The 144,179-nt window shown below is 32.7% G+C and overlaps 12 protein-coding genes, 1 long non-coding RNA gene, 1 other non-coding gene and 1 pseudogene across 18 annotated transcripts in view; 7 read left to right on the top strand and 8 right to left on the bottom strand.

The window, feature by feature from the left end:
- Positions 1-1,491: 1,491 nt before the first annotated feature.
- LOC109800413 (protein DMR6-LIKE OXYGENASE 1-like) lies at positions 1,492-5,580 on the bottom strand (annotated as a pseudogene). Its single transcript, XR_014430852.1, has 4 exons — positions 5,527-5,580; positions 4,064-4,508; positions 3,395-3,717; positions 1,492-2,938 (listed from the first exon to the last, which is right to left on the bottom strand). The product of XR_014430852.1 is annotated as a protein DMR6-LIKE OXYGENASE 1-like (transcript).
- Positions 5,581-5,711: 131 nt separating this feature from the next.
- On the bottom strand, positions 5,712-7,683 carry LOC109800774 (plant intracellular Ras-group-related LRR protein 3). The gene is made up of 3 exons (XM_020361640.3): positions 7,057-7,683; positions 6,768-6,934; positions 5,712-6,620 (listed from the first exon to the last, which is right to left on the bottom strand). Exons 1-3 carry the CDS (start codon positions 7,567-7,569, stop codon positions 5,975-5,977), a joined length of 1,326 nt encoding a protein of 441 aa, XP_020217229.1. The 5' UTR covers positions 7,570-7,683; the 3' UTR covers positions 5,712-5,974.
- A 16,694-nt stretch (positions 7,684-24,377) lies between these two features.
- LOC109801370 (uncharacterized) lies at positions 24,378-25,492 on the bottom strand. The gene is made up of 2 exons (XM_020362425.3): positions 25,203-25,492; positions 24,378-25,119 (listed from the first exon to the last, which is right to left on the bottom strand). The coding sequence occupies exons 1-2, from the start codon at positions 25,363-25,365 to the stop codon at positions 24,620-24,622; spliced, it is 663 nt and encodes a 220-aa protein (XP_020218014.1). The 5' UTR covers positions 25,366-25,492; the 3' UTR covers positions 24,378-24,619.
- A 1,346-nt stretch (positions 25,493-26,838) lies between these two features.
- Positions 26,839-27,261, top strand: LOC114916011 (uncharacterized). Its single transcript, XR_003804318.2, has 2 exons — positions 26,839-26,955; positions 27,045-27,261. It is a non-coding gene; the product is annotated as an uncharacterized LOC114916011 (long non-coding RNA).
- A 17,160-nt stretch (positions 27,262-44,421) lies between these two features.
- Positions 44,422-52,238, bottom strand: ABCB26 (transporter associated with antigen processing protein 1). 2 transcript variants are annotated; one of them, XM_020360835.3, is made up of 17 exons: positions 51,636-52,238; positions 51,424-51,551; positions 50,682-50,724; positions 50,422-50,466; positions 50,202-50,324; positions 50,014-50,117; positions 49,555-49,609; positions 49,409-49,479; positions 49,216-49,318; positions 48,824-49,034; positions 48,204-48,277; positions 47,773-47,829; positions 47,605-47,679; positions 46,198-46,272; positions 45,837-46,118; positions 45,606-45,728; positions 44,422-44,967 (listed from the first exon to the last, which is right to left on the bottom strand). In XM_020360835.3, exons 1-17 carry the CDS (start codon positions 52,053-52,055, stop codon positions 44,887-44,889), a joined length of 2,070 nt encoding a protein of 689 aa, XP_020216424.1. In that variant the 5' UTR covers positions 52,056-52,238; the 3' UTR covers positions 44,422-44,886. The 2 variants fall into 2 exon arrangements, with proteins under 2 accessions (XP_020216424.1, XP_020216425.1); XM_020360836.3 differs by having other exon boundaries at positions 51,413-51,551; positions 51,636-51,819.
- Positions 52,239-57,640: 5,402 nt separating this feature from the next.
- Positions 57,641-58,260, top strand: LOC109800966 (large ribosomal subunit protein uL15x). The gene has a single exon (XM_020361907.3). The coding sequence runs from the start codon at positions 57,689-57,691 to the stop codon at positions 58,133-58,135; it is 447 nt and encodes a 148-aa protein (XP_020217496.1). The 5' UTR covers positions 57,641-57,688; the 3' UTR covers positions 58,136-58,260.
- A 9,840-nt stretch (positions 58,261-68,100) lies between these two features.
- Positions 68,101-71,294, bottom strand: LOC109800994 (protein DETOXIFICATION 29). The gene is made up of 7 exons (XM_020361950.3): positions 70,374-71,294; positions 70,031-70,117; positions 69,498-69,554; positions 68,890-69,128; positions 68,691-68,809; positions 68,454-68,540; positions 68,101-68,329 (listed from the first exon to the last, which is right to left on the bottom strand). The coding sequence occupies exons 1-7, from the start codon at positions 71,216-71,218 to the stop codon at positions 68,246-68,248; spliced, it is 1,518 nt and encodes a 505-aa protein (XP_020217539.1). The 5' UTR covers positions 71,219-71,294; the 3' UTR covers positions 68,101-68,245.
- A 3,204-nt stretch (positions 71,295-74,498) lies between these two features.
- Positions 74,499-83,013, top strand: LOC109800880 (amine oxidase [copper-containing] zeta, peroxisomal). 2 transcript variants are annotated; one of them, XM_020361793.3, is made up of 12 exons: positions 74,501-74,756; positions 74,836-74,945; positions 76,380-76,685; positions 77,859-77,971; positions 78,069-78,399; positions 78,496-78,711; positions 79,175-79,411; positions 79,850-80,035; positions 80,545-80,685; positions 80,942-81,210; positions 82,207-82,288; positions 82,616-83,013. In XM_020361793.3, the coding sequence occupies exons 1-12, from the start codon at positions 74,666-74,668 to the stop codon at positions 82,736-82,738; spliced, it is 2,205 nt and encodes a 734-aa protein (XP_020217382.1). In that variant the 5' UTR covers positions 74,501-74,665; the 3' UTR covers positions 82,739-83,013. The 2 variants fall into 2 exon arrangements, with proteins under 2 accessions (XP_029127517.1, XP_020217382.1); XM_029271684.2 differs by lacking the exon at positions 82,207-82,288 and having other exon boundaries at positions 74,499-74,756.
- Positions 83,014-87,066: 4,053 nt separating this feature from the next.
- Positions 87,067-87,138, top strand: TRNAC-GCA (transfer RNA cysteine (anticodon GCA)). Its single transcript has one exon. It is a non-coding gene; the product is annotated as a tRNA-Cys (tRNA).
- Positions 87,139-87,875: 737 nt separating this feature from the next.
- ARO4 (armadillo repeat only 4) lies at positions 87,876-90,202 on the top strand. The gene has a single exon (XM_020362271.3). It carries the CDS (start codon positions 88,083-88,085, stop codon positions 89,928-89,930), a length of 1,848 nt encoding a protein of 615 aa, XP_020217860.1. The 5' UTR covers positions 87,876-88,082; the 3' UTR covers positions 89,931-90,202.
- A 1,603-nt stretch (positions 90,203-91,805) lies between these two features.
- On the bottom strand, positions 91,806-94,514 carry LOC109801608 (F-box family protein). Its single transcript, XM_020362720.3, has 4 exons — positions 93,816-94,514; positions 93,280-93,416; positions 92,964-93,146; positions 91,806-92,398 (listed from the first exon to the last, which is right to left on the bottom strand). The coding sequence occupies exons 1-4, from the start codon at positions 94,306-94,308 to the stop codon at positions 92,234-92,236; spliced, it is 978 nt and encodes a 325-aa protein (XP_020218309.1). The 5' UTR covers positions 94,309-94,514; the 3' UTR covers positions 91,806-92,233.
- Positions 94,515-106,943: 12,429 nt separating this feature from the next.
- On the bottom strand, positions 106,944-107,942 carry LOC109801176 (cyclin-dependent protein kinase inhibitor SMR6). The gene has a single exon (XM_020362183.3). It carries the CDS (start codon positions 107,642-107,644, stop codon positions 107,318-107,320), a length of 327 nt encoding a protein of 108 aa, XP_020217772.1. The 5' UTR covers positions 107,645-107,942; the 3' UTR covers positions 106,944-107,317.
- An 11,089-nt stretch (positions 107,943-119,031) lies between these two features.
- On the top strand, positions 119,032-120,938 carry LOC145953155 (uncharacterized). The gene is made up of 2 exons (XM_083066876.1): positions 119,032-120,281; positions 120,569-120,938. The coding sequence occupies exons 1-2, from the start codon at positions 119,135-119,137 to the stop codon at positions 120,604-120,606; spliced, it is 1,185 nt and encodes a 394-aa protein (XP_082923002.1). The 5' UTR covers positions 119,032-119,134; the 3' UTR covers positions 120,607-120,938.
- A 6,724-nt stretch (positions 120,939-127,662) lies between these two features.
- Positions 127,663-134,095, bottom strand: AOAT2 (alanine-2-oxoglutarate aminotransferase 2). The gene is made up of 14 exons (XM_020361853.3): positions 133,804-134,095; positions 132,971-133,114; positions 132,034-132,099; positions 131,758-131,875; positions 130,582-130,663; positions 130,360-130,447; positions 130,112-130,270; positions 129,467-129,640; positions 129,248-129,379; positions 128,986-129,051; positions 128,778-128,842; positions 128,573-128,664; positions 128,298-128,454; positions 127,663-128,027 (listed from the first exon to the last, which is right to left on the bottom strand). Exons 2-14 carry the CDS (start codon positions 133,085-133,087, stop codon positions 127,898-127,900), a joined length of 1,446 nt encoding a protein of 481 aa, XP_020217442.1. The 5' UTR covers positions 133,088-133,114; positions 133,804-134,095; the 3' UTR covers positions 127,663-127,897.
- Positions 134,096-144,146: 10,051 nt separating this feature from the next.
- PRS3 (phosphoribosyl pyrophosphate (PRPP) synthase 3) overlaps positions 144,147-144,179 on the top strand; it is a 4,047-nt gene continuing 4,014 nt past the window's right edge. Inside the window, exon 1 of one of the 2 annotated variants that reach the window (XR_003804291.2) lies at positions 144,147-144,179. This exon is cut by the window's right edge and continues 435 nt beyond it. The gene's annotated coding sequence lies outside the window, so the exon portion shown is untranslated. The other variant, XM_020362670.3, reaches the window with a different exon arrangement.

Below are 144,179 nucleotides of genomic sequence, written 5' to 3'. Positions count from 1 at the left end.
AAACTCAAATAAGACACAAGAACACACAAGAACAACAAGAAGAACACGAACACAAAAAGTGGAGACACTTATCTCCTTGAAGACCTTGCTCTTGATACCAAAAATGATGGAGAAGTAGGAGAAGTGGTGAATGATCCTCTCCTTGGCTTCTCCTAGGCACGGATTTTCTTCAAAGGAGATAACACCGAATGGAATTGCTCTTGAATGGAAGAAGTTCATGGATGAGGTTAGGCCTAAGCCTTGGATGGAAGCATCCAAGCTTAAGGAACAATGGAGTGCTCACGTCAAAGAGAAGGAAGAAAGTGAATTCCTAAGGCTTGAAGGAGAACTCACAAAGGGACTTTGATGAAGAAACTCGGCAACTATGGCTCTCAAATTTCATAAATGTCAAAGTGAATACAAAGTGTGAAGGAATGGCTTAAGTATGCACGGCAATGGGACCTTAGGCACCTAAACTAAAGCTTCACAAAATGGCGCCTAAAGTTTGAATTCAAATTTGAAATTTGAATTCAAACTTTGGTGCACATGTGTAACTCCGAAAATTTAGGTACCAAGGTGCATTTAGGTTTGATTTGAAGGTTATTTAGGGTTAATTTGAGTGGCACATGTTCAGCCACCCATGGTACTAAACATGTGACTCAAATGTAACTTAAATGACTTCCAAATTAAACCTATTTTAACCTAATTAGCATACTTTAGTATTCCTTGTATTTTCCTATTCTAATGACCTAATTACATTGGTCAAACAATTACAATGGAAAGGAAAAATTACAAGAATGAAAATGAGCCCAATATTGGGTACCAAAAGCCCAAAGACCCATGAAGCCCAAAACTAGGCCCAACAAGCCTAAAACCTAAAATGCTACTCTATGTGGTCCAAAATACAAGACCAAAATATATTCAAACTATGCTAACAAAAATATAATAAGAATGTTAAAAACAAGATAGGCCCATGTTGAAACTAAGTTTGGGCCTTCCAAGCCCATAGGGCCCATTGGGCCTTGACTAGCCCAATCTTCCATGTCTAGCCCACTCCTCTTGGATCTTTGAGTATGTCACCTACTCCAAAGCATGATTCCATCAGGATATTTAAGAAATATTATTAAACGGGTACCCGCGGGTATGGATATCATCATACCCACCCCCGCCCCGTTTATAAATGGGTAAAAAATTATCCGTCCCCATTATCTGCGAGTATCCAATTAACCTATCCATTTATTATCCGTAACAGGTTTTACCCGCAGATACCCACGGGTGTGGGTATTTTTGTCATCCCTAATTTGTAATATATAACTTAAATAACTTTTATAGTATATTATTAATTTTAAATTATATATTTAATAATATATATATATATATATATATTACATATATTATTTTGTGATATCAATTGTAAGTATATTATATATATAAATATTATTTTTATTTTTATTTTGTATTAATATACGGTTTAATATATAATTTTTTATGTATTTTTTTATACAAAGTAAAAATAAAATAATTTTAAATAAGATAAAAATTGAAATTTAAAATAGGATATGAATTTATTAAAATTTATAAGTATAAAATATATTTAATATAAATATTTTTTTAACAAGATTAATAAAAATCGAGTCATACGGTTCAATTAGTGACCTATCGGTTTAATTTTTGACTCATCGTCCCTGTATCCTGATCAGTTTGATGACCGGTCTGATTTTTAAAACTATGATATGAACCCATAACATTATAAAGATGTATTAGATTGAAATTTAAAAAAAAAAAATATAAATAAGAGCTAATCTAATTAATATGATAAATAAAACGTACTGCTTTCAACCTTGAATATAAAAAAAATAATTTATTAATGTTAAATATAAACAAATTTTAACTAATTTTACTATATTTAATACTACTATCTTTAAAATATTTTTTCATTTGATTGAGAATCATTTTTATTCTTAATATTAAATTTAAAGAAAAAGATAGTTTAGGAATTGACTGTTGCTTCTTGTAAAACCTTTGTTTGAAGTCTAATTATAATTAACATCACGTTAACATTTGGTTTTCAAATAAATTGGCCCAGTAATTGAGACATTTAAAAGTGCCTTTCGCATACTCCAGCATGCATCCAAACACGCTGGACATTGGTATACCAGGAATTAGTATCTGTGGCAGAACAATCACTTTTGTTTAGTTAATTCCAGTACTGTTTCATTGATACCAGTTTATAGATGGAGTAATAATTCTTTACACCCTATCATTTATCACATTCACATCATTCTCTTCTATAATGGAACGTTTTGGATGCCTGTCACTGCGTGACTTTGACAACACAATTTATGAACAAAATTGATGTACAATATCATAAGTGGTCGTGGTATTTTACATTTAGAATTAGAGTTTTCCTTCCTTTTAATACGTTTTTGACGTATAATAGAATGAATTATTAGGCATATTATCATACGAAACTTTAATTCTCATCAGAAAACAACACTAACAATAAACTATATGCAAGTGTTATTCATAATTTATTTGACAACAACCGATGTACGATAACAGTAACTCTTATTTAGTTATTTCCATGTTTTCATGGATCCCATTCATCCCAATTTATTGATGTAGGCATGAGAGCTAATATTTTCACGATTCACTTTTTCAGTATTACCATAAAACCCACGCGGTTTTATTATATGGTTAAAAATGAGACCCTTCCTTTTTTACCATAAAATGATGAGTAGGTACACCATTTTTTATCACTAATATGGCAACTCAAAGAAGCGATAATTTCGGTATCTGGGAGGGTGTTCCTCATCTATCAAATCCTGAATTGGGCCAATTATAGTGTCATCGTTTGGCCCATAAAACATTCCCATCCACACCCTTGGATGCAATTTGTTGGTAACAGCCCTGTGAAGTGTGAAGTACGCTTTTGAATCTTCCGTTGCTCAGAACCTGCCTATAATAACTCATAAACTCACATTTCAAAGAACAACAAATGGATCATATAGAGAAGGAAATCTGAGTTGAAAGACATTAGTTGAAAATTATAAATGGATTTGATTGAATGTGAGACTGCGACTATTAAATTCATAATGTTGGTTTATATACAAGATCAAGTCTAACTAACTAATTTTAACTAAACTAACTCCAGGTTGATAGTAACTTCCTAATTATACCTCAACAAGTTAGGCATATATATATATATATATGTGAGTATGAAAGTTTCATTCATTTCTTTTACCATGCATATAATTTTTCAGACACGCGTAAATGGATCTATAGTTTGTACTTTAAATTTATGTGCATCCAGCCTTTTCTATAGCAATATTAAAAATGTTAAATGCAGCAACTTATACCTTGTCATTTTATAAATCTGAAATATATCTCTTGCTGCAAAGTACTCAAATGATACCTGAATTTGATCTCCAAGGTTGACAACAAATGCATTGGGTATAGCAGGTACAGAAATCCATTTCCCATCTTTGATCACTTGGAGACCAGAAACTTGTGATTGCAAAATAACAGTGAGAGCACTGAAATCAGTATGCACAGGGAGACCCATAGTCAACTCTGGATCTGAACATGGTGGATAGAAATTTGCTTGTGATCTTAATCTAGGCTCATCTCCTAATATCTTCACCAAGCAATCCTCCTCTACTCCAAGCCCTATTATATCAAACCTAGAAGCCTCTCATCAATGAACCAATCTCCCTTGCATATTCACTAAAAGCCTCCCTGTGATGAACAAATATATTGCTTTATGTTAAATAACTTACAGAAATAGTCTCTTCAAGTAAATTTTTTCATAAACAATTGCATAGAAAAATATAAGAAAGGTAAATAAATTGAGTAGGTTCTTAAGATAAAATTAATTTAATCACTTAACATTTATAGAAACTCTCTCGCTTTAACTTCTTCAAAAGTGTACCGGTTAACTTTAGTTTACAAGAGAAACTTAATTCATTTTATATATAGAGAAATTTATTTGAATAGGATAAACAAAGTAATACAGCTTATCAATTATCATAATTTGTAGCTAATATTAGAATGAAATGGTAGAGTCAAAGAGAAAACTCCTCACCCATATTGAGTCCCTATTTGTTCTGGCAGAAGATGAATGATATCCTCAGTAGGATACCAGGGATGACCAAAACATTCACTCCACATCTTCACCTTTTCTCCACCCTCCACATTAAGGTAAAAATTGAAAAGTTTTGTGTTCTTGCTTAGATCTGTTGTGTATAGTTGTCTTCTTTGCTCTTGAGGCAAACTGAAAAGGTCACTGATTGCTGTCATCATTTTATTGCAAACTTGTTTAGGAATACCATGGTTCACAATCTGAAAGAACCCGTATTCCTCACAAGCTTGTGATATCTTCTGAACAAGTGATGAGGATGAAGGATTATCATCATATAACTGATCACTCAAATCAATATGGGAATGGAGTCCAAAGAGGTAACCTCTGAAAGTTGTGGTCTTTTGTCTTCTGGGAGGATAAAATTTGAAGATAGGGAAAGGAGAGAAGACTTGAGAAGTTCATCTTGTCAGAGAAACTTGCGATTCAGAAGTTCCTTGACCAAAGGAGATTTTATATACGAACGCGTTTTTCTTTCCAGCTTTATTTATTAAAAATAAATATTGAACACAACCAAATCAATGAGAACACCCTCCAAATATTCATCAATGAATCTGTTAAGGTCTTTAAACTTTAAAGTCAGGGGGCGGAACGATTTAGCAAAATTAATCAACAGAGAAGGAATAATTGCTGAAGTATGGATTTTTAAGGACGGGTTTGATTTCCTTTATACTTTTGTCTTAAAAACTATTTTCTAAAATAAGGTAAACAAAATTAAAAAAAAAAGGTGTTTTTAATTAAATATTTTTTATTAAGTAATTCTTTAAGAAGTAAATAAGAGTTACTTCTTAAAAAAATGTAGAATCTGCTTTTTTTTTTTAAATTACACAAATACATAAAAAATAGTAAAAAGTGCTTATTTTATTTATAAAAAAACACTTTTTTAAGAAAAAAAAGTATAAACAAACGTGTATAATTTTATACTATCTAGCAATCAAATCTTCATCCAATGTTTTAAAAACCAAAATATGGAAACAAATAAGATACGTTTTCTAATTATTTTATCTTTTCTTCAAGTGCTCTGTTTTATGGCTAATCAGCAGTATGATCTTCTAAGAACCACCTCTTATTGCAGCTTCTTAGCTGTTAAAAGGGATCAACGTACCGTTACGACAACATAATTTGTGGTGTGAGAGCGCAGAAGGTTTAATCGCCACCGTTCGTGGCTTTATCTGCTTATGTATTATTTAGAACTGATCTCTCGTGAGGTTTTCAGCTTATGGATCTTTTAATGTTGCAGAAGCGTTTGCTGAAAATTTACTTTCCTGGTACGGTTAGGCTCTGTGTTTTATTATTTTTTATATACTACTAAGGCGTTCAATTTTTCTCTCTCACTAAAACTTACCTGATTATGCTTCAGATCTTTATTGAAAAAATAGTTATTTCTATTTTATCTGTAATTCTGTTACGTGATCCCAGTTGTCTGCTACTTGTGATATCCTGAATGACCGAACCAATAACATTAAGGATTTCAGTCCTGATCTGTTTGTCTGCTTTCACATTTTACTCGAGGTATTGTGATCTAAGGATTGTTCCCATTCTATTCAAACTATTGAAAAAACAATTTCTTGAAATCTCAACAAAAATCACTGAATAAACATAAGAGGTAATTTTGCATTTAAACAAAATTAGGTAGAGGTCCAGCACCGTACTTCTCTAATATTATACAGCGAGTTTAACTGTGCAAGTAAAAGAAACAAAAAAGATAAAATGAAAAACAAGCCTAAGGCTTATGCTAGCTACACTTGTTCACACACGAGTATTGATTACAATGGTCACAAGAGACCAAACACTATCACAAACTATGCATCAGAAATTATGAAGCCAGTATGTACGTAGATTCCAGATATACTTATCTCACAGCTGTTGATCCAACCATGGGTCTCTAGGAGCTTTTCTAGCGCCAAAATATTCTGCAACACTTTCAGAAACCTCAGCAACATTATTTAACAATGAGGCTCCCCACGCCAGCCATCCTGTCTGCGCTTGCTGATTTTGTGTTTCAGCCATGCTTTTCTGTTGGGCTTCTTCAATGAGATCAAGCCACCACTTGGCCATGAACTCCTTCACAGCCTCAACCCCTTGATTTACAACCTCTATTGGGGGAACTACGATTGGATTCTGGTCTAGGTTGAGCTTTGTTAAACTTTCAAGCCGACCAAAAGTGTAAGGAAGAGCTCGGATCTGGTTGTTGCTGAGGTCAAGCTCTCTTAGGTTAACCAGATCACCAAGTGTTTCAGGCAGCTCTGTCATATCACTGAAATTACTGCTAAGATTTAGATATTCCAGATTGGTGAGTTTCCCAATAGATTGAGGTAGGCCATGAAGCTCATTGAAATGAACATCAAGGTGCCTCAGAGATTTCATCTCTCCAATGGAAGAGGGAAGAAATCGTATCTTATTCAAATGGATCAAGAGCTTCTCCAGGTTACCAAGTCCAATACCCATGTTGGTTGGCAAACACATTAAGTTGTTAAAGCTAGCATCCAGTTCAACTAGTGACCTACAGTTACATTAAAGAAAAACTTAACCGAAGCACAAAATAACAGTATCATCAACAATTCATTTCAAAAGGTAGGAATTAGGTAAAAACATGAGTGATTTTATATTATATTTCCAACAAGTCCCCTGACACAAGAAACACAGCTACCTGCAAAGAGCAATGGATTCAGGAAGAGCAGTTAGCTTGTTCCCTGACACATTTAGAAGCTTTAGATTAACGAGCAATCCAATGGAGTCTGGTAGGGATTCTAAAATATTAGATGAAATATCCAACTCCACAAGCTTCTGCAGTCCCGCTATTGAATCAGGAATCGCCTGTTTGACCACACGGAAACATCCAAAATAAACAAATTCATAATCTCCTTCAAATGCATACCTTGTTATTTCAAACAATGATAGAATAGCGTGCATAGTGCATAGTGCATAGTGCATAGTACCTCTAACTGATTGTGAGACAAATTAAGGAGGAGGAGGCCACGAATCCTTCCGAAGGCCTCCGGGAGAATCCTCAAGTGAGAGGCAGAGAGATCAACCCTCTCCACTTCCTCGCTCTCCGCTTTCCTCAAAATGGCAACCACGCCGTCAGTCGTGACCTCATCAAGCGACTGCGCGTCGTAGGCCTCCACCAGGCTCTCCTCGGTGGCGGCGAGGTGCTTGGCGCAGTCCTGGTGCATGTGATGGAGGCGGAGGAGCGTGTGGTAGAGCTGCGCATCGTGGTGGTGGGCGGAGGGGTCCGGGCGGGGACCGAGCGTGCGGAGGAGGGAGAGCGTGTGGGAGATGTTAGGGTTTAGGGAGAGGTGTTGGGAGAGTGAGGAGAGGAGTTTGGGGTGGTTCAGGTGAGGAAAGCGGCTTAGGAGAGATTGGTGGAGTTGTGTGGGAAGCGGTGGATAGGTGTCGGGGTGTTGGTGGTGTAGAACGTGTGCCAGGATGGGGAAATCGCTCCGATTCATTTTCCTTTTCCTACTTTCGCTGCTCACTCTTGTTTTCCAACACTCGATTTGGTTTTTGGTTATTTCCAAGAGTTGCGTCACAAATAAAGCAATTTCAATCTCAAGAGGAAGGGATCCAAAAATATGAACACCTTCTATTAGGATTCTACCATGTTTAGTTAAGATATCTATAATCGGATTTATTTTTCAAAATATATATTAACATATAATTTCATGATTATTCTCATCGATATGAATTACTTTATTTACTAAAGAGTAACAAGCATAGTATCTAAAACATTTGTTATTTACAAACTTAATTATCATTTCAAAATCACACTCTCTTAAAATAGTATCATCAATACCTCTATCTCATACAACTTATAACTCTTTTATCCGAGGACTAAATTCTAGTTTTATTTTGACTAACCTTCTAGCCAAAACTATTCCAGAAAAGTTTCAATTATGTTTAAATAATTTTCACTTGATCTAAAGATACTTCCACACAAAAAGAATCAAGTCATCTGCAAAAGTCAAGTGAGAAAGATTACGTTTGCCTCTAGAGATTTTAATAGGCCTTCAAAATTTTTGAGTAGTTGTTAACTCAATTAGGTGAAATAATCTTTCCATACATAGCACAAATAGATAAGGCTATATTAAATCCCTTTGTCTAATACCTTTGGATGAATGAAATACATCTTCATTCCACAATACACACATCATAGGAGAAGAAATATATCTTCAAATCAAATTTACAAAAAAAAAAACATAAAATTCAATGTCCTAAATAGTAGTTTTAAAAAATGTCAATTGAATCCATCATACTTTTTTTCTAAATCAATCTTAATCATTATCCAACCTTTCCTCCTAGACTTATGCTTCATTGACTAAATCGTGAATAATGATAATATTATTACTAGTGTGTCTATGTCACACAAAACTATATTGGTTAAGCCCCATCAACTCCTCCATTACAACTTTAAGACTATGATATCATACCTTAGTAAGAATCTTCTACGAGACATTACATGGACTAATAGGTTTCATGTACTTTAACATTGCAGCCTTATCCACCTTAGGAATTAGAGTAATAAGGGTGTCGACTATAGATGCCACCTTAGAATAAGGATCCAATTTAGTATCATGAATTAAGGAGCACAGTCAGCTCAACTGTATCCCATTGAGATTGATAAAAGATAGCTTGCAACCCATCAATATATACAATATATACATGTGGAGCTTTAAAATTTTCCATACTTGGAATTACGGTAAAAATCTCCTCATCTCCAATTGGACTACCTAATATCTGACAAACATCACCCTTCAATTCTGGGAAAGTATTGCTCAAACAAAAAGAAGAATAATTAATCATGAAACATATCTTTATAGAACTTAGTCACCATATTCTCAAGGTCTTTTGTATTTGGTAGCCATACCATCCTCATCTTGGAGCATATCCACTTTATTCTTCCTCAGACGAATAACAGTAGTAGCATGAAAATACGTTGTATTCTCATCGCCAAGTTGCAGCCACTTACATCTGGATTTTAAGGACACTTGAATGTGTGACTCTTGCGTTCCATTTGCCATTCGCCATTCACCTCCCATTCCCTCCTTATAACTCTAGGAAAAGTAGTATGTGTCAGCCATGCAGCTTCAAATCCTAATGGTGTCTTTGAATGAGGAATTTTACAAATTCAAGAAATTTTAAATTCTTGGTATTTGAATTACTTTGATTTCAATTTCCATTATTCTTAAAATATTTTGTTTGGATAAGTCAATTCAAATTTCTCAAATTTTAAATTATTGGATTGAATATGATAATTTGATTCCACCATGGTAAATTTGATTTTAAAAATATATTTATATGTTGAGATTCTTAAATTAAATTTTATAAAAATAAATATTAGCTAATTTTTAAATTTAATAATTTTAAAAATTAACATTAGATAATATTTAATAATTTTAAAAATATTTTTAAATATTCAATAATTAAAAATATGAAGAAATATGAGATAAGATAAAATATATAAGTAAAATAAGAAGAAGAAAAAATATGAGAAATTTCAAATTCTTACTTTTTTAGGAGAATTTGAAATTCTACTATTTAAAGGAATTTCACAAATACTTGAATTTCAAATTATTTATACATTCTCCATCCAAACAAGATATTTCACTTCAAAAAATTTGAAATTCTTTAAATAAATGAATTACTCCATTTAAATTCTCTACTCAAACACACTATAAAGGCCTCCTCGAACAATGATCAGATTTGAACATACTCAAATGAAATAAATGAGCTTTAGGGAATTTCAGCCGCCAAGTAAAGATAGAGCCTTGAAAGCCTGTATCTAAAAGATTATATTGTCGAACACAAGCTCTAAAGGCATTATCTCCTCTTGCATAAGCTTGAGATTTGTCTCCACTGAGAATGGGGGCTTGCATAAGACAACGGCAAAGCCACGTCAGTTGTTACGTCTTTCACCAACTTCATGCTTGCTTTCTACACCGAATCTCTACATTGCCCACCCACACGCTAAATTAACATATCAACATCGTTTTAAGAAACATACTTATATCATGAATAATAATTACTATATAAGAATATATGTAAAAGAAATTAATTAATATTACTTGAAAACATCAAACATTTTATAACAAAAGAAAAAGTATAATATATATATAAAAAAATGTTTCAGGGGTGTATTATTTTTACTGTATTTTAAATTATAAAACAATTTGTAATTACACAAGAATTATATTTAAAAACGTTAAAAGTCAATGAGAACAATTCTAATAGTGAATGATCCATACATTCTTAATTACTGTAAAAAAAATGAAAAGGTAAAAAGAAAAAAAGATAAACTTAAGAGTCTTTACACACAAGAATAAAAAATGTTTCAAGTTTCAGATTTCCCACTTAAGATTGATTTTAAGCCTTTATCCGACCGAACACCTGTGAATTGCGATTAGTTAATGTACTTGCTCAAGGATACACTCGTAGTCTTCTTGGTAAGAAGGGCCGAACGGATACTTCAAACGGATTCTTCAGAGGGGGGAGGTACCTGCAAAAGGCACTCTAACGCTCAAGTCAGGATAAGCACGATATTCTAGGATAATTAATGAACAGTGACATACCTTGTTATGTGTGACCTATTTATAGCATCTGACATGGGCCTGAGCGTGATGGGCCCTCTCAGACATTTACCAAATTAGGTAATACGGTACTAATTGGTTGTTAGGCTTTAATCATGTACTTACCTTTCTTAATTGTGATTACTGTTATAACTTGTTTAACCCTTCGGCAAGAGGCCGAGCCGACTATTCAATACTAGTTGGAACGGCAAATGACCGAGCCGTCTAGTCCGTATACGGCAGCTTGTATACTTCCGGTATGATCTATGTCGGAACGGTACTTGACCGAGCCGACTCGATGAGTGATGATGGTCCATATTGGCATTAACTAGACTGATGTCGGTTCTCGGCCTCATGTCGAGCCGACGTTGATGGTGATGCTTGTACGTGGCTTACTATGCATGAGTGCCTGACGAAATGGCACGTGTTGACCCACGTGACCGATACGGTCTCTCCGGTACACAAGCCCCCTAGCCTTTGAGGAGTGAAGCGACGCGAAAGGTTAATGAAATTAAAACAGGATTTTTCAGTTGGTGTCTTGAAGAAGAAGCTAAGGGTTACAACTGATGGTGGGATATGAAGGGTTGTAACCGTTGGGCATTTGATGGCGTACGCGAGAAGTTATGGTGGGAAGCGAAGGGATATAACCGTTGGTCATTAATGACGCATGCGAAGAGTTGCGCGCCCTAGACCGTTGAATCTAAATGATCCAACGGTAGGCACGAGGGGGTGTCTCTTCAGTTGCTTATTAAGAACGCCTATAAATAGATGTGTAGGGGGAAGGGTTTCCTCATGCAAACTTACTAGCTGCTCCGAGCCGAAGTTATTTGAGAGCGTTTTGAGTACTCAACAGCAATTGGTCAAGTTCAATCATCAGGTACGTAATGGCTAACCTGGACATTGTTCATGTTGACTCCTCTGGGGACGAAGAGGAATCTAGGTTAAGGACGACGCCGAACCAGGAGGTAGCGTCGGCTTCAGCTTCGAATGGGGGCGATTCCGCAGAGTCGGCTTCGGGGTCCGATCGGTCGCAAAGTGGGAATGATTCGGCATCGGCTGTGGGTTCTGAAGATCAGCCGAGTCGGGGTGGGGAATCGTCAAGAATTTTTCCTCCCATATCGACTCCCGGGTATTCGTGGGTACATGGTGAAGTTGGTAGTGTATACTCTCGGTATACGAGCAAGAAGTCTCTTATGGACTTCGTATCAGCCATAAAGTTTTTAAACTTTCCCGAAGATGAAGAACCTTCTGCTGTCTTTTTCCAACCGTGCCGAGGTGACGGGGCTTCGAATCCAGACTTCGTTTATTTGAATCAAGGATCGTCCAAATACCCATTCTTTTACGTGTATGATTATATGTTCCGGGATCTGAAGATATCCCTCCCTTTTGACAATTATTTCATGAGTATACTTCGGCTTCTTAATGTGGCGCCGAGTCAACTTCACCCGAACACCTGGGCCGCTATGCAAGGGTTTAGGCATTTGTGTCTAGCCCTTGGTCTCCAACCCACTCCACATCTATTCCTGCACTTCTATACGTCTCGGCCGACGAAGAAGGCTAAGTGGCTGTCGTTGATTCGTCACAATGATTGCTTGCTGCAACCTTTTACCACCTCGTACAAAAAATTTAAAGTAGGATTTATGAAGGTGATGATTCGGCCAGAACCAGGAAAAAAGTATTTCTTTGATGCCGAAGGGAATCCACTATTTCCCTTGTATTGGACCCGGAAGCCGCGCAAGTACGATACGGTTTCCAAATCACGCATGTCCCCGGAGGAGAGAATGAGTCTAAGTTTTTTAGACAAACTACCTCGGCCTCTACCATGTCGTCCTCTGATCCGGTTGTTTGAATCGGCCGATGTAGTCGAGGAACTAATTGGTATAGTACCTTTCTTATTTACTTAAATTTGTGTGTTATCATTGATTTTGACTAATAATGTGCAGGTATAATGGCTGCCCATGGAGATGACGATCTAGACATCCGTAACCTGATCCGGAATCAGTTGGCGGCCACTACTGGAAACAAGACTCCAGCCCCGATGGGTGGGAATCAAACTACCGTCCAAGCTGGTGGGGTAGGGTCGTCGGCTCGGAAAAAGAAACCCACTCGGCCCCAACCTGAAAAAAGAAGGTCGGATGTAAGGGCCGAGAAGAAAGTCGCAGGGCCAAACAACGCCGAGTGGCTAGCCCCCCTGTTCCAGAAGGTCTATCTTCACCAAGTTTTTTGGCCGGGAACGTCAACGCTCAAGATTTCCTGAGTCAAGACTTAACTTCTGAAGCCGGCCAAGGGATGCTGAGTCGCATGAGCTCGGCTCAAAAATGGAGCTTCTTCTGCGAGTTCCAAGTGCGGACCGTGGCAATGGCCCAAAGCATAGTTATGCAGCCGAACGGCGAGGCTGATGGGCTGCGCCAGCAGCTTGCTGAGCAGGAGAAGTCTCTTCAAGAGACGCTGGCGGCTTTAACAGACGCTCAAACACCCAACAGCAAGTACCAGGCTGAAATGGATCGCAGAGGGCGGGTTGCCGACGACTTGGCCTTGAAGGTTCAGCGTCTCGAACTTGCTTTGAAGACCGAGACCGACAAGGTTACTGCTCTAGGGAAGGGGTTGGATGCTGAGAAGACCGCTTTCGAGGCCTATAAGGAGAAAGCGCGTGCCAAGGTCCTTAGCCAGCATCAGGCCGGCTTTGCCCAAGCGGCTCGGCAAGCCTGTCATTTTGGCGACTTTCCGCCAGACTTCCATCTTGACATGACGAAAGATTTCTTTCAAGGGAAGCTGGTGGACCTCACTTCTATTCCTCCTGATCAACAAGCCGACGAGGAAGCTCCGGCTCGGGCGAACGAGCCAAATGAGGATGTTACAATTCAGGAGGAAGAAGCGCCTGAGGCTGGTCCGATTCCTGGCGAGGCGGAGGTAGTTTCTTAGGTTTTTGCGTTGTAATTCCGGGCCAATAGTGCCCGTTTTTTTTTTGTTGCTAGGCCGATAGTGCCTTTTAATAAATTCGATTTTTCTCTTCGTATACTGATTTGAATTCTTTTCGCAATGTTTTTCTCATTGGCCGAGAGTCATCTCGGGTTAGAAGATCTAAAACTAAAGCCGCATCCTTGGCCGAGAGGCATCTCGGGAGGGAAGACGTAGGATTAGAAGTCACATCCTTGGCCGAGAGACATCTCGGGAGGGAAGACTTGTAGGATTGAAAGTCACATCCTTGGCCGAGAGACATCTCGGGAGGGAAGACTTGTAGGATTGAAAGTCACATCCTTGGCCGAGAGACATTTCGGGAGGGAAGACTTGTAGGATTGAAAGTCACATCCTTAGCCGAGAGACGTCTCGGGAGGGAAGACTTGTAGGATTGAAAGTCACATCCTTGGCCGAGAGACATCTCGGGAGGGAAGACTTGTAGGATTGAAAGTCACATCCTTGGCCGAGAGACATCTCGGGAGGGAAGACTTGTAGGAACTTTAATGTTAAAAATGTATAGTAAGTCAAAGATAGTTGAACTGTGTTGTTATTGATTGGATGCTTCATTAAAAACCTTGCCGGCCAAAACCTCTTTTCACGATTTTTTAAGAGGAGAAAAGACCGGTTCAAGGAAAAGAGTGCATCATTATACATAGTTGAAATGTAAATACATGATGTTGATTCAACTGTAATATGTCTTCAAATGAGTAGAATTCCATGTCCGAGGAACGACCTTGCCGGACAGCTCTTCTAACTTGTACGCTCCATTATTGAGGACATGCCGTATCCGGAAAGGGCCGTCCCAGTTGGCTGGTAGCTTCCCTTCTAAAGAGTTGCGTCTGGCTGACCCGGTTGCTCTCCATACAAGATTACCTTCGTGAAATGTTCTCGGCTTAACACTTGAATTGAAACGGTGTGTCATGCGTTGTTTACATGCCTCGGCCACAATCTGTGCTTTTTCCCGTGCTTCATCGAGGACATCAAGCTCGGCTCGGAGCGAAGCATTGTTAGACTCCTCATGGAAGTGCTGTCTTCGGAATGATGGCTCTCCGACTTCAACCGGGATCATGGCGTCCGCGCCGTAAGTCAGGCGAAAGGATGTCTCTTTTGTTGCTGATTGTGGTGTACATCGATACGCCCAAAGGACCTCTGGCAACTCTTCGGCCCATGCCCCTTTTGCTGAACCGAGCCGTTTCTTTAATTCGATGAGGATAACCTTATTGGCCGCTTCGGTCTGGCCGTTCGACTGGGGGTGCTCAACTGATGTAAACCTATGCCGGATGCCAAGGTTTTCAAGGAAAGAGTTGAACTTTTTGTCCGTGAATTGTAGGCCGTTATCCGAGATGATGGCATATGGGATGCCGAAACGGGTAACTATGTTCTTCCAGACAAATTTCTGGACATTAGCGGCGGAGATGCAGGCAAGCGGCTCGGCCTCAATCCACTTTGTGAAGTAATCGACAGCTACGAGGAGAAACTTAACTTGTCCCTTCGCCACCGGAAATGGGCCGAGTACATCAATGCCCCATAAAGTAAACGGCCATGGAGAGCTGATGCTATGCAGTTCAGCAGCTGAGGCATGGATGAGGTTCCCGTATTTTTGGCACTGAACACATTTCTTGACAAAGTCGGCGCAGTCCCCCTTTAGAGTTGGCCAATAATAACCGGCCTGCAAGACTTTAGCTGCTAAGGTTCGTCCTCCGGAATGGGAGCCACAAATACCCTCATGGACTTCCCTCATCACGTAATCTGGTTGGTGACTATCTATGCATTTGAGCAGCGGGGTGGAGAACCCCCGTCTGTAGAGGTCCTCGGCTATCATAGAGTACCGAGCCGCCTGTGTTCGCAACTTCTTAGCTTCCAACGGGTCGGCCGGTACTGCGCCGTTAGTGATATAGTTCCGAATGGGTGTGGTCCATGAGGGTGATTCATCTATTGCCATGCACTCGGTTGTTACGCTTGGGGAGGGAACTTCAAGATGAATAGTGGTGCGCAGCTGTCCCGGCTTCCGGCTGCTGGCGAGCCGAGCTAACTGATCAGCTCGTTCATTGTTGTTACGCAAAACGTGCCGAACCTGAACCTCGCTGAATTCATCCTTCAATCTTTGGAATAGATGATAGTATTGTAATAAGTTCGCATCTTTAACTTGGAAATTATCATAGACCTGCTCGGCCACTATCTTTGAGTCGGTCCAGCATATGACTCGCTTCACATCCATCTCGGTTGCCAACCGCATCCCAGCTAGTAGGGCCTCGTATTCCGCTTGGTTATTCGAGGCACAAAAATCGAACCGAAGGGACTGCTCAATTGTGACGCTTGAGGGACTGGCCAGTATCACTCCTGCTCCGCTGCCTTGGGCGTTAGAAGACCCATCGACATGCAAGGTCCATGGTTCGTCTTCAAAACGCCCCGAAGGGGTAAGCTCGTTAACAAAATCAGCCAAGTGCTGCGACTTGATTGGACCTCTCGGCTCAAAGGACAAATCGAACTCTGACAACTCGACCGACCATGCCATCATTCGGCCGGTAATCTCTGGTTTTCTTAATACTTTTGCCACTGGACAATCGGCCCGAACAATTATCTTGTGGCTATGAAAGTATTGTCTGAGTCGACGAGCAGTGTAGATGAGTCCTAAGGCTACCTTTTCAATTAACTGGTATCGTCGTTTGGCCTCCTGCAAAGTCCGACTGATGAAATACACTAGTTGTTGCCCTTCTCGGTTTTCTTGTATTAGCGCAGCGCTAATTGAGCTGTCGGAGACCGCTAAGTATATGATCATGTCAAGATTGGCAACTGGTTTGGAAAGGACTAGGGGTGTACTAAGGCGCTCCTTGAAATGTTGGAATGATGTTTCACACTCCCGGGTCCATTGGAATCGCTCGGTCTTCTTGAGCAAAAGGAGGATGGGTCTAGCTATCTCAGCTAGGCAAGGAAGAAAGCGGGAGAGCGAAGTGAGCCGGCCTGCCAACTTCTGAACTTCTTTCAGGGTACTTGGGCTTTTCATGCTTAGAATGGCTTGGCACTTGTCAGGATTTGCTTCAATGCCGCGACTGGACAACATAAACCCTAAAAACTTGCCGCCTGAGACCTCGAATACGCACTTGTCGGGGTTGAGTCTCATTTGGTGGTGCCGAAGCGCGTGAAACACATCAGTCAAGTCCTGTGCGTGTACAGATACGCTACTTGACTTTACTACCATGTCATCAACGTACACCTCCATACATCGGCCAATGTGGTCGCTGAAAATTTTGTTCATCAACCGTTGGTAAGTGGCTCCGGCATTTTTCAGGCCGAAGGGCATAACTCGGTAACAGTAATTGGCTGTTTCGGTGATGAACGCCGTTTTCTCTTCATCTTGAGGGTGCATTCGGATTTGGTTATATCCGGAATATGCGTCAAGGAATGACAGGAATTTGTGGCCAGATGCCCCATCGACGAGCCGATCAATGTTTGGTAGCGGATAGGCATCCTTCGGACAGTCTTTGTTCAAATTAGTGTAGTCAGTACACATGCGCCATTTCCCATTCGGTTTCTTGACCATTACTACATTAGCTAGCCAAGTTGAGTAGTGTACCTCCCGGATGAACTTGGCTTCTAGCAACTTACTCACCTCGGCCTCTATTGCCGCCTTCCTGTCCTCCCCAGCCTTTCGACGCCGTTGAGCGATCGATCTTGCTTCTTTGCTTATGGACAACTTGTGACAGAGGAAACTAGGATCAATGTCGGGCATGTCAGAGGGATGCCAAGCAAATAGGTCACTATTTTTGAGGATCACTTGGCTGACAGCCAATTGTTCCCGCTCGGACAGGTTGGCTCCTATATAAGTGACTTGTGACTCCAACACCCCTACTTGAATCGGTTGCTTGTCATCAACAGGCTCGACTCTTTCGTCCTGATCGATCCGGGGATCAAGGTCCACAGTCGAATGATGGGACACCGAGTGAACCCCACTCGGCCTCCTAGGTACCTCGTCTTTTATTCTTGGCAGTCGCAAACTAGCGAAGTAACATTCCCGCGCCGTCTTTTGGTCGGCATGAACCGTGACGACTCGTCCTGACTCGGCCAGAAATTTCATGGCCAAATGAGGGGTAGATACGACTGCTCCGAGCCGATTCAGGGATGGTCGTCCAAGGAGAATGTTGTAAGATGTGCTGGCGTGTACCACCACATATTTAACTGAAACATCTCGGTATTCAGCGCCTTCAAATCCGAACCGAGTCGACAACTTGATGTATCCCTTGGTCTTGACCCGTTCGCCGGAGAACCCGACCAAGGGTTCATCATACGGAACTAGCTCGGACTCCGGGATGCCCAACTGCTTGAACGTATTCCAGTAGAGGATGTCGGCCGAACTTCCTTGGTCGACCAACGTCTTGCGTACAATACAATTGTGAATTTCGACGCTGATTACCATTGGATCATCCTGGTCCGGATCGATGCCTTTAAAATCAGCTTCTGTGAAAGTTATAGTGGGAAGGCGGCGACGAGCAGATTCGATGGCATGAACATGCCGGACAGCTCGCAGGTGTCTTTTCTGTGCGGATGAAGACGAGCCACCTCCAACGAATCCCCCGGCAATGGTATTGATGACTCGCCGAGGCTGTGCCGAAGGCTCATCCTCTCTTCTATCTCTAGACCGACTACGTTCTCTACAAGAACGTGTTTCTGTCCTTTGTTCGAGTTGGTCGCGTCTCCGTGACCGGTCTTCGTATCTCGATCGATTTGGACGCTCAACAAAACCTTGCAGCTGTCCCTGTTTGACTAAGTCTTCAATCTTATCCTTCAGAGCCAAATAATCGTCAGTTGAATGCCCACGGTTGCGATGATATCTGCATGACTTGGTCGTATCTGCCCGGGGAGGGGTTGAAGCTCGTTTTGGGATGACCAGTATATCCGAGGCCAGTGCTTGTTCTAATACTGCTGACCGGCTAGTATTGAGGGGCGTGTATTGTGAGTACCTTGGTCCCCGAGGAGGCTTCTCGCGGGGAACCAACTCTTTCGGTCGACTCCGAAAACTCGGCTCGGCCAGCTTGTCAGGTTTTGTTGACACTTCTACTCGGGCTTGGTTCCGGAACTCGGCCAATTCCTCCATCTGCATGTACTTGTCGGCTCGCCGACGCAAATCATCCATGTCTGTAGGGGGTTTCTTACAAATGCTGTTGGCAAAAGGCCATGGCTTCAAGGCAGTGGTAAGGTGGTGTACAGCTACAGCAGGGTTTAAGTCTCGAATTTCGAGCGCCGCTTTGTTGAATCGGCTCATGAATGTCCGAAGAGATTCCTTCTTCTCCTGACGAATGCTGATTAGTGCCAACGAGGTCAATTGGTGAGGCCGACTGGTAGCAAATTGAATTGTGAACTGGGAAGCCAACGTACTGAACGAATCAATCGAGTTGGCCGGAAGCCGAGTAAACCAACTCAGTGCTCGTCCCTTTAAGGATGTTGGGAAGATTCGGCATAGAGCAGCATCATCGTTTGTGCTTAGAGTAACTTGAGTCAAGAACACATCCACGTGTTCGTCTGGATCGGTAGTGCCATCATACTTGTCTAAGGGCAAAGACTTCCAATGGTCAAGGAGTGCCATCTGCATGATGTTCGGGGTAAAAGGATGCCGATGTGCTCCGGCCGGCAAAGGCTGGATCGGTCGGCCAACCGAAGCATGCGCAGCTGGAGCGGCGACAGAGGTATGGGGAAGAGAAGAGTGAGGGCCCTGCGAGTGGAACGACCCCTGTGTGTGAGTTGTCTCAGATGGTTTCCATGTGGGATCCCGGTATTGATTTTTCAGCGCAGCATTCTCTTCTCTCAATGCAGCCATCTCGGCAGCATCTCTCTCTCGCTGTTGTTTCATGGCGATCATTTCTTCCTTCATCTGGCGCACCATATCGGTCAAGTTTGTCTCCTCAACCGTCTCGGCCCCGGACTGATGCTCGTCTTCAGACTGTTGCCCTTCAAAATTAGTATTCCTTGTCTTTACCATGATTCTTTTACTCGTAAACTTTCAGTGTTTCTGCAATGCTATCGGTTCGGCCCCACGGTGGGCGCCAAAATGTACCTGCTCAAGGATACACTCGTAGTCTTCTTGGTAAGAAGGGCCGAACGGATACTTCAAACGGATTCTTCAGAGGGGGGAGGTACCTGCAAAAGGCACTCCAACGCTCAAGTCAGGATAAACACGATATTCTAGGATAATTAATGAACAGTGACATACCTTGTTATGTGTGACCTATTTATAGCATCTGACATGGGCCTGAGCGTGATGGGCCCTCTCAGACATTTACCAAATTAGGTAATACGGTACTAATTGGTTGTTAGGCTTTAATCATGTACTTACCTTTCTTAATTGTGATTACCGTTATAACTTGTTTAACCCTTCGGCAAGAGGCCGAGCCGACTATTCAATACTAGTTGGAACGGTAAATGACCGAGCCGTCTAGTCCGTATACGGCAGCTTGTATACTTCCGGTATGATCTATGTTGGAACGGTACTTGACCGAGCCGACTCGATGAGTGATGATGGTCCATATTGGCATTAACTAGACTGATGTCGGTTCTCGGCCTCATGCCGAGCCGACGTTGATGGTGATGCTTGTACGTGGCTTACTATGCATGAGTGCCTGACGAAATGGCATGTGTTGGCCCACGTGACCGATACGGTCTCTCCGGTACAGTTAACTTTGGACAAACACGTGTGTGCCATTGGGCTAGGTTGGGCTGGGCGTGAGTGTGGGTAAGGATTGTGTGGGACTCTACCATGTTCGGCCTTAAATGCACAAACCCAACACAGTTTGGGCTTAAAAATTACACCAGAAGTCCATTATGGAAAATTTGCTTTAACAACAATAGTCTAGCTAGTTATGACACAACAATTCTGTTCCTGTATTTTTGTGAGGCCCTTCTCTGAATGATTATTTAAAAAAGTTAGGCATCAAACTGTTGTCGTTAGGAAACATTTATAATTGGAAGCGTGTAGGTGTAGGTGTAGGAACATGTATTTTATACGTTTGCTTAAATAATCGAAATTGGATAGGGAGAAGGCAAGGCAATGAGACCCACATTTGACGAAAGAGGATAAAGAATTGGGTGAGGCAGAAGAAGAATAATAATACTAAGTAGTACGTGGATAAGGATGAATGAAAGAAAGGCACATGAATGAACATAGCAAGCGTACGTCGTCAACAACACCATTGCTTCAATTCCCCTAAAGCGATTGCCAAAGCATTAAACACTCCACAGCTGACAGACTTCACCAATTATCATTTTCATTCAATGGTAACTCAACAATATTCCTATAAAATCATGTTGGGATAAACATTTTAAAGACTAATTTTTATCTTCCTTTTAAGTTAAATTTAACTAATAAATAAAATTATTTTACTTTTATATTTTGTAGAAGAACTTGTAGAAAAATTTACTAAAGCAAATCCCAAATTGTGTGAAGAACAAGGGTTTGTATTTGTTTTGCCAAATCAATTAAGTTAAGGGGGGAAAAGGCCTAGATAATGACTCACAAATTAATATGTTTGGTATAATGTTTTAGACCTGGTTTTTTACATCTCAAATGTTATTTTTAAGTGTGTATCCATTTATTAATGTGATTCAACAATCTATTAATCACACCTCTAATGTACAAGTTAATCTTCATAGCTACCGTATCTATTTATAAGTTAACTAATGCCAAACATTTTCTAGTCGACTTTAAAGGACAAACAAAGTTAACATCAAACTCTCTTTTGTTTTTGTTTTTTCTAAAGGCTTTATTTCACAAGTACACTAATAATATAAATTTAATGATCATACACTATTATAGTGTAATTCTTTTTATTTTTTTTACATAATTAATTAATAAAAAATTACAATTTATATGATTTTTAAGATAATTATTATAAAAGTCAATAAATTTATTATATCTGTAAATTGTGACCGGATGATGGGGTTAAACTGCCATGTGTTACCATTAAACCCTAATAATAATATTATTATTTAATATAAAGTTTAATAAATATGTATTATTTGTGTACAAAATTTATATTATCAAACTATAATTATTATATAAGTAAGAAAATTATTATACATGATACTCTATAATTAAATGAAAATAATGTGCATTATCTATTAAAGACAATCTTGTTCAAGTTCAATAGGATAATTATAAACAGTAAAATTCTCCTTTCAATTACATACTTAGAACTTAAATTCAAAAACATTGATTAAGTGTATGTTTTACAAGAAATTTGAGAAGCTTACATACTCCTTTTATTAGTTTATAAACTAATTTGACTAAAATAAATTTGTTTGGTACTAAAGTTTCTTTTAGAATTTTGTAAATTTTTTTTTGTAAGTTAATTAAAAACACTTAAAGCTTATTAAGTTTTTTTTTCTTTTTTATCATTATTAGTTTACTTGAAATCATTTTTTTAATTTAGAAATCTTTTTGTCTTACATGTCATTCAATCACTCTCATTATCAAATAAATAAATATATTGTTTTATATTAATAAACTAACTTATCAACTAATGTTACTAAATATTTTTAATTCAATTAATTAATTAATAAGTTTTCAACTTTTGAAACTTAAATTATAAAATTTCAACTACTTATAAGTTTTTAGTTAATTTATAAGTTAGTTTTACGAAACACATCTTATATTAAAATACCTTTGTTTCTATCGAAATAACTTCGTTTCGGTTGATCCAGATACTTGGTATTTCAATTGATCCCGATACTAGGTATTGCATATATTGTTTATTCATTAATACATATAATATTAAAGCTATTCATTTGTTTTCATATTTTGGTATTATCATATTCCTATCTTAATAAGATATCTATCTATATTTGATGTTTATTATTCATATGATACTAATTTTGTTTAATCGTTGACTTGGTAGTATATTTAACCTAATAAAAGTTATTACAAATATATTCGACACATAATCATTTTTATTTTTTATTTCTTAATAATATATTATTAAAAAAAGTGCTATTTAAAACTGTATGTTCAAATTTAATTTCGAAATGAATCACAACCTAAATGAATAAAAGTTAAAATTTAATTTCCATGCATTTAAGTACAAAAAAAATACACTATCAGCTAATTAAAATTTACGGCAGATAAATTTTTTAATATATTTATCAGAAATATTAATGAAGTTATCACATATTTATAATTAGAAGACAATATAAAAATATACTACATTAACACTTATATATTACCAACAAGTGTGACATAGTTATTAATTTTTAGGGTAAATAAGATCTGTGGCATCCATTTTATCTTCGTTACTATCCAATCCGCTTAAATTCTTTTAAGAATTAGGAATAAAATTACAGGTTAAAATAAAATAAAACAATTTCATATTTTACTTCATTTGGCATCCATTTTATCGTAAATTGATGTTTATTTGTGGATCCATCATCCATGACTTTCTCAGTTCCCCGCTTCCGCTTGGACCTTTTCTCTTTTATCGGGTGAATTAACATTCGCATCCATTCTTACATTCAAAACATGTTGAATCATTACTCTTCGATCTGCTTCTAACACACAATATAATCCAAAGGAGATGGGAATAAATGATCGCACATGGTGTGGTAGAATATCCTTAAATCGTCTTGCTGAAGTTAACATAGACGAACTCTGTTTCAAGCCTATTTTGGCATTGTTTTAAATTTTAATTAATAAAATAATTAATTGATTCCGGGTAATTGGGTTGGTGAAATATCTCTCATATCTTCTCCAAAAACTAAGACAGCGAAAGGAACCTTCCCTCTGAATGTTACATGAGTGGAGGTCCTTTTACTTCCAATACAAAATCTTACATGCCGAAAGGACGAGCCAATTTTTAGTCTTTTCTCTCTCGTTCTTTTGTTACTTTTCCTTCTTTTCAAAAAAGGAAAATATTCTCAATTTATGTTGGTTCTATCAATTTGTAGTTTTGTTCCATTTATTCACACCTTGAGTTCAAGTTCTTTGAACATTCATGTGCCAGCTGTCAAGAGATAGTTCTAAATTTCATTACGAGTTCAATTTATCTCTTGCATCGAGTCTGGTCCCCCATGTGCTATATGCGTTCCAACATTGCCCTGCAATCTCTTTTGGTGTTCTCAAGAATCTAACATGTCCTCCCGTGTTCATAGTTCAGTGTTTATATCAGCATTTCATTAGTTCCTTTGAACCTGGCCAGAATCCCAGAACTCAAAAGGAATTTAACATGGAGAGAATTTATGCAGACAATAGAGGTCGCTGAACAAAGAAGTTAGTTCTAAAATCTGAAGGTTTTGCATAAGCCCCAGAACAAAGAAAATAAATCTAATTTCCACGAAGCATTTTTAGAAGCATATAACAATTCATAACTAACAATGGAACAAGAATAAGAATCAATAAATTTCAAAAATTGAAGCATCAAATAAAGAAAAACGTATGGTAATGAATGATGCCAGGAACATAAACAAATTTATGTCGGGTAAAACAAACTTACAATGGAAACGCGCCAAATGCTGTCTCGTGCGAGTAAAATATTCTCAGTCCTCAATTAAACCTGTAAACAGAAATGCCAAAACCATTTATCAATCATATCCGCACTCTTAAAGATTAAGGCAGAGAGTTTGTAAGGACAGTGATGACAAGGAAAGGAAATAAAATGAGATGGATAAGTTGATAATAAAACCATGGAACCAGCGAAGCAGAAGTATTTGGCAAACGAATAAAAAAAGGCACGGGAAGAAGAAAAGGACGAACGAACTCACCAAACACGAAATTGGAGAGAAATTCATTAATGGGCAATCAAGGATCACAAGCTAAAACCACAATCCTTGACTTGTCAACGATTTTACATCACACATATTCAGGACTCTCCTTTCCCCCTTTTGTTTTCAGTCTTGGTTTTTATAATATTCTTTTTTATATATCATTTTCTTTTTATAATAATAACACCAGTACTTCCATTCCACTATTCCAACACTTCATCTAAACGACACCGTTTCGCTATTGCCAGTGGTTCCCGTTGTGAATCAGATAAACGTGGCCATTGTTCCCATGGTAACCGTAGCGCGGCAGAGGAACATTCCTCCCGGACGATTTCGATTTCTGTACCACGACCGGATACGCCGGCGCCGGCGACATCTGGTGGACGCAACGGTCGACCGACGGCGCCGACGTTCTGTAAGTCCGGCCAGAGACGGCGGCGGCGGTAGGGCTGCAATACGACGAGGACGAGGACGAGGAGGAGGAGGAGGAGGAGGAGACGGAGGAGGAAGAGGATTTGGACGGCGGTGTGGAAAGTTTGGTGGGAGATCTCGGCGGTGACGGCGGCGAGAGAAAGGCTCTGATCTTGACGGAGGAAACGCGGTCGTATTCCTCGATGAGGTTGGCGAGATCTTCGTCGGAGGTGATGGAAACCAAGGCGTCGAGGTCTTCGGAGGGTAATTGGCAGCGAAGGTGCCTCACGGAGGCGCCGCAGAGCTCTTCCAGCTTCAGCAGTAGCTCTGTACGAAACGCGATTAGGGTTAATACGAAACGCAAACGCAAACGTCGTTTAAAGTGGGAGTGAGAGAGAGAGAGTACTGACCGGAGAAGAGGATGGAGCGGTGGACGGCGAGGACGCGGGTGTGGCCGCCGAGGTAGCGGAGCTTGCCGTCGGGGTAGCGAGGGAGGATTCTGCCGCCGTAACTGCAGAGGAGTTTGATGGTGGAATTGGGAGGCTTGGAAGCGGGTTGGGCCGGGCCGAACATGATGGGTTCGGGTAAAGTGAGGTCCAGTTTTGGATAGTGAAAAGGAAGAGGAGAATGTTTGAGAAGGTGAAGGTGCTAACTGCTAAGGAATTTGAAGTAGCGCCTTCAAGCCTATAAGTCTTACCATGCCTCGCTTATTTATAGCCTTTTTTTCTCACTGCGCCCACTCGCTTCCTTAATTTCCATTCTTTAATTTTCAATTCTAAGGTAGAACCGTAGAACCTATAAAGTCAATAACCAAATAACTTTAAAACTTCAATAAATACAATATGGAAGGTTATTAAATTAAAGAAACACGAATCTCCTTTCAATTAAATTTTTAATAATTGAAGTAGTTATAAACTTTTTTTTACTTTTTTAATATTTTTTTTTTGTCTCGTTATTAAATAAGAAATATGTCATTTTATATTGTACCAACTAATTTATTAATTAATCTTATTAAACAGTTTTCATTCAGTTAACTATCGATAATTATTTTGTTTTTAAAATTCTAATTTATAATAATTTATAAGATCTCAATCAACTTATAGATTAGTTAAATCAAACATTTTTTTTTTTTATTAGCTACCTAGAGACTCAACTGCGTACTTAAAAATATTGATCCTGAGTTGCAACTTTAAGTGAATCACCATAATTGTAGATCCTAGGTAAAGGACTTGTACTTAAATAAAAATGGTTAATAGTTAAGGAATTGAATTTATTCTACACTTGTAAAATTAATCATCAATTAAAACAAATATCTTGGATTGAGAGTCGAATTAGACCACATAGAAAAAGAATTGAAATATTCTAACTCGTACTCCATTCGATTCATTTATTTTTATTCATATTGTGATTTTTGTTTGTTCTAGTTTTTCTACGTCTGTTCCAGTTTTTCTACGTTTGTTCCGTTCTTCTTTTAAACTCTTGGATGTGAACATATTTTTTCATCCAAATTATAAGTTCAAAAGTGATCACTTTGTGATTTAGCGATTGAAACACAATTCTCATAATCAAGAATAATACTCATATTCTATTACTTCACACAACCCGGCACATGTATTAAACTTTCCCTCTATTAGCAGTGTGTTGTTTTCTTAATGGAATGTTGTAGAACTCGCAAGAATATTTTCCTTTTTAAAGAGTTCAAGTGCTCAAAATTAACGGTATGTATTTTTCTCCCTAGTGGATCCCCAGTCAATGCTTACTTTATCTAACTAAACGGATATTTTCCATATTTTAAGTAATTAAGCATGCATTTCACGAGGGTAAGAATATGTATATACGAAAGGTTTTGGTTGGTTTAGTTGTCAAAACATAAAAAACTCACATGCACGTTTTTTATTATCTTATTTTTGGGGACACATCTTTGATCATGATTATTTTACACACGTAAACAATTTAACGATGAATTTAGGTAGGAGAATAAGCATCAAATACATAAATATAGTCAGCTAGGTAGATGTTATATATATCTTCTTTGCTCGACTAAAACATAGTCCCTGAAGATACATATATACATAAAACATTTATAATTAAGAGAGAAAAGATTTGAAGGCCACACGAAATCCTCCTAGATTGAAAGCCAGGTATTGGGAGTAGATTCATAAGGTGAGGATAGCAGAATATGGAATTTATGTTAAAAGCAATAATTTAACCGTAAATAATAGAGCATCACAAGTGTTTATATGGTGTAACAGTGAGGCCACGTCATGGTTTGCAGCCATATGTATCAAGTCCTACTCATACATAGCAATCTGAATAGAACTTATGGGTTCCACATGCATATGGTTTCCAGGATAACCTTGACCCCCTGCTGAGATGCTTCCTATGGATCCCACTTATGAGATGGCATATTGTACTTGAATCCTTTATTCTTTTCTTTTTATAAATATATTTATTATTAAAACGTATCCATATCCTTAGTGCCTATGATTCATAAAATTTATAAATAGTGTAGGAACGCACATCATTTTTTTTTAACACAATGGTATCAAAATTTATATATGAATAAATTTAAGTTTGGTATTTTATGCATGATTATTATAATATTTATTTTTGTATAAATGTAACATCTTTCACGGGAATTTCCTTTTTGTTCTTGCACTTTTGTCTTTTTTTTTTCTTTTTTGCTTTTTTGGGGGGTCTTGTATTTTTTGAAGATAATATTTATTGTGGGGCGTACATGGATAATAGTTATTTTAAATAAATAAAAAAAAGGAAAAAATGTGGCATAATTATAAGAAAGGGAAATTGTGGTGTCTTAATGAAGATATGGTGCATGATGGATGACAATTTAACGCTTTTTTGATTGGAGAAGGGAGGTTGTGGTCCTAGGAGTGCCACAATGTGAATTAGTATGAATGGAGAATTGGCATTACAATTTACAATATCTTTTGCAACGATACCATGGATGTACTTGTGTATTGAAATTGGAGGCATCCGAAATTTGGATGAAATGTTGATAGTTGCACCGTCTCTGGCTGTTGTTGATATATTCGTCGCAGAAATTCTCCAATTGAACAATGGATATCTATGGTTTCGCCAAATCATTGATTCACACGTGTGCAAGGAGAGAAACGAGGAAACTTCGACTTCGGCAAATGTATAAACTAAATAAATAAAAAGTGGGATTTAAAAAAAAAATTGTAATTATTTTATTTATACTACAAATATTTTTTATTAAAAGCAATTCGGTTTAACTTGGATAAAACAGTGTAATGAATTATTTTTCTTACAAAATACCAATTTTTTTTGCATAATTATTTGTTCACCAGCTATTAGAATCTACCTCATAATAGTAAGAATTGAGGATAATATGAATAAAACTTTATATTCAAACTTAATTACATGTCATTGAAATCTTTATCTATAAAAATAATAATACTGGTGTCTACTGTTCATTAAAAAAAGAATATATTTTGAGTTAAATTTTTTATACAGTGCTTAAGTAAAAATAAACAATTATATTATAAATAAAAATATAATATACAAGTTTTAAAATAATTATGATAAAAGTTAATAACTTTACCATAAATAACAATTTATAATTAAATAACGATATAATTTTTTTTAAAATTTCAGTGTTTAAACTATTTTTTCATAAGTTTTACTAATAAAAAAAAATTGTTAACTTTAGTTCTTGAAAAGTTATTTTGTCATCAAGTTTTTATACACATAAACCAGCACAAAAAGGTTACTAAAATTATTCTTTCGTATAACTGGAGGAAAAATGAAAACGACCTATACCAAATAAAGCTCACATGACATCAGTTAAAAGTAGAGAATTCATTCAACTCTAATAATGAGAAGCTTAAATAATTGAGTTATATAATTCATTATTTTATCCTTTACATTTTTTCACGTCTCTTTTTTTATTTATTACATCAATCATTTTATTATATACTCATTTTTCTTCTTTTAATCTTTCTTTAGGGAGAAAATTGCGTAAATATAAAGTAGAAAAATAATTTCTCTAAATAATTTATAGAAGGGTTAGGTAATAGTTCAATTTATTTTTAGCTCATTTTCTCTTTAAAAAAATGGGATAAATATATTTTTAAAAAAGGAATTTTAAAAAAATAATGCAAACAAATGTTAAAAAAATGCAAAAAGGTTTGAAAAAGATATTTAAAAAGTTAGTCCTACATTTTTTTTACTTTTTGTTTTTTTAAATATCAATATTGAAAAGCACACTACTTAATTATTAAAAAAAATAAAATTAAAGTTTTAAAGTATTAGATCAAATTCTAGTCTAATATTTTCCTAAACCTTCTCCTCCACATTATTTTTACCAACAAGACTATAGATTCCCATCCATATTTTCATAAAGGAAATGGGTAGCCAATATTTTTGTTTTTGGGAAAATAAAACACTAGTGAACAAAAAAAAAATGCAAGGTTAGCTACTCTTTTTCTTCAAATATAATATAATCATCTATAGGGAAAAAATAAGTGATAAGCATTGTCAAGCTCATGATTGACTCCAAGCGATAAGCCTCCATAAAGAGATTTTTTTTATGTTCAATTTGTTTTCACAAGATAAGTGTGGATAAAGATAATATATCATAATTGATCCATTATTTTTTTTTTCTCCTTTCGTTTACTTTGTCCTGTCATGCGATCGTACTAGAATCACGATCCTTTATTATTAATTTTCTACTACAGGGTTTAGCTTTTAATTATATGTTTGTTTATTATATAATATAATGCTGTAGCCTGAAGGTACAAATTTACAAATCGTGTTAAATGTTAGATCGTATTGCATTATAAGTTAGAACATAAGTTATCTATATACATAATCAAATATTACATTGGTCCCATCTCGTTTTATGGAAGATCATTTTTCTTGGCATCCAAAGTTTCTTTTTTATTGATAAGAAAAATAAATTTATTATGGTTTTGAATATAAATAATGGTCAAACCCTCGTGAAAGCGTATTTTGTATCCAATAGTAAAGGCACCTAAGTAACCACTTACGAGGTACTAGGACAGCATAAGAGCAAAATAAAAATAAACAAATATCACTATTATTGGAGATTTAAGCCAAAATACACGTGACTGAAGACCGAGGAACAGCCAAACACATAGCAAACAAATGCAAAACAATGACCAGTTAAGTAATTGCAGCCAGGTAAAATTATTTATAATATTTTTCTTTTAAGATTGGATCCTAACATGTCACTAACGTATAAGAGAGTTTTAATAGCATTTTCCAATTATTTATAATAGTTTTTACAGCGGTTGAGTTTTAACTGGTATAGTTATTTAAAAAATATAAAAGTTGTACAATTATCTATGGTCCATTGCATTGAGTTAATCTGACAATCTGAACTAAGCAAAAAAAATTTAATTTGGATTAATTTTTTAAAGTCTAATTTGGATCAAATTAATTAATATGATGTTAATTGATTTAAATATTAGATTTACATATTTAAAATTTGAATTAACTTAAATATAATTAATTAATTTATATATTTTTTTTTTTTTTATTTAGTTGACCATTAATATGTATATGTGATTTTTATTATTTTGAAGATGTATTCTATTATAATATGTAGGCTTTTCAATTCATTTTTTCAAGACTCAGAGAAATCATTATTGATTAAAAAAATTAAGAGAAACTATATTATAATATGCAAAGTATTATTATAACGACTCGTTATGATCGTCACATTCAACAAAATTACTATTACTAGTAATAGAAATTAGATTATTAAGACATACAAGATTAAAGGAAGAAATGTATTTTATATATATATATATACATATAATATGAGTAGAACACTTGAAACTAATATAAACAAGTTATATATAAACTTATGTCCTAATATTGGTTGAGCACGCTTACACAAACTACCTATAGTAGCATCACATCCACAAAAGATTATGTCAACTGTCATCAACAACTTCTCAAGACTAGTCCTAACTACACCTATACAATGTATGATCATTGTACCCCAAAAACTCACTCCAAGAGACACAACACACCTATTCAAGGAAGGTTTTCCGACAGTAACCTACTTGAGCACCACTCTAAGATATCTGGGATTTTTAATTTTCAAAATAATTTTCACTCCTCAAGTCCTAAGTTAGCCAACATGTTTTAATGTCGTACCACATTTTTAGTATTTACAACGCACCATACATCTATTATATACATCACATCCAGTCAATGCATATAGAGATTAACAACATCATTCATACATGGCATATTAATGCTCTCCAAAATCATACATCATACATAGGTACAATCTACATATACTCACCATCATCTAACACCATACAAACATCTACACATATCAGAATCAACATATGCAAAATAGTCAGCATATGTCATACAACATGCAATAGAACTTAAAACATCTATTCATATTTATCATACAACATCTCCAAAACACACCAAACATCTAAGCATCTCACGTCCAGTGCAACTTACCTCGCATTGGTACCATTGAGACAGGGAGCTCCCTACCTCGTTCATGCCCAACATCATCCAAATCACGTTCGACATGATTGAGGTGGAGATCTCCTAAGACCTTGTGTCTAGCGTGATAGAACCCACATACGACGACCTAAGACGAGTCTCTCTCCTCACACCCGATACCGATGTGATCGAGACAAAGCTCTCTAGTTGGAATTATGTTTGGCATCACATCAAAAATTTGCACGAATTGCATTCAAGGCTTGGAATATAGAAAATCCACCACATGCAAGGCACCCAACACAATGTAGATGTCACATACATATAGAAATCAAGCTAAGACAACACATGCACTACAAATTGCATCAATTACCCAATTCCACACCCATGAACTCAAAACACCAAGAGTTCAACCTACAACAATCCCACCTCAAATTTTGCTCAACAACCACATGTACAAGGTCAATCTAAGCACCCATAACTCAACAACTCATTAAGGATTTGAGTCTAGCTTCCCTTAGCTCAACTCAAAACAAATTCAAGAGTGAAGAGAAAAAAGAGAAGAATTTTTCAAGACCCAAGTTCACAACTCTGCACCAGCCCCCGACTCCTTGATTCTCAATTCAATCCTCAAATCTAGCACTCCCAACTACGAGTTTCACGCTCCAAAGGAACCTAGAAGGAAGAAGGAAAGAAGAACTAAAGTTTTTCTCTCAAAACCCCTCTTTCTAAGGTTCTGAAGATTATAAGTTTATAAAGTTCAACTCAAAAAAGAATCTTATATACATTCTCCTCTTAAGATCAACTAGACCTTTGATCAGAAACTTTCACACTTATCTAACCTACCTAAATATAGTGTTACATTCATCATCACACACTATAGAACATTTAAAATATTTAAGTAAAGTAAAAAAAAAGGAAACTATATTACAAATTTATTACTTTAGTTAAGTTTTGACTAGGCATGGAAACGGGACGAGGCGGGGGCGGGTTTTACGTTCCCCGCCCCCGCCCCCGATACCCGCCGGGGGTAAAATCTAGGTCCCCATCCCCGCCCCCAGCGGGATTCGGGTTTCCCCGCCCCGCCCCCCGCCCCCGCTCCTATTTTTTTTTCTTCTTTTTTTTTCTTTTTTTCTTTTAAATAAATATGAACAATTTGAAAAAAAATAAAAGAAAAGAAAAATAATATAAATTTTTACATATAAATATTTCTAATTTTGGTTTATATATATAAAAATAAATTTTTAATTATATTATTAAGCGGGGCGGGTATGGGGGCGGGGTGGGTATTAATATCCTCATCCCCGCCCCCGCCCTCGATTTTATCAATCGGGGAAAACCCGAACCCGAACTCGATAAACACGAGTTTTCCCCGTCTAAACCGGGGTGGGTTCGGGCGGGTACCCATGGGAACGGGTTAGATTGTCATGCCTAGTTTTGACAATTTATCAAATATAATAATTATAAAAAATTGTTTACTTTGAAAAAAATCACTTTTTAAATTTTTATTTTAAAAGATTTCATTAAATATATATAACCTAAACGAACTTGATAAACATTAAATTAGTTTAATTCATATTATACGACAAAAATTCTAAAATTAAAACCAATTAAATTTAAATTAATCCAACCTTTCAACACCCCTAACATTATCATTTGAACCTTAATTTAAGCGGAGTTAAACGTGAATAAATACTTGTAGAATTTGAATTACATTGGTGGTGGAAATCAATCCAGCGGCTCTAATCACATAAATGATGGATAAAAATGAAATGAAAATTTTGTTCAATTAATATCTGATTATGAGGTCCCTCAATTATCTTTCATCTCGTCAACTCCCAACATATGTTCATGGGGCCTACTCTTATGTTGCCTCTCTGTCTCCCAATTTTATATATATTCTAATTTTAAACGGATAATGCTAATCCAGATAATCTTAAAAGAATAAACGTATAAGGCTACTATAGTATTTACAATTTACATTTTTAAATTATACACAACTATTTATTCTATCGCTTCCTTTTATTCAAATTAAAAACGATTAAGTATATCCGCCGCCTTCTCCTTCGTCTGACGCAACCCCACAATATAAAATTGCACTTTGCCTATTTCACTTTTTTCATTTTCTTTTTCTTTTTAAGTTAAGGATTGGAGACATTTTCAACAACATTAACAGAAATGTTTTATTTCAATAACTATAAAAAAAATTATCAACATATTCATTGTACTGCATTATTTACCAATATACTTATTGACTCTTTTTTTCCATTAAAATCAACTTCTCTTTGCATCCACTTGTTTTCTTCCGTTAAAAACCGCTAGGAAAGTCAGCTTTATCTCCAAAGACTTTTTCATATTTATAAATAATAATTCTTGACAGTTTTTCACCGCAAAAAATATTTGTTTCACGGATATATTTCGTATCACAAATCTAAAGATTAATCTGTTTGTAGTAATGTAAATGTAGTTGGTATAAAAGATTTTTACACACGCTTAAAATTAAACATGCAATCTTTTGATAGAAGGGATTTCTTTTTCATTTTTATTTTTATTTTAAGATAAACTTTTATAAACTTATTTCATTTCATAATTTATATTTTATATCGAATTTCAATAATTTAACGGTTAAATTAAAAAAATTTATACATAAATTAAGTTTATAAATTTTAAAAATTTTAAAAATTATTTAATATTTTTTTATTAATTTAAATTGATAAATAATTATAAAAATATTTTATACATTGATTTGAATTTATACGACGAAATATCATTTGATTTTAAATTTTTTAAAAATTTGTAAACTTGATTTATACATCAAATTTTTTTAATTCAACGATTGTATGATGTAGAACATGAATTATTGATTGAAGTAAGTCTATAAAGTCTCCTTAAATAGAGAGGATCTATTTACTTTAAGAATAAGTCTTGATAGACTTACTCTATTCAACAATTTATGTTTTGTATCAAATTTTAACAATTCAATTAAAATTTCTTAATGCATAAATTGTTATATATATATGTGTGTGTGTGTGTCTTCAAGAGTAACTTTTGATAGACTTATTTCACTCAATAACTCATGTTTTATGTAACGACCCGGCTGGTCACTACACACTACACAGTACACCTGAAAACCGGACAGAAAGGAACAAGTGTATACATATAGTGTCTAGAATATACATATATACATGGTCCAAGTCTGACTAGATTCAAAATGTACAAAATACATCCAAAGTTACTACACCAAGTAGCTGAAACAACAAAACATCAACAAGGATCAACTCCGCCTGCCAGCTGCAAACTCACCACTAGCCACCAACGTATCCCTGCTCTGCTCCCATACATAGTATGATCATCGTAGTCCAAACCACATGGAAACAACAAAGGGTAAGCTAGTGAAAAGAAACAACATACATATATAAAATGAATGATAAACAGTTATCAGCACATCAACCAGCTTAACAACATCAACCTATAATGTATCACAACACACATCTCACATCATTCAGCAATATCAGCAGTAAACAGCAATAACACACAATGCGTCGTCACACATATTAGTTAGTATTGGTCGCTTGTAATCGGTATAGCTCGACATGGCCCCTATACCGTGGTCGCTTTGTACACGTGTGCCTCGACCTTGCCCACACACGGGACCACTAAGACTTAGAGGAGAAAAGCAAGTTATCACTCCAAGGGTCAGCTTTCCAGGGAGGGTTTTCAACAAATTGGGCTCGCAGAGCACCACAACCACTGCATCCACACAATGGGATGAGGTAAATTTCGAAAACAACTCATCTAGTCTTAGTGATCAACAACTCAGCCTTACGGCCTACAACAACTCAGCCATTACGGCCTACAACAACTCAGCCATTACGGCCTACAGCAACTCAGCCATTACGGCCTACAGCAACTCAGCCATTTCGGCCTACAGCAACTTAGCCATTACGGCCTACAGCAACTCACACTAGTACAAAAGAGGTGTACTACGTCGGACATTTTCAGCTTTTTACATCAAAAAACATACCGACGTAGAAGCGAGAGACGTAAATTTTACGTTGGATGTGCAAAACTGATGTAAATTTACGTCGGACATTATGACATCCGACGTAAAAAAGTAGGAAAAAAAATAAAATAAAAAAAACATAAAAATGCAAGCAGAACGGCCCGTTCTCCAAGCAGAACAGGCCGTTCTGCTTGGAAAACGGGTCGTTCTACTTGCAGAACAGGTCGTTCTGCTTGCAGAACAAGCCATTCAGCTTCGTATAACAACCCAAAAGAAAACGCCCACTACCTATACAAATAGAACAACCAAAAAATCAAATAAAACAGATAGCCAGAGTAGCAATGCGAAGTAGAAAAGTGCTAACGAAACCTTGATTCATACCTGAGGAGCAGCAACAATGTGCAAATGAGTAACAAAGAGTTCATCCCTCTGCAAAAGACAAAAAAATGATTCAGTAACAAAGGAGAGGGAGAGGGTTTAGAGAGAAAAAAATGAAAAGTGATGAAGAGTGAATGTGCGCGGTGTGCCTCGCGCTCTCTTATTCAAATTTGCGTCCTTTTTTACGTCGGACCTGGTAGGGTCCGACGTAAAAAGTCCAATCTACGTCGGACACAACACACCTCCGACGTAAATTGGACTTTTTACGTCATACCCTACCAGGTCCGACGTAAAAAAGTTCGCAAAAATTACAAAAATGCCACCACGTTTTTTTTATGTCGGATTTTCATTTTTCTGACGTAAAAGGGGTGACGTAATATGCTAATTTTCCACTAGTGTCAGCCATTATGGCCTACAAAAATTTATATCAACATTCAACACAACACAACTTTTACAACTCAACATATTAACTTGCAACACAACACAACTGTACAACTCAACATCAACTTGCAACACAACACAACTATACAACTCAACATCAACTTGCAACACAACACAACTTTACAACTCAACATCAACTTGCAACACAACACAACTTTACAACTCAACATCAACTTGCAACACAACACAACTATACAACTCAACATCAATCAACCAACATCATCTACTAGTCATCACATTATATTCATCCATTTCAACTCAACTCAGCATAAAACAACATAAATCAGTACATACTCATTTCTCATCTCCGCGCCCGGCGCACTCGTAGTTGCGCCCAGCGTAGTGCAACCCGAGAGCACCAGGGGGCCAGCGCGCCCAGCGCAAGCATGCTCGCGCCCGGCGGGACTCAGCCAGAGAGCCCAAGGCTCACACGCGCCTGGCGCAATACCAATTGCGCCCAGCGCCCACAAGGCAGAGAGACTCCCAAGGAGTCTCACGCCCAGCGCGACAAGGGCCGCGCTCAGCGCAACACATCAATATCAGCATCCAGCGCAGCTAGGTAGTCTACAACACAGCTTACTACTCACAACTCAGCTCAACAATCTATAGTACAACAATATTTTAATTCAACACACAGTATATTCTACACATAATACGACTCATCCACCTTGTTTAAAAGTCATCTACCTTGTCAAATTACCCACCCAAGCAACACCAATCAACCTAAGCACCTAAAACAACTTTCAACTTAACCAAATCACTAAATGTGAAATGGCAACCTTCACAAAAAAACAGCGCATCAGGAGTTATACTACTTTTATCATACTCATCCTTATCTCATATGAAAGATAAGAAGATTTCCTACAACTCTCATGAAGACACCAAGTCCTAACTCCTTCATCTACCATATTAAAAATGCTAAAAACCGCAACAGCTATAAATAAAGCTAGCAGCTCGACCCCTCTTCACTAAAACAGCCATATCTATAGTTCTAAAACTCCTTTTTGAGTGATTCCAGCGCCATTGGAAAGCTAACCTCCAAGGTTACAACTTTCATGAAGACTATAAAGTCAAATTCTGAAAATTAAATTCACGCCCGGCGCATTAAAATAGAGCCCGGCGCAATTCTCAACCAGAGACCTTCATAGGTCTATTGAGCCGGGCGTGGTTCTTCCCACGCCCGGCGCGATTCACCCAGGGATTCCCATATCAAATCGCTCCTGGCGCGAGGAACTGCGCCCGGCGCAAATTCAAACAGGAACCCTCAAACTTTCAAAATTTTCTTCAAAACCTGCGAAAAACACCATAAAACTAACATGCAAACCATCCAAAAGTTTACATTTCCGTCAAACAGCAATAAAAGCACCTCATTTACAACATGCAACCTCAAATCAATGAAATCCCAAATTTTTCACCCAAGCCTCGAAACCCCGGAAAAATCCATTTTTCATCAATCTCATCCAAAATCATCCATCATCAAACAACAATGAGCTTCTAGAACTCATCTTCAGCCAACAATCTATAAAAAAAACTAGCTTCCCTTACCTCGGTGAAGAGAAATCCAAGCTCCGGGAAGAAGAACGGAGAAGAGAAAGAGAACTCGCACACGACTGGCTCCGAATGGCTTTCAAGTTGGAGAAATTGCACCTCCTAGATCACTCACGGCTTCAGCTTGAAGAAGAGAAAAGGAATTTCAAAATCAGCAGGGTTTGTGAGGAGAAGAGAGAATTTGAGTGAATAGGAAAATGAAAGAGAGTTGAGAGCGGAGGAAGGAAAAAGAAAGAAGAGGATCTCACATTTTACATCAAATTTTGATAATCCAAATGTTGAATTAAAAGTTATTAATGTACATATCAAGTCTACAAATTTAAAAATAAAAATAAAAATTATATGATACTGCATTATATAAATTCAAATAAAAGTATAAAACACATTTATGATTATCCATCAATTTAAATTAATGAAACGAAGTATTAAATAATTTTCAAAAATTTTAAAAAATTGTAGACTTGATTAATGCATTAAGAACTTTTTCACACACACATATACACACACACACACATATATATATATAGAGAGAGGAGGGGGGGAGGAAGGATCCCTTCATAATATAACAACTCCACAACATAACAATTATGTGTCGTCACATGTTTCAATTGAAAGATCTCTTATAACATAGATGAGATATTCAAGTGACTTGATCTTACCGAATCACATTTAATTCCTAAAAAGAAAATCAAGTCAACAACATTTGACATACCAATGCCAAGTCAACACAACAGATGTCTTACCAATGCTTAAAACAATTGCACTAATTTCTCGAATTTCGCCACTTAAACTAGAAAAATTCAATGTCATTGTCAAGAGCAGAATAACTTGGATGTAGGCCTACTATGACATGAGTAATTTAGTATGCATCAACTATATTTATATAAAATTAACTTACTGACTACCCTCCAAATATTGTGCTCTTTTTCAATAATCAATTAAGGATTTTACACCTTAACTTCATATCTTACGCTAATTGGCCGCTTCTAAACCGATATAGTTTGACCTGACCCTTACACAATATCAATTGAGGATTTAGAGGAGACTCAACACTCCACTTTAAGAGATAAATATACTCATGAAAAGATTTTCAACATTTGGACTTTTTGAACACCACAATACATATTCACACAATGAGATATCTAAACATTTAAAAACAACATCTCTCATTTAACAACACATATCAACACAATATGCCTTGTTCATATCATAAGACAATTCAACATAATGTGTCTTATGCATCTCACAACACAACTCAACATAACACGCCCCATGTACATCACCACACAATATTGCACGATAACATACTTCTCATGCATCTTCAACACAACACATAATAACATATTTCTCATTTTCATTCAGCATACTCACACCTGACATGATCAACATGTGTTTGGCATCCATGCATGCCACTCGCCATACACTCAACACGAGTGAGGCAAAGGGCTTCTAGCTCACTCATGCCTAACACCAATCTTCTTGCACCCACTAAAAATGAAAAATATGTTATCGTGTTGAGTTTATATTTATATTGGAGTTTAATATAAATAATAAAACACACATTTCAATATAAATATATGATTTACATTAATGTCATCCCTAATCACATTTAACGATTTAAAATGAATCTTACCTAAATTAATTATTTATATTAAACTCCAAAAGAAAAGAGGTTATTTGTTCTGGTTTAGGGTTTATGAGAACGGTATATTCCCGTGAAGCTCACAATATGCTCCCCGGTTTACATGGTTTATGGGTTATGCACCTATAAGCATCAAGTCAAGTTTCAATGGGGGTATCTAGTTTTGCACTCGTCTCTCTTTCCACATATCAATTATAAATACTTCGTCTACCTATAATATGCCTAAAAATGAATACTTCAACTTTATTTTTTAGTTCCATAATTAAAAATATTTTAATTTGACAGACACACCATCTACTGCTCTGTTTGTTTACTGCTACTATTACTTCCTCATAATGAGAGATTGTTGGTTAATGGTTTTGTGGGAGATTTCAAACTAGCCTATTCCATACAACAATTGAAATATATATGTTTAGACTGAGACACAGTCACATAAGCTGTGTCTAAAAACTATAAAGCGTGAACCATATCATATATATACTATAAGAAGCAAAAAAAAACTAAACTTATTCAAACATTCCTCTCATTCATCATGCTCCTTGAATATACGAACCGCGATTCAATATTTCAACACGGAAGGAACATATTAAATGCACCAGTTGCTGTTGCTTGCACCGTTTTAACTCGTTAGGAAGTTCTTTAATTTCTGTTCTTGAATCATATAACCTTTTTAAGGAAAAGTGCACGCGCTATGATCAACTTTACATTCAATTTTTATTCATCTTTTACTTCGCCTTATGCCAATTGAGTAAGTTTGTTTTCTCTCCTCTATACGTAAGTGAATTATTGTACATCCATTAACCAGTTTCCTGTTTTCTCCCGCCAGATGTGACAATTAATATATAGGAACATTGTTTTTTATTTTTAGTTTTTTCCCAGAAATAGAAACATTGTTTATTTACTTTAGTCGTCGACATACATAGATAAATTGTCTTATCCCATATAGCAGATGAGTGCTCCTGCCACCATTAAAAAGCATATATAAGAAATGGTAAAAGCTTTTGTGTTAAGTTTATAAGGTTTTCTAAATTCAAATTGTTCATTTCAATTTTTTTGGTAACGTTTCTTCATTTCAATTTGTTGTCTTTGTAGTTTGTATATATTGGAATACAAATAAAATTTTATATCGATAAAATAACATTAAATAACAATTTAAAAAACATATACATATTTCAACGATGATTGAAAGATTTTTTAGATGATAATCAAAAATAAAATTACTTAGATCCAAAATGATAATATCTCATCGTTATAGAATTATTTGTGAAATAATCTTATAAAAAAATCACAAAGTTATAACAATCTGAATGGTATAGTCTAATTTCTACACTAGAGAACACATAATTAGAAATGAGAATTTTTAGTTTCTCTCTAACTAAGAAAAGTTGTTAATGAAATTGGTAAAGCCATTATAAGTTATTACTGAGTTTAATTTTTTCTGCTAAAGGTTTCAGAGAGATTAGAAAAACAAAATCTTCTTAAGGACTCAGAAGCACACGGATGCCAAATTTGGGTAACGATTCAAAGAGTACTTTCTAATTGGGGGATTTCCTTGTTCTATTCTTTCTTTTCTTTATATTGTTCTGCATCTATATGGCAAAAGCGTGCTTAATTAACGAAAAAATTAGAAAGTAATTAAAAGAAGTTTTTACGTTAAATGGGAAAACAATGTGATTTTGAAAAGAGACTGATGCAGATCCAAATATGCCGTATGGCAAACAAACGTGTGTAATTGACGTAAAAAACAAGGCTAACCGCATATTTGATTTGACGTAGCAAAGAACATGCATCAAGTTGAAGTAACTCCATATTACTTCTGCATTATTTATCTTCTTAACGTGAATCTGGATGCAGATCCAAACACACAATAAATGGTAAAAAAAAAAAAACAATATGATTTTAAAAAGAAACTAAATATTTAGTATGTTATTGGTAAAGGCAAAAAAAAACAAGTGGAAAAGGGAAAATGAAAAATATAATGCATTAATGCAATGAAGGGTTTTGTAGTGTTCACTCCTATTTGCTCGTTTTGGTGTTTGATTTGATCAATTATTCCCAAGGCATGCAGTGTTATTTATTTGCCTGCTTGAGTATTGACAACCTTATGATATAATAGACGAAATAGAGCCAATAACAAGAGTGATTTCTGGTCACTTAAGAAACTCCCCATTCAGGCATCTAGTGTTTTTGCCTTTTTGGTGTGTTTTTCTATGAGTTGAAATTTGAAGGATGGGGCAATATCCAATGATTGTAAAGTCTATCATGAGGTATGGGAATCAATCCCATATACTTCCAAATTTGAATCTCGTCTATATTAAAATAATATTTGATGAGTAAAAATTATATCTCGTAAGTGTAATTTTAAGACACTATGAATTATATTTTAAATTATATATTTTTAACTAATCTTTATATAATATGAAATTAAGTGTAATTAAATTTTTTCCATACAAAAACACTTAAAATACATATGATTAAGAATATAGACACTTATTAGTCTAAACCACTAATAATTTCTCAAAACTTGGCAAGGGAATTTCATGGCTAAAATTTCAAAGACATGGAAACGCGAGATTATTTTTCACTGTCTTTTGTTAGGCCGTTGTCAACACGTCATCCTGAGTTTCTAACTGTTGTGCATAGGAGGTTATCACACATATACACATATTTCTACATTAGTAAGATATTGTCTGCCTTGAGCCTAAAGCGGACAATATCTCACCAATGTGGAGACATGTATGTGTGATAACTCCCCTCGATGTACAACGCTAACTTACAAGACACTGGTGCACAATTATTAAGTGAGGTGAGGAAACTCTTAATTCAAGATTTTGGCATATGATGAATCCTTATGTTCAGATCCTAAGTTCAAACCTATAAAAGTCTGCAACTATGCCTATTTCCTCTCCGAAGGAAATTAAATAATTAAGAAAATGACAGTAGCATTTTCAGAACTATAACGTTTATCTTATGAAGATTAAAGATTCAGCCAAAAAAATATTGAATAAAATCCAGGCATCTGTACTTAGTAACTTCATGTTAACTCATTTTCTTATATCTTGTTTCAATTCACAGTTAAAGCATTCTCTGTTCATAGAGCAATAGAGCAGTCAGATTCGAGGGACTTAAAACTGTGTCTGGATGTTTAATTTATTATCCATCATGTTTAATTTGGTTTCTTGAAGTCTACACCAGATCTATGTGTAATAATAATATATTTTGTGGAAAATGAGATTTCATATGAGAAATTATGTTCTTATGAGAAATGAAGAAGATGAACAGAGTTGAACCAGCTGACCGGAAGACAGAAAATGTATTTCAAAATAAGGAGCTCATGCAGAACGTTATAGCATCTAAAAGGATATGAAATTTCAACTTCATTGTAGATTTGTAGTGTGCAAATTTCTTTTAAAGTACATGCAGTCAACTTGGTACCAAAATGTTCCCAACAAAATCATGGGAGATAACTCGCATCAATACAATGTATAAATTAACATTAAAAAATGGTAAGCCGGCATAATACCATACATACCGTACTAGTAAAAGAAAAACCGTAACAAATTATCATGGAGAGAGCTCTTGCACAGTGGGAAGGCTGGGATGCCATCTCAAACCCCTATATGATCTTCCCTTTGGAAGAGGTGGCGAAAAAGGCTTTTTCACTTTTATTCCTTTTCGTCTTGAATTTCTTGCCGGCTTATCCTTTGGAACATAAAAATCCTTTGCAGTGCGATGAACTTCTTCTACATACCTGTCATCCCCTCTACCTTGAGATACATTCATCTCTGCATTCTCATTGATTTTGGACTCAATGGGAGATAGAGTTATCCTTGTGTTCATCATATCCTTACATGCTACTCCTTTTGGAATACTGACTTCATCATTCTCTTTTGGTGAGTGTTCACTAGGAGACCTAATGATGTTTCCTTCCCATGTTACCACCCCATTATGCTCTTTGGTTTTAACCTGTTGAGGATGCTTACGCTTCAGCTTCTCCAAATCTCTACATGACATTATGACATACTTGTCACCAAGCAGCAAATGCTCTTCTGGCCTTAGCACTGAGTGATGAGGAGCCATGAAGACTTGTGCTCTTGCAACACACATCCCGGGATACTTTGCCATCAACATGGATGCTGGAAATGCATGATGATACACCTCTTGTTTTCCACCTTGGTGAACTATCCTCACATATAAATCCTTTGATCGCAAGCCAAAGTCAGGGGAGGTGTTGGTTCCTCTCACGTTGTTCTTTCTTCTTGGATTTTTGTCGTTGTGTTCCACTAGGCCTAAGGAGTGAACAACGCGCTTCAGCATAGCCTGCAACTAGAAGTTGTGCAATCAAAGAATGTTTCATCCTCGCCACAATGTTGGCAAGGAATGAGTGTGAGAAAGTGGAAGTGTTTAAATGATATATACTACAGGTGATTTTTGTTTCTTATGGCCAGCTGTGTATAACTTGATATTTTCAACCCATAAGAGTGATGAAAACGAGGCGTTGCACGTTCGAAATTAACTCCATGGTTTGATTCTGTGCCATTGTATCAGGAATTTACTACCATAATAAACCTAGCTACTATGATATTTTCTCGTAACATAGGTTTTAAGGAAGCACCATTTGGAAATAAATAAATAAATATCCACCGAGGGAAGAAAATGCCAAGTTTGTTTCAGGTTGTTCCACACATCTGTAATCATCAACCGATTCTGAACTGCAGGAGAGCATCCAATCTGTTTTTTAAGCAACAAAATTTCGTTGAGATATATGTGACGACAAATTAGAATTTTTCCTGCAGCCCAGCCTCAGCAGCACAAAAAACAAAATTTCGGAAGTAAATAAAATGAAGAGCCCGGCCTGCAGTCCACTAGTCCTTTTACATTAAAATATATCACAAGACGTAGCCCCATTTTTACATCATACTGTTTTCCCCCCACAGAGGACAGGATTATATGGGTGTACTAAACCTACAAAAATGAGAAAATTACATTTATACTTATTCATGTGCTATAGAGGTATTTTATATATTTATTCATATTGTGCATGTGATTGTACGTAGATTAATTGGTACCCATAAACATGAATATGTTTCCTCCATAATCTAACAGGTCTTTCTTAGCATCAGAAGTTCTTCACTCTTGGAAATGGATAAAAGCAATATTGATTAGAATTTTGAAAACTCAAATTTTATACATTCACCATGAGTATAAAGTGCCATCAATCAACATGGGCAAGGGGTATTCTTCAAAGAAAGCGTCTTCGAGTGCTAAACATTTAAATTACAGCTATAAAATGAACAGTCTATTAGGTCAATAGCAATATGACAATACATTTGACGCTTATCAGCATCTTGACTATGAATACCCCAATCGACCTAGTTTCATCTTTTGCATTTGCCTTGGAACCTGATCGTGTGAAATCTTTCTGAAGCCGCCATGCATTTTAAATCAAAACTTCTGCAGCTTCCTTCTTTGCTGAAAACTTCACCAATTTTCTTGTATAATACTGTAAATACATTGGTCAGCAACAAGAAAAAAAAAAGTTGCTGCCTCACTGTACTGCCTTTAAAAAGAAGCCAGAAGAATAGAACATCTGCTATTGAAACCCAAATCATGCCATGGCATCAGCCTGTTTTCTAGTTAACCGTGCATACAAACCATCTTTTAAGAGAAGTTCCCTGTGACTTCCCATCTGCATGGATAGAAGTAAATGAAAATTATGTTTCCAATTAGGTAAAGAAAGGATATGAAAAATGTAAGCATAGCTTTTCATTGAAACACAAAATCCAAACAATTTCAATAATGCATGGGATGAGCCTTATTCTGCTCATAAGTTCTGTGAGGGCAACTTGAGGTGAAATTTATCTGCAATTTATTGAACAATTGCATAAAAATAAAAATAAAAGGGCAATCCACCCCACGAGGCTCCCACCAAGTGGGGCCTAAGAACTAAGAAGGGTAGATATATGAAGTCTTATCCCCAGTGAGCAGAGACTGTTTCCAGGACTTCATGTGACATCTAGATCACAAGGTAAATGACCTTACCCGTGCACAGAGGCTCACCCTTAACCAAATAAAAATATGGCAACCATTACTGTCTTCATGGTCCTCTCCTAAGCTATATCCATCGAGATACAGAAGAAGAGTTTGAGGAGTAAAATTAATTAACACATAACATGTATAAACTTCTAAACCCAACTTTTCATGAGTTTTACACTGATAATGAAGCCAGGACAAATAAAGGCTGATGAAAAATTTAAGGATAAGCTTCAAAAAGGAATATTGATATGAATATTTAGGGCATTCAAAATGAAACAACAGTTTACCAACCTCTACAATTTGACCACCATCCATCACCACAATCCTGTCAGCTGCTTGTATGGTAGAAAGCCTGTGTGCAATGACTATGACGCTTCTGGATGCAGAATCACTTCTAACAGATCTCAGAACACCCTACATATTATGGAAACTGAAGCATCAATATCTTTGCTTAATTTTTCTTACACTTGACATTTAGTGTGTCTAATTGCCATCTGGCTTCTAGTAGTTTCAGAGGCAGACCTTGACATTATGCTCACTTTCAGCATCTAGCGCACTAGTGGCTTCATCAAGGATCAATATTTTCGGGTCCCTAAGAATGGCCCTAGCAATAGCAATTCGCTGCTTTTGTCCTCCACTTAACAGATCATCATCAACAAGTGTTTCATAACCATTGGGAAGTGCTGAGATAAAGTCATGGGCATAGGCCTGCTTTGCAGCCCACTCAATATCCTCCTGTTTTACATCTCGAGTACATCCATATCTGATGTTTGAGCTAATATCCATCCGGAAGAGCTTGGGTTCCTGTTCAAACAAATTTTTGTTTAGAAGAGCTATATATAATATATTCACTGAATTTTGTCTATGTTGGTGGCTTAAGAACCTGGCCCACAAATCCAATTCTCTCTCTCCACCACTTGATGTCCAAGTCTTTAATAGGGATATCATCTATCAAAATCTGCAACAAAACTCTAATCAAAAGGTACTACATATATATATATACTATTACGTGAAAGGAACCTCTAATCAATATCTGCAGTTTAGAAAAAAGATTATTCAAGGTTATTATGTCCACATTATTGGGATAGGAAATTAAAATATAATCTACCGAAGTTATTTTTTGGGTGAAAGTAATGCAATCAAGCAAGAGAAATGTGATAACTTGCTAGTAAGAAATATAGAATCTAAGGTCTAAGAACCAAGATTAAAAGCCCATGATACCCTCTATCCATTCCTAGAAAGCAGGAAACAAAAAACATTTGCTCTTTTGATCTTTTTGTTCCAACTCTACAGGTTTATCCAATTATATCAAGTGAATTATGTAATAGCAGAGAAGATGGTCATTTTACTAAGGTAGAAAGACAAATTCATTTTAGTCACTTGAATCAAGGTTGTCAATCTCGAGAGTTTACGTAATCTCATGGAGGTTCCGTAAACTCGTACCATAAACTCGTAAGAGATTACTCAATAAAAAAAAATATAAAAATAATTAAAAATAACATAATAATTGAACATTTTAACTCCATATTAAAGAGTAAAATAGCAAATTACATTAATAATAAAATGCTAAAGTTCTTAACAAACTCGCAGAGAAGCAGAGTCGCGAAGAAGCAGACTCGTGAAGCCGCGCGACTCGCGGAGGAGAAGACAGGCTCATGGAGGAGAATGGTGGTTCGTGCACAAAGGAAAAGATGATTCATGCAAAGGAGAGTGGTCGTTCGCAAAGGAGAACGACAAAGGTGAAGTGGTTCGCGCCTTCACCGAAGGAGAATGGTCATTCGCAAAAGAGAATGACAGAGGCGAAGTGGTTTGCACCTTCACCGGAGGAGAACGCAAGGGTCGCACGGCGGTTTGCCTTTGTCAGGGAGAAGACAGCGTCACAGCGGAGCCGCGGAGGAGATCTTTGCTAATAGGGGAGAGTGAAATGAAAGTCTCATTTCAGCCCTAACCCAAAACGAACATTTTGTGGAGAACAAAAAAAAATGTGATCTGTTAAACTCGAGATTGATCTCGCGATATTACACGAGATCACCAAGATTACTCAAAAACGAGTTTACTCCCGAGTTATACAGGTAAGCTGTCCTAATCTCATAAACTCGTACGAGTTTACGAGTTATCACTAGAGATTGACAACCATGACTTGAATAGATGTAGCAAAAACAAAATAGTCCACCCTCCACCTCCAGAGAAGATGGTCTTTTTTTTTCATAGCTTTTTCTTGTAAATTCAATATTTTTTTAAACCATACCAATTGAGTCCACTCTATTTTGATGAGATAAAATAACTCTACCTGACCATTTGTAGGCTCATAGAGACGGAGCAAGAGATTCACCAATGTGCTTTTTCCACTACCACTAAGTCCAACCTATGCCACCCAAATCAAAAGAAACAGCAGATTATTCTCATGTCCACAGTGCAGGGAAGGAATTAATTGAGGAGATTAGAAGCAGTTTCTTACTATTGCAACCACCTCGCTTGGATGGACAACAAAGTTTACATGTTGCACTACGGATACCTGTTACAATATCCGGCATTACTTAAGCCAGTAAAACATATAATCTTAACCCCATGTACATGGACAATCAAATTGAATATACTGGAGATTAAAATAAAGAATTTTTTAGTTTTATTTTATTTCCATTAGCATCAATTGTTTCTACATTTCCTTAAGTGCACGTAAGACACTATACAACTTCACTGCATATCTCCCCACACAACTTACACTACCAAAAAGAGAAAAATGTATGCACCTATTTTTTTAGCAGAGGGTGATGCTAAAAATCTCAACAATGAACTTTCCTTCACTGAAGTGATGGAGGAACAAAAACAGTATCTGATATACAAGCTCAACTGTAAAACAAAGTGAAGGTCTTAGAAATAGAGGTCTACCGTCGGCCTTGAAGGATAGTGAAAAGATACATTTAGAAACTCGATACGCCCTGTTAACATCTGCAACTTTATCCCTGTGACAAATTTACACCCAATCTTCAATATAGTAGAATTAAAACAAGGACAAAAAGTTAAGCAGGAATTCATCATGTTTTTCATGAGTTTTTCTTTTCTCTTATTTATTTATTGATATAATACAGTTGGAAGAGGAGTGAGAATAGACGCAGATACTGGAGTTGCAAACCATAGGGACACCAAGCACTAGCTAAAAAGCATTACTATTATCACAAAATTAATAATAAATTGAAAGCTGCACATGACATAAGTGCAGGAGTCAGCTTCTGACAACTATAGCAAGCATCTAAAGTTTTAAAACAACTATAGTTAACTGAACACATACAAGTAAACTACACAGTTTATTTAATACATAGTTTAAGAAAATTATAATTTATCCCAGATAATTCGCAGGAAAATATTCATGCTCAATCTGGAGGAGTACAGGTAAACTAAGAATTTAATATTCAGGTGATGCCTTGACAAAATTGAAAGATGCATGAAAAGGATTAAACTCATACGAAGTTGTTTATTCGTATGAAATATTTGAGCAAAAAAACACTTGCCTCTTTCTATGAATTGGCTGCTAGGTAAGAGATCCATTAAGTGGAAAACTTTTTCACTAGCCCCAACTGATTGCATCAAATTGGATACATTGTCTCCCACCCACCAGGTTGAATAAATTAACCATTCACTGTATAGTATAAACTTGGTAAGTTTCTCAGCTGTGATATGACCCGCAAGAATAGACATTCCTCCAAATAGCACAGCGATAACCTAAAAGATTTTATGTTTCAATAAAAGCACAAGTCAATTAGAAGGGTTTAAATAAACTTCTTAAAAATTATTGATTACTAATTCTAATAAACTATTTTCTAACAGTAAGATTACAGAAGAAAAGGGAATTAAATAAATAAAATTAGATAAATGTCATGATTTTAGAAACCCATAGCTATACCTGAGTTGAATGATAAAGAGTGTTAAAGCTAAAATTCCAAATCCCATACGCAGCACTTTGTCGCAAGCTTATGTCAGCTAATTTCCCCAGCCACCAATTATACCTGGTAATAGAAATGGACAAGATGCATGTGAAGACAGCAAAGTAACATGATTGAAAAAATAATATGATATAATTGAAATGGCATCATCACCTTCCATGTTCTTCTTTTTCTGTTCCATAAACTCGTACAGTTCTAATAAGAGAGAATGTCTCTTGAGCTACCTATGAGAAAATTGTAATTACAAATAGAATTTATGAAACATAAACCAAATTATAGTATAAGGCATCTTATTCTACATCATTTGCAGAAGCAGTGACTTCTTGGACCAATCTTGCTGCCTTTTTCTGGTACCTATGCAGAAATATATGACCAAATCAACACCCATGAGATAAAGGAGACAAACAAGGAAAGAGGTAGAAGCCTAGAAGGGAATTCAAAACAACAAAATTTATTTTTTACAAATATATAAATATCTCAATAACACCATTGTATTGTAGAAGACAAAGTTTTGGGGAGAAGGAAGAGAGTCCTTTAGCTTTTACAGAGTAACACATTTTCTAGAAATGAGAATCATTTAGAGTCTACTACATGAATTAATTAAGAACAAGTCAACATGATTAGCATTGATGCACATTTTGGTTGGTATTTTCATCACCAGACATGCTGCCTCAACTAGTAATTGCAACCACAGAAGCACTAGAAAATAGAATCACAAAATCATGTTTTTGAAAGGATGAACTTGAAGAAAAGTTTACCTTCCATAACGTAACATAACTGCTGCTAATATGGAGCATATCACTAATGTACATACACCAAGTGGCCAAGATAAAATCAACAAGTAGATTAATGAACCTCCCCCCTAAAAAGATGAGAAAACCCAATTAAAACCTCCAATATGTGAGCTGACTTCTAGTAGCATTACATCTTTATTAATTAAATCAACCTGAAGAACGTTGCGCAATATCAAGTTAAGATCATTTCCAATAACCCTTGACACTTGTTGACAATCCGCCCCAAGCCTACTTGTTAAATCACCTACTGTTTCATTGTCAAAAAATGATATATCCTACAATAAGGGCACTGCAAAATGAGTTAAATCACACACTAAACAAAGGAAACAAATGAATCCAGAAAGAGAGATCAGTTATTAAGTGCAGCCAAACCTGCAGAAGAAGTGAAGAGTATAATGTTTCTCTCATTCTCTTAACCTGCACATATTTTCAAAGTTTGAAAAATCATATACACCAAAGAGTTGAAGAAAACACAAAGTCAAAGAATCAGGAAAGGGGGGTCGCAAAATGGCCATTTTCAAGTACATTGGTCTAAATTTGATAACTACAGCTCTTATTCCATTATGGACTATTGAATAATTTACACAAACCATAGAAATCCCCACCCCCAACTATACGACAGAGAAACTCACCAGAATCATGTTTGCAATGCCAAAACAGCAACCTCGTATCCCACTGAAGCACAGAAAAATGCTTGTTAGGAATCCTCAAATCTCACCCACAACATAAACATTTTAAAATGAGACAGAACCAAGAGTATCATTGATCATGCCAAATAAAGAAGGTTTAAATTTAATATATTTAACAATATCATCTGGGCCATGAAGCTATGAATCTGTTTGAATACAAATTTAGAAGCCCCTTTGAGAGCTTCTCTATTGGAAAATATTCTTTATTTCCAGTAGAGAAACTCTCAAAAATGCTTCTAATTTGGATCAAAACGGACTCTATAACTGATAGTTTCTTAGGACTAGTTGGAATAAGCTTCTCCAAATTCTTTTTTTTTAATTTATGTATAAGCTTATAGAGAAACTTATTTCATTTTTTCTCCAAATTTTCGAAGAAATTTATCCGAACTAACTCTTAGTAAAAGTGAAAAACCACATCTGGGATGTGGAACCAAACGCGCTACAAGTCAAACATCAGCTCTCTGATCGGTAATCGGCATCCATAAACAGCTCTCGTCAGAATCTTATAAGTCGTAACACAGAAAGTAGTATAGTGCTGCTAAATGGATTAGAGAGCAAATCCAAGGCGTTTTTTACGGAAGTTTCTTCCAGCAACATCACTTAAGAACCAAAAGAATTAAAAAGCACAACACAACACAAGACTGACAGCAAGTAGAAGGGAGATTTGACCATACAAGATTTTGACCTGCATATTCCGGAAGTCACGCACAGCAGAACCAACAAGCGCACATTCCGATGAAAAACAGCAAGGTCCGCACCCTGTGCGGAGAAGATGGACGCCGTCAAGAAATGCGGTATGGAAATCTCGGAAACCTGAAAAGCTCACAGAACTGAATCCAACAAAACCAGCAAAGTAAACATACAAAAAGAAAAGCTTTAAAAAAAAAGGCGACGCACTGCAGCAACAATGAGAGCAGAGAAAGCAGCGAAAATGACCCATCTGTCACGCGCGACAAGGTCCCACATTTTGGCGAGGGCGCGCCACACGGTGACGGGCTGCGCCACCAGCTGAACCTGGAGGCCGTCGGAGAAGTCCCACCAGGTACCGCCGGGGAGAATCTCCGGAAGAAATCGGAGGCATTTGCGAAGCCTCTGGAGAAGGTCTGGAGCGTGGACTCGGTCGGCGGAAGCTTGTGGATTGTTCTGAACGGAGATGCCGTTGATGGAGGCGCAGTTGGGGGGCGGGGCGGCGAGAATGCGGCGAGAAGCGAAAGCGGGAGTGAGGAGAGGAATTGGCGTTGCGGCGAGTGGGAAGCGGTTGTGAGAGAGGGAGATTAGAGGGATTGGGGGTGGCGCACGTGCGAGCAGAAGAGGCATGGTGGTGGAGGAAGACGATGGGATTGGGGTTGGATAATGCTATGAGGTTGAGAAGATGCAGTTGTGGTCCATGTGTGTCGGAGAAGGAAAAAGAGGGAAACAAAACAGATGGTTGCGGTTCGTTTAAGCTTCTCACTTCAACATGTTGTTGTTGTTGCTTAATGCTTGCTGTGTCTTACCTTACCACAAACGACGCCGTTTTTCATCCCTCTAAAACGCCATGTTGTTCACATTGCATCTATACCGCTTTTAACTATACTACTTTTCCTTTACACTCGTGCAACGCAAGGAACATTTTAATTTATTTAAGTTTTTATTCAAATATTATTTATTTATTTCTTATAATTTTATTTTTTTTTTAGTATCTAAATTAAAATTTCATTTATTTAAATTTTTATACAAGCATTTTTTTTTATATTTCAACCAATGTTTTACTTTTAGTCCTCGTAATTACATTATTTTTGTATTTTGGTTCTTATATATACAAAATTTACTTTTAGTTCCTACACTTAAAAATTAATTTATATTTTAGTCTTTGTCAACATTTATTCTATATCTTCCTTCTTCTTACCTCCCCTATCTTTGTTCCTTCTTTTCTTTCTTCACATCAACAACTATTTCCTCTTTTTAGTGAGTAGGTTTTGTTCCTTTTAAATTTTCTTAATTCAATTAAATTTTATTAACCCTAAATTAAAGATTCTTAAAGTTGTATAATTTTATCGGTAGAGATGAGATAACTTGCAACTATCAATTTATATTTATACTTTTTTGATGACAAAGGCTGGTCATATCATTTTAATCTTACTATATACAGTACCTAGAAATATGAAAGTCTATATTTAATTCATTTTCTACATAAAGTAATGATTCTATCACACATTATTTTCAAAAATCGCCCCCAAGAAATAATACATGGTTGAAGCAATTTTTGTTCTTCAAATTTTTAGGTGTCAAAATTTTTGGACAGCTTTATAGCACTACTTTCATTGATTTTTTTAGTGCTAGATACATAGATATAACATAGTTACATGATAATTATGATGAAAATAAGATAAGTTGAGTTTGATCGGAGTAGGTTTGTGTCCAATCTTAATTAAAAATATATAACTTGATTTTAGAATATAGGATTTTAACTTGTTTACTTGTCATGGGTTTTTTTTTTTAAAGATTTGCCATGACCTACACAAAAACTTGGTTTAATTTGTTAATCTATTTATGAACCAACTTTATAATAATTTAACACTAATATAAAACGTAAAAAATAAAATACGCTAGATTTTACAAAATCAAGTCAAACTTATTTATATGATATAAGCACATATTTTATGTCTAATATAACATTCATGAAGATAATTTGGTTAAAAACTTATTTTGTAACATAGTCTTTAAATAGGAAAAAAAATCAATGAACTTCTTTTTTATATAAGTCAATAAAGTTTTTTTTTTCTTTTGACAGCACATGCTTAATATTTTTAAAGATAAACAAATATATTATTTTTTATTTTATATGAAGGTTTTCTTGTCATCGAGTTAGCTCTTATAGGAGTAAAGTGATACCTCTAGTTATTACTCAGTGTCCAAGTTAGAGATTTTAAACTTCAATCTTTGATTAAAGAATATAAGTGTTAAACTATTTGAACAAACAAACCTTTGTTAAATAAATGCATGATTTTAATACATTGTAACAAAATTGATATAATAATAATTTATCTTTTTTTAATTTAAATTTTTTGGTTTGTTAGGTCTAATAGATTTTTTAAATGACTTAAAGCTTGACATTTTTAACTAAATAAACTTTAATAAAAAGTCTTGATCCAATCTAATTTTGGAAAAATCTTACCTTATTTAAGCATGATCTAGACTACATTAGTAACCTCATCGCTCTAACCTAATTTAGGGTTTAGGGTTTAGGGTTTAGGGTTTAGGGTTTCATCCCTAACCTAGTTTCATCCCTAATGATAATTGATGATAAAAATAAAAAATATAAAACAAAAGTTACTCTTACAGCAATGATATAATATCCAAAACTTGATGTAGCACCATTAAAATGATACAATAAGGATTTGATACATCATATTTTAAAAGGGTTTATTTCACAAGACAGTAAATCAAAAGTGTTGTTTGATTTTTTTTATTTATAAAAACTAGTTTAAAATATCTTTTGTATTAATTTTTTTATAAAAATATATTTAATTAAAATTATTTACCTTAATTTATTAAGTAGTTGGTAGAGTAAAAATCCATTAATATTAAGATAGTATTGGAAAAAAATATATATAGGTTTAACACAATTTAATCCCAACAACTAAATTAATCAACCTTTTTAATTCTAATAATTAGGTAATTGACTATTATAAACATATTAAAAATTGTAATAAAGGAGCCTTTCATTTATGTTTTTTTATTAAAGACTTTATTATTGGCTATCATTTACATGTCAAAATAATTGTATCAAATTATTAAAAGATAATTTTTTAATAAAATAATATATATATATATATATATAAGTATACAATATGGACAAAGGTTCGGTTTGATATCGGTTGTAAATTGTAGATCCATAATATTTTTTTAATTTTTTCGCAAGATAAGCCTACATTTGTTTCGTAATTGTATTTGAACAGTTCAAATTAAATTTAAATTCAAAATCTAATATTTTGTCATCGCTACATAGTTATACCAATATTTAATTCTTTATTTTAAATAAATAATATAAGGAAATGGTTAAGAATTAAAAAAGTTTTATTAATATACTATCATTGTACTTTTATATAAGTTTTTATTTATGAACTTGTTTACTAATATGAAAACATTTATCTTGTACACATATTATTTATTATTTTATCACATCTTGTACACATATTATTTATTATTTTATCACATCTGGTATTATCTTAATTTTGAATCATTTATTATTAATAAAAGAAGGTTGGGCTAGACAAATGTCAAGCGATCTTTCTTATATATATCTATATTCACTTTTAGTTTTGAATTTCAAATTTCAAATTCTGAATTCTTAAATATATACCCTCTATCTTTTTCCTCCACTTTTACCTCCCTTCATCTACCCTCTACCCTCTACAACTACTTTTGCCTTCTCCTACCTCTTCCCCTTTGCCTATATCTCCCTTCCTCCATGCTTTTACTTTTCACGTATTTCTTTGTTCTTCTTTTCTATATAAAAAAAAATTCCTTTGTCTAATCCTCTTTGCACCTTACATTTTTTTTTTGCAAAATAATTGAACCCGAGACATTTTTCATTTTCTTCACCAATTTGACTAAGCCTTAGTACGTGGGTTTCAATATTACACCCTATTACGACGACTATTTCACAAGACTATACCGTTAAGGGTTGTGTTACATAAGATAAAGAAAGTCAAGATTCTTAGTGATTTTTGCAGTGGTCACTTACCCCTTCTCCATTTTTTGCTAATACTAACAAAAAAAATTTCTTCAATTCTCCCAACACCTTCCCTTTCTCTGGGGTTAGGGTTTTAATATAACTCAAAGAACATGAAACACAAAAAGTCAAGACCTTTAGAGATGTTTGCACTGTTCGATTACCCGTTTCTCTATATTTTTGCTAATAATGAGATGGTTCATCTTCTCTTTTCCATTCCTCTTTTTATGTTGGATGATTGGATCTCCATTTTGTAATACCTTTGTTCTCTTCATTTTTTTTTGTTTCTAGTTAGATTTTTACTAGCTTTTAACTAATTGGAGAAACTAGATTGAATGATATATTTAGCAATATCTTGTGAGATATCTATGTTTGAAATGAGCATTAGTAAAGTTATCATCATAAATATCGTTTGGAAGTCAAAGTTTTAAAAACATAAAATTGGGCTAAATGCTTTGTTTAGCAATATTTTGTGAAACATCTTATGTTTAAAATGAATATTAGTAAATTTATCCTCATAAGTATGGTTTGGAAACTAAAGTTTTAAAAACTTTAAACTCTAATAGGTGATTTGTCTTTAGCATTTGACTAAATCGCAACTTTAATTTCGATCGACACTTTATAGTGAAGTCTAATAATCAAGTTATTGGGTTTATAGTGCCCCTATAGTCATTATTCCTTTTCTCACACATCCATTTTTAAATTTTTTTTTTTTTACTATCTTAACATATGTTTCTCCTTCGTAATATTGTTTATATTTCTTCAATGACAATGATAATTTATTTACACTCTTTTAAAACTCTTATTTAATTTAAGAAAGTTGTTTTTGTTATATATGTAAATGGTTAGTCACAATTATCATATATATTTTTCTCTTCACTTCATTAGATTCATTAACATTAATTTTGTTTTCAGACACTTTTCAGTATTTCAATTTGTAATTTTTGACTAGCATAAATAGTGGCGTGATATGCTAAAACATGTGATGAAGAATTTCATACGAAAGCTTAACCTAAAAAAAATACATATTTCAGATAATGAACATATGTAAATCATGTATAACTACATATAACTGTATATGACTAATGTCTTTTAGTTATAAAAAAATTTGTGTGATAAAAAAATAGTTTATTATATTATTATTACAATTTAGAGTTTAAAATAAAAATAAAAAACTAACATAAGATAGACAACTCACACACTTATATACATCAATATACACTTTCACATTGTGTAATGAAAGAAGATAATCTTATCAAAGATAAAAAGAAGCTTTATAAATAATTAATTATGGATATGAAAGAAAAGAGTAGACAAATATGCGGATATTGAATCTTCTATTTTTTCATATCAACAGAGAATATAAAAAGTTTAAGTGTAGTAAAAATGTCAAAAAAATATTGATAATTTGATGTTTTGTATTATAAATTTATTTATTTAGTTATATTGTTAATAATGTAATATATATATATATATATTAATTTTTATTATATTATATAAATAAATAAATAGATTGACATGTTCGATTAACAAAAGTTTTTTTTTTATAAGTCTAATCTTAACTTTTCACTTTCAACCATATTTTTTTCTATATACAATACTCAAATTTGAGACTTTGTTTAAAGAGACCTAGATCAATATCACTCACATCAACAACATGTTGATTTGAAAAGTATATATTAATATTAAATTCTTAATTTTTAATAAAAATGCAAGAAAATATTGAAGATTAAAGAAAGTGTTATCAATATAGTGTCATCATAATTTAAAATAAGATTTTTATTTATAGGCTTGTTTACTAATACGACAACATTTATCTCGTATATGGATTATCCATTATATTATCACGTCTTGCTTTCTTTATTTTGAATTTAAGAGACAAAATTACTTGCAAGCAAGCCCCTTGAGCAGTATAGTGATAGCAGAGACAAAATTACGTGCACACAATGGTGTTTTCCTCCAAAACTCTTCAACAACGATAAACATCATTCAGCAGTACACGTTACCCGCAATCAATTCACCAACTTTCCACTTACGGGCCCTCTCTAAAGTCATGAATAGTCCTTATATCACACAATCGCAATTGGGCTGGCCCAAGCGAAAAGATGTAGGAGAAAGCCCAGTCGCCCATAACAAAAGCCCAACTAACGCCAAACCCTAAGCGAACTCAATAAATTACAAATCCCAGCAAACCCTAATCGGTAACGCGGAAGTGACAGAGAGCAGAAGAGCGATGACGACGCGATTCAAGAAGAACAGGAAGAAGCGCGGGCACGTGAGCGCCGGCCACGGCCGTATCGGAAAACACCGCAAGCATCCCGGCGGTCGCGGAAACGCCGGCGGCATGCACCACCACCGGATCCTGTTCGACAAGTACCATCCCGGTTACTTCGGGAAGGTGGGTATGCGGTACTTCCACAAGCTCCGCAACAAGTTCCATTGCCCCATCGTCAACATCGACAAGCTCTGGTCGCTGCTGCCACAGGAGGCTAAGGACAAAGCCCTCAAATCCAAGGACGCCGCTCCTTTAATCGACGTGACACAGCACGGTTACTTCAAGGTTCTCGGAAAAGGTGTGCTCCCCCTTAATCAACCCATCGTCGTCAAGGCCAAGCTCGTTTCCAAGATCGCCGAGAAGAAGATTAAGGAAGCCGGTGGCGCTGTTCTTCTCACCGCTTAGGTTTAATTACTTTTGCTTTTCGTTTCATACATTTGAGGCGTCGTTTTTTGTTTTGTTTTGTTTCGGGTACTTTTTTACATTACATGTTGCAGCTTATATTGATAATATGTGTTTTTGCATTTTTAGTGTCTTGTTTTGGATGGATTTAGGTTAATTAATTAAATATTTATGCGAAAAAATTAAGCCCGTGGAAACTTTGTTTTAATAAGTTGTTATAGAAGAAATTATTGGAGGAAAAATAAATTTTGGGGAATGATGAATTATATTTTAATCAGTCCTTAGAGGAACCATTTTTTGTTAACTAGTCTTGGCGATTGTACAATGTTGGTGACTGTGTTCTTCGAAAGTAATGAGTGACGTTATGTTGTGTGATTGAGGGCGTTTGGTTGATTGCCTCTGTTTTCCGCTATGAAAGTCTCATTGTTGCTGCACTTATGAATTTGTATCAATGTGTCTAAGACATAGCTTGTGATTCAATGTTATGAATTGATTATTATTGGAAGCAAATAGTGGCAGATTGGCTCTGCTTGGCGCTGATTTTTGCCTTGTTTGTAATGTTCAACATTAAGAAGGATTAGTGTTGAACTTGCAAAGTGAAAATGGTGGATTCCTTTTAAGGACTAAATCATATCATTTTACTATGTGGATTTGTCGGGTGTTAGTTTAGTCACTCCATAAAAAATTAATGGTGTCTTTAGTAGGAACTAAAGAAATTAGTGAAAAATAGCTTGTTATTTGAAACCATCTATTAAGCTTAAAATAAATAAATGTTGACAATTTTTTTTTCAATATAATATAATCTCTTGGTTGCCAATGGACGTAGGCCAAATTAACTGAATAGGGTAATTTGTTTGTATTTCTTTTCATTTTAATTTCATTCATTTATCTTTTGTCCATGCCAAGACAACATTACATCAAAGGGACATCCCTGCGCTTATAAACTTTTTGATGAGTAGAGAAAAAGGGGGGAGAAAGAAGGGTAAAATCCAATCACAAGCCAAAAGATATTATGAAAACCAGTATTAGTCACCAATCTTACTTTTCGAAAACACATAAAAAGCTCGTGATGTCCTGAATTCAAATACAGTACTTGGCCTAGTTATCCTACTGCAATTTCATGGTGCTTTATTTTCTTTGTCATTCACTGGCCTGGTGTCCTCCCCAAGTCTTTATCTTATCTTTGGCGAGGGAGGTCTGCGATTATGTCTTAGTCGTCATGTAATTATTTATGTATGCTCCAAGGCAAACATTAACTTAAAGTTGTTTATATACATGAAATGAAAATATTGAATAATATACCCTACCTCTTTGTTCTAGTTAGTTTTGTAAATCATGGCCAAAAGAACGCACTTTTGCAGTATAGTCCAGGACACCATTCCAATCCAAATTCCCTGAATTAAAACAATTATATGATGTTTGGATTAAGAATAAAACAGAGAATAAAAAATATATCGTTTATATAGATAAAAATAAAATAAAATCTTTTTCTCAGATGAAAGAAAGAACCTCTAGGTTGAATGTTCGGTCTATAATATCAAACTGACAACATACTTTTGATATATATATATATATATATATAACATCTTTTAAGAATTAGATTCAATTTATTATATTTTTTCAAGGACTAATTTAATACTTTTTAAAGGGCCAAAAGTAAATTTGAAACTTTATAGGAATTAAAAATAAATTTTCATTTGTTATATGTATTTCTATTTAAGACACATTATTGGCGAGGTTACTATAAAGATTGATCTTGATATGTTATGATTTTAGAAGAAATAAATTAATAAATAAAATAAATGACCATTGTTTTAGAGGGATTATAAGTAATTTTCTTTTATTCATTATTCTCTGACAAACAATGTGAATGAAACTCTACCGCCTTCAGAAGAACGTATTAGATTTTACATTTTTTTAAGATTGTTAAATTTTACATGGTTTTTATACTTGGTCACACTTTAAAAAATTTATAGCCAGTTCGTGTGGTAAGTATTTATTATTATTTTTAATTATATCAATGGTACAGAGCATTCACTAATTAATTTTTATTAGAAAATTTAGATAATCATTTTTAGTAAAGTCTCTTTTTTTATAATTACATTTTTTTCATACACAAAATTTAAAATTGATATCTAAGAGAATCAAATTTAGTAGCCTTGAAGCAGTTTTCTTTCAAAAGAAAAAACAAAAGTTAGCTTATTTTCTGCCTTTCCATTCATTACTTATTTCCTTCACGAGGTTCTATTGACCGTTTGTTAAGGTCAGCCTACTCTAGTTCACCTCTTTTTTAGGTGTAAATATATTATATTATTATGACTCAAGTAAATATGCCTGTCTTAAGATTAAACAAAAAATGGATATCCATTGAATAATATAGGAATAAAGTCAAATAGGCTCTAGTCTGGTGACCTAATGGGCGAGAAAGATATAGAAAGAGGGAAAGTACAAATTATATGCTTGTATGAAATCACGATAAAACCCTAGGCCTAGGCCTGTATGCATCACATGGGCTTTTCAGCCTATATAAATAAAAATACCTAAAATACTTTTTTAAAAAAAATATTTATCGAAATAAATAATTTTTATCACGTATGATTTTTTGAAGTGAAAACGCATAGAAGTGTGCGGTTCAAAAAATTTTGAACAAAAAACACACATCTAAGCAAATTTTAAATTAAAAACGCATACATCTTATGCGTTTTCAGTGTAAATTTTTTTAAATAGAAAATGCACACCCTTTAACAATTTCTGTTTGAGAATTTTTTGAAATTAATTTTTTTTAACTTAAATGATATTTATTTTTATTATTTTATTATATATTTGTTTTTCATTTTATTTTATTATATATTTATTTTTGTTTTTTTTATGTATTTTGCTGAAACATGTAATATTTTTGTTATTGAAGAATAAAATTTAAAATGTTTGGTTTTATGAGAATAATATTTTTGTTGGTTCATTTCACATACCTATATTTGTCTCTTTCAAATATAATTGACAAACCTTCTATAATGAATTTCACAATAGATTTTGGAATTGTTTATAACAATGTGGAGATTATTCAAATAGAGGTCGATATTGACTATGTTATGAATGAAAATCAACATGGAAAATTAATCAAGTTACGGGGTGACATGACACTTCATGAGTTGTGGCATGGTATACAACGAAGGATAATCAAAGTTGATTGCAAAGTTTATGAAATTTATTATCAATGTCTTGTATCAATTAAAAATGGTTGCTACCAATATACACCATTTAAGTTAATTCAAGATGACGACATCCAATCTATGTTCAATAGTTTTGCTCAAGATCCAAAGTTGTTAGTTATTGCTATTTTTGTAGTTATCACTACAAGAAAAATGATTATTATCTACGGAATATTATCTACGGAATTTTTTCCATAGATAATGTTTAGTTATCTACGGAATATTATCTACGGAATTTTTTCCGTAGATAATTTTTAGTTATCTACGGAATTATTTCCGTAGATAATATTTAGTTATCTAGGAAAATTTCCGTAGATAACTTATCTACGGATTTTTCCGTAGATAATTTATCTACGAAAATTTCCGTAGATAACTTCACCCATAGATAAATTTCGTAGGTAAAACATTTTATTTGAAATATCAATTAACATATTTTATTATCGTTTCATTTTAATTTATTGTAAAATAATTAAAATATTTAATTTAGCATCATTAAAAAAATAATCATTATAAGATTTAATTTTTTTAAAATTTAATTATTTATTATAATACTTTTAGTCACCGTATCGACCAAAAAATATATATTTTTGATTAAAATATATTTTAAAATTTAGTTAATTCATTATAATAGTTTAAAATAAATATTTTTAAAATTGTTATTAGATAAGTTATCTATGAAAATTTTCGTAGATAAGTTATCTACGGAAAAATCCGTAGGTAACTTATCTACGGATTTTTTCGTAGGTAACTTATCTACGGATTTTTCCGTAGGTAAGTTATCTATGGATTTTTCCGTAGATAAGTTATCTACGAAAATTTTCGTAGATAACTTATCTACGGAAATTTTCGTAGATAACTTTACCCGTAGATAAATTCCGTAGGTAATACATTTTATTTGAAACATCAATTAACATATTTTATTATCTATTCATTTTAATTTATTGTAAAATAATTAGAATATTTAATTTAGCATCATTAAAAAAATAATTATTATAATATTTAATTTTTTAATTTAATTATTTATTATAATAATTTTAGTCACTGTATTGACCAATAAATATATTTTAGATTAAAATATATTTTAAAATTAGTTTTGATTAAAATATATTTTAAAATTTTAGTTAATTCATTATAATATTTTAAAATAAATATTATTAAAAATTGTCATTAGATAAGTTATCTACGGAAATTTCTGTAGATAAGTTATCTATGAAAATTTCCATAGATAAGTTATCTACGGAAATTTCCGTAGATAACTTCACCCGTAAATAAATTTCTTAAGTTACATATTTGAAACATCAATTAACATATTTTATTATCTTTTCATTTTAATTTATTGTAAAATAATTAGAATATTTAATATAGCATCATTAAAAAAAGAATCATTATATGATTTAATTTTTTTAATTTAATTATTTATCCTAATACTTTTAGTTATCGTATTGACCAAAAAATATATTTTTGATTAAAATATATTTTAAAATTATTTATGATTAAAATATATTTTAAAATTTTATTTAATTTATAATAATATTTTAAAATAAATATTATTAAAAATTGTCATCTTAAATTTTTTATTTTTATAAATTAATTGATGATAAAAAAAATAACATACTAATATATGATTTTAAATTTGATATGAAAATATTAGGATATAATTAGATAAGATTTTAAATTAGTATTTTATTAATGATTGATAATTAGAAAATAAAACAAGAATAAATACATTTTTTGAATTTTATATCTTAGATTGAAGATGAATAAATATATTAATTTAATTAATAATTTATTTAAAATGTTAAATTTAATTTATAAAAATAATATTTTAAAAGAGAAGGGTTATAATAATATCAATGTAACTTTTATTAAATGTGACTTTTATAAATTCAACCGTTAGATTAAAAGTTTTTTACTCTTAGCTCATATATACAAAATTTTATAGTAATTTAAGATGATTTGATACTTCATTCTTGTAAAATAAAATTGACGTAATATATACATTTCAAAATATACTAAAATATGAACACTTTGATTACCTTCAAGTTGTGTTCAATTTTAACAAAATTTGATATAAACATATAAAGTGATATGAACTTTAAATCTAACGGTTGAATTTACAAAATTCACATTTAATATAACATTATTGAGCGGTGTAATACTTAGTAAAAGTTACACTAGTGTTATTTCAGCCCTTATCATTTTAAAATATATAAATTATTATTTAAACTTTTAAATTTATAATAATTAATTTAAATTGTATCATAATATAAATTTTAAATAGAAATAAGTAGATTGTTAATTATACAAGTAAGTATATTTATAAATAAATATTAATTAAATATAATATAATTATTATTATTATTGGTAATATAATTATTATATATATTTTTATATTTTTATAGCAGTCTGAATATACCAAAATGAGAGAGATCAAAAAATAGTATAAGTATGAGATTGTACTTAAATGAATTAATTTGTACTACTTATACTGATAACATGCATTAGCTCTTCTGTAGCCTATCTCATAAGAACTCCACAGTTAAGCGTGCTTGACCTGGAGTAGTATAGGGATGGGTGACCTTTTGGGAAGTTTCCCAGAAAATGTGCAATAAGGACAAAACATGTTGAAAAGTGAAGTGTAATGAAATAGCATCCTTGAGAGGCCAAATATGAGGGTTATTACATTAATAAATTTATTAAAATTAAATAAAAATTTCCTGAAAGTTATCTACGGATAAAATCCATAGATAACAACTTTTGTGAGTTATCTACGAAAAATTCCGTAGATAACATTATCTACGGAAAATTCCGTAGATAATGTTCCGTAGATAACGTTATCTACGGAAAATTCCGTAGATAACATTATCTACGACCATTTTATCTACGGATCTTTTTCCGTAGATAATCCGTAGATAATTGACATTTATCTACGGATTTTTATGTTTATCTACGAATTTTTCCGTAGATAATCTTGATTTTTCTTGTAGTGTTATTAAGGATATTCAAATGCCATCATACATGATATCATATTCAATGGCAGCTTATTTTGATCGTCAACTGAACATACTATAGTTGAAACCAAGAAATTAAAATGCATCATTTCAAAGTGATGGTGTTTGTATTCATTATAGCTTATTGTTCAATGTGTTTATGTTTTATGTTAAGTACGTCTTAATGTGTTTTTTGTTCTGAATGTATTCACACAAAGATATGTTTCTGTTTCAAATATTTGTTGTAATCAATTGGTGATTGACAATGTATGTGGTTTATATGTTTCAATAAACATGAGTTGATTTTTATGGATACTTTGTAATTGTGTATATTAGTGATGGAACTAGGTGAGGAGATTGATGATTCCTTCACTTGCTCCATGCTTAGGACCGAAATGCACTTGAGGTTGACACTTGAAGATCTCTGAAACTCCATTGAAGAACCTTCAAAGGAGTAGAAGTCTTGCTAGAGGTTCGGTTACTTCTCTTGGATGGAGAAACTTGAAGAACCTAGGCTTAGGTTTGAAGAACTTTGGAGGATTTCTTAGAGTAGAAAGTCCCCACGGTTTTGAGACTCTTGAGTTGAGAGAAAATATGAAGATTGATTCTCATTTATGTCAAAAGTGACTACAAAGGAGGTATTTGCAAATATATAGAAAAAAGGTAGCTTCTAGGAGAAGCTAACCTTAACCATGGTTCACTAGGAACCATGGTAAGGTTTACTTAACTCCCTACGGTTTAGCAAGCTTGCAAGGGAAGCTAACCTTGACCATGGTTCACTTAAGAACCATGGTAAGGTAAGCTTACCTTACTTGAGTTTAGAAGCTTGCAAGGCAAGCTTCAAAACTTAAGAAGAACAACTAGAAATTTCGGCCAAGGAGACTTAAGAGAGCTAGGCGGCCTTGAACACATTTTGCTCCTTGAATTAATTTGAAAAACCTTGATTTGGTTTAGTTAGGTTCATCATATGATGATGAGACCTAACTAAATCAAATCTATGAAAAATTAGGAGCAAAATGAGTCCAATATGCAAAATTTAGCCTAGGCCCAACTCATACCCAATTTCTAGTCACACCTCAAGCATTGCTAAATGTCACCCCCTTTTTCCTACTGAAAAAATATAAAATGAATGTATCATCTAGGGAGGTTAAATGGAGTTAAACTCTCCAAGTAACCTACCTTAAAAACAATATACAATCACTAGGAAAAAGCAAATAAAGTGCCTTACAATACAAAGGCAAAAATAACTTATACAAAAGACTATGCATGAACTGTACAATATAAACAAGTAGAACTAAGGCCTTCTCTTCATGATAGAGCATTCAAAGTGAAGATTACCTTGGGCTTAACAAGCCCATTAGTCTTCTCAAGATCTAGCTCTTCCTGTATCCTCCTAGCCATAGCTCTGGGCACTGGGCCCTTGGCCCATGGTCTATCAATTTGTCCTTATTGTTTAAAAGCAACGACTAAGATATCACTAAGAAAATCAACGGGTGAGATCTCACTGGTTGCTCAACGTCATTGTTCACGCATCAAGCTTCTTGCAGGATGTATTTAGATGTTGTATAAAAAGCAACAGTTAAGATCTCACCACAAAATCAATGACTAAGATTTGACCCACAAAATCAACGAGTGAGATCACATCGATTGGTCATCATCATTGTTCACACGTCAGGCTTGTTGTAGGAAGTATGTCCACAAATACGTCGATGGATTGATAACATTTCACTAGATAAATGGAGCATTGCAAATGACGAGCACGATCGCAGGTACGGTCACATTACAACAAACTTGTCAAAGGTCGTAAATAAGATATTAAAAGGGGCTCAAAATTTGCCTATCAGTGTTCCAGTTAAGTGCACATGTTCTAGACTAGTAGAGTACTTCTATCAAAGACGTGATGAAGCAGTGGCAGCGTGTGAAAGAGGAGAACAATACTATCTTAAGTTAATGGAGACATTGCAAAAAAATTAAGAAGATGCAACCTCTCATATTGTTCGTAGATTTGATTATGAAGTCACAAGACTTGAGGTTAAAGAAACATTCAATCCACTAACTCAACGAGGTGGACAAACTTGGATAGTAATGCTTAATGATCGAACTTGTGAATGTGATGTTTTCCAAGCATACAAATATTCTTGTTCACATGCCATCATTGCTTGTGGATATGTACGTGTCAATTCGTACATTTATGTTGATCCAGCTTATTCACACCAATACATAGCTCAACTCTATTTAAGACAATGATATCCTATTGTTATGTTATTATTATTATTTTTAATTGGTAAAGAAACTATATTAAAACTTAGAATAAAGGGTACATCACACGTACCTTATTTATGTTTATATTATTTAATTTTTGGTAAATAAATGATGTTAGATATTTTATTTACCTGCTTATATATATACCTAATTAATAACTTCAAATTTTTATGTAGTTGGCAATGTTATTAGAATTTCAATGACTATATATATATATGTGTCATTAGAATTTTTTATTAAAATTGTGTTATCATGTAAAATAGAGTAAATTTAATTTGTATATAATTAGTTTATCACCAATAATATATTTTTATAATTAATTAATTTTAATTCATCAAAATTACAATTATAACATTATGCATTAGAGTATATGACTCTTTACATACTATCTTATTTCTCCGCCAACCAATCACTGGGTTCATTATTAGAACATTTAAAACAAAAAAAATGATATTTACACCCGAAAATTCATTCGAAATCATCTTCCGACCGATTAAAAAACTTTTTTTAATTAAAAAATTATAAATATGAATCATAATTAATTCGAAAAAATTTCCATTTAAAATTTTGGGCGCCTAACATTTCTCTTTAAAACCTGCTAAAAGCTTTTCTTGTCTCGTGATTGTGTCATAAAATGGAGTAAAGGTAGAGCCTTCGAAAATTTGGTTGAATGATCATCCGAAAATTAAAATATTAATAATTTTTTAATAAATTTGTTATAAAATAATTATTTAATTTAATATTTATAATTTAAATTGTTATTTTATTTATTTGGACAGAATTTCGGATAATCATTTTGGACTATCAATCATTTTTCCATAAAATGCTAAAGTTACTCAGATGAATAATTACAAATCTGTCGATAACAAAAGAACCCCTAGAGCATGACAGCTACCACCACCCTATCACATCAACTAATGATATGATTAACATTTAAAAAATTACTCATCTTATGAAGTATTTTTTTTTTTTTTTTTTAAGTTGAATTGTACTAAAATCCTAATTGTAAAATAGTATAAATTAAAAGTCTAGTAATTGTCCTTAGATGCGGATTCATTCAAATATATCTAATCTACCCAATTTATCATTCAAAATATTTAAGAAAAATGATAGATAGTTCAAAAAGATTATCCAAAAATTTATCCGAACGTATAAAATAATAATTTAAATTATAAAATATTGAATTAAATAATTATTTTATAATAAATTTATTAAAAAATATTAATATTTTAAAATTTAGAAGATGATTCGGATAAATTTTGGGAAACTCAATATTTAATGAAAGTTATATTAGAGATGTTACAACATAATTAAAATAATATATACAAATAAAAAAAATTCCCATCCCGTGAGCTAACTTTTAAAATTAAAACTAAAAACAGCATAAAATATGAAAATATAATTTTTTTTGTTGAAATAAAGCATCTTCTTATTTTTTTAATGATCTTCAAACAAACAAAAATATTTATGCCTACATTTAAATAGCAGAAAATAAAAGGAAAACGACTTGAAATAAATGTCCTTAATTAAGATTATTTTCTAAAACAAAGTTTAAAAAAGGCTTTGTAGCTAATATTGTAAAGAAACTAAAGCAAGTCCGTCCTGAATTCAAAGATCATACTTGGTGTAGTACCAACTCTTGTAATTCAATTTCATGTTTCTTCAGCGTTTTCGACGTGCTTAATCGCTTTTTGATGTCCACCCCAAGTCCGTATCCTATCTTCGGCAAGGGAGGCCTGCGATTTTAATTTGTGTTAGTCGATCGCCACTTAATTATTCCAATGGCTCGAAACCAAACATTGACTTGAACTTGCAATTGCATATTAATATATAAACACTGAATATGGTAATATATCTCACCTCTTTGTTCCAGTTAGTTTTGTAAATTATCACCAAAAGAACAAACGTTTGCAGCACAGTCCCTGACATCATTCCTAACCAGATTCCCTGAAATATATCCAACAATTAATAACAATAAATAACTTTTTAACATGTTAGAATTTACTTCATCTTTTGACCCAAGAAAAAGATTTTACTTGAGTCACATTAAAAGAAAAGTTATGGAGAATTTGAAGGTATGGAGAAGGGTTTAATTACCTTGACTCCCCAGTCAAGCTTGTAACCCAATAAAAGGCCCACAGGAATTCCGAAAAGGTAGTAGCATGCAATGTTTACATACGCAACAATAGCCTGCCATCCCGCACCAATGGCAACTCCTGCACAAAATGCCACATATATATAAAATAAAATGATACGAATGTGTGAGATGACTTGAGGATGTTTAGTTGTTACCTACCTGAAAGAACAGGTTGAATGTTATTAATCACAATGCAACATGACAAAAATGGTGTCAGCTCCTTCACTAGATCTTGCACTTTGGTGTCATTTGAAAACAGGGAAGGGTATTCATCCCTCCAGATGAACAGAACCAGAGCCAGTACAAGCCCGATCAAAATCGAAGTAATCGTCGCAACTACTAGAGAAAATAATGCTCTTCTTGGGTGACGTGCTCCTAGTTCGTTCGATATTCTCACACTGCCATTTTTCATTCAAACTTTACATATATATAAAACAATATATTTATCATCCTATTACAATTTTTTTTTAATTTCATATCGTCTATCTTATTACATATTTTTATCATATCTTTTCTATAAAATATTGTATCAATTAAAGAAGAGTGGTAACGAATAACGATACACATTTTTTAACACACTAAAGTTTATTGAACCCTAACAAAATCATGTATAAAACTCATGAAATAAACAATATTTTATAATTTCTAATGAACTTAAACCAATATTGATAACATTAAATGTTTATAGAATGTGTTACCAAAAATTTTGTACGTTAAATACACAATAATATTTTTCTTTTGCACAAAGTAAGTAGGCGGAAGCAAACCTTGTAGCGGCGTTCATCCCAAAAGATACCATGATGGTCCAGCCCAATATATTCATGCTGCGAATTAAAAGAAAAAATTATGATTAGGTGTTTTTCATACTGCTTTCTTCTCATCAGTCGTATTTTTTTTTTTTCCTTTTCAGCTAAACAAAATTTTCATTAAAATTTAGTGAGAGCACAAGAGAAAAGAGAATAGCATAAGCGACAAAGGCAGCGCAAAGCGAATAAAACCAATGGTGAAAGAGGCAAAAGAATAATTAACCAAGTTACAGTACTAAAAGAATATTTTTTGCACACTTCTCGGTAGTGGATCTGCCACTACTCTATCTTGGATAATATTATATTTACCAAAAGTAAGATAAGGCGAAATTGGGCAATTATTCAATTTTGGAGGCTGAACTATTGATTTAAAAAAAAAAAATGTGTCACGCTCTTGAACTCTTGAATAAAAAATACTCTAACCCATGTTCAAGAACTTAAGAGAACACAACAGATATTGTACACAAAGTAACTATTTGTTATGGATCACTCACCAGATAGAGAAGGCGTCCACGGAGATTTCTGCATTCTTGAGGTATCCAGCGAACAAAATTAGAGCCATAAAATACCATGTTTCCAGGCTGCGCACATCATGAATATAATGAGATAAAAATATACATAACAAACGTGTTACATCAAATTAAATATTATTGTCTTTTAAGATTAAAAAAAATATAAAAATATAAAAAATATAAAAATGGATAAAAATATACTTTACTTAGAGCATCTCCGTTTGAAAGATAATATATTTTTTTTGATAAGAAAGAACATATAAGAAATATCTCTTTAATTATTATAATAAAGTATTTTGTATGATTATGCAATAGGGTTAGTGACCAGAGCATGACAGCGGAGGCCATAGAGAGGCGAAAGAATCCCCAAAGATTGTGAAACGCTTCCCATGAAAAGCCACTCCAGGCGCGGCCGCAACTGCCGCTGAAGACATAGGCGAGCTGAGCCACCACGACGAACCACCACGTGCCGTTGAGCACCACGGCGGCACCCACGAGGCCCCAGTCCAGCTTGACCATGAGGAGCCAGCACAGGACGGGGTGCAGCACCATGGCCACCCCGGATATGAGCGCGATGACCATCACCTTGCTCTGCGCCTGCAGGAACTTGGTCACCGGAAAGTTGAGCGCGTACGCAAACAGCTGCGGAATCATCCAAATGGCGAAGGTTCCCGCAGCCTGCGATATGTTGGGGTCTTGGCCTATCAGCAACAGAATGGGTGCTGCGAAGATGTACAAGAAGCAGAGAACAGAAGCCATGCCCATGAGCAGCACCCATGATCTTTGCATGTACACCCCCAGCATGTCCATCTTCCCTGCCCCCACCGCTTGCCCACACAGCGTCTCCAACGCGCTTCCCATCCCAAGCATTACGCCGTAGGAGAACCCCGCGATCAGGGAGTTTTCCACCGACACTGCCGCCAGCTCCATGGTGCCCACGTGCCCCGCGAAGATTTGAGTGAAGGCGCCCAGCGAGTACTTTGACACGAACGAGAAGATGGCTGGCCCCGCCAGGTACCACAGCTTCTTCGACTCCGCCGTTAATTCCCTGCACAAGTCTCCCACTCCGCTGATTGGAGCGATGTCACGGCTGCCCGCGCTGAAAACTGCCTTCGATTCCGGCTGCCCATCCAGTAGTGGCTGCCTGGAGTTGCCATCGGAGTGTTCCATCGAGAGAGAGTGAGAGTTAGGTGAAATGGAAAATTACAAATTTAAGATAGCCACAACGACCACTGTCACGGATCATGATCTCTATAAATATCACCTTATTCTCAATTATGGACACTTTAACATTATATTATAATTTATAATTGAAAATTATAATAAAGTATTTTATCATATAAATTATATTTTGAAATTTGTTTTTTTGATTTGTGCCCAAGAGTGTGGGAATCTTGGAACTCGAACGGCCTGATCCGCTTGCACACGTAAAATGTTAATTTTGAAAATGGAACAGATGCAGAACGGGCCGTTCTCAAGTTATGCGTTAATGCATAACTCTAGAATGGCTCGTTCTGCAACCGTTCCATCTTCAAAATTAACATTCTACGTGTGCAAGCAGAACGGGCCATTCTGCTTCTAGAACGGGCTGTTTTGCTTCTATAATGGGCGTTCTGCTTCTCGAACGGGCTATTCTAGTTTCAAGATTCGTGCAAACTGTTCCACCAACCAAAAATAAAATAAAATTAAAATCTACTCGATTCGATTATCTGGAACTGAATTCTAAATATGAACGGTGAATAGTGCAAAACGTAACATGTGCGTTTCTGGTAAAAAAAATTTCAAAAAAATTCTACTTCCGTAAAAAATTCAACATTGAAATTTCGTCATTGAATCTGTGTTTAATTGATTAAGCTTGATATGACATGACTGTGTATTTCTTTACTGTTCTGTTTTTTTTTTCTTTCCTCCGTTTCTTTTCAACCAAAAAGAAAAAACTAATCCAGTTTTTTAATTTGTCACATGTCTCACTCATTTCTTCAGGGTCAAACGTACCCTATTATGGGAGTGAATGATGATGCTGCTGCCCACCAAGGACAATTATTAAATCTGTTGCCTGTCCTTTAATAGTATTGTTCTACACATATTATGTTTCTTTATCAGGTTTGATTTCCGTTTGTTATGGTTTTGTCTTTGTGCCTATTGAGAGAAAAATATAGGTTTTAGACTAATTTTTATCTTTTTTATTTTGTTAAACTAGGTTCGGTCTTGGTTAATTAATTGGTAGCAAATTCATTAGGAACTCATAAAGAGTGATTCTTATACTCATGGTTGGTGTTCCTTCCATCATATATCCTCAAAGTGAAAATTTTCATAGTGCATGAAAACTTTGTATTCTGAGTAAAAAAAAAACAAAAATAAAGAAACTTTGTATTCAGGTTTCAAAACCGTAAAAAATGTACTTTTGAAAGTTAATTTATCCCCAGTAGTTTTACGACATTAGTAGTCATTATTATTTTATGCATTAAAGATTAGAATATTTTAATTGCACACATAAATTTGAATCATGAATGTACTTTTGAAAGTTAACATATATATATCACCAGCAGCCTTACGAAATTAGTATTATATTGGCTTAAGATAAAAATAATACAAGTCACGCTAGGTAGATTCCAAATGAATTCAACAAATTTCAAAATTCATATACTAAAAACAAAAACAGAAACAAATTGCAGAGTAAAAGTAATTATTTTATGCATGAAATGTTAGAATATATCAATTGCACACATAAATATGAAGCATGAATGTAGTTTTAAAAATTATCACCAGCGTGGAGCAGCCTTACAACGGTAGTAATATACTGACTTAAGATTGAAAATACTGACGCTAGATTACAAACTATGTATTCAACAAATTACATATTTAATATATTCAAGTCATTATTTTATGATGTTAGAATATATTGCAATTTTTATTTACAGATTAATTTACACACACTTATTTTTAGTTTGAATAAGTTAACAAGTAATGTTCAAATGTATTTTTTTTGAAAAAAATTATAGTGATAACTTATTAATTTACCCCTTCTTAAAAAAACTTTAATTAACAAATCTCGTAAAACGTTTGTTAACTTATACCTATACTTATTTTTTAACTAATGTAAGCTAACAAGTTATTGTGTACTTAAAAAAAATTGTAATTATAAATTACTAATTTACTCTTTAATAATTGGATGTAATATAATAAATTTTTATAAAGAGAGAAGAGAGATCCACTTATTTCAAGAGTAAGTCTATCTAGATTTATTTCATTCAATAATTCATGTTCTATATTAAATTTTAATTATCTAATTATTGAATTAAAAGTTTTAATACATAGATTAAATCTGTAAATTTTTTTAAAAATTGAAAATTATTTAATATTTTATTTTATTAATTTAAATTTACATATAAAATATAATTCTTTTTAAAGTTTAATTACTCTTTGATTTTATGGTTCGATAAATTTTACTAGGGATGTATAAGCAGGTACGGGTAATCCGCGAACCCAAACTGACTCAAACCAATCCAATGAGTTCGGATCAAATTTTTTTTCAGTGCTTAGATCAGACCCAACCCAACCCGATCAAAATTCAGTACTGTACGGGTTGAATAACGAGTTTTGTGTTTTCAACCGTTATTGACCCGAACCAACCTGGTCATATATAATAATAATAATAATACTTGAATGATCATTTACTTAGGATAATACTCACTGTCACTCTTATTTAGTAATAAGTTTTGCGTTTTAGGTTGATAGCATTGTAACAATATAGTATATTTATTTTAAATTTTATTTTATATTAATTAATGTTGGATTTTTGAGTTGATAATAATGTAACAAATTAATATATTTATTTTAGAACTTAATTTGCATCATTGTTTGCTTTATAGGTTGATAACATAGAATTTGCAACAATGTATCAAATGATTTACATCTATTTTGAAATATTTAAATTTTTATAATAAATAAATAAATATAATTATGTTGATCCAATTAACCCAACCTAATCCAACCTGTTTGTGATTGGGTTGAGTTAGATTAGGTTTAAAAAAAAATTACACAAATTCAACTCAACCAAACTCATTAAATTTTGATCAGATCGAGTAATAGGTTTATTCAAATCCAATCCAACTCAACACACTTACATTCCTAAATTTTATTTTTTAATCTGTATAATAAAAAATATTTCATTTTAGATCCTATACATGCTATTTTTATTGTCTATTTTTATAAAATATTAAAAGATAATTTTGTTATAATTATAAAATTTTTCAAAATAAAAACAATATCTATAAAAACTAAAATAAAATGTTTTAATTACGATAACTAAAAATAAATATCATAAAACCTTTTTAATATGTGTCTTTTTATTTCTACAAATTGAATAAAAGAAATTAAAACAAATTTTAATCATCTTTCCTAGACGATTTAGAAAAGGCTAGAGTCCAAAGTATAATTTTTGTTCAGTGCAATAAACTTGGTTGTTGAATGCGGAAACACCCGACAGGGCACAGGGCAGAGACAAGAAAGAAGAGCGGTGAAGAGAAGCAAAAACACAAAAAAAACTTTAGCAATTGAATTTAAAGTGTTGGTGTTGTGCATTGAAGCGTTGGTGTATGTGAGAGGAGTAGTACAATGGCCACAACAACTCAGGAAAAAGCCACGCCCAACACTCCTTCTTGGACCACTCCCCTTCATTCCTTACCCAATCCTCCTCCTCCCAAAGGTTTTCACTTTCTTCTCTTTTCTATTTCTTATATCTTAGTTATTTCATTTTTCTTAATTACTTGCACTTCCTGCCATAGGTATCCCACTCATGACCAGGCCTCAAACCTCCCACCCTTTGGATCCACTATTAGCCGCTGAAATATCCGTGGCCGTAGCTACAGTTCGAGCTGCTGGCCCAACCCCTGAGGTACGTACATTGCTTCATTTTATTTCACTCTACATTCTCTAAATCATTTCATCATGGACCTGCTTCATTAACTTTTTTCTTTTAATAAAAGTTCTTACGCTTGTGTTTCATAGTTGCCTTTTTATTTGGTAGGTTAAAATATTTTTTAGTTCATCTAATTTTATTCATTTACTTTTTAATCTCAATACTTTAAAATAAACGTTTTTAAATCTAATATTTACATCTTTTAAGTCTCTGCTCTCAATTTCTTTCTAAAGCCATTTTTGGTGTAAGTGATGTGGTTTATTAAATTAACGTGATTGTAATGTATTTGATTTTGTGAAGAGTAATGTGTTAATTAATAGTTTGGAAGGGAAAAAAATAATTTGTATAATTTTATAGACGGTCAGTATTTATTATGCATTAATGTGATTCAAATGGTTGATTAAATTGTTAATGACTTTATAGTAAACCTTTTTTTTTATCGTGGATAAAAAAACCAAATACGTCACCTGGATTTAATAAATCTATGTTACTTACGTTAAAACAATGTTATAAAAAATTAACAGCAGGGACTAAATAGGATTAAAAAATTTAAGTATTGGAACTATGGTTCTAAATTGTAATTACGGTTGTAATTGCGGTGGTGGCCATTGCATTGCAGCTACTACTATGCAGATTGCGCTGTTACAGCGTGACTATTATATATTTAACTTAATATAAACTAATAATTTTATTATTATAAAAATCAATCAACTCTCTTTTCTTAATTTTTCACTACGAACTCCTTTTTTTCATTCTTAAAATACATCATTCACCTTCCAACACTTCAACCAATCATCATTAGTTGCCTTCCTCCCTCTCTTGTAAGACCAAACTTATTAGATTAAATGATTAAAATTTGAATCTATATTTTTTTGACAACAAAAAAAAGTGGAATAAAATAGTGTTAGAGATCTATTATGGTTATGTTACATTAACGTTGCAGAATTTTTAGTGATTTAAAATCACACCGCAATTACAGGTTATTGGAGTACCACAACAGCAGTATTACGGTCATAGTAGAGTATAGTTTGCAAAAGGTCTTTATTAAAAAGTCTAGTCTAAATTATAAGAATAAAAAAGATATTTGAACTTAATTCTTATAATTAAAAAGCATTTCATTTTAGTTATGAAATGCTTCTATACATATTGTTTTTGTTTTTTTATTTTTATTTTTAATTTTTATAATTTTGTAAACTTTATCTTTTAGTCTTACTGTAATAATGAATTACAGGGTGTAAAATGAAAAAAAATGATAGATATAAAAACTAAAATAAAATATTTTTAATTATAAAGACTAAAAGATAACGTTTATTAACTTATAGTAATCAAAAGAATGATTAGACCAAAAATTTATTTATTTTTATAGTCGTTTTTTTTTTAACTTTAAATGAGCTGGACCTATCTTCCTAGGTGAGGGATAGCATGCGCTTTGTTGAAGTGGTCTTGGTTGAACCAGATAAGCAAGTTGTTGCATTAGCAGATGCATATTTCTTCCCTCCTTTCCAGCCATCATTGCTCCCTAGGACTAAAGGAGGACCCGTGATTCCTACTAAACTTCCCCCAAGAAAAGCACGATTGGTTGTTTACAACAAAAGGTCAAATGAGACAAGCATATGGATTGTTGAACTTAGACAAGTGCATGCAGCAACTCGAGGTGGTCATCATAGAGGCAAAGTAATTTCTTCTAAAGTCGTTCCAAATGTTCAGCCACCGATGGTAAATATATCTTATTTGATTTTATGCTTTCATGAAATCTTGCTGCTTGTTAGACTTTGTAAGAGTCTTCCTTTTTATGGTCATTGATAATTGAAATGCCTTTGCTAAAACTTGAATAAAAAATTTTAGAATGCAAGTCACTACAAAATCTAGTGGTTCTTTGTTGACCCTTAGAAGCCAGTGGCACAATCAATTTTTATTGTACATTACTTCATGGTGTAAGTTAACTTTTCATAATTTAAATGGTTATGGTAATACGTGTGTTTGGAGACCTTAGAGATTTGGATTCTATGCCAAAAGGCCAAGACTGATGGTTCTTTCTTAATATTAACTTGTTGGTACTTTCTTATTGTTTTTGTCTTAATATAACTATTCAAAATTGTCAGCATCCTGAATCCCATTCCCAAAATGATTTAGTTGAAAGAGAATTATTGAGAGGAATGTGTGTTAGGCTACACATATGATGCAGTATTTGTTGTTGATTTACAATCTAGTGATTAGATAATAATTTCAGTTGATGAAAAACTAATCTCTAGCCAAATTATAAGTAATTGATTATTCTAATCAACATATATGGTTGGCTTCGTGTTCTATAAAAAAGCTAAAATTATAATATGAATGTTAATATTCTAGGACTAGTTGTCTATTTTCTCATTATCATTGGTGACCGACCGTATTTCCTTATCTTATTATGATTTTTTTTCTTCTCCTAATTAGTTAGAATTATGATTAGTATAAATAAAGATTGGTTCTTTATGTTTTATGAACATATCAATATATTGTTATATATCTCGATTAATAAATCAAGCCTCTTGGATCAGCGCTTGTATGTTCTGTCCTGGAATACATTCAGATTTGATTGTTGTCTATGTTAAAATAATTTTTGGTCAGTGGAAACTATGCTCCACGAAAACAGATTAATCCTTGATTATCAATTTTGAGACATTGCATGAATCATATCTATGGATTAAAAAAAAATTACATCTCAGTCAATATCAATTAGTGTTTTATTCTCTTTTATATCTCTTTCTTTCTCTATACCTAAAACACAATTTCAACAGGAACAATACCTTAATTTGTATAACTGATTCAACTACCACGGTGATCTGTTAGTCCTTATCTCCATTTGTTTCAAATCAACATGGGTTTGTGTTATTCGTTCTATACATACAGGATGCTGTGGAGTATGCTGAATGTGAAGCTGTCGTGAAGGACTTCCCTCCTTTTCGAGAAGCAATGAAGAGAAGAGGGATTGAGGACATGGATCTTGTGATGGTGGATGCCTGGTTAGTTGCTAGTTTGAGATGAATTGAGGACATTTAATATGAAGCTATATCATTGATGTCTTGTTCTCTCTAATACATGAGGAGCTGAAACTTACAGGTGTGTTGGATATCATAGTGAAGCAGATGCTCCTAGCCGCAGACTTGCTAAACCACTAATTTTTTGTAGAACTGAGAGTGACTGTCCCATGGAAAATGGCTATGCTCGTCCAGTTGAAGGAATCCATATACTTGTTGACATGCAAAATATGGAAATTCTTGAGTTTGAAGATCGTAAATTGATCCCCCTTCCACCTGCTGATCCGTTGAGAAATTATACTTCTGGTGAAACCCGGGGAGGAGTTGATAGAAGTGATGTGAAACCATTACAGATTATTCAGCCTGAAGGTCCAAGTTTTCGTGTCAATGGGCACTTCATTCAATGGCAGAAGGTGATTGTTTGTATCTGTACTTTTTTTCTAGAAGTAATTCATACGAGACATGTTGTAAACATGTAAAAGTAAAGCTGTTAATTTTTTTGTGTGCAGTGGAACTTTCGTATTGGTTTTACTCCTAGGGAAGGTTTGGTAATTTATTCTGTAGCCTATATTGATGGAAGTCGAGGTCGAAGGCCAGTGGCCCACAGATTGAGTTTTGTTGAGATGGTGGTCCCTTATGGAGATCCTAATGATCCTCACTATAGGAAGAATGCTTTTGATGCTGGAGAAGATGGTCTGGGTAAAAATGCTCATTCTCTCAAGAAGGTCAAGGCATTTTCTTGTAATCTATTCACAAGTTATTTTCCTTTCTAAATGGAATTTTTTTCTCAAATAATATTTAAAAAAAAAATTACCAAAAAAAACATCTATTACACATTATTTACCCAAATAAACCTGTTTACTGTTCACACTCAGAATTCGGATCCTGGGGAACCGAATTCTTAGCAGCGTATTTTTTTATATTTTTTTTTGCGTTTTAGTTTTTAAGGAAGAGGAAAACTGGATTCAGAACGGGCCGTTTTGATCTGAGCACAAAAAAAAAAAAAAAATTACGCTGCTAAGAATTCGGTTCCCCAGGAACCGAATTCTGAGTGTGAACAGTAAACAGGTCTATTTGGGTAAATAATGTGTAATAGATGTTTTTTTGGTAATTTTTTAAAAAAAAAATATTATTTGAGAAAAAAATTCTTCTAAATGTAGATGATTTTACAAGGTGGCATTATAGCAGGGATGTGATTGTTTAGGCTATGTCAAGTACTTTGATGCTCACTTCACAAACTTTAATGGAGGTGTTGAAACAATAGAGAATTGTGTTTGCTTGCAAGAAGAGGATCATGGAATTTTATGGAAACATCAAGATTGGAGAACAGGTTTGGCTGAAGTTCGGCGGTCTAGAAGGCTGACAGTGTCTTTTATATGCACTGTGGCTAACTATGAGTATGGATTTTTCTGGCACTTCTATCAGGCAAGTTATTGTCTGGATTCATTTTTCTGAATCTGTCTAATAAGATTGTTAGAATTGCAACCATGGTTGAGGCCTAGTGATACATACTTCCTATAAAATTTTAAGTACATACAAGTGGGGGTCTCAGGTTTTAAACGTGAGTAAAGAGTATTGGATTCAAAATGAGGGTTCTGTTGTGTATCCTAGCAGCTGAACCAGAAAGAATGGAAGATTTCATTTTAATTGCATGATTATAAAATCTATTCTATCACGTAGTATGTTCTGATTTTCATTGATGGAGTTTGCATGCTGAAGTCATCTGATATTCTGTATTGTTTATCCTACATTCCTACCTCTCTCCAGGAGTTCATATGGCTTTGTAATAGGTTTCAATGTTCAGACGTAAGCATATTAATTGGCTGTCTATCTGATTCTGTATTTGGTCTTTCCTTCTTTAAGGATGGAAAAATAGAAGCTGAGGTCAAGCTTACGGGAATTCTCAGCTTAGGAGCATTGCAACCAGGTGAAACTCGAAAATATGGCACGACTATTGCACCTGGATTATATGCTCCTGTCCACCAACACTTTTTTGTTGCGCGTATGGATATGGCTGTTGATTGCAAGCCCGGTGAAGCATTCAATCAGGTCAGTGTGCAATTATTCTTTTCAGTTGGCATGGTTTTCAATAGAAGTCCAAAGGAATAGTTTGGTGGACTTATACTTCAATATTTTGAGCCAGTGTAATTTGATCCAATTCAAATTTTAATTTTTGGAAAAAAATAATTGCATGATAATCTATAATTATGTAACTCGCGTTCAGTAACAAAAGGATAAGCACAAGTATGAATTGTGTTTTGAATAATACCAAATATTAAGACTTAAGAGTATAAAGTAGTATCTCTTTTGATAATCCTATATTAACTAAATAATTAACATGATCTTTGGCATAGCCACCCATGGCTGTATGAAGTTTCTTTTCTTTTTTACTTTCCCTCCTTTACCTGTTAATTTATCATATTGGACTTCTTAAACTTAGCAGTCCATTCTAAGGTTCCTTTTTAAAAATGGAAAGGTCATTAAAACTATTAAATTCATTGCTAGCATGTGTTCATAAATAATATAACAAAAGTATTAACACAGTCTTCCCTCTCCAGGTTGTTGAGGTGGATGTCAAAGTTGAAGAATCAGGAAAGAATAATGTTCACAACAATGCATTTTATGCAGAAGAAAAGCTGCTTAAATCAGAATTGGAAGCAATACGTGATTGTAACCCTTTATCTGCTCGACATTGGATTGTAAGTTCTTTCGAGACTTGTCTATCATAAAAGCATTCCATAAAGAAGAAGAAATGGAATTAACAATATTCCAATTTTCCTTGGAAAATATTCCTACCTTCTCAGTTTGAGTTTTCCCAGTGCACATTTCCTGCCAGCAACAGGCACGATCAATTTTTCTGTAGTTATATTTTTCACTGCTGAGATTGTTTACTCGTTAGAGAACACTCTGAAACATATTGTACCCAGTGTTGCTTACGTAAATTTCCTATTTTAGGTTAGGAACACAAGGACGGTGAACCGAACCGGGCAGCTAACAGGATACAAGCTAGTACCCGGTTCAAATTGTTTACCCATGGCTGGTTCAGAGGCCAAGTTTCTGAGGAGAGCAGCTTTCTTGAAGCATAATCTTTGGGTCACTCCTTATGCTCCCGATGAAATGCATCCTGGAGGAGAGTTCCCTAATCAAAATCTGCGTGTTGGAGAAGGTTTGGCTACTTGGGTTCAGCAAAATAGATCACTGGAAGAAGCTGATATAGTTCTTTGGTTAGTGCACACTTGTTTCTACTTCTATCAGAGTTTATATAATTTGCCCGCCATCTTAAGTATATAGGCTTGCTTTATCTATGCTTCACATCCAAATATCCAATGCATAAAGGGGTACAATTTTTCCCATCATATAGGAATCCTTACGAGAACTGTCTATTTAATGTTATTAAATATGTCAATAAATTTAATTTTAAATAAGTTAACAATTATAGTTTTAAATATGTGTGAGTTTTTTTAATTTGCATAATAAAAATAGTTTATTTTATTATTATTAAAATTTAAAATAAAAAATAAAAAATTAATTGAGAAATAACTCATACATACATGTATAGATTAACATACAGTCACAATCGTAATGAAAGAAGATAAACTTATCAGAAAAAACTTTCTAAAAATTTCTTATATTTTATTTGAAGTATTTTAAATAAATATTTTCTATTTTTGAATTTTTAATTTTGTATAAACAAAAAATGTAAAATGCTTAAATGTAATAAAAATGTAAAAAATATTGATAATTTGATTTTTAGTATTACAAATTTGTTTATTTAATTATATTGTTAATAATGTAATATATATTATTTTATTGTTATATTGTGTAGATAAATAAGTTGATCTATCAAGTTTAATAAACCTTTTTATAAACTTAAGTTTAGTCTTTTTGAATAAACAAGTTTTTTTTTTTAAGTTCAAAATTTTAATTAAATAAATTAGGTGACGCTGTTTAAAATACGTCATATTCTCATCTCTATTTATAAGGAACGTTAACAACACATTTCTCTTAACACATTTTTTTTTATTTGTTAAAATTTATTAAAATTACAAAATCATGAAAGAAACTTATTAAATAAAATGTGAAACTCATTAGTTTTTAATAAATTTGAATCAATTGGAAGGTGTGTGTTCTAACATTTCTCTTGCACCTTTTGGGCTTTTCTTGTGCTCATTCATTCTCTTTACATGTTAATCCGCATCAAATATGTCGGAGTTTTCCAGGTACGTATTTGGTGTGACACAAATTCCGCGATTGGAAGACTGGCCAGTTATGCCAGTGGAACGCATTGGTTTTATGCTTATGGTATTTCACTCAAAATTACCTTATTTCACTGTCATTCTTTCGGTGCAAAATTAGAGTGAAATTCATACTGATCTACTATAACATATGGTTATCAATTATCTCTTAATAATCTCCTAAGGTTTGAGTGGAATATAGTTCTGTATGAATTTCATTTGAAATCTCCTAATCTAAAATTGAAGGATATCTTCCAATTATTTAAACCATGTAATGTTAGAGAATTAAGCATCATGGCTTTTGGAGCAGTTTTCTGTAGCATGTGGTACCAACGAACTGAATTTTCTGTTTATAGTGATGGAATTAATTTTGTCCTGCTAATTCATGATGCAGCCACATGGGTTTTTCAATTGCTCCCCAGCTGTAGATGTTCCCCCAAGTGCAAGTGATTTGGATGATAAGGACAATGGCATGTCTGCAAAGCCTATTCAGAATGGGGTAATTGCCAAGCTCTAAAAGGACCATAAGTAGAGTCATTTGGTGATGTTTACCATCATTTAATTAAAAATCGTCATTCGTAAATAACGAAGTTTCTTGTGGTCCACATGTGATGTAATTGTAAAATGATACTATATTGGTTGCTGAAATCTTAATTGATGCGAAGTTCCTTTCATCAGAAAGTGGAAAGAGAGAGAGGGTTGGATTTAAATACTGTATATAATGTTTGCACTTGGTAAAATTCTGTTTCATGCATTTACCACAAGGATAATAATACTTACTAGTATGAAAAATCCATCTCTTCGTTCTTTATTTAGTATGTCACATCGATTTGTATATGGTAAAACACTTGACATAATTATAAGTAACATTCCAAAATCTAAACCGTCCAAATGATGGCCCATAATTTGAAAATCCGTGAGATTCCTACCCGTCTTAGTTTAGTTGGTATATGATTATGATGGCTCCATAATCGTCAAATTAGGGAACATCCGTGTGGTTTAAGGCACATTTAGTAGCTAATCAAAATATTATGGCAAATATTTTAATTTGATTCGATGACCTTTGCAGCTGCATTAATTTAATGATATAGAGATATCAGTTAGCCGTCATAAACATTGTTGACAATAATGTTGTCTCACCCAAATGACTGATATATTTAAAATTTTAATGAATTACTTTTACCAAGCATTGCTAAACGACAAGTGCTACAATGTCTGAATCATACATACCCACTTATCCTTCTATGTTTAAAATAACGATAATATCAAATTAAATTAATTTTTTTTCAGTCATGTACTAAAAATATTTTAAGCTAATAATAATAGTATTACATACGAGATTAATTTTAATTTGATGAGTTGAAAAAAGAAAAACAGTGTTTTCGAATTTTGAATATTTATTTAAAATTGTAGCATTAAACTTTATCTTTGTTAAAGAAAAGCTGGCGACAAAAGGAGCACTACCCACGTCCACATGTAGATTTGGCCTGCCGTTATTTTAAGTGGCAGAGTGAGATTTTTAGATTGGAATGTTACAGATGTGGCAAGTTGTGACATGTTATGTTTTTGGGAGCTTCTAGAGAGGCAGAGATTATTCTACTTCATTCTCATTGTTCTATCGTATTTTTGTTGGGGCATCAAGTCTCAATAGTTGCAAACAATGTGCCATGTCCTCTGCTCTGAACTAGGGGTGAGTATACCTCCATTATTGTGCAAATTCCATCTGATTTTTTTTTTCGAGTCATTTCCTAAAATCTAAACTTAATTTGATTAATGCTTCGAGTCAATCGAACTTTATACACTATATTAATTTTTTTAAAAAAATTATGCATATTTAAAAATTATAAATTAAAAGAAATATTATAAATTAAATCAATATATATTTTTAAAATAAATAAATTCTTTATAAATATAATATCATGCTATAAAAAATATTATTAATTAAATAAATTTTTATTCTTAATACACAGTAAATTAATAAAATCTATACTTTTAAAGAAAATATAATATATTTTGTAAAAAGAAACATTATATATTAAACTAGATTAATCTGAATCGTAATTCAACCTTGTTTTAAAAATGCATAGTTTAAAGTGTAAATCTATCTCAACTTTTGAGTGAACCGGATTAGTGTGCAGGGACCATGTGGCTTTTTTGTTGTGTTGTGTTGTGTTGGTGCCTCTAATATTGTTATCCATTTTGATGCATCACATTTGTCTCGATTCATGGACCAACGCCATTATGTATCTGTTTACGGTAGAATTAGTTTAGGAATTCTTTTTACTCGAAGTAGCACGGATCAACGTTTCAATTTAAGTATCTTATGTTTGAATCTCACGAAACGAGAAAAGAAGGAACATAAAGATTAATGGTTACTTGTTTCTAAAGATTCTTCAATAATTAACAAGCAATAATTTCCATATACATAAATGCTAAGATGAACAAAATGAATAATGAAGATATTTGCAATACAAATCATGGTTCAAATTGTATAATGTTCCAGAGTTACGATGCCAAAGCGCTATAACTACGTGATTAAAAGAAAGAAAACAAGAGAACTACACTAATTCTACTCCTATAAAGCAAAAAGGAAAGTGACCGAGAATTAGTCATACCCAAAAACGATTCCTTGCACGAAAGTCATATGCGCAGGCAGAGAGTGCTTCAGATTTTAGTCTTAGTATGAGTTTTCCGACCCCAGTGAATTACATGGCCTTGCACATTTATAGAGCTATCAAGAGCAGTTAATTGTGTACGTGTGAGTAATTGGAAGTAACCGCTATCCATGACGTTCTCATTACGTGGTCTGTCATATAACTTCTCATAACCGGTCATCCACGTGTTTATCTTTTCGATTCATTTTCCAATAACTGCTTCTGATTTGACTTCTCAACCCTATTAGAGAACTTCTAGTAACTTTTTCCCTTATTTTCGAACATTTTTTAATTCGATTTGACCAACTCTATTCGACCATGTTTCGATCATGACCAATTAAGACTCCTAATACGCTTTTGGTAGGTGTTGGTTTCATAATGTTTTTTTGGAGGAATCTTGTATACTTATTTCGACTCATGCTGCTTTCGAGTAGGCCTAACAGTATCCATTTCATTTTTTTTCTTTAATAACAAAGTTAATGTCGTGTCTTTCTTTTGCTGATTCTATATAGCTTGGACACATCATAGATTGATTCAGCAGTTAAGACTTTATGCATGTTCAAGTTCATACGCAGCTTATTTTTAAAGTCTATACATGTTTTTTAGTAGTCGATATTTTGAACTTATTATTTGAAGGATATTTCTTAAAATCATCCCATTTTGTATATGTAAAAGGACATAGGAAAACATTGATAACGATAAGGAGCAACATGGAATTACTTGTGTTTGTCTATTTTGTTAACGTGAATTGAGGGGCTTGACTCACCATTGTATTATTAATTGCTAGGAAAGTGCGAATTGGATATGAACTTTGAAAAGACTCATTGTATATTGTTAGGAATGTGGCTTCAAATTACAATACACTTCAGTTCTCCCCGTATAATGCACGTTTAAAATTTCAGTAGTCAACGTTTCTAATTGGTATGTGGCCATGGAGCCATGGTTCCCAATTATTTTTTTTTCTTTAATTGATATATATATATTAACATGCCGTCATTACCATTGTATATGAATGTTAGGTATATAATTAGGATTACTTTTGTATTGATGATACTAATAGTATATATATAAAAATTAAAATTGTTATAGATAACTTTGAATTTTAAGTATATAAGTTTTATGAATTATGATTGTGTCTTGGACCAGTTATTTGGGTCCTGTCTTCATTGCTTTACGTGTCTGGAAATTTCTACAAGACCTTTAGTATTTACTACATATTTTACCGGTATTTTTGCATTTGAAATTACACAATTTTATATGTCCAATTTGTAATTGTTTTCATTTAAAAAAACTTACTAGGATTAAACTAATTGTTTCTCCGAACTTCAAGTTTCTCCTTATTCTAGAGTTAAAATTTTTATATTTAACCGTTATAAATTTATGAGATTCAAAAAATTTAAAATTTGATAGGGTAATTACTTATCCTTAAATATCATAGTATGTGATCTTAAATATAAAAGAAAGATTATGATTTAGATTATTCAAAATTAAATTTTTTATTGGTTAGTTATATATATGCTAAGTACGAGGAATTAGATTAATCTTATCAATCTCTTGTTTTTAACTTAATCGGTTATCTATTAGACAATAAAATTGGTTTGAATTCGATACAATTTAAGAATGAAATAATTTATTACTTATTTTCGTCTCCTCCAATTTGATGAGTTTATATTGAAACATATTCGAGATGGTATAATAATAAATTAATATTTTATCATATAATTATATTTAAAATTTATAATAAATAATTTATTTTTTGATACAAGACTATTTTTAACTATTTATTTAAGCAAAATTACTAAAATTTAATTTAAAAATAACACAATAATAAATTAAAAGAGAAGAGATTGAAATAATAAAAAATAGAAAAAATTCTGAAAACATTTTTACCGAATAATAGTTTAAAAAAATGTCTGGTTGAACAAAATTATTTTAATTTATAGAGAAACGATAGAAGATATTTAAATAAAAATGTTAAAAAAAGAATTGTTTAATTAAATAAAACTAAGTAGAAATGAGTTAATTTTTAAAGGGAAATGTAAAAGTTTATAACCGTTGAAAATAACGCAAATTATAATTTGCATATACAATTTTTTATTCATATATATTAATACAGATTATACGAAATTACTCAGGTAATCCATCGTTTCTTAGTTATTGGTAGCTTCTACGAGTAGCAACAACACAAACAGGGTCCATAGTTCAGTGGTAGAGCATTTGACTGCAGATCAAGAGGTCACCGGTTCGAACCCGGTTGGGCCCTTTCATCTTGTATTTTTTTTAATAGTGTTGTAGTGACATTGTTTGTTAAATTCGATAGATAATCCTTTTTTTAAAAATATACAATGATTAAAGTGCATGAACTAGCTTATTAAGCCACGTTAATTTAATTTTTTCTGTTTAAGAAGGGGGTTTTTCTTGTTAAAAAGAAAATTTAAGTAATAAATTATCTTTGTAAAATAATGTTATAAAAGTGTTGAAAAGCACGCTCCTTCGGGGCGCGTGCCATGAACAGGGCAGTGCATTACATTACATAAGAAATTAAGAATGAATGACTAAGTATTGTTTGCAGAGGTTACGTAACGTACTAGTCAATTTGACTCCTCACCAGTCACCAGTCACCTCCTCCTTCCTTCCCAAACCCCTAATTAGAAAAATCAAATCCCTTCTTCTTACACTAATTAATTCTTGCAACCTTCCCCATGTAAAGCAAATTAACTTCAACATATAATCAAAGTATTTATTTATTACATTAATTATTTTTATAAGAAAAACTTTTACTTAAAATTATTTTTCTTATTTCAATAAATAATTAACAGAAAAATTGAACAAGAGTCTTGATTTTAAAAATATATTTATGCAAATTTAAAACTAATAATGAAATCAAATAAATTTATTAAACCTAATTGAAGTATATAAAATATATGTTTTTCCGAACATTGGATATACTAAAATATTGGTTAATTAATACTGTAAAAGCGAAGAGTTACATGTGTGTTGGTAACGTTTGAAGTTGGGACAAACAAAAACATAAAAACATGCGTGGCAGGAGAAGAACAAATGAACAACAACATAAACTCCTCTTCCGTTTCTCGACTCGGGTTCTATCAGACTCAGCGTAGACTCGGTTGACTCGTCCTCTCACCACGCACCGTCCATTTACTCAAACCCCTTCGATTACTTCCACGGTGACTCGGCGCGGCGGAGATGGCGTCGTCGGAGGAGAAGCGAGTGGAGGACGAGCTATCGTACCCGATTCTGGTGGCGGAGCGAGTTCGCTCGGCGGTGGACGAGGCCGACTCGTTCAAACTCGAGTGCTCCGAGGTCTCGAAGCAGGTCGATCGCCTCCTCCAAATGCTCCGAACCCTCGTTCGCTTCGCCACCGCCACCGCCACCTCCGCCGCCGCTCCGCCGCTCTACGAGCGCCCCATCCGCCGTGTCGCCGCCGAGACGGCGAAGAACCTGGAGCGCGCCCTCATCCTTGTCCGGAAGTGCAAGCGCCGCAGCATCCTCCACCGCGTCGTGTCCATCGTCAGCGCCGCCGATTTCCGGAAGGTCCTCGGCCACCTCGACGCCTCGGTGGGCGACATGAAGTGGCTCCTCAGCATCCTGGACGCCGACGGCGGCGGCAACGGCGGCGGCATTGTCATCTCCCTGGCTCCGATCGCCAGCAACGACCCTATTCTGTCTTGGGTATGGTCCTTTATCGCTTCCATTCAAATGGGTCAATTGAACGATAGAATTGAGGCTGCTAATGAACTTGCTTCTTTGGCACAAGATAATGATAGGAATAAGAAGATCATAGTTGAGGAATGTGGTGTGCCTCCTTTGTTGAAGCTTTTCAAGGAGGTCACTTCTCCTCTTGCTCAAATTGCTTCTGCTACTGCTTTGTGTCATTTGGCTAATGATTTAGAGAGGGTTAGAGTCATTGTGGATGAGCTTGGAGTGCCTGCTGTTGTGCAGGTTCTTAGTGACTCCTCAATGAGGGTTCAAACCCTGGCTGCCAATTTGGTTGCCAGGATGGCCAAGCATGATCCCCTTGCGCAGGAGGAATTCGCGCGGGAGAACGCCATTAGGCCTCTTGTGACACTCTTGTCGTTTGATACCTTTGTAGATGATCCATTAGGCCAATTGGGGAAGCAGAGTATTCACTCAATTGTTCAGATTAATAAGGAGTTGGGGAAAGGTAGCCGGGGAAGCCGCCAGTTTGCAAATTCCTACTCGAATTCGTATTCGTTTGTGGAGGGAAGTAGCCGGGGAGGGAACCAAAGGAAGGAGAGGGAGAATGAGGATCCTGCGGTGAAGCTTCTGCTGAAGGTTAGTTGCGCTGAGGCGTTGTGGATGCTTGCACGAGGGAGCGTGACCAACAGTAGGAAGATAACCGAGACCAAAGGAATGCTTTGTTTGGCTAAGATTGTTCAGAACGAGCAAGGGGAGCTGCAGTTTAATTGCCTGATGACGATAATGGAGATAACTGCTGCTGCGGAATCCAATGCTGATCTTCGCCGAGCTGCATTTAAGACTAACTCTCCGGCTGCTAAAGCGGTTGTGGAACAGCTGTTGAGGATAATTAATGAGGTGGACAGTCCGGCATTGCAGATTCCAGCGATGAAATCCATTGGTGCCTTGGCTAGGACGTTTCCTGCTAGAGAGACTCGTGTAATTAAACCTCTAGTGACACAGATGGGTAGTAGAAATGCAGAAGTAGCAGATGAGGCAGCAGTTGCTCTTACCAAGTTTGCTTCTCCGGATAATTTCCTACATGTGGAGCATTCTAAGTCGATCATTGAATTCAATGGAATCCCCACACTGATGAGACTGCTAAGGAGTACTGAAGTTACCCAGATGCATCATGGGCTAACTCTTCTTTGCTACCTTGCATTGCATGCTGGCAACAGTGAGTCCTTGGAACAAGCAAGGGTGTTGACAGTGCTAGAGGGTGCAGATAGAACAGTTCTTCCTCAACATATAAAGGAATTGGTTTCCAGGGCAATAATCCACCTCAATTTATATCATGCAGGAATGAATTCTCAAAGGATATCATATTTGCCTTGACCACAAATTTAGCTTGTTTGCGAACCCTGCATTTTTGTGGGTTCATCAGTATAGTGTTGATTTTGTTGCATCTGGCCAACTCTTTGGGGAATAAGAGGGGCTTTATAGGAACAAAGCATACTTAAAAAAAATACGTTAGCTTTTCAGCTTAGACTGTTTCTTTTTATTTTTCTTTTTCTTCCCTCATAAAACTGTTCAATAGGGTGGCAGTTGTGCAGAGATTTATATTGTATAATTAACTTTTCTAGTCATTTGATTTTATTACTTGTGTACTTATTTTGTTCAGCATGTTCTACACTGCCTTTTGATAATTCAAATTCTTACCGCAGGATATAATTGATCTAGGTTTGATTCCTTCATCAATTGTGCATGGGCTTTGCTGTTGGAAGTCAGTTTAGTTGTTTATCTCTGATCTTGTGTCTTGATCAATAGTCAATACTTCAAGTGCACAATTTTCTTAATCAAAATTTGCTTTGTTCATTAGTCTTTGGAATTTCATGTTTAACAGAAAGAACTTACTTGCTGTGGAAGCTTGTTAAGTCAATGAAAGATGATAATGGGTAAGCATTATTATTCTTGTATTGCAACAGGAATCAGTCATTGCCCTTTATGTCCACTTTTAGTATGGTGCTATATTTCATCATCTGTTTTAATGCAGACTGAACTATGTAGGACTTGTCAAAAAAAGGAAGTAACATTCACATGATTTATAGCAGGATTTACATAGTTTCACTTAATAATGAGTGTCAAGAAAATTGTGTTTAAAGGAGAATGTGTTCTAGTTTTTCTTTTAGTTTATTCCATATCTCTAAATAATTGTTGTAACATCTCAATTTTCCAAATTCCTCCTTATTAGATCGATTCCTTGTTCTGCTCACATGTGACTATTGATCGTATGGGCTGTTAAGTTCCTGCTTGAACGAGCCTGCAAAGGATTGAATTTTGAGCTGATGGCCTGATTTGATTACCGATGTGATGTTTATAACTTGTAAATGGGAGATCTGTTATGTTACAAAGTGCTTTTCTGGCTTATTCTGTCTTGCCCTCGTGTAAAAAAGCTCCGAATCGAAAGAACTTGTCTGCATGTTATGTTCTATCTAAATAATAAGGCTGCAGGATATGCATTACTTTATAGATGGCGACAAAACATGGCCATTTGCTACGTTGAAAAATAGTGTTCTCCTTTCTTTCCTTTTTTCCATGTCTTGTGTAGAATATAACTCAATTATGGGAACTTTTATGCGTGAGTCGATTGCGTTCCATAGAGCCGTTGGTGGTAAAGGTATAATTGGAGTCAATTGAGGCTAGGAATACTCAGTTTTAATTTACAGTAGCTGCACATTTCGTGCACGATTTTTTACAAAAGTATCTCGTTGTTAAGAAATGTCGTGACGTTGAGATTCTTTAGAAATTCTACCCGTCCCCTTTTGATATAAATTGAAGTGTTAGAAGCATTCATGTTCACTACGACTGATTTGATCCGCATCAACAAAGCTCCAGCCCTGCAATGCAAGACTAATTGATTTCTCATCCATTTGAGAATATGAATACCACATTCAAAACATCCCATCCCTTGAAAGTTCTTGCTACCAAATTCGCCTACTTTTGGTATCGTTGAACAAGCATGTGCTATTTACATGGGGAGAAGAACCGTGTATTTTCCCAAACATCCTTAACCTACTGGCCACTGAAGCACGTGCATAGACGAAGTTCCAGATCAAACAAGAAGCACCTCAACATTGAAAAATTAACGGCATTCAAATCTCTGTCCATATGATGCACCAAAGTAGATGAAACTTTCGCGCTTGGTACAAACTGGTGGGAAAAACTATAACTTCATGTATAAAGGAGAATATTAATGTCCTAATCATCAAGTCAAAATAAAACAAAATTATAGATTACCTTATGAACCACTCAAGTTAACTGATTCTCTTGTAAAGTCAGACAGACAGCTTAGTATTACATTATTATCCATCCATTCTATATAATCTAAATATGAAGTTGGAATTTTCTAGATGGCAATTTTAGGACAAAAAACGCCCACCACATTCTACCCTGGACAATTCTAACTTAAGGGGAACCAAATAGGAACTTTCGAGTTTCAACCTTTCTAGCGGGCGTTGTTTTGTTTATATAAATAGAGGAAAAACCACTATAGTCAGAACTGGTAGGCACAGACAATTTCTTAGTCAGCTCCTGCTTTCCTTGTTTTCATATTCGGGGTCTTCTTTGTTGACTACACCCTTACGATGCTGCTGATCGAGGTTAATGCAACGTCTTGCTCAAAACAAATAAAGATCAGATCAACTTGATGGCAAAGCACGCCAACTGTCAGCTAGATGCATGGCATGATCTCGTGAAGCTGATGAAAGGCGATGAAGAACTGCGTTCTTGACATGAGCTGCACCTTTTTCACCAGCACGAGTAGCAAGTTCCAAGTATACCACAGCCTTCATCATGTCTCCCTCCTGTACAAATATTGTCCACCAACCCTTTAGCAGTCAATTATCATTACCATAAATCCTACCAATATTTTTAGTTACTGCTAATATCTATTCCGATTGTATAAACATATTTCAGACAGGAACATAAGAATGAAACCAGCAAATATAAAAATTGAGGCAACTGATAAAAAAGGTAGAACTCTAACTAAAAGGGCAAATATCAGAATGCCAGATTGAAATAAAATCTCAAACAAATAATAATCAATGCAGAGTCTATATCTATGATAATGCACTTGAAATCTAGAAGAATAGAGGTCTAGAACATCGCAAACATAACCAAATAACACTGAATAGAACCAAAGATGAGAAAATCATAGCAGAAACATCTAGTAAATGGCTTCAGTTTCTAATTGACAAGCTTTGGAAACAAATAAATGTAGTAAAACAGATCTAACAAAAGTGTCATGATGTCTCATGTCTGGTTGTTGTTAAGGTGAGAAAATTTCACTAAAGACATTTTGAGTGTTTCATTTATTCACAGGTTGAAGTTGAAAACACAAAGGAGTAACATAAAGAGATAAATACTCACAGAAAAGAGAGCAAGTCCATGCTCAAATTGAGCTTTACCATGACCACGATCTGCAGCCCGCTTCATCCATTTCCTTGCTAATTGATGATTACGTGTCAGTCCTTCCCCAAAGGAGAAGCATAAGGAGATATTGTACATAGCACGGACATACCCACCCTCTGCAGCTCTCATATACCATTTAGCCTGTCCCCAGAAAAACACGTTAAAACTAAAATCATTATACATCACAATAACAACCAAAAAAAACCCAATATTATAAGGCAATTCCCATCCATAACCCCTCCCTAAGAGAACATAAAAAGAATAGATCACCAACCGCTTCTTTCATATTGCCACGGATCTTCTCACAATCTTGATGCAGACAAAGCGCAAGCTGGTACTGGGCACGAACATTCCCACAAACAGAAGCTTTATATAACCATTTCAAAGCTTGCTCAGTATTCCGAGGTTCAGCTGCATAGCATAATGTATATATAGCCTTTATAAGCATAATTTATATATCCATTAAAATACACAAAGGAATACATATGCAAATATAAAAATTAACAGCCTCCCTTTAATTTAATTTAAATAATACTAAAAATTAATTCTAGCCACCATCTCTACCCACGAATCTCGCAGACAGAAAAATAATAATAATGTGGAAAAAATAATTTTTATTCATAGTATGTACGTATGAGCATGCAGACACAATAAGCAGTAAAGAGAGAAAATCCAAAAGTAGCATGTGATTAGAAAGATTGATGTTCCTAACTCTCAGAATTTGCAGTTGGGCCTAACTTAACTTAAGCCCAAATGGAATATAAAAACGGAAGGTCGAAACTTGAAACATGAAATTAGGGTAATGCAAACCTTGGAGATAGGAGATTCCCAAATTGCACTGAGCAGAAGGGTTTCCGAGTTCCGCAGCTTTGAGATACAACTCCATGGCCTTGCCCTTCTCGCCCCTCTCCCAGTAAATGAGGCCGGCGTCCACCATGGCGAGGGCGGACCCGCGCGCGGCGGCTTTATTGAAGGCGTCGAGAGCCTTGTCGGCGTTGCGACGGACGCCGCGGCGGCCGTGCTTGAAGCGCTTCCCCCACCGGAGCAGCACCATGGCCTCCCGCAGCGGCCGCAGCGCCTCCCACCAGGCGCGGCACACGAGCGACGCCGCGCGGAGGTTGGGGTCGTCGAAGGAGGCGGCGATCTTGGCCAGCACGTCGTACGGAAGCGCCGAGGAGTGGGCGGCGGGGGAGGACGGCGCAGGGCGCGTGGAGCGGGCGGATATCTGGGAAGCGGTTGGGTTGGAAAAAGGGAGAGAGCAGAAAGGAGAAGAGGAGGCACGAGGCCATGTTCGGTGCTTCATCGGTGAGAGTGTGGTGTGTCTGTGTGTGAGAGAAGAAAGAGAGAGAGAGAGAGAAGGCGCGTCGGTGGATGGATGCTATTATCGGTATTTCCTTTCTTCACCCTTCACACCTTTCATTTTGCATCATATCTCTCACTAAACTTTATTTTTCTCTTTCAAACTATACTTAATTAACGTTAACTAAACCTCTTCATTCACTAATTACAAAGCCTCTGTCTTCAGATAAAGGACTTGGTGCTCGAGTTTAAATTCTGTTTATGTTTAAAATTAGGTTAAAATTCTTATTTGGCCTCTTATAATATTTTTTTGTTTTAATTTAGTCTTATTTTAATTTTTGGTTTCAATTTAGTCGCTAATAATTTAAATTATTGTAATTTGGTACTTCTGTCCAAATGATTTAAGTTGACCACATGGATGTCAGGTGAATGCCATGTAGATGAATGTCAAATTTCTTGAATACACCTGGCGGCTCGTTCTGGTTGCATTCTTGGTGTGTAAATTTTGTACCTCCAGGTACAAAATTTACACACCAATAGTGTAACCAGAACAGACCGTTCTGGTTTCAGAACAGACCGTTCTGGTTCCAGAATGGTCGATGACTATAGTTCACGGTTATGAATCATGCAATGAAAAAATCTCAAGGTACAAAACATTTCAAACACTAGATTTGGTAATATTGTCAATGGGGATTGATAACTTCAATTGCTAAGCATTTGGGCAATATAGTATATTATTAAGGATGATGTAGTGTATCACTAAGGACAATGGTAGCATGATTTATTTCATTATTAGTCAAACTGGAGTGAATCACTTACTACCAAATTGACACTATACAGTCAAGGATGAAACAAAACGATGTTTTCCCTTGAAGTCATTAACGATGTACCCCAACAATAACAACTTGTTTTTGAGGAGGTACAACTTGAATTTTTTTGGTTTAGGGTTTCCCTTCAGCGTTACCCAGCGTTACCAAATTGACACTATACAGTCAAGGATGAAACAAAACGATGTTTTCCCTTGAAGTCATTAACGATGTACCCCAACAATAACAACTTGTTTTTGAGGAGGTACAACTTGAATTTTTTTGGTTTAGGGTTTCCCTTCAGCGTTACCCAGCGTTACCCAGATGATTTCCTTTCTCAGTAATTTCTTTGAACTTTTTTAGTATATATTATATTCTGAATTTTTGTTTTCAGTTTCTGAACCATGTTTCTATCTTTGAATTTATGATATGTTATGAATTTTTATTTTTAATTTTTGAATCACATTGCGACATTTTGGTCAACGTATGTACGAAGTTAGCATTTTGAAACGGGCCCGTTCTAACACCAGAACGGCCCGTTCTGATGCACTCATGGTGTGTTAAATTTGCATTTGAAACGACCTGTTCCAGTTGCAAAATTAACACATAAAATGTGCAAGCAGAACGGGCCGTTCCCATTTCAGAGCAGGTCGTTCTGGTTCCAGGTGTATTCATGAAATTTGGCGTCTACCTAGACATCTACATGGTATCCACCTGATATCCACGTGGCCAAAAATTAACTTCATTTAAATCATTTGGATGGAAGTCCCAAATTGCAATAATTTAAATTCTTGGGGACCAAATTGAAACTAAAAATTAAAGTAGGACTAAATTGAAACAAAAAAATATTATAAAAAACTAAATAAAGGTTTTAATCTTAAAATTAAAATAATGCTAGGTTGTTAATTTTTGCGTGAATCATAAGTCTTAACTATTAAAAAAAACCTTAATTAACGTAGTCCGCAAGTAGTATATTATATAGGCTGAGGATCAACCATTAAATTTAGTAATCTCTCTACTCAAAAAAAAAATGAGGAGAAAAAATAGTTCATATTTAATAGTTAACTTTTTTCTTTGTAAAATTTTATGGTTAACTATTCAATACAGATGTTGGATTCTCGATTTTAAGTAGAGTAATGAATAGATGTATTCAATAAGAAGAAACTATATCTTTTATTAAAAAATGAAAGAAATGAATAAATAATTCATCTAAAATAATAAAAATAGTAAAGTAGTTGATTTTCTAAATTTATAAAACCTATGAAACAAAAGAAATTAGAAATTAAAGATGTTATTGAAGATGACTTTATAAAAAAAATAGAAGTTAAAAACAATCAAATATTATATTTACAATAAGAAATAAAATACAAAAAAATAAAAGAATAATTAAAAATCTATTAATAATAAAAAAATTGAAAAAATAATAAATAAGTTTGTAAAAGAAGTTTGTACTAAAGTATATAATGCTATTTGGGAAGGGAAATCTTTCATAGTAGAATTACCATATGAAAAAAGATTTCACAGAAGTAAAATCTTGACTAAAGTCAAACTACAATCAAATAAAGAAACTTTGGAATATTATAGAAAAAAAATGAATTTATTTTTAATTAAAAAAATTAATTAAGCCTAGTAAATCTTATTGGAGTTGTGTTGTTTTCTATATACAAAATGCTTTCGAATTAGAATGGGGAGAACCAAAATTAGTAATAAAGTATAGACCTTTAAACAAGATATTAAAATGGATTAGGTATTATTTACCTAACAAAATTGAATTAATTAATAGAATATATCAAGTAATAATATTCTCTTTGATATGAAATTTGGATATTATCAAATAAAATTAAAAGAAAAGACAAATACAAATACAAAATTACTTTTACAATCATCTAAATTTCAAAACATTATAAAATATAATAAATCTAATTATAATTTGCATTTGTTTATATTGATAATGTGTTAATATTTTCTAACTCCATAGAACAACATATAAAATATTTAAATACCTTTAAAAATATTATTAAAAAGAATAAAATGGTTATTTCTTAAAAGAAAATAAAATAGTCCAAATTAAAATAAATTTCTAGGACATGAAATATACCAAGGAACTATAACTCCAATTAAAAGAAGTATATAATTTGTTGATAAATTTCATAATGAAATAAAAGATAAAAATCAATTATAAAGAGTTTTTAGGATACCTAAATTACACTACTGATTGCATACCCAATTTAAGAATAATATGTGAACCCCTTTTTAATAGGTTTGGGAAGAATCCTAAACCCTAGACCTATGAATTAACTCAAATAATAATTAAAATTAAAGGTTTAATAAAATATTACCCTATTTAAGAATTTTCAATTTATAAGCCTTTATAGAAATAGATGCATAGAAATAAGTTTTGGAGAAATATTAAAACAAGACATAAAAAAATACCTTGAACAAATAATTAGATTCCATTTGAGAGTTTGGATAGAGTTCCAACTCAAATATAGTACCATTAAAAAAGAAATTTTAAGCATTGTCTTTTGTGTACAAATTTTTTAACGTGATTTAATAAATAAAAACTTTCTTTTAAGAATAGATTGTAAATTAGCTAAAGAAGTATTAGAAAGAGATGTTAGAAATTTTATTTCAAAACAAGTTTTTGCCAAATGACAAAGTCTTTTTATTTTTTTTATTTTTTTATTTTGAAATAGAATTTATAAAAGAAAAAATAATTTTGTACCTAACTTTTTAACTCGTGAATTTCTACATGAAACTCCCTTATCCCGTAAGGTCCTTTGTGGGACCCAGAACTCCAACACCCTCTAAAAGCTTATTATTAAACGACTTTGCCCCTTCATATGAAAAGCCTACCTCTAATACCAAAAAATTACTAGACTCTACAAATATAGTCTTAAGAACTTCCTTTTCTAAAAACTCTTAAAAAACCCCATAATTACTTCTATCATTGGATTTCTATATTGAAATTATTTGTTAGAGAATACTTATCTTAGAATCCAAGTTAGAAAATCTCAAATTTTAGAAAATAATACAAAAGTTATCCCCTCCTTATTGGAGTTGGATACCAAAAAAATCAAGTTTTAGAAGAAAAAAAATTAAAAGGTTTTATCAATATATGTTAATTGGTACTAGTTTTGTAGAGATCACCTCAAAAATAGATAAAAGAGATTCCTCCATTATCAATTATTATAAACTTAAAATTATTAAAGTGTTGTTATTCTCATATTGAAATCAACACTTTTTCACTGAAAAGGGTTTTTCAAGACCCTTTTTTCCCTCTTCTTATAATTACTTTGATTATTAAGATGTTTGGTATAAGATTCTTTTCAAAAATAACCCCAGACATTCATGGTGTATCAATTTTAAAAATGAATTACTAGTTGAAATACTATCTTAGATTTTGTACTGGTTTCTATTCATAGGACCAATGAGAGCCATTTTACCATTAAAATCAGTAAATATTATGACAATTTTAACACATTAACCCAAAGTATGTCTGTTCATCTAAAACTCCTTTTTTTTTGCTCTACCATGGATGTAAGTTGGTGATTCAAACATATATTTGAATTCCATCAGCATTTATAGGTTCCTTATCCACCAAACCTCTATTTAAAAATAAAAGTATTTTGGTGGAAGAAGTTTAATATAGAATTCCTCAAGGCCAAATTCAAATTTTGGAAAACTAAATCAGCTTTAAGTCCTTATACCCTAACTAAGAAGGCTTTAACATTAAAAAAGAAGGCTCCTTTTGAACTATCTTTTGGAGCTCATTCCAAAGAGGAATTGAAGAAAAAAATCATTAGAAATCCTTTCTTTGTAGAACCCAAAAGTAGTAATTAGTAGTCTACAAGATGACTAGTTTCAATTGCAAACGACTCAAGACCCCGAGTTTAAACTTGTGACTAGACAACTTCAATACCTTTAAACTTAACACGACATATGTCATCTCTAAAAGGATTCTCCAAAAGAAAAATGATTGGGCCTCGAATCTGTATGTCGAAATTCATTTCGAATGAATAAAATAATATTTTAAATTATAAAATATTAAATTAAATAATTATTTTATAATAAATTTATTAAAAAATATTAATATTTTAAATTTTTGGATGACGATTTGGAGAAAATTTCGGAGACTGTAGCATAACTCTTCTCCAAATCGCGGAGAATCTTAAGTCGACAGAAGATGACTAAGGATTTTAAAATTTTGTGCTAGAAAGCTACTTGAGCCCAATTGTAACTGTGTCATGCATTCCAATAAGAATGTTGATTTTTACATCGTCTAAAAGATGCTTTTAAATTTTGTCATTTTGCATTGATAGCTGAAAATAAGGTTTGTGAATTGTAAAATTGAAATTGTCCTTTTGTGTCGGTAGTCAAAAGTAAAGACTTATCATGTAATATTAATTTAATTTGAAGTTTGCTTGTGAAATCCATTTGTGGATTTTGGCTTTAAATACAATATAGTTCGAGAGGAAGAGACATAACTCTCCTGAGTCATAAACTCTCTTCTCCCTCAATCTCTCCTACCCTAAGCACCCAAGCTTTCTTGCTTTGGTTCTTTGTAAATACCTGCAATCAAATAAATAAATTTTGTTTAATTTACTACTTCCTTGTTTCTCTTTCACTTTTATTTTAATTATTTTTACTTCTGCTTTAATTATTGTGTATCTGATGTATGTGTATGTGTGTGAGTATATATATATATATATATATATTATATGAATAAAAAAACTACAATTAATTAATTAGTAACGAATTAATGATATGTTAATATTAGTATCTGAATCGCATATTTGGGCCAATGACGTGCCCAATCTAGTATCATAAGCTTAAGACAGTTTTGGGTTAAGGCCCAAAGGGAGTGATCACTGTTAATATCATGACTGTTCCGATTGCGGTTTGATTTAATTTGTTTTTGTTTTTGTTTTTAATTTAAAAGTCACTTGAATCAAATAAAAAAAAATTAAGTTGGTTTAGTTTAGTTTGGTTGGAATGTAATGTGAAATTTAATTAAACCAGACTAGTTTTTTTTTTTTGTGATTTGATTTTATTCGTTTATGAAGTTCTAAAGGTATATTATTTAAAAATCAGTTAAAAATATGTAAATTTATGTTAAGAAGTTCTAAGGGGAATAGTTTATGAAATTTTTAAGAAGAAATTCTTATCTAATTCTTAAAAATAGATAAGCTGATTTTAATTTCTATTTCATTTTAACCTTTATATATACCTTCATGTAATGTATAAGTTGATTTTTTTTTTATATATATTCAAATGAAATTAAATACTTTTAAAATTATTTTTCAACAAACTTATTGAAAAAACCTCAGTTTTCTTTTTATTACAATCGATTTTTTACTACAGTCCCAATGGATAAATTCAGGGTCTATTATGTTTATATGCAATTGCTTTAAGATGTGGATGGCTGCAGGGATTTCAAATTTTAAATCTAAAAAGGCGATCCCAAACCATAATCTGAAATGAGAATTTGTCATTTTAACGAAAGTGATATTGTTATCCCAATTGAGTCTTAACTTTTTTTAATTGACATTAAATAAAAATCACCCTTGCATTTGGTCAAAGAAAAATAAATGATGACATTTGTTAATTATTGCGTAGTTTGTGTCGATGTTGTGTATAAAACAAGTGAAAAAAGAGGTGAAAAGAGAAACATTTTTAAAACACTACTAGACCAGCTTGACCAGTTGATTGGAATCATCTAGGTCAATGATCTGGACAATTTATAACATTGATTGAAGAAAAAAAATGGGTCGAAATCCGTCAAATCATGTAACGATAGGTGTTAGGAAATTTTGAAACGGTTTATTAAAGAAATTGATATTTATGTTTTCATTTTTAATTTTTTATCGTAATTTTTATTGACTGTTTATTAAATAAATTTATATTTCTTTTAGGAATCTTTTATTATAAAATTATAAATTACTTATTTGTTATTTTATTAGATTTGTTGTTTTTTGTCTAAGTTATTTGATTAGATTTTACTAACAAAAAATTTCATTCCAAATTCTCTTGTAAGGTTTATTCAATGCTTGTTGGAGATCAAAATTGTCTAATAATAAGATTATATAATGTATATAAGTGAAGAAAAATTCTCAACTTACAAATCAATTTTATAAAATTGAAGTAGGCTCACAATTTATATTATAAAATGATATCAAAACATATTAAAATTTATTTATGAATTCTTTTTGTTGGGTCAATCTTGTTATTCACTTTTGAACAAATTCATAAATATCTAATTCTACAAATTTCATGTTCGAGATGTCTAATACTTGACTTGTATTAAAAATTTTACATCATTTAAAAATAAGGTCATGATAATATATATAAACGAATATTAATATTTACTTTATAAATCAATTTTATAAAATTGAATTAACTTCATAACTTACATTTTAATAAGGATTAATAAAAAAATATTGTTAATTATAATATTTTAGATTTTTAGAAGATGTAATAAACTAATATAGAAATGGGTACCTTCTAGATTGGTTCCGAAACTGATGTATAAAGTCTTGTTCTACAAATGTTATAAAGAAATTTGATGTAAAAGTTGTCTGTTTTCTACATTTGTTAGGACTAGAACCAAAATAAAAAATTATTTTTATATACTTGTTTTTATTACAACAAGCACGCACGCACAGAAGGAGAAAAAATGCAAAGTGATTTCATTTCATTATTTATGTAAATGACAAATCTCAAGCGTGTATCAAAATACAAGTGTAGTTTTTTTTTATTATTATTTTTTTATTACAATAAATAAATTAAATATATGCATTTTGTCTATTACAGTACATTGACTAAACTGAAAATTTGTCATCTAAGGAATTGATTCCTTTGACGGACAACAACAAAGACCACAAACTAACTTTTTTCTTTTTTTATACGTAAACCTACTCTTTTCTAGTTACATGGCCCAAATGTTATAAAAAAAATTGTTACACTTGTTTTTGTTTTCATTTGATGCGGTAAAGACTTGATCCTTCTTCCAAGTTAACTTCATTTTCTTTTCTTATCTTTTTTCTTCCACCTTTTGGTTATTATAAATCTTTCACTTGAAAGAAACAAACTAAGTGAAAGATTTATAATTAAAAAAATTTCAAACAAAAAGATGAGATAATTAATTATGAGAAAAAAATCAATTTCTAAAATAAAATAAAATTAAATCGCCATTGTAAAAATCGATTAGAAATATTTTTAGTTCTTTGCTCACATTTTAATTTTCTCTTTAAAACATTATTGAAATGTTTTTTTTACTATTGATTATTGTTATTAAAAGATGTACTATATATTGATTGTTGATTAATAAATGACAATATCAAAAATGTCACGTCAATAACGACGTTTGTTATATATATATATATATATATATATATATATATATAAAGAAAAAATAATTAAGTCTTAATATGAAGTAAAGGAAGGAAAATACTAATATAAAATAAATGTTTAAATATGAAGTACATTTATTTATACTTTAGAAACATGAATTAAGGAAGGAAAATATGCAAGTCAAGCTAGGTTTTCATAGACCTAAGCATGACCTTGTTCATAATTACAAAGTTTGAGTTTAACTTATTTGATCTATTATAAATGAAGTTTTAAGCTCTAGCTAAAATTGTTCGAAGAAGGTCACCCACAAATCATTTCTTTTTGACATCCTTATCGACACATGCTTGTTCTTATTCTCCTTCCATTTCCTCCTTCCCCACTCCATCCACCTTCACTTGTAGAAAGATAATCAATGTCCGTGTATATTAGACTACAATCAAATCACACTCAACTTCATTTGAAAATGGAACAAATTTTCAATGAAACTTTTATGGCAACTTTTCCTTGTTGTCACTACTATGTGACTAGATATCAACTTAAAATTATATTTAATGAAAAATATGCATTCTAATGTAAAAAAAATTGTGAATGTAACTTTTTTCAATCTTAATCAAGTTCAACTCAATTATTTTTCAAACACAACCTATGACTTTGTAGTGTGGTTTTATGAAATGTGTCATGGTGGGTGGCGTTTGGGTCTCATTGATGATTGTCATGGATGATTGATCATGTTGTTAATTATTGTCGTGTAGTCGTAAATGTTTGAATTGTGATCTCTTGTACTAAAGTGTAGTGCAATGCAATGCAATTTGATCTTTGCGTAATGAACTTTTAAGTAATATAAAAACATGTTAAGAATGCCACACTTTATGTGAATTTAAAAACATTAATTTAAATTACACACTTACCTGTTGAGAACACGAGAATTATCTACCATTATTGAAGATTCCCTGTGTTTGAGTAATTGCAATAAAAAAAACGAGTCTTCTTTTACCTTATCAGACACTCCAATATTCTAGATTTCCAACAAAAAAAAATTCAAAAAAATAATTATATATTATTGTGACAACAAATGAGACTTTTTAAAACACATTATTTATTAATTCTAAACACCTCTCATTATAAATATCGAAATTAAACCTATATAATTCTTACAGAAATTAATATTAGGTTCCTAAAATTAATTAATTACATTTGATCATTATTAATATTTTTAAATATCATCAAATGAATCAAAATATTAACATGTTTTTCGGAAAAAACAAAAAGTCAGAATTAATTGTCATTTTACAATTCTTTTTAACACAATAATAGTAAAAAAAAAAATGGTGGCCCGATTTATTATAATTCAAGAAAACAGGAGTGAATTGAGTTATAATAAAACTTTTCATGAACCGATTTCTCCAAATCATGAAAAATATAATCGAGAAAAAAATGAAAAAAAAAAATCCCAATTATTATTATTATTTTTTTAAAAGTATCGGACTAAATTTCAAATTCTTAACATATTTGATTTCATTTTAATTACATGTCTCATCTTATAAATTACATGTTTCATTTCATTCAACAACAACAAAAATCTCTTTCTTTCAAACTACATGTTTCATCATAAATTTTCCAATTAATCTCCAACATTAACAGTGTTAAAGTATAATGTAAATGAAGTGTCAAGGACAATTCTTTCTTCATCCATTTATCTTTGCCTACATAATTTTTTTTTATAAATTCCTTCTTCTAACCTTCTTTTGTCGGTCCTCAGCCCCAGGACTTCGATGCTATGCAACATTAAATGACACATGGGTTATAACAATCTACAAGAACCTTAGACAGTGACATTCAAATATTATTCATACTTGCATAATAGCTACGTCACAATGCTGTCATTTTCTGTTTGCATGCTCCAATTACCTAATTAAGATCGCTTTCGTCTGCACCCAATCGCAATTAATTAGTAGTTTAACCAAACTTTTTGGTTTTTTTAAGATAAAATTTTATTAATGAGAATACAAGGAATTGAATACTGTCATTTATGTTCATAAAAGAATATATAATCCCGTTCTAATACGTGAGAATATGAATGAAAGAAAACTCAGCACCTTCACGACTGTTGTCCATAAGACAAAGAGAATGCAGAGGATTTATACACTAGTAAATATGAAGGGCACAAATATGTTCTACTTTCCCCTTCATGGCTTCATTAATTCAGACCCAAGTTCATGTCTTAATTATTTCTATTACCATATTTTTTGAGTCAATTGGACAGTTATGAAAAGAGAATCTAGTTTCAAGTGAGTTCATATAGACCACCCAAAAAAAAATAAAATCAAATTCCATCCTTCTTTATGATGAAAGCTTCATAATTAATATGATAATATCACAAACAATCCACACCTCACTTGTTTGAAGTTAAGTAGTTTTAATTTGTTTGAAGGACGCGAGTATTAAAATAGCATTATGGATAGTTGGTTCTTTGTTGTGGAACCACCAACCACTCCAAATTTTTTCTAGAGCAATTCGAAAGAAAGAAAAAAAATTGTTTGTTCCTTGTCTCTCTCGATAGAAAAACCAAGAAAAATAAACGAATTGCTAAATTTAATACACATGTGCGGGTATATGCCAAACAACTTTGCTCCTCTCCATGTGGTCTCCAATAATGAAACTCAAATAAAAATTAGTGTATGGTAAGATAATCCATTGTGACCCACTGCGAGCCAAGCAAATTGTGCAGTCTTGTGTGTTTCTTTTTGGTACAAATCTTGAATGTTACTTAGACGTGTTAGAATGCCATTCCCTCAATAACAGGCTCCGATCCCGAGAAACATTTTTTAATGTACGATACCATGATGAACCACCCCTGACCACTATTGTAACATTTGCTTTGCCTTTTCTTGCATCTTCCCCACTATTGGAGTTTTGCTATGTCTATAGAAAGATTCATATATTATTTGGTAGTACTACTAGAACAGGATATTAGGATAAGATGACGATGATGACTACATGATATATTACTATACTAGCGTTCATTCGGTCAATTATTGACCTTCAAATTTTAGCTTTACAAGCTCAAAAATGAGAACCATTCAACTAGCATAGGATTCTAATCTTCATCTCCACGTGATTTGTCGCTTTACACCACATGACTCCATGAGCTAATATCGCAAAAGAATTTACAGAGAACCTTCCCACTCTCAACATGAGTCGAGGTGGGTGGGGGGTCATTTGCTCATACGTCACTTCTCAATATTTCTCTCTGAATGTTGTTTGTTTTATTTAATTTCTTATTACGTATGTACCGTTGTTCGTTACTATTACACACCCTTTAGAGAAATTTAATTTGAATTTATCTCATTAAAAAAAGGAAGTGCGTGTAGAAGAAATATAAGGAAAACATATAATTTAAAGTGTAAAAACAACATTTTTATTCATATATGAATTAATTTTTCTAATATATTACTTTCACTTCCTTGAAAATTGTTTTTATTAATTACAGTTATTTTCTTTATATATTTGGAACTGATATTCTATAACTCTAATCTAGTTTAGGAAGCTTTTATAACAAAAGAAAAATACCATGAACTATCTTTTCCATCAAATCCCATTCTATATTTTTCTATCTTCTTAAGGCAATATTTGATTAAAAAAGCCAACATTCCATGTTACCTTTCCATTCGTGTAGAGGCTAATAGTGTTATAACAAAATAATAAGCTTTGTATGAAAAGTGTTTGGAAATTCTAAAACAACATTTAAAAAAAAGAACAAGTTCCTTTTAGAAAAATGTAAAGTAAATATAATGTAGAAACATCTACATTGGTAGACTTTACTATAGTTGTTCGCGCACTAAATGTTGAGGAAAAGGTTTTTAAATGGAGAAGTGGGGTAGCATATGTAAGACCCTGAACTCTAAAAGGAGAAAGATGACAGAAGAAGACTATGAAGCTATGGGTAGAGGACCAAGTGGGGCTTTCTTCTCAGTCAATCAACAATAAGAAGCATCTGTGTGCAGCATCTGCCTACCCCATTGAAAAGGATTTCACTCCCACTTTGCATTTTGAAACTCTCACATTTTAGCTTACCTTGCCTTTTTGACCTACATTTTCTCATTCTTGCGCATGGTCATGAACAGTGGCACACAAACATAGGCACGCATTGATACAGGAATTAAGCTAGTTAACTTCCGTACATTATTTTATTTTATTTTTTATAAAAATTAATTTACAGGAATAATATTGCAGAGCTTATCAATATAGGTTTCACAACTAAAATAAACATTTATATAAAAGTATTTTCAAATTATATATTTTCTCCAACAAAATCATCAGATCAATAGAGGAATTTAAACTGGTATATATCTTTGTGAGATCCTATTCTCACCGACGATACCAACCTTGGTTTGCTTTCTGTACATTAACATAAATCAACAGATAGCGTACTATTACTTGATAAATTTAGAGATAAGATGCAATATTAAAGGAAGCAGAATAAACACGCAATACACAATGTCAATTCAATTTGACGTCAGCTTCTTCATCAGATACACAAATCTCTTGCAGACAGACTCACAGGCAACTAAAACTAGAAGTCTAGAACAAGATCAAGCATGCAAGCAAATAAGTCATATTCTTATTTGTTTATTTCTCTCTTTATACAAATACCCTAATAATCTCTAAACTCCTGAATTAAACTCTAGCCCGCTAGATTAATAACAGAGAATTAAAACGACTTAAATATATAACAAAATAAAAAAGTTACATAATAACAGAACTAAATTAATTCTAGCCAGCTCTAATTAACTAGCTACATATATATAAGGTTGGTGAAGGTTATTTTCTTTCCCACCTCTACAATATAATCAATTAGCTAGCCCTTTCAACATGGCGTATGAACACAGTTTCTAAGTCCGGTGGAGTGAAGAACTCTCTAGCTCCACCACGATAGTTGCACTTCAAAGAAGGTTTTCTCTTCCTAGGAGGTGGTGGGCACTTCAAAGAGGTTGGAATCTTTGCTTCTTCCCCTTTTGGTGTCGTTGAATTATACTCCTCCATGTCACCTTCATCTTGTTCTTCTTTCTCCACAGTGGTGGTGTATATTGGCTTCAATGGTGCTCGCAAAGAGATTCCAGCGATGACCCATTTTCTAGTACTATCTGACTCTTCCACTTGTGGCTTCTCAGAGAACCCCATATTTAACTACCAAAAGGGAAATATGAATATGTATATAGCAGGGAATAAGGGAATAAAGAGGGTTGTTTCTTCTTCTTCTTTTGGTAGAGGAATCAGATGAAACCAGTAGGAAAGTGTTGACTGGGGAAAAGAGAGTGAGATGAGGAATAAAGAGGGAAATTGAGAAAAGCTTTCACTGAGAAAGAGGAGAAACGGGTTAAAAGGAAAAGGATATGTTTGGTTAAGGTTAAATGGAAGTGTTTCCTTGAAGATTGTTGAAGGTGAGGGAGACAAAGGAAAAGTGATGTGAAGAGTTTAGAGACTTTTTATAAGGCTTTTGTTGCGCGTACGTGTAATAATGTAATACTATGATTACAGGATATGGAAATTACTCCAAAAATGATGCTACCACGCATCTAGTAATTGCCGCAATAATTGTAATACAACGGTGCTCAGATAATTAAACTCTAGTTAACATGTAAAAATCATATAGACGTCAAGTAATGTCAATAACATTAATTATTCCTTACTCATCCAAGTTCTGTCATGATGCATTTTCTAAATACTAAATTTATATATGAGAATTATTAAGATGCTTCCTAGGCATGAAGTTTAACTAACAACGAGGAAATGTAAAATTCTCTTCTCTTTTTTTTTTTTTTTAATAATAAATACTCACTATTTTTTTTCTTCTTATAATTTTACTCTCATGAACTCATAAAAAATATTTTTTTAATATTATCAACATAAATTGTTAAAATATTGTATATTATCAATATTTTAGTTTTTAGGAGGAAAAGTGTCAATATTTTATTATGAAATACTTATATTATACATATTTAATTTATTATCATTGTATAGTTAAAAAAAATGTAAATTATAATATAGTAAATAGTCATATACCAAAAATATTACTATAAGTACAATATATGTAAGTATATATCTATATAACATATAACTACACACAATTTAAATGTTGATTTTGAATGTAATTTAACAACATATTTTTAATATCATTATAATTTATACCAATACTTTTTAATAATATACCAATATATATTATATTTAAAGTGTGAGTAAAAATATTTTTTTAGTAACACATATTGTGTCATTATAGGATGTATATCACTATATAAATTTTTTTGTAGTAATTATTATTGATTAGATTTATATATAAAATTTTAAAAATTAACCAACTAATGTAGTAAAGTAGTAAACTTCAAGGGATTAGGTAATAACATTACATTTGTAAAAATAATAAATAAATAAATGAATTATATTTTATCCTCTTACGAATTTACCTTGCCCAACGCTCTCTTTAATTATTTTTTATCATTTAATCCTTTATAAATTTTGGATTAAAATAAAAAAATGTTGTACCCATAATTAAGATTTTGGTCAATAAGTTTTTTTATTTATTACAGAAATGGTCAATATATCTAAAATCATAACTAAATTAAATAAATATAGCAAATTTAATATTTTTCTTTCACTTCAATCAAAACTTCAGAGTTAAGTGATGCATATAAACCACTCCCTCTCCTTCACAACAAAACAAAACGTAACTTGCCCTAAATAATGTGGAATTTAACTAATAAATAAGTTTAACTTTATTAAGGTTTGGATAAATATTTTTTTATTCTTTGAAATTATAATTAATGACGATATAGAGTTTGAATTTAATTAAAATTTTTGTGTATGTTATTTCAATCTTAATAATAAATTCCGATAAATGTGAGCACCTATAGAGCGAGACATGAAATTTTACCATAAAAAAAGGTAGAAAACTTTCTTTTAAGAAAAAAGTGTTAAGATATTGCTCATATTAGAAATCCCAAAAATAAGTTATCAATGTCCAAAATCAACATGGCATCTCAGTGTTTATGAGGTTGCATGTCTGCCCACAACCTCCGATATTCTTACAACATGTTTGTTTAAGTTCCCAAATTCATGTTTATTTTTGTTTTTTTAACACGTGTATTAAATATTTTTATATTTTTATTTAACTATCATTTTTATTATTAAATTACTTTTGAAATAAAAATATTCAAACATAATTCTTTTAATTTTAATTTAACAAAATTAAATTCTCCATATGCTCACCGAAAGATACAAATTGTTAATAAACACCTCCCGACATTTGCAACAGAGAATAGTGTTTTAAATGCGTAAGTGATTGTCATTCAATGCAAAATGTTGAAAGTTAAGGCACTGTTTTGATAAACCAATTAACATTTTTTATAAGTTAAAACTCTCTTATAATTTGTTTTTCTTTAAGGTTTTATAGTTTCTAAAAAACTTTTATAAATTATTTTAAGTAAAATAAGTTTAATTTATTTTATCTTTTATTTTATTCTACCATAAATGTTTACAAAATTTATTCAATTAAGCTTAAATGTTACTATAAATTACCATAAATTAATAAAGATATTATCAACCTTTTTTATTAATAAAAACAATAAAACTAAAGAATAACATGACTGTTCTTCAAACTTCAAAATCTTGAGTTTTCATTTTTTAAGTTTAATAAAAAAATGACATAGAAAATAATAATTTTAATGTAATTAAGATTTTAATAAATACTAATTTTTGATAAAATCAATAAATACTCCTTCTAATACTATAATAAAAAAAACTAAAAATAATAAATATAAAACACATACAAGTAACCTAGTGTAGTATAGTTGATATAAAACAATGTTAAGAATATTCTTTTAAACACATTTATTTTAATTAATTAAAATTTATTAAAAAAGACAAAAACGATAGATTTTATATTCTATTTAATGATTTAGTAATTTTAAATAAATTCTATTAACAAGAGTGTGCTACCGACTATCCCTCAATTGATATATAAATGTTTGATGCTTAAATGGATTTTCCTATTTCCAAAAATTAAACTTTGACTCTAAGTCAAAAAATGCTTTAAAAAAAGAAATACAAAATACAATAATTATCATACATGTATAGACTATTTAAATACACATCTGAATATTTTCTTATAACTTTTTAAAAATCTTTCTAATCCTTTATAAGAAAAATATTAAATAAAAATAAAAATAAAAATAAAAATATTTAATTTCTTAAAATATAAAAATACTTAATACATATGACAAGAGAAATTTACATTATTCTAAAATCTATGTATGTTAAATACTAATAGGTACAAGTTTTGATAAAGCATGTGTTGCAATTACAATTACGTTGGTGAATTATGTGTAAAAGTTGATGATTGGACCGTAAGCGCCACTTGATTAAGGCAATCGATGCGAGGGTGCCCGTGACAATTGCTGACCGCGGGCAGGACATAATAGAGAACAACGATTGGGTTTTGGCGCCAATTTTTCAGGGTATTGGGATCACCAATAATATAATCAATCAATCCTATGTTATGCTCAATAAGCTTAAAAAAGCTTCGACACAAAGCACTTTTCTTTTATGTATATTTTTTGTGGGGCCCTTTGTTAACACATGCTTTTGATTTTGAAATTCAAATCCAAAGAATTTCCATATGCAACCAAAATCTTGTATTATTATTGACCCATGTTTCTGCATATTCGTAATGATATTCATTTGTGACCTATATAATGTATACTGATCATATAATATACACATCATGTCCAGTTTAGTTTTCAAAATTTCAGAATCTTCGTCGGAATATTACAAAAGACAAATTTTTGTTTAAATTATATAATTTCAGAATCTTTGTTTCAGTATCAAAAGATATCTTTTTGCTTAAAGAACAAATTAATATAATAAAAGTTTTTATTGAAAATATTGTGGAAGAAGTATTTGAAATAAGAGTGATGACAATGTACCCGATACTACTTCGAATCTTGAATGTTTAATTTAAAGCTTTTTTTTTTTAAGTTTAATTTATTTTAATATTTAATTTATAACTTATTATTCTTTTTACCCTTGTTAATACATTTTTTTTTTTCTTTACTACTTGTAAATTAGTTTTTGATTTATTTCTAATTCCTATAAATTATTAATGATGTGACAATATGCTATTATTTTCACATCATTAAGTGATCTCATAATAAAATATCATCAATATAGCTTGATCTTGTCCCTATATTATAGTCGTTTTATACACGTATGTTTTTACCTTATTCATGTACGGTACCAACTAAGATTTTAGAGGAGACTCAACTATTATTTTCAAGTGTCAGCTTCTCAATAAAGATTTTCCATCAAATTTGGACTCACAAAATACCATAACACAATATCCTTATAGTAGGATATGCAACTTTTAAAACAACATCTCTTCTAGCCTTAAGTTAATCAACACCATGCCTTAAGCATTATCAACTTCACCATCTCAACAACATACAACATAATGCATCAAACATATTCAATACAATTAGTCAACTGAACAACATATAACTCAATTCAACTTTCAACTAGTAATTGTTAAAGGATTATGGAAAATGTACTAGTCGCACAAGTAGCTAGTAGAAAGTACTTTATCATTTCACCCAAGGACTTGTGTAATACTCGACAATAGATACTATTTATAACTAAATTAAACAAAAGAATATTTTTGAAAATCGAGTGTTGGTTTGTAAAAGAAGTAAAAAATATGCAAGAGAAAATAAAACTCTTTTTGATATTTTATCAAATAATTAGAAGACAAATTAGATTAGAGAATAATATGAAATATTAATGTTAGGATTAAACTTCGCCCCAACCTCACTCGTGCATATAATTACTCAATCTTCTTTTTTATTTAATATTAATGTCAATTTACAAGTTTACTCAAACCCAAATTTCTTAGAAGAAAGAGCTTAGGTTTCCTTATCAAGTATCAATCCCTTAAATACTTAATAAAAAAACTTGCATTAATAACAAGGATTTCAAACAATTAATGAGTCAAGTTTTATTCCTAGATACAAACTCTATTAGGTATTTTATTTTGATTTAAGCTTACAAAAGATATTTTCCAATACCTAATGAATCAAATATCAAGCTATGGTTGATCACTCCACAACAAACATTAAGAGAATAAACAAAATACTAACATTGAAAAGACACACACACAAACACACACATATATATATAACAATACAAATTATATGAGAGTTCAGTTGGTTACATTTAACCCTAACAAAATGGACTTAGCCCCTCATGATGAAGAACTCAAAAAGAAAATAAGATTTATGGTGGAAGATGAAGGACCAAGAAGAGGATTGTAGGTCTTCGAGCAAGCCCTAACAGTACCCAAAGAACCCTAAAAATCATCCCCCTAGTGGCCTTGTCGAAGAATGTCTTTAGTCCTTCAAAGTGAGAGGGAAAAAGTGAATAAAAAAATGTCATGTTATAAAAACGAAGCCCAACACAGTTTAAGTCACATTGGGCACAAACATCAGGACACAAAACAAAGGCTCTTTGCCAAGGTGACGTTGGGCGTGAGTAGTGCAATGCCTAGTGTTGGAGTTCAAGTGACTCTTTGCCAAGATCGTGCCAAGTGCAAGTAAAGTGGTGTCTGACATTGGAAGCCTTCACTTGTTCTTCAAATCCTCTTCCTTCTTAACCTCCATGAACTTTCTCTCACTTGGCTTGCTTCTCTTACTTCTTGACTATATGTTAGACAAAAATTCGAAGTTATTGTTACAATTAAATGATAGCTTACAAAAAAAAAATTATAAAAAGGAGGACTAAACTTGTTAAAAGCTAGAGAAGTGTTGATTTTGTTAATACAAATATTTAATAATTTTAGGTGAAAATTAACATTATTAGTCATAATCTATAAACAACATCCTAGCTCAATTTATATAGCACGAGCAACATTTATCAACATCAAATATTCAATAAAGTAATCTGCTTTACTCATGTACACCATTTGTGAAGTTAAACAACAAGTTTTATCAAACATCCAACACTCGACGCCACTCACCTAGTGCTTGATGCCGTCACAATAAGGAATTCTCTGGCTCATTCACGTCCAATGCTACATAACTCGTGTCTAACATGGATAAGGTAGAGTTCATTGAGACCTCACACTTAGTGTGGCAAAGCCCCACACCCGACCTCATTCTAAGCAAAGAGTCTCTATTTGACTAACGTGCAACACCACCATATTGGCGCCGAACATTGTCTAGTCTAGCTTGGCCATGTTTAGGATTTAGGGTTTAGGCCACGTTGGATACCACTCAACCAAAGTCTCGGCATAACCAAGTTTGAGACCTTTTAATGCTCTCATGCCCAGTGCCATTTCAATCCGAGACAAGTCTTTCTACTTATATCCAACACCACCAATCCTGCATCTGACGCCATGGAGGCCCACTCAACATGACGCAAGTTTTACACTTATGCAGATCACACATTTTGCTCAATACACCTGAAACTTAGCCCAAACCAACACATATAACACAAACAACACATTTTTAGCAAGAAATTCAACATGCAACCAAAAATCACCATAAGTCATCAAATTCACCTTCATGAACCCAAAACCCCAAGTTCAACTATAGCCATCGAAATCATGCAATTTCACCATGTACGTGCAATCGTTTAATGTCTCAAACATAAAATTTAATCCACCAATACCCAACAATTTAATAAACTCAAGAATCTAACTTCCTTTACCTCAGAAGTCTCTAAGCCGAGAAAAAGAGGAGAAGGAAGAAAAAGAAGACAACTTTGAGTGGATCAACAAGCTTGATTCAAGGTTTTACATACCTGAATCAACAAACAACACAACTTAAAATGAGATATTCAACAAAAAATCATCCTACAAGAAAAGAATTAAGAAAAAAGAGAACTCAAGAAGCAAAACTCGTCTCTCTAAGCTTCTCTCTCTAAGTTTCTCAAGCTCCATAACACAAAATAACAAAAAGCAAATTAAATAAAATCAACTACAAGTCATAAAACTCATAATGTCACACGATTAAATTAATTTTATTGCAAATTTTAATTAAACCAAAAGATTGCTGAATTGCATGCGCGTAAACTATATATTTTAGCTTATATTTTGAAAGTGTTTTAAGATATTATTATTTGAATAGTATTCGTTTTTAATTTTTCTTTGACGATAATATTTTTTAAAAAAATAAACCTCTGTTGTCTTTCAATCTATCATTCTAATATTTGTTCGAATATTAAATTTCAAAACATTTATTTTAAAATAAATTTATAATAGTTAAAATAATGTTTTATTAAAATATAAATTTTTATTATAAATATAAAATTAAATTTACATGTTCGAAATATTTATTTATTGTAGTATCTTTTATATTTAAAATATTTATTTATTATAAAATTTATTTAAATAAAATAAATAATTAAACAATGTACTAAAATACTAATTTTGTTATATAATTAGTTCTTTTAAATTTTCCACACAAAATAGATTATGTCAAAAACAAATTTTGACTTTACATATCTAAACATAGAACTTATTTTTATAATTGATTGTAACAATAGTTGATTTTTGATTCACATCGCACAAATGGATGTAGCCATATACTTCAAAGTCAAATAGTCAATGTCACAAATATATATATATATATATATATATATATATATATATATATATATATATGTTTTTTTTCTCTATATAATAAATTTTATTAATTATCTTCCTTAATAAATGAAGAATATGGTTTTATATTTTCAATATATGAAATACATTTATCTTTCATGCTTAATATTTTCTTTAAACATTATGAAAAAAAGTTAATTAAGAATGATAATGTAGAAATAAACATTACTTTATGTACACTTTAATACTGGTAAAAATAATTTTTATTTTTCTTACAAATTTTTTATATTTTTAAAATAAATGAATTTTGAAACATTTTTTTTTAATGTTTTCAAGATATATATATAAGATGTGATTAATATTTCATTTAATAACTCTTTATAACATTTTATTATAGTATTTTTTTTTTCTTACATAAGTAACAGGTTAGCCTATGAATAATTTACATCTTTAAAAAGTTAAAATGGAATATCAATACTTATTTAATAACTTAAAGACTTCTTAATAAACTTATAAATATTAATTGATGTAAATATAAATGTGTACTATATAAAATAAGTCTTAGAAGTTCAATTTATAAGAGGGGTTTTTGAGTTTATGCCTAGATAAAAATGAGTTTTTGAGTTTAGTAGTGTTATTTTCAAATTCTTAACAATCATATTAGCGGTGTGAAAGCAATTTGGCATGCTACTAATATCTGATTACGATAGCTGATTTTGTTGAAAAAATCTTGAAGACGACTTTGGAACAGTTTATGTAATTAATTGAAGTGATTAATTAGTATGATTTTTTTTCTCATAAATTTAGTCTTTTACACAGTAAATGACATTCTTTCATCATTTATAGAGTCTTCTCGTTGAAGTAATTTTTGGTCATGGAGTTAATTATAAGGAAGTGACGAGTTATGAGTTGTAATCACATCCAGGCAATTAATTACCTTACCTTAATGCATACAAGTTATACTTTTAATATATAATAATAATATTTTTTTTTGAAGAGTTAGATCATTTATCTATCAATTCGAGACGGTAAGGATGGGAAAGAAAGAGAGTTGGTGTAGTAGTAGTACTGGTATTTTAATATGTAAATTGCGAATTATTGAAGAAAAATTTAAACACCTATGTTAATCTAAGATGATTTGACGTAATATATATATATATATATATATATATATATATATATATATTAAAATATGAACACTTTGATTAATAATTCGCAGTTTATATATTAAAATACTAGTATTATTACTACACTAACGGTTAGATTTTCAAAATTCACATTTAATATAAAGTTATTGAGCAGTCTAACACTTAGTAAAAGTTACACCAGTGTCGTTTGAACCCTCCTATATATATATATATTATAGTATGATATTCATTGATTTCATAAATAATTATTATCTGTTATAAAATCTGATTGATTATTTGATGTCTTATTTAGGAAGACTGAAACTAGTATCACTCAAACTATGATTTATTAGTTCTTAATTCAATTAATTTATAAAACTCATTATAATTTTTTTGAGTTAGCATCATATATTCATATTTTTATTCTCCAAATATTTAAATCCACGTCACACGTTAAGGTAAGGACAGTCAAATTAATGTATCCTTAATGATATTGATTTTCTCTTATATAAGTATGGTTTAAATATTTGTGTAAAAAAATAGTATGATTTAAATATATGATTATATATATATATATATATATATATATATATATATATATATTATTGACTTGACTGCTATAATTATAAAGTGATATTTTAATTATGACTTCATACTTAAAATAATAATATTATTTTTAATTAAAGAACACAAATATCAAATTATTTAAATTTACGATTTTTGATTAGTCATTACATGATCAACTTTCTAATAATTTTTTCCTTTTCTTTCCTTGCTTGCATACCAAAACTTTTGTGTTATGTTAAGAGTGTTTTAGACACTTTTTAACATCAAGTCTACGATAAAGATCGTTCATGAATTGAATTGGTTAAAATTAATTGAGTTAGTTTGATTTGAATTATTTTTCAATCAATTTAAGCTAAATTAACATAATTAAGGTTGGATTGATTTAGTATGTATTATTAGATTATGATAAAAAAAATATTATAATATTTTTAACGTTTTACTCTAATTATTATCTATTTTATATAATTTTTTTAATGTTATATTAATGCAATGTGATGTGGTTTCTTATTATTTAATGATTAAATGTTTATTTTAAATTTTCCATATAGTTATCATTTAATGTATGTAATTAGTATTTTTTACTCAAAATATGATAATAAAAAATTACACAATAAATATGATCAAATTAAGACACTCAGTATTACTAAGATTATAGAAAGATGAAATCAAATGAAAATAGTAAAAAAGAAAAATAGAAGAAAAATTTAAACACCTATGTTTAAAATGTATAATCTAGAATTAAAAATAATTAAAAGGCTGATTAACCGAACAAAGACGAATTAATTTAGTTGATTTATTTGAATTATCAAAATTATCAGGTAATATGATTCAATGAACACTTGAATTTAATTATTTAATAAAAATGAGCTAATGTGATATTTGTTAGGTAAAAAATCATATGGATAAGAAGGGAATAAAAAGAAAGGGGCAACAGCTGTAAGCAGCAAAGTTACTTTTAAATGTCCTATATTCCATACCTTAATATACTTTTTTACATATCGATTCCCATTGCTTTCCGATTTAGAAAAAGGAAGAACTTTTTATCCCAAACTTCATCTGGATTAAAATGCAAAAGATATGCACACCTTGAAATAATAAAATAAAAGGCAAGGATGAGGCCAATTTCCAAAGAAACAAAATGCAAATTCCAACACATCTTTGCAACATCTTGAATCAATTATTGACCTATTTTTTAATGCTTGAATTTGGCATTGGCCAAGCTAGGGAAGGGAGCAAGAGCCAATATGAAGGGGACAACAATTATAATAATATAACCAATGACAACGTTGGACTTGGTACCAAGTCATTAAGAGATGCCATCACACATAATCCAAAACCATTGTACGAATCCATATATATTTCTTAATGTTACAGTCCTTAACATCGTTTCAATGATTTATTAGTCATTGAACTTCATGATAACGAAATTAGAAGGACTTATTGTATAACAGTTTTCCATAATCATTTAATTATTAGGTAAAGGAGTTAAAACTGTAATAGATCAAACTATAGTATTTTTTATTCTTGATTATACTTTTGATGTAAATCATCAAAATAAATAACTCTCATATTATGTTGTGTGAATTTTTCTGTAAGATCGATATAATAGTAGAAGTTTTATGGAATTTTTTAAGGATTTTCATACAACAAATCAGGGATAGTTTGAAGAATTGTAAAATAGTTTAGAAACATTTAGCCATGATATTAATAACATGAGAGTATAATAAGGAATCATATATACAAAGTGTTTCAGTCCGCTTCCGTATTGGTAACACGTAGGCTAACGAGCCTATTAATTACAACTCTTAAAAAGACTAAAAACTCAAAAAAGAAGAAAAAATATATATAAAAAAAAGAGAGTTCAAATTTATATGTTACTCATTGATTGAATTTGGGCCTTTATAATGAACTAATTAAATGGTGAAATATAATATTTTTCTATAAATATGAAGTGATCTCAAAATGTCACTCACGCTTAATCATATCCTTCGAATGATATCATCTGGATAATGTTACGTTATCATGTACAGTACTTATGAATCAAAATATAAAATACTTGAGTTCTGTTTTCGCTCATACATGTTGGCACAAATATTAACAAAATATATTTGTTGACATTTAGTTGAGTTTTTTTTTAATATAGTTTTTTAAGAAAATACTTGGTGCAAAAACTCACGGGAAAATTATCAGGATAAGATCAGTTTGTTTAGAGTTTGTTATATCAGGATAAGATCAGTTTGTTACTTTTATATTCAAATTTGTTGCTGTTTTGCGTTTCAGTTGTAACAATGACTAATATATATATGACCCTTAATTCATCAATAAAACAAGATGCTGATTGAAAGCATTTTCTCACATGGTATCAGAAGAGTAACGATTCCAAACCTTCTTTTTTTTTTCACCATGTCTTCCGCACCAACATCAGTCAAAGTCACTGATCCTAAATCACCATTTTATCTCCATCCTTCAGATAATCCTGGAGTCATTCTCACTACGGTCCCCCTTCGTGGCCAATCTAACTATGATAATTGGGCAAAGCTTATGAAAAATGCCTTAAGAGCCAAAAATAAACTTGGTTTCATCAATGGATCAATTGTGATTCCTGATGATAATGCTTCTGACGAAGCTTACGCTTGGATTCTATGCAATTCCATGATTAACAGTTGGATCCATAACACCATCGATCCACAATTGCAACCTCTCATCAACTGTTTTGAAACAGCCAAAAGTCTTTGGGATGATCTCCGAGAACGATTTTCCGTGCTCAACATTCCTCGTATATTTCATCTCAAGGCCAATCTTTCCACTATGAAGCAACAGGGCTCATCTGTTATGGACTATTACACCAAGCTTCGTTCAATTTGGGATGAACTTGAGTCCACTCGTCCTTTAGATGCTTGCACTGCTGGAGACACTTGTGCTTTCACCAAATCCATCCGTCTTGAAGCAGAAAACGATCGCGTCTACCAATTTCTCATGGGCCTTGATCACACCATTTACGGTAGTCTTATTACTCAGATTCTCAACACTACACCTTTGCCCACTATCAACCGTGTTTTCTCTATGGTTACTCAAGAAGAGACACACAAAGCCATTGCTCGTTCTCATGATGCTCCTATTGACGCGTTGGGCTGTGCAGTTTCGAGTGCTACTTCCAAGGATCATGGTGATACTTCTAAGCCTAAGGTTACATGTACATATTGTCACAAACCCTACCATGATGTGTCCAAGTGCTATCAGCTAATTGGCTATCCCGAACGTCCCAACACTGGACGTGGCCGAGGACGTGGACGCTCTTCAAACAGTCGTACACAATCTGCACATGCTCGTGCTGCCCACACTACCAATACACATGCCACTCCATCTTCCACTGCATCACCTTTGGAATCCCTTACTATTGCAGATTTTACTCCTGAAATCCTTCAACACCTCATGTCGTTGGTTGTCCCCTCTACACCTTCAGTTGAAAAACTTACGGGTAAAATCTCTAATCCATCTTGGATCATCGATAGCGGTGCGTCCCAACACATGACAAGCACTCTCTCATATCTCTCCAATGTGCAAACCATTCCTCCTTGTTCCGTTGGCCTACCAAATGGCACTCGCACTTTTGCTACACAGTGTGGCACTGTTACTTTGGGCTCATTTCTTCATCTCTCTAACGTTCTTTATGTTCCATCTTTAACATGCAACTTGATCTCTGTCTCTCAATTGCTCCAACAATCTTGCATGGCTTTATTTGTCAACTCTATTTGTATATTGCAGGACCTAAAGAGGAAGAGGACGATTGGAATGGGTGTTGAACGTGAAGGGGTGTACATCTTATGCTCATCATCTGCATCTGTCCAAACCACTAGTTCATCGGCATCTCCTACCATATGGCATCGTCGTTTGGGACACCCATCTCCTCGTTATTTGTCCTTGTTACCTTTTATTTCTCATGCAAATAAATTACCTCCTTGTGATGTATGCTGTCAAGCCAAACAATCAAGAAGTCCTTTTACCATTAATAATAAAAGATGTTTGCATCCTTTTGAGTTAATTCATTGTGATTTATGGGGCCCATATCGCACGGCTTCCACTACTGGTGCTCGGTATTTCTTAACAATTGTCGATGACTTTAGTAGACATATATGGGTTTTTCTGTTACGCGATAAACATGAAACCTCTACTTCTTTACTTTGGTTTCTCAATATGGTACGTACTCAATATAATGCATCAGTTAAACGAATTCAGACTGACAATGGGACTGAATTTAAGTCATCTTTGGTCCAAGAGGCTATCTCCTCCCAGGGAATTCTTCATCAATTGTCTTGCACATACACCCCACAGCAAAACGGTCGTGTAGAACGTCCTCATCGCCATATTCTCAACGTTGCTAGGGCCTTACGTTTTGATGGTCATCTACCCTTTGCTCTTTGGGGAGAATGTATTTTATCTGCTGCTCACCTTATTAACAGGATGCCTACACCACTGCTTGGTGGTAAATCTCCTTATGAGGTTTTACATGGCACCTCACCTTCCTATGACCACTTAAAGATCTTGGGTTGTTTATGTTATTCTACTATTGTACCTAAACCAAGTGACAAATTTGAATCTCGCTCCCGCCGATGTGTCTTTATTGGTTATCCTTTCAACAAAAAAGGATGGAAAGTAATGGACATTGTTACTAAGGGAATCTTTGTCTCTCGCGATGTACTGTTTCATGAGAATATTTTTCCTTTTACAGAGTCACCACCTACTTCACCAACTCGTAGTCTCCCAACCCAAGCCGCCATATTTGACTATGATGAATTGCCTATATTAGAACCTACTGTCCTCACACCAGTGCTTGACGAAAGAGGGAGTATTTCTCCACCACATGAACCTTGTCCTATGCCTATGACAGTTACTCGTGAGCCTCGCATACGACGTCCACCTGCTTATCTACAGGACTTCGTCTGCAATACAACTTTCACACCCCTTCCACGCGTTCTCACTCCTCCGATTGCGTCTGGTACTCCGTATCCTCTACACCACTTTATTACTAATGCCATTTTTTCTTCAAAACATCAGTTATTTCTTGCAGCTGTTGATAGTCATTTGGAACCTAAATCCTTTAAGGAAGCTATGAAATCCTCTCAATGGCAGAAAGCTATGCAACTCGAAATCACTGCACTTGAAGAAAATCACACTTGGCACGTTACACCACTTCCTCCTGGAAAGAAGGCCATACCCTGCAAATGGGTATATCGAATCAAATACAATGCTGATGGGTCTATTGAGAGATATAAAGCGCGTTTAGTGGTTGCTGGAAATAATCAAATTGAAGGAGATGATTACACTGAAACTTTCGCTCCTGTAGCAAAAATGGTTAGTGTCCGTATTTTTCTGTCTGTTGCTGTGGCTAAGCAGTGGCACATCTTTCAATTAGACGTTCAAAATGCTTTTCTTCACGGTGATTTGGATGAAGAAGTCTATATGAGGTTCCCTCCTGGTTTCTCAAATAATAAACCTGGGCATGCATGCAAACTTCAACGGTCCCTTTACGGTCTTAAACAATCTTCAAGAAATTGGTTTGCCAAACTACGCACGTCTCTCCTTACTTTCGGCTTTACCCAGTCTCGGGCAGATTATACCTTATTTACTTACTCTCACGGCTCACGCTCAGTTGCTATTCTTATCTATGTTGACGATATCTTGTTGGCAGGAAATGATTTACCTCTTTGTGATCAAGTCAAGGCTCATCTACATACCTGGTTCAAAATTAAAGACCTCGGTAATCTCAAATATTTTCTTGGTATTGAGTTCGCCAGGAGCAAGTCTGGTTTGTTTCTTACCCAAAGAAAATTTGCCTTGGATATTCTCCAAGAATGTGGCCTTCACGGATGTAAACCAGCTGCTTATCCTATGGACCCCAATCATAAACTAGCTCTTGTGGAGGGTCCCCCATTTGACGATCCTACACGATATCGTCGCATTGTTGGACGATTGGTATATCTTACCATTACTCGTCCAGAATTAAGTTATGCTGTTCACACGTTATCCCAATTTCTGCAGAAACCCATGCAAATTCACTTTGATGCCGCAATTCGAGTGCTTCGATATATCAAGGCCAATCCTGGTCAAGGTCTTCTTCTTCGTTCTGACTCTGACCTTCTTATTCGAGCTTATTGTGATTCGGATTGGGCTAGTTGTCCCATTACACGAAAATCCATCACTGGGTACTTCGTTACTCTAGGACATTCTCCCATCTCTTGGAAAACAAAGAAGCAGAACACCATCTCTCGCTCCTCAGCTGAAGCAGAATATCGAGCCATGGCAGCAGCTACTTCTGAACTTATTTGGATCAAATCACTCCTTAGCTCCCTTGGTCTCCCTCACACAATCCCCATGCAACTCTTCTGCGATAGCCAATCAGCCATCCATATTGCCACTAACCCAGTTTTTCATGAGCGTACAAAACATATCGAATTGGATTGTCATTTTGTTCGTGACCATATTCTAGATAAAACAATCTCCACACAACATATTCGGACAAATTCCCAACCTGCTGACATCATGACAAAGGCTCTGCCTTCCAAACAGTTTGATTTTCTAATCACCAAGTTAGGCATCTCCTCCCTCCATGCTCCAACTTGAGGGGGAGTATCAGGATAAGATCAGTTTGTTTAGAGTTTGTTATATCAGGATAAGATCAGTTTGTTACTTTTATATTCAAATTTGTTGCTGTTTTGCGTTTCAGTTGTAACAATGACTAATATATATATGACCCTTAATTCATCAATAAAACAAGATGCTGATTGAAAGCATTTTCTCACAAAAATTCATGTATGCAAGTGTAAATTCATTTGCACCACAAACTAAATGGATTGGATCAAAAAGCTCACAACCTAATCAGCTAATATTTTTAGGAGCATAGCCCGTACAAGTTGCAGGTTAAATGAGACCATCTCTGGTGAGGGTTGCTTACCACATCATTGCTATATCAGTTTTGGTTCACTTTATGGGTTGCTTAAATTTTAACAAAGTTGTTTTTACAAGCAACTCTGCTAAAATTTAAATAACCCATAAAGTGAACCAGAACTGATGTGGTAATGATGTGGCACAAAAAGTTACTTATAAGCAACCTCCACTGAATATGCTCTGAGCGATCTATAAATTTTGATACATAAACTGAACTCTAGGTAAACACTAATATGTACAAAGAAAATTATTATATACAAATCTTCGAACATTATACACACCATGTCAGGCATATCCTTAACACTGCATGACATTGCAAATTCTTATGTTAAAGCTAAAGACTTTTGCTGTTGTACTTCAATGTATACATATTGTATTTTCTCATTCTACAAATTATTGTTTTAAAAAAAAAAAAAATAATGTAAGAGTTTTAACTTTTAAATCATTGTCATAAACATATTGAAAAAGTCAAGTAATTAAATAGTATGTATGTAATTAAAACAAGTTTTACACATATGAGAAACTTTACTTCAACTAGATAAACAAGATAATGATCCAAAAAATTAAAAGTAATTTTTAAAGATTTTATTAGTCATATTTATTTATTTATTTTCATCATGTCACAAGTATTTTTAACGTATTGAGTTAAAGACTAATTCTAATTTGTAATCTATGAATACCACAAACTTGAGGGATTTTTGCACATAATTATTAATCATAATTAATTATTTGATTTGAGTTGTTAAATGTTGTTAGTGAAAGTAACAAAAGTTAAAAAAGAAATACATATGTAGTGATGTGAATATAGAACTAGTCAAATGTTTAATTAAGTACTTGAAAAATAATAGAAAATCTAAATTTACAAGTTTCTTTGTTAGTAATTTACTCACTTAATAACGAAAAATGGTTTTTTAAGAACATTTTAACTAAATGTTAAAAGATGTTACATTTTTACAAATTCTTTTTTTTTCTCTCTCTCTTTCTACTTTATTTCAAGTTGAAAATTAATAGGTTACTAGTTCAAATAAAAGAATTCACAAGATTTTGAAATATTTTGAGTCCTACTTAAAATTTATTTGTATTCGATTCTTGGAATTAAATTCCATTGAAAACAAATTGGCATGCCCGATGGGACTCTCGTCAAATTTTACAAAGAACTAGTCTTGAGGAAAGTGTATGATACTAAGAAGTGACAAAATAATAGCCACTAGTAACAACTTCGATTTAGAAAATATTGCCGTTCAGGCAAATCCACAAAGAGTTTGAAAATAATATTTTTCAAGAAATTCATGAATCAACTAATTTGGGAGATAATGATGTTATTTCCATTTTGAATAACAATTTGAAAAATCCAAGGATTGTTATCAATATACAAAATGCAAACACTTCAAATAATAGAAATGAGAATATTTCAACTACTTAAATCAAAAATACTCTTTCGATATCAGCCCAAATCCAATGGTGGTGTTAAGAGAATGCAGATACAAATATTAATACACCTTATTTAAGTATATGGCTTTGGGCAATGCCTAATTTGAGGCCACAAAATTTGAATCTTGAAATGTTCCTTAATCAACTACAATCAACTTTGGCACCCATGACTGCAATTTTGACTCATAACATGCAAAATGAGAATTCGAATTGTCGAAAACAAGATTATTGATTTATTCTTTTTGAAATGCAAACAATCGGAGTTCAAACAAACAAAAACACGATAAAAGATAATGGTAATCTCTCGACGGAGATTATGAATCAAAATCTTAGGTCCATAAGACAACAAATGGATCATAGTAATCATGATATAAAAATATGCTTTCAACATAACTATTAACAGTATTCGCTCTTTTATATGAATTATTGAATAACATACGAGAGAAATTAGATGGCTAAACTCAACCTTCAAACTCAAACAATGAAAATATTAGAAATGAGGGAGTTGACAGAGAACAAATTCAAGTAACAAGAAATGTAAATGGTTTAAGAAATTTTGTGCTAATAAATAGAGATCAAAATGTAGATAGATTTGTAAACCATATTCAACAAAATCAAAACCCTCAAGACCAACCTAATCAAGTTTATAATGAGAATATATATTATGTGATTGAACAAGTGTTGAATAGACACGATTTTAATATAAGTTATTATAATCAACCTCATTTTGTATCAATTTTTCCAAATTTTGTGTTGTAGACTGGTTTACTTGTGGGTTTTAAAATTCCTAAACTCTCAAATTAATCTATTTCCAAATTCAAGTGTTAGAAGTTACTATTTTTGTGTATTATTTAGACTAAGTTTTACAATGTTATCTTCCAATTAATTTCACTATGACAAGGCTATGATGAAAATTCGATTATTTGGAGAATTAAAATCATAAATTGCATCAATGATGGAGATCAAAGACAAAAGCTATCAACAGTCAAGATTTGCTAGTAATTAGTGATAGTTATGGGTAGTTACAACTTGTTTTCTATAAATATTAGTTTGTATCATATAATGAGGGTTAGAACTTGTAAACACCTTACTTATTTTAAGTTTTAGTGGTGTTCACAGACTAACAGGTTAGGATAATGTTATCAACCACCATTTCAATTCTAGTGATTTAAATTTGTTTGTAATTTTTCTCCCTACTTATTTTTCTCCAAACTTAAACTTTTCACTTCTTAATCTCCTTTTTTTCTTCAAATTTAATTTTTTTCACTTCTTAATCTCAATTTCTTATACAAACTTTTATTATTTTACATTTATGCAAAATTCCTCTCTTTCTACTTTATTTCAACTTGAAAATCAATAGGTTGTTAGTTCAAATATAAAAAAATCCATATAATTTCCAAAAATTTCAAATCTTACTTAAAAATTTATTAATTTATTTGTATTCGATTATCCGAATCAAATTCCACCGAAAACACTAGTATAACACATAAAAAGATTTTTACAATTTTGCTTCCTATTAAAATACTTATGTCATTGTTTGACAAGGACCTGAAATTATACTGTAAATATTCATACTTATATAAAATACGGTAATTTTATGTTTATGACGGTGATATTCCATATGAAGAATTAAAATTCATTCGAGAGATTTTAACATTCAAATAAAAATAAAGTTTTATAGTATTAAATTCTCTGATTTTTTTTAAATTTTTTTATTATATATGCATGACTTATAAAATAATATGAACTATCTTTATTGTTGTTGCATTTATCTAAGTATTTTTTCAAAATTGAAATCATTAAAATCTTATTTATGATTTATTATGTCACAAGATAGATGAAATAATTCTGCATTAACTTCTATAAAAAAAATTGTACGTTAGAGAGGAGGACAGGGATATATATATATATATATATATATATATATATATATATATATATTATCCATTCTATGAAAAGTTTTAACTGCATACAGTGAATAGAGTAATAAAATTCACACTATTCCAAAACTATCATTTTCTTACATTTCCACTTTCTATCTTTATAACATTTACCAAAGGCATAAACCATGGTCGAAAGGGAATCCCGAAAATAATATTAAATAAATATAGTGAAAAATAAGAGAAAGGGATAAATATAGATGAAGCTATCAAATCAAGTATCAATTTTGCTACGTCAATGAAAGATAAACAAATTTGTTACTTCTATACGTCCTGACTCTCAATTGTGTCAGCATCAATATTCTACAAGTAGATGATAACTACACTACATCCACTGTCTGAGAATCTTTAAACATTTGAAAAAAAAATCATTATTAACTTTGAAGGCTGTGCTTCACATTATAAGTTTCCTTTTTTAAGAAGATGGAGTATTCTGGAGTTTCGATTTCAAAAGAGATTCGTCCTCTTCTGAATAACAATGTACTAGATTCACATCACTAGGGGCATCTTGTAACACCTATATCTACGTTGAACCTTAGGACATTTAAAAAACATGACAGAGAGAGAACCATCACATTTAAGACGATTGTTTGCCATGCCACAAGATAACAAAGGTTCAAGAGAGATTAAATATACACCTAAAAGATTGTCAGTTCAGAGATTATATAGAAGAGAATGTAAGGTTTTAGAATTATATCCAATTAAGGATAAACAGTATGGATGGATTGAAGTGCTTCCATAAGTGCAAGAGTATAATGCAACTTTTACGATGATGTTCTTACAGCCTTGAATAACCTCTATTGTCTTCGTATTGCTCCATGAATTCATCATTGAACTTTTTGAAACTATCCATAATAGCAGGCATGTCTTCCTCAGCTGGTAAAATAGTTGTCCTCAAGTGGAAGACCCTATAAGCAAAAGTTTGACACAAAGAATCATTAGAAAGTAGTAAAAGAAAAGCAGTGGAATATTTAGTTTCTACATCATCTATGTTGTAGCTCCTGAAGGTATACTTTAGAAATATATTATCAAATGCTAAAAATAACTTTTATATGGCCTAGTTAAAGCACATTCTCTTTGTATGACAACCATAGGAGTAGGCATGAGGATCACTCTAACACTCTAAAGAAAGGCAAAGAAAAAGGGATAAAGTTTCTAAGTAAGGGATAAGTATTTACCCTTCTTTCTGTCCAAATCCTGAACCAGGAACAGTGGATATGCCAGTGGATTCCAAAAGGTTGAGGCAGTAGAAAACATCTGGAACCTTTCCAGCCTGTTTAGCGGCCTCTAAAGCTCTTGGGGGCAAGCGTATTTGAGGGAATGAATACATGGCACCTGAATAATACTCGAGGAATCAATAATGTTTTACTGAGGCTCGAGATGATCAAAGAATGAAATTGAAACATGAGAACATATCAAATTGTGTTGGGATACTGTTGTTTATACTTTATACCTTCAGTGAAATTACAAACCACATTTCTGCAACTGTTGAATCCATCAGTCATTATTCTTGCTCTTCTTCTCAGTGATTCAAGTATTCCTTTGCTGCAAGTTATAGGTAATTGTCAATTCTACATTATGACCCATCTTTACTGATGGTTTCAGACATTTGGGAAGGTATGGTAATTGTAAATTATACATAGTGTTAGCATGATTACCTCTCCCTAACATATTGGTCGTAAGAAATATCTCCAGGTTGAGGTGGATTCATCATAATTCCCATCTGTAGAACAAGGTAAAAAATGAGAATGATGAAGAAATGCCTGGGGAAAGAGAACAGTACTCACTAAAATAATTTGAACAAGTATATTAAGTCGAAAGTTTAAATTAAAATATCTGACAGAAAAACATCCAGATCCGACTCACAAATATTTGTGCTGGAACATTTGGACTGAGTGATATAGATGCAACCTTGTAGATCTCCTCAACCGTCTGCAAAAGAAAATCAGAATCAAAGAAAAGCATTGGCAGCATAACTACAGAAAAAATTTAAGAGCTGACAATTTGTTGGAACTTTGAACACCTTATATGTACCTACATCCAGACAATTTCCATACCGCAATGATGCCAGAAAAACCAGCTTGAAACAAAAGGAAAACTCAGTAACACGAGATATGAAAAGGCAAACCTGTGGAGGAATGTTGGTCATTTCAAAATATCCACCCCGCTGTCCACATTCACCATAATAACCTTTTGACACGGAGTGAAAAGAAATAAGCTGGACTTCTTTGCTTATAGGTGGTCCCAAGTCCATCAAAACCTTCTCGCATAGAAAAGTATACATTATTAGTTCATGTTAACAACTGAGGCAAAATATCAGTTTAGCAGAGCTGCAGCAGAAGCATACCTTTTTAGAACTAATGAAGGGTCGTTCATCTTGATATATATTCTGCTGGTAAACCTCATCTCCAAGCAAGACTAAATTTTCTTCATAACAGAAGCGCAAAATCTCTACAAGATTAGCTTCACTAACGCATTGACCAGTAGGGTTTCCAGGATTTATGATCACCATTGCTTTAACCTAATCAAAATTCAATTTCTAAGAATTTTTGTTGCTCCATTCAAATAAAGCATTAAATGAACAGATATGAAGAGAGTTTGACAAATGCAAAGAGCATATAAGAAGGATACTAAGTTTTGCTATTCAAATTTTAGCATAACAAAAATAATTCATGAATAGATGATTTCTTCACTGGTAGAAAAAGCTTTTCAAGAAACAGCCAAGATATTTTAAAATTTCATGTGAGAAGATTGTTCAATGTTCATCAATCAACCATATGCTATTTGTTTCTTTATCCCTTTTATATTGCATGAAGCAACCGGCCATGTTATTTCTGGTAGTCAACTTAGAAGAAACAAGAAGACAAGTATCAATAACAAATAGTTTCAATAGATTCATGCATCATGCCATACATAACATTTAAGCATATAATTTTGTAAGTTTAATCTAGAAATAGAGTGGAAACATAACATTGTAAAGATAAAACCATACAGTTATTCCTTTATAGCGAGCCTGTGCAACTGATTGACGAAGTTCATTAACATCAAGACCCCAATTTGCTGTCTCTTCAAGGTAGTATGGAACAAGGGTTCCACCAAGCAGAGAGATTGTTGCTGAGTAGAGTGGGTATTGTGGGACTGGAACCAAAATCTGGCAACAAGAAGTGTTGGGCAATTCTTTCAAATGGCACTGTGAATATAGAAAACTGAAGTAATAAAAAGAAAAAAAAATTATATTACCCCATCGTCTTGGCCACTGATGATAGTATTTAATATCTGCATCACACCCTTGCTGGCACCATCAGTGAGATAAATGAGCTCTGGATCACTGTAAATGGAGCAAGAAGCAATTAACCCATTTGCTAACAAATTGGAAACTAAGCTTAATAGACCCTTCTTTAAAAAAGGATTTTACTAGACAAAGTAGAAAACAGAATGAGACTATATGGAGTGTAAAAATACCTTGGATAACCATCACGCCTGAGTATGAACTCTGCCACTTCCTTTCTCACTCCTGGTAGGCCTCGGGAGTCACTATAAGCCCCTACATTATCATTAGTTGCAGTTCATTAGTGGACATTCATATCACAGAAAAGTCACAACTCCTGTATCAATTATAAGTAGAACAATTGGTAAAACACCCAATGGTACAATAGTAAGATTTAATTTTAAATGTTTTGGCAAGAAGTATTTGCAAGATAAGAAGAATGCTGCTAGGCCTAAAAACTTTCCAAGTTCTCAGTGCAAAGCAATTAATATAGTTTAGACATTGAAGTAAAAGAAACCCCAAAAACTAAAGGTCCTTCAGAAGAAATAGAATAGAAGAGCTTTTCTTTTGTTTGTGCTGTTGTTATATCAGAATTAAGTCTTCAATTCCAGGGCGTATTTCCATGTAGTAAATTGAAATTGGAAGACCACTAATAATTTATAAAATCTTGCTCAACTAGACAGTTAATATAAAATCATGATTCTTCACCCAACAGTTTAAGATTTTGGGATAGTTGATTCATCACAAGGTATCAGAATCTCTATAATTGAGTTGTCAAGAGTTTAATCCCTGCCACTCCATTCTTCTATAAAATGTGAGTTTCAGCACAAGGTAGAGTGGGCATGTGCATTTGTCCAGGCTTCAAGCCCGAAATGCAAACTCATACTTGAAAACAGACAGGTTGTTTTAGTATTTTCCATGTTTTATAGGATTTGAATAAGAATAAAAGGATTCCAGGCTCAATGACTGTGAGGTTTTGGGAGGACCATATGTACGCAACCTCATACTTGAAAGCAAAGAGATTTTCCACTATAAGAACGTGCATGCTGGTTACAAGGCTAACCTTACCTCATTCCAAGGTTCCCACACTAAGCAGCCATAAATTATATCTAATTAATTTTTATCATGGAAAATATACAACTAAAAAAGAATATATAGATTTTATCAAATAATGCAACTTACTGTTGCCAGAATCCACATATTACTTAAATTATTAGACTTACTAGCAGTGCTAATTTATTTTAGCAACACACATCAAGAGACAAAGATAAGGTAGAAGATAGGGGCGCAGAAAAATACTTTGAAAGCAGATCAAAATATATAAATTCTACCACATTATAAAACAAAGAAGATAGTTGACATATGAATACCTAAACCACCCGAGGTCAATGAGATATAGTGTTTAGCTTTTGCAATTGCATCAGCAGGGAATAGCAAACCAACATTAGGATCATCTAGTAGGAATGGAGCTTGGCACAAAGCAACAACCTGCAACAGCGAAATTGCTGTATGATTGCATAATCATCAAATAAAATAGTTTAACTCTATTTAATTATATAAGGATTAAGGAGTATGTTTAGCTGTTAACATTATAAAAATTACAGGAGAGATCCAGTAAAAGTTGAAATGTAATAGTTATGCTAAACCTGGCGAGGGAAGCTCAGCGGTTTCTGTCCCAAAGCATGTGGGTTGCCAACATTAGTAAATATAATCTGCCAACAATAGAAAATGAGTTAGTATAAATATGATTAGGGGATTTGAGTCCTCTAAAGTGAGCAAATGTGTAAAGTGAGAAGGTAAGAGTGCATTTACTGTTGATTTTAAGTTGGTTAAGATTATGAGGTTGTTTAATTCAAATCAATGGTAGAGGCATTCTCACTTTATATGATTATTTGTTTTTGAGGAGCTAAATATGTGACTAAGTGCAGGAGCACAAATGTAGAGATGATGACATGAATATAAGTACAATTTATTTGAGCAATTCAGCTTGAAGGAAAGATAAGCTGACCGTGTTCATAACAAGATTACATTTGCATAGACATCATGGATAATGATGCTCACATTTTTATGCAAATGCAAGTTGACAGTAACACAAATATAAATATGTTTATTATCCTGAAGCTAATTTTGACAAGAACTGATTTACTTAAGGAAGATACTTTACATGTAAAACAAATCAGAACAACTACTTTGCCAACAAGGCATATAAGCCATTTGGAACAAGAACTGGATATTATGAAGTGCTTACTATTAAGTTTCAAAAGGAAAACATGTAGTAAGTAACATACTACCATTACCATCCATGATAGCCATGTGATAAAGGTCTAGGACACAACAATGACTTGTTCAACAAGGTGCATACTTATGGGGCCCTCTAAAACCATATGAGAATCTACGAAAACAATTTGCAATAGCAGGTTTCATGTTACTTACTGGCTAGCACAAATTATCTGAAAACCCTGTTCTTTAGAATGCCAAATAAAAGACGAATTCAATAAAAGGAATTTTATGACCGGGTTCAATCCCCCAACCTAAGGGTGCAAGTCAAACCAAATATAACCTGGAAAAGAAATTATAACCTACCTTTTTTCCCTCTTTCTGAAGCTCGGAAGCACGAAGGTATAATTCACCTCTGACAGCATATTGACTCTTCTTCACGTTTTCATTTATTGACACATAGTCTAAAGGCTTTGGTGGCATGGTGAAGCAGACAACTTGCAAATGTCACTGAATAAGAATAACCAAAACAACCAACAAATTAAACCAATTGCCAGCCAGAACAGTTCAACGAGGGAAAAGAAAAGAAAATAATAATAATGATAATTGCCATTCATGACTATAGAAACAAAGCACCATAAAAATACCATATCCTACATGTGATGTGTTTTAACTAAGTAAGGAACGCAGAAACTGCCACTTCAATCTCATAGATTTCTTTAATAACAGAATTCAAGTTAACTAGTGTAGCAAGGAACTAACATGCTACTCCTTAATCATAATTACAATTCTCTGTCTTAATCATAACTTCATCAAAGATCACATGTCGTAGAGTCAGAATACTTGAAGGAAAATAGCATATTCCGTATGGCTTAACAAATGTAACATCAACAATTTCGGAAGATAACAAAATTAAACCATAACAGTTAAAGCGTGCCCATTCAGGAATCTGTGCTCATCTCTGGTCAGTTTTCAAATGATACGATGAAAAAGAAACTAGAAGAAAAAAAAAGGCCAGATTCCTTAAAAATCCCTTCAAGTTTGCGACTAAAAAGGTCACATAACAATACAAAAAGAGAGAGAGAAGAAGAAGAATCTAACACAAACCCAGTTGACACGAAAGCCAAAAGATTCGATTTTTATGCTTTTTAATCGCAAGTGGGTAGATAGATCGAGTGCAGTTGAGAAATATTTGTTACCTGCGGAATTGGGATTGAAGGGATTGAAGTGGTGGATCACTTGACTGAATGAAGTGTGGGAAAGTGCAAGTAGCGGTAGTATAGAATGTTATAAAAGTAGTAATACGTGTGAGAGAAAAGACGGAGTTTTATTTGTCTGTAGTGAAGTGTATTTGTGTGGCAGTGGCGATTGGTGGAACGCAATGGTAGCACCAGAGCCACTGAAAAAAGTGCTAACGGATTATTGGAATTCAACCCAAAGGGATAATGCTTTGCTCCTGCTTCAATTGTGGCCAAGCTTTGGCCTTCAAAAGGGACTCTACCAAGATAACAAGGCTCTGGCCTTTGCTCGTTCGTTGCTCATGCTTCAATTCACCAAATGTCATTGTCTCTGCTTCTTTGTTGGTTTGTTTGATTTTTTTAGATACGTGGCAGTGTGGCACATTCACAATTTCATGCATTATTTATCTTTTTCTTCTTTCTTCTCACCTAATTCCCCTAAGGATTTTCATTCATGTCTTCCTTTTCCTGTAAAATCCCACTGGATAGGTTAAAAAGATAATGTAAACAATGACTCACGTGGTTTGAATGTATGGTCCAAAAATCACTAATTTTGTCCTCAAAAGTTTTATGCATTTTATGTTTTAAGAAAATAATAATTTGTAGTAAAATTTTGTCATGTTACTTCCTGCAACTAAATAAGAATCAAGTCCCACTTAAGAAATCAATAAAATCAAAATATTGAAGATTGTGCTAGGGTTGTATAAGAAATCATGAAAGAGTGCATTATTTTACTAGATAAGGGAGAAAGCATAAGAAAATGTAGCGGAAAAGGTGCCGATTTATGTTGGTGTATTAAATATTAACCGAGTCAGTATCCTATTCCTAAGGAAAGGGACATATAAAGTTACTGGGAGTTAAATGGATCTAAACTTAGAACAATTATTTTTTTTTTTTTACAGTATTAAAACAATTATATTGCTCTGCGGGTATTTAATTTATTTTCAATTTTTTTTGTATTTTTCAGTGAGAACAGAGAAATAAACCAAATAGTGGCAAACTTGCAGGTTGCAGCCACCGTTTACTGACAGCCTAATCCAAAATATAATCTTCTCTTTACGGTGCATCCTGGGTGGGGAAAGGAGTTTTAAAGCTGGTATAGGCTCAAAGTATGTTGTTTTGGTAATTGGCTTCAGCAAATTTTGGTAGAGTTTGTTGCCGAGTTCTATGATGAAATAGTTAAATTTAATTTAGCTTCAATATTTATATAATTTTTAATAATGTATTTAAATTGCTTTCACTGACAATTTTCTTAGTCTAGCAAATAGAATTAAACATGATTATTTTTCATCATTTGTTGGACTTTCAATGTTTAATAAACTGATAGGCACTGGCGGATCTTTGTTATAACCGGGGGTACTCCAAACTTTTTAAATTATATATATATATATATGTTTAAATATGTTTATAATTCTTTAAATTTAGAGTAAATTTATTTTTAGTTTTTCAAATTTAAAATTGTTGTTTTTAGTCTTTGTAATTTTAAAAAAATTTATTTTAGTTCTTATATTTAAATTTTATTAAGAAATTTATTAAATATTATTGCATAAAATCTATTTATTTGTATTTCTGTTAGTGAAAATATCACATTAAATCTAGTTGATATTGCATAATTGTCTTAATTAGTCACTTTTAAATATGTTATTGGTAACATAAGAGACTAAAATAAGAGTTTTAAAAATTACAGGGACTAAAAACAACGATTTTAAATTTGAGAGACAAAAAATAAATTTATTTTTAAATTTGAGGGACTAAAAACATATTTAAGTCATATATATATATATATAGAGAGAGAGGATGGTTATAATAACACCGATGTAACTTTTACTAAGTATTACACAGCTCAATAATTTTATATTAATCGTGAATTTTGTAAATCCAACCGTTAGATTAAAAGTTCATATCATTTTATATGTATATATCAAATTTTGTTAAAATTGAACAACTTGAAGGTAATCAAAGTGTTCATATTTTAGTATATTTTGAAATGAATATATTACGACAATTTTATTTTATAAGAATGAAGTATCAAATCATCTTAAATTAATATAAAATTAGCTTAAATATGTTTTTAGTCCCTCAAATTTAAGGTAAATCTATTTTTGGTCCCTCAAATTTAAAATTATTGTCTTTATTCCATATAATTTCAAAAAATCTTATTTTAGTCCTTATATTCAAATTTTGTTAAGAAATTTATCAAACATTATTGTATAAAATCTACCTATTGGTGTCCCTATTAATGAAAACATTAAATCCGGTTGATATTGCATAACTGTCTTAATTAATCATTTTCAAATATGTTATTGATAACCTAAAGGACTAAAACAAGATTTTTGAAAATTATAGGGACTAAAAATAACAGGTTTAAATTTGAGAGACCAATAACAAATTTGTCTTAAATTTGAGGGATTAAAAACATATTTAAGTTTATAAAATTTTGTATATATGATCTAATAGTAAAAAACTTTCAATCTAACGATTAGATTTACAAAATTCACATTTAATATAAAGTTATTGAGCAGTGTAATACTTAGTAAAAGTTACACTGGTATCGTTTGAACCCTCCTCATATATATATATATATATATATATATTAATATTATATTTGTATATTATCATATTATTAATTATAATATAACTAAAAAATTGAGTAAAAAATGAGGAATTTTATTATTTTTTAATTAATAAAAAATTTAATTTATATAAAAAAGTTAATTTGATACCTCAAATTTTTTATCCAAGTTCCACCATTACTCATAAGACTTTTATGTAAAACAGTATACACAAGTGTGCCTCAAAATTACTGCGTTATGTAATTTTGAATAAAAAAAGTGCCTTAAAATTACATAACTCATAATGTTAGTATACGATGAGATTTTTTTTTTTATGAAACAAATATATTCGATAATAGTCAAAGACTAATTCATCTCCTAACATAAAGGTCAAGATTCGAACGTTATCATTTATGTTAATCAATATTGGTAAATAAATTATACTCTATCATTAACTAAATTTTATCAAAATTCATAAAAGAGACATGATGTTCCTTAAATAAAAGATAAAACGCTCGTCGTTTAATAAAGAGTGATAATACATGTAATAATCCATACAATATTTTACATAATATTATTTTTATGTCTATTTTTTATTTTAATACACCCCTTGTTTTTTATTATAAAAAAACTAATTACACACATTAGTAAAATTAATTGGTTGTATTAAATTTTAATAATTTCATAGTATTTTTTTAAAATTATATATAAAAAAATAGTACAACATCATGCATAAAAGACAAATTATTTTAGAGAGCAAATTATTAAATAATATAAAAATACGTAAAACTTTTTTATATTTTAGATTAAAAAATATGTACTTTTTTTCTTCTTATAATAGTAAACTGGAGAGAGTATTTATTATATTTAATTTATTTAATTATAATTTTTTATTATAAAAATATGATTTTCTTTTTAAATATTTCAATTTTCTATATTCTCATTACATTTTTTTTATTGTTGTTCTTTCTCTCGATTTTTTTGTGTGTTCATAATGGTCAGTCATCCTACCAAAAAAATTTGTATTTAGTGGCTATTAGAATAGAATAAATAATTGTATTGGTTTTAGTTGTGTAGGCACATGCTCCTTCAAGGACACCTGCTAACTGTATATTTTTTCTTTTTCTTTTTATAATTTTTATTGAGTTTATGTTAGAAATTAGTTATATATGAATTGAATCCAATTACTTATAAATATTAGTAATTTTTAAAAATTGGATCCATTATTAAATTTATCAGATCAGTGCATTATAGGTTAAATTAATAAATTACTGATTTATCTACATAATTTTATTTTTATTATTTATTTTTAAAATATATTATATATATTTTATAATTAAAATTTTTAATAAAATTCATATCATATTCTAAATTTTTTTTAATCAATATAATACTAATAAAATAATTAAATTATAGATTAGTTGAATTAAATAAATTAGTATATAATTTTAAATTAAAATATACTATTTAAATTATTTAAGTTCAGTGTAATAACAAAGCATATTATTTTAGTAATTACTAAAGTATTAGATGATTACATTCATTTAGGCATAAATTTTATTTTGTCTAAAATTACTTTATTTTTTTTGTATGAAAAAATAAAAAATTATTTTATTATAAAAATATTAGTCTCGAAAAAAAAATTTAATATAACTATCTATAATTATATATTATATATTTTTTTAAATATATAACATCACTATTAAGTACGGACAGGTCCAAGCTTATAGGTTAATCACTTGATGGGTTCATTCTCCTCTTCGAACGCATAAATTGAATTGTGATGGCTGGTGGCAATGGTGTGTTTTGTAATCATAAAGGGGTGATTTTGTTTACGTTTGTAGTGAACATTGGGCTCTGGCTGGTCTATTGTGCATGCAAAATTATGGGCAATCTTCATTGGGTTACAGTTGTTTGGGGAGAGGATTTTGAACTTTCCTGATCGAATTTGATTCCTTGATTGCAATCACCCAATTAAAAATGGGTTGGTGGTAATTTTCTTTGGCATTGTATTTAGGCATGGTATCAGGCTGAGGTGGGGATGAATTTTATGTTATCTCCATGCAAATTTAAACCATTTTCACCCTGAAATTTGTTGGGGATAAAATATGGGTATCCATTTCTGTTTTTGATAGGGTTCAAATTTCTCCACCCCATCTCACCTATGCTCCTGAAATTTTTTTTTGTTTTTAATAAATATGAAAAAAAATTAAAAAAATAAAAGAAAAATAAAATAATACAAATTTTTATATATAAATATTTCTAATTTTGATTTATATATATATAAGGATAATTTTTTTAATTATATTATTAAGCGAGACAGGGGCGGGGGCGGGTATTAACATTCTCATCTCTGTCCTCATCCCCAATTTTACCAATCAGGGAAAGTCCAAAGCCGAACTCGAATCCGATCAACACGGATTTTTTCCATCTAGATCGGGGTAGGTTTGGACAGGTACTCACGGGTCGAGTTAGAATGTAATGCCTTATTGTATTCTTTGTGAAACCAATCCTATAGTAGGCAAATATTAGTTAAGTTTGATTTGTGTCTTAATGAAAACCTGAAAGTTTTTGATCCAATCCTGTAGTAGGAAAATTAGTTAAGTTTGATTTGTGTCTTAATGAAAACTTGAAAGTTTTTGATGTAGTATTCTTCCTTTTCTTTTTCTTTAACTATTCAAGCGAATGTATATTTTTGTATTGAACCTTATGGTTTTTAATTGATTTTTATTGGGATTTTTTGATGGAGGACCATCCATGGAGCTTCATGTGGAACCCATCACTAAGCCAATGGCTATGAGATTGGAAGAGGATAGGGAAGTCAAAACCCTAGAAGACATGCTTCTCAAGATTAAAATACACTAATCACTCTCCTAAGCTTTGGTAGCCTATAATTTATTTTTATGCCTATTTTGCCCTTGTCTTTGATTTTTCACTTTTACTCTTGTATTTTGGGGTATCTTAGACATAGGATCTATTTTACTTGTATTTTCAATTTTACCCTTGTATTTTGTGATATTTTAGTCATATGATTTATTTTCTTTTGTATTTTCCATTTTACTCTTGTATTATGGGGTGCTTTAGATCATAGGATTTTATTTTTGGACTAAGATATTTGATTAGGGTGGGAACAAAAACCTAGACATATTTTTGTGGCTATTGGACCTATTTTTGGTGTTAGAAAGGCTTAGGTCCAAGTGGAGGGCAAAGGTTGCATGGTCTTATCATGCACCTAGATGTAACCTAGCTAAACCTAAAGATTTCATCCTTGGCCACCAAGTTGCATCTAGGGTTAATTTGGATTTCATTTGGTGTGCATTTGGCTTGTGAATTTCGGCCATGCACTCTCCAAATGCAAACCTAGATGCCTCCCACTCCTATAAATACCCTAGGCTATGCATCATGTAAATACTTTGAAAATTGAATATAAAGAGAACATTTTTGCCTTTATATCATCCTTAGTCACCCTTGGCTAAATCTGGCTACCACCCATCCTATCTCTACCTTGAGAGCAAAACCCTAGAAGTGGCCTTCATCTACCTTGAAGTGAGCTAAATCCTAGAGTGCCCTCTCAAACCTTTCATCAAACACTTCACCCACACTCTCCATTTTCATCCATTCCACCTTATTCCTTCTCTAAATCACGCATTACCCTTGGAGGACTTGATCCTTGGAGTAGGCGTCCTCTCCCTTGCTCATCATCTCAAGTTCATGCAAGCTAGGATGCCATCATTTTTAATCCTTTCAATTCACAAAAAAATGTTATCATTAAGTAACTAAGTATATTCCTATTAATATCACTTTTAATATATTTTTTACTCGAAATACTTAATAATTGAAACTATCTAAAAAAAGAAAATCATCTTACACCTCATGGTTTTCAACAACATAACATTGTAACAATAATGCACATATATATTAATATACATTAAAATAGAAATAATATGTAGATAAATAAAATGTATTTGTATACTTAACAAAATAAAGTGACATGGCCTAATGGTAAGCTATGCTATAACAAAATAGGGGAGTCCAACTCAAGTTTAACTGATGTCAAATTTTGAATTTTTTTTGTGGATGTGACTAGTGAAGAGGCTTTGAATGAGCATTGTAGCAAGAATTATGGATGCTCAATTCACTCATACTGATTTGCTCACATCATCACCAAGTTTCATGCATACTCGATCCGAAAATCAAATCGACTACAAACACAATATTGGTTCCTAGTTAGGCCAATATGAGTCAAGTTTTTAAACTTCAAATAATGGGCTCATTGTACTCTATTATCATAATGCAATTATACAAGTTTATTTCAATCTCTCTAAGTTAGAATTCTAATATGGTATCAAGAGCATGTTGATCCATAACCATGGCTTTCACAACAGAATCTATTTTTACCCACCCTTGCTCTCTCAACATTCCTTCCTCTTCTACAATTACTACCTTCTCTCTCACAATCAGTGAGAAGTTGATAGAGAACAACTTTATCCTATGGAAACAATAAATTGATCTAGTCATCAAAGGTCACCATTATATCGTTTCTTGGTGAATCTACAAATTTGACTGGGATTCCTAATGGAAGAAGATCACGATGCTGGAAATATCAATTCATTATAATAAGATTTTCTCCTTGTATTGGCTTCAATTGTTGATCGCAACGTTGAATCTCTTTTGCATCATTGGATGTGTTCACTGTTGGCAACTCTAGGACAAATTACACATTCACTTCAATGCACACACATGTGCACGTTCTTAGATGCTTCACAATAAATTGTGAAACTTGAAGAAGGAGGATTGGCCAATATCGAAATATGTTCTGTGTATCAAAGTTATTGTTATCAAACTTTCATTCATTAGAAATCTTGTTTTTGGTTCAAGAACAATTAGATGTTATTATTGAAGGCCTTTAGAAAGAGTATGATTCATTAATCAATTTCGTCACTAGTAGATTGAAGCCCTACAATCTTGATGAGCTTGAAGCACTCTTATTGGGTCAAGAAATGCGATTGGAATGATATAGCAAGAACACAACTATTATAACCATTGGTCATCTTTCTTAGTCTACCTTAAAAGAAGATTTCATCTTTGAATCAAAGCAACCTTAGACCAATGTTACGAATAATTCATGGCTATATCATGCAAACCCTACCCATCAACAAGGGAGAAATTAAAGAGGAGAAGGTCGCGACTATGAACATGGCTGAAGAGGTCATGGCTACATTCAATGTCAAGTCTATTACAGGTTCAACCATAATGCTTCAATTTTTTTTTATCACATATACAACCCTAACTATGTTCCTTACATCAATGTTCCTAGTCGATGTTATAATTCTAATCTCATGCTGAACCATTTTTAGCAGTTTGGGAATAGTTTTGGTTCAACAATCAATTAAAAAACAATTATGGTGTGAATAACAATGCTTCCTTCAACAACAATTTTATAGTGACACCAAAGGCCTTCATCTCCAACACCAATAACGATGTTTCCTCAGGTTGGCATCCTAATTTAAGAGTTTCACATCATGTGACTCCTTAATAGTTTAACATCTAATAGTCCACTCCATATGAAGGTCCAAATTAGTTGCTTGTTGGAAATGGACAAGGCCCCCTCATAGCTAATTCAAGTTCAACTTAGTTTCCTTCTACCATTAATCTTAGGCTTCAACTTTTTATTTATTTATTTTTTTTATAATTTGTTATGTGTTCCTATCACTAAAAATATTGTTAGTGTAAGTTAGTTTGCCAAAGATAATATTGTCTTATTTGAATTTCATCCTAAAATCTATCTTGTGAAATGTTATGGTTCCAATAAAGTTTTTCAAGCTAAACTTGGTCATCAAGATGGAATTTATAAGCTCACCAATCTTTAGACCCTAAATGTACAAAGCAAACAACATAGTTTCCCTATTGTAAATATTGTTACTTTTGTTATTATATGGCATTGCAAGTTAGGCCATCCAAACAAAGACACTTTGCACCTTGTATTACAACATTACAGTGTTTCCAATTTTAATAAAAATAAATTGGAGTTATGTTCTTTATATTGTATGGGTAAATCAAACTACTTACCTTCACATGCATCTTTAATTGTTTATTTTGCTTATCTTGAATTAATATACAATGATTTTTGTGGTCCAACCCCTTTTACATCTTTTGGAGGACATAATTATCACATTACATTTGTAGATGCATATTCCAAGTATACTTGTTTGTTTTTGTTGAAAATCAAATTTGAAGCACTCAAAGTTTCTTTACATTTTAAAAGCATGGTTGAATTGTAATTTAATTACAAGATTAAAGCTCTGCAAAAAAAAAATTGGGGTGGGGGGAGGGAAAGTTTAGACCTCTAATATGCTCTTGCAGTTTGAAATCATACACAAACTTATTTATCCACATATATATCACCAAAATGGGGTGGTAGAAAGAAAATACGGGCATAAATGAAGTTAGGCCTCACATTCCTTGTCATGCTTCTATACCTTGCAAAATTTAGGATCGTGCATTCTCCACTACTACTTGCCTTATTAACATTCCACCTACAACTTTTTTTATTTTTTATTTTTTAATTCTAATATACAATACATTAAACATTTCCAATATATTGTGACAACAGTATATTGTGATAACAATATATTAAACACATACAAGAATTACATGTCACCACTGACTCTCCTACAATATATTGTGATAACAGTATTGTGGCACTATCTCACAACCTTATTTTCCATTCAAGAACAAAGTACATGGAGTTGAATGTTTTCTTCCTTAGAGAGAGTTATCAACAATAGTCTTGAAGTTCTACACATACCATTTGATGAACAATGTGCAAATATCCTAACTAAAGTCTTATCTCCTACTTAATTTTGGTATCTTTGGAACAAACTAAATGTGTTCTTCACCTCCTTCATCTTAATGGGGGGATGTTAGAATAGAATAAATAATTATATTCATCTATTTAGCTTTAGTTGTGTAGGCACAAACTCCTTCAATGAGTCTTATTGTACTATATCTTTCTTTCTTTTTTGTTACATTTTTTTGTTGAATTTCTATTATGATTTAGTTACATCTTAACTAAATCTAGATGCATATAAATATGAGTTAATCATCCATATACTGTTAGTGTAAAGTTTTTTACACTGACAACCAATCAAATCTTTTAAATTATTTTATTTTATTTTTATTTCATTAAATAAGCAACTGACATGACACTATTAAAAGATATGATTGGTTGTCAGTATAATACACTAACAGTATATAAGTGATTAACCCTATAAATATTATGTTCATTATACCCTATCATTATATAAATATACAAGTTTATATTAATCTCTCTCATTCTCTCTAAGTTAAAATTATAATACTAACAAAAATGGTGATCAATCACTAAATGAGCATTACAATGAAATAATATTCACTATCATTTAGTATTATCATTTTTTTTAATTTTTAACTAAACTTAATTCATGAATAAATAATATGAGTACTCCTTTAATCGAAATTAGTCATTACTTTTAACATTTGTCCTAACATCATAACTAAAAAAATTGCACCATTTACATCATCCATAAATCATAATCTATGATAAGTGTATTAAAAAAAATTATACCAAAGCTAATTGTTGTTTATGCCAAAATAAATAATTAAATAATTTAATTTCAATGTATTAATAATTTATCATATTAAATGATGTAAATTAAGTTGTTTATGACTTTATGTTGAGTACAATTGAATACCGAACTGAAAAAAATAAAATAAAATACAGAACTGGAAAAAATTTTGCAACTA

Source organism: Cajanus cajan, chromosome 11 (assembly GCF_000230855.2).
Source record: "Cajanus cajan strain Asha chromosome 11, NIPB_CcT2T_4, whole genome shotgun sequence".
NCBI lineage: Eukaryota > Viridiplantae > Streptophyta > Magnoliopsida > Fabales > Fabaceae > Cajanus > Cajanus cajan.
Note: the sequence above shows the minus strand (reverse complement) of the source record. Positions and strands in the feature narration are given on the sequence as shown.

Bases quoted from the DNA above. Each gene is read 5' to 3' on its own strand.
- LOC109800774 (XM_020361640.3), bottom strand. From the start codon at position 7,569: ATGAATCGGAGCGATTTCCCCATCCTGGCACACGTTCTACACCACCAA. The intron at 6,935-7,056 runs GTACTATGCACT...GTGGTCAAACAG, and splicing joins TGTCTCACAATCAGTTAGAG to GCGATTCCTGATTCAATAGC. The intron at 6,621-6,767 runs GTAGCTGTGTTT...ATGTAACTGTAG, and splicing joins GAATCCATTGCTCTTTGCAG to GTCACTAGTTGAACTGGATG.
- LOC109801370 (XM_020362425.3), bottom strand. From the start codon at position 25,365: ATGTTCGGCCCGGCCCAACCCGCTTCCAAGCCTCCCAATTCCACCATC. The intron at 25,120-25,202 runs GTCAGTACTCTC...CGTTTCGTACAG, and splicing joins CCGCTCCATCCTCTTCTCCG to AGCTACTGCTGAAGCTGGAA.
- ABCB26 (XM_020360835.3), bottom strand. From the start codon at position 52,055: ATGCCTCTTCTGCTCGCACGTGCGCCACCCCCAATCCCTCTAATCTCC. The intron at 51,552-51,635 runs GTGCGTCGCCTT...TGAGCTTTTCAG, and splicing joins CTGCTCTCATTGTTGCTGCA to GTTTCCGAGATTTCCATACC. The intron at 50,118-50,201 runs GTTGATTTAATT...TCATCTTTTTAG, and splicing joins TATTGCGCAACGTTCTTCAG to GGGGGAGGTTCATTAATCTA.
- LOC109800966 (XM_020361907.3), top strand. From the start codon at position 57,689: ATGACGACGCGATTCAAGAAGAACAGGAAGAAGCGCGGGCACGTGAGC.
- LOC109800994 (XM_020361950.3), bottom strand. From the start codon at position 71,218: ATGGAACACTCCGATGGCAACTCCAGGCAGCCACTACTGGATGGGCAG. The intron at 69,129-69,497 runs GTTTGCTTCCGC...GAAAAATGGCAG, and splicing joins GGGATGAACGCCGCTACAAG to TGTGAGAATATCGAACGAAC. The intron at 68,330-68,453 runs GTGAGATATATT...TTAAAATCGCAG, and splicing joins AAACTAACTGGAACAAAGAG to GCCTCCCTTGCCGAAGATAG.
- LOC109800880 (XM_020361793.3), top strand. From the start codon at position 74,666: ATGGCCACAACAACTCAGGAAAAAGCCACGCCCAACACTCCTTCTTGG. The intron at 76,686-77,858 runs GTAAATATATCT...CTATACATACAG, and splicing joins CAAATGTTCAGCCACCGATG to GATGCTGTGGAGTATGCTGA. The intron at 78,400-78,495 runs GTGATTGTTTGT...TTTTGTGTGCAG, and splicing joins ACTTCATTCAATGGCAGAAG to TGGAACTTTCGTATTGGTTT.
- ARO4 (XM_020362271.3), top strand. From the start codon at position 88,083: ATGGCGTCGTCGGAGGAGAAGCGAGTGGAGGACGAGCTATCGTACCCG.
- LOC109801608 (XM_020362720.3), bottom strand. From the start codon at position 94,308: ATGAAGCACCGAACATGGCCTCGTGCCTCCTCTTCTCCTTTCTGCTCT. The intron at 93,147-93,279 runs GTTGGTGATCTA...TTCTGGGGACAG, and splicing joins GTGGCAATATGAAAGAAGCG to GCTAAATGGTATATGAGAGC. The intron at 92,399-92,963 runs GTGAGTATTTAT...ATATTTGTACAG, and splicing joins ATGGACTTGCTCTCTTTTCT to GAGGGAGACATGATGAAGGC.
- LOC109801176 (XM_020362183.3), bottom strand. From the start codon at position 107,644: ATGGGGTTCTCTGAGAAGCCACAAGTGGAAGAGTCAGATAGTACTAGA.
- LOC145953155 (XM_083066876.1), top strand. From the start codon at position 119,135: ATGCTGATTGAAAGCATTTTCTCACATGGTATCAGAAGAGTAACGATT. The intron at 120,282-120,568 runs GTAAAATCTCTA...TGTATATTGCAG, and splicing joins TTCAGTTGAAAAACTTACGG to GACCTAAAGAGGAAGAGGAC.
- AOAT2 (XM_020361853.3), bottom strand. From the start codon at position 133,087: ATGCCACCAAAGCCTTTAGACTATGTGTCAATAAATGAAAACGTGAAG. The intron at 130,664-131,757 runs GTATTCATATGT...ATGATAATGTAG, and splicing joins ATTGACCTCGGGTGGTTTAG to GGGCTTATAGTGACTCCCGA. The intron at 128,028-128,297 runs GTAAATACTTAT...TTTTGCTTATAG, and splicing joins GGATTTGGACAGAAAGAAGG to GGTCTTCCACTTGAGGACAA.